The sequence below is a fragment of the Clupea harengus genome, chromosome 8 (assembly GCF_900700415.2).
Source record: "Clupea harengus chromosome 8, Ch_v2.0.2, whole genome shotgun sequence".
In the NCBI taxonomy this organism is placed as follows: Eukaryota; Metazoa; Chordata; class Actinopteri; order Clupeiformes; family Clupeidae; genus Clupea; species Clupea harengus.
Window position 1 is genome coordinate 1101591 of NC_045159.1, and position 141822 is coordinate 1243412.

At 43.6% G+C, this 141822-nt stretch overlaps 11 protein-coding genes and 1 non-coding gene across 22 annotated transcripts in view; 7 read left to right on the forward strand and 5 right to left on the reverse strand.

The window, feature by feature from the left end:
• Positions 1 to 2811, forward strand: part of plp1b (proteolipid protein 1b) — a 6770-nt gene extending 3959 nt beyond the window's left edge. For both annotated transcript variants that reach the window (XM_012819571.3, XM_031571401.2), the window contains exons 4-7: positions 252 to 429; positions 933 to 1006; positions 1137 to 1202; positions 1596 to 2811. In XM_012819571.3, the coding sequence (XP_012675025.1) occupies positions 252 to 429; positions 933 to 1006; positions 1137 to 1202; positions 1596 to 1670 (393 nt within the window). In that variant the 3' untranslated portion in view covers positions 1671 to 2811. The remainder of the gene's footprint in view (positions 1 to 251; positions 430 to 932; positions 1007 to 1136; positions 1203 to 1595) is intronic.
• A 10680-nt stretch (positions 2812 to 13491) lies between these two features.
• Positions 13492 to 20301, forward strand: LOC105893174 (FH2 domain-containing protein 1-like). 2 transcript variants are annotated; one of them, XM_031571402.2, is made up of 12 exons: positions 13492 to 13735; positions 14479 to 14941; positions 15122 to 15183; positions 15284 to 15386; positions 15580 to 15665; positions 16055 to 16155; positions 16364 to 16434; positions 16566 to 16673; positions 16969 to 17039; positions 17131 to 17248; positions 17630 to 17794; positions 18074 to 20301. In XM_031571402.2, exons 2-12 carry the CDS (start codon positions 14618 to 14620, stop codon positions 19376 to 19378), a joined length of 2514 nt encoding a protein of 837 aa, XP_031427262.1. In that variant the 5' UTR covers positions 13492 to 13735; positions 14479 to 14617; the 3' UTR covers positions 19379 to 20301. The 2 variants fall into 2 exon arrangements, with proteins under 2 accessions (XP_031427262.1, XP_031427264.1); XM_031571404.2 differs by lacking the exons at positions 13492 to 13735; positions 14479 to 14941; positions 15122 to 15183; positions 15284 to 15386 and adding an exon at positions 15430 to 15494 and having other exon boundaries at positions 18074 to 20300.
• A 1208-nt stretch (positions 20302 to 21509) lies between these two features.
• rhogc (ras homolog gene family, member Gc) lies at positions 21510 to 26385 on the forward strand. Its single transcript, XM_012819613.3, has 3 exons — positions 21510 to 21597; positions 22366 to 22418; positions 22905 to 26385. Exon 3 carries the CDS (start codon positions 22941 to 22943, stop codon positions 23514 to 23516), a length of 576 nt encoding a protein of 191 aa, XP_012675067.1. The 5' UTR covers positions 21510 to 21597; positions 22366 to 22418; positions 22905 to 22940; the 3' UTR covers positions 23517 to 26385.
• A 2847-nt stretch (positions 26386 to 29232) lies between these two features.
• taf1 (TAF1 RNA polymerase II, TATA box binding protein (TBP)-associated factor) lies at positions 29233 to 47044 on the forward strand. Of its 7 annotated transcripts, none has more exons than XM_031571405.2 (41): positions 29233 to 29495; positions 30124 to 30238; positions 30400 to 30526; positions 30648 to 30764; positions 30859 to 30981; positions 31134 to 31372; positions 31717 to 31926; positions 32208 to 32480; positions 32902 to 33103; positions 33383 to 33490; positions 33741 to 33908; positions 34145 to 34272; positions 34510 to 34617; positions 34805 to 34978; positions 35384 to 35557; positions 35765 to 35869; positions 36185 to 36385; positions 36594 to 36735; positions 37213 to 37343; positions 37625 to 37705; positions 38286 to 38444; positions 38849 to 38968; positions 39063 to 39238; positions 39416 to 39645; positions 39951 to 40158; positions 40267 to 40438; positions 40724 to 40935; positions 41091 to 41199; positions 41399 to 41497; positions 41665 to 41842; positions 42329 to 42396; positions 42485 to 42607; positions 43190 to 43282; positions 43430 to 43514; positions 43616 to 43683; positions 43801 to 43917; positions 44842 to 44946; positions 45272 to 45370; positions 45469 to 45682; positions 45890 to 46073; positions 46296 to 47044. In XM_031571405.2, exons 2-41 carry the CDS (start codon positions 30125 to 30127, stop codon positions 46528 to 46530), a joined length of 5979 nt encoding a protein of 1992 aa, XP_031427265.1. In that variant the 5' UTR covers positions 29233 to 29495; position 30124; the 3' UTR covers positions 46531 to 47044. The 7 variants fall into 7 exon arrangements, with proteins under 7 accessions (XP_031427265.1, XP_031427266.1, XP_031427267.1 ...); XM_031571406.2 differs by having other exon boundaries at positions 40267 to 40432; XM_031571407.2 differs by having other exon boundaries at positions 38286 to 38435.
• An 855-nt stretch (positions 47045 to 47899) lies between these two features.
• Positions 47900 to 51464, forward strand: zgc:158432 (uncharacterized protein LOC555281 homolog). The gene is made up of 8 exons (XM_031571411.2): positions 47900 to 48009; positions 48406 to 48520; positions 48640 to 48804; positions 49080 to 49167; positions 49418 to 49497; positions 49848 to 49916; positions 50518 to 50650; positions 51227 to 51464. Exons 1-8 carry the CDS (start codon positions 47928 to 47930, stop codon positions 51341 to 51343), a joined length of 849 nt encoding a protein of 282 aa, XP_031427271.1. The 5' UTR covers positions 47900 to 47927; the 3' UTR covers positions 51344 to 51464.
• On the reverse strand, positions 50808 to 56652 carry igbp1 (immunoglobulin (CD79A) binding protein 1). Its single transcript, XM_012819594.3, has 6 exons — positions 56395 to 56652; positions 55525 to 55833; positions 55230 to 55425; positions 55063 to 55139; positions 54622 to 54740; positions 50808 to 52979 (listed from the first exon to the last, which is right to left on the reverse strand). Exons 1-6 carry the CDS (start codon positions 56604 to 56606, stop codon positions 52831 to 52833), a joined length of 1062 nt encoding a protein of 353 aa, XP_012675048.1. The 5' UTR covers positions 56607 to 56652; the 3' UTR covers positions 50808 to 52830.
• Positions 56653 to 62149: 5497 nt separating this feature from the next.
• wnt11f2 (wnt 11, family member 2) lies at positions 62150 to 64506 on the reverse strand. The gene is made up of 5 exons (XM_012819544.2): positions 64289 to 64506; positions 63873 to 64108; positions 63456 to 63733; positions 63037 to 63329; positions 62150 to 62870 (listed from the first exon to the last, which is right to left on the reverse strand). The coding sequence occupies exons 1-5, from the start codon at positions 64366 to 64368 to the stop codon at positions 62696 to 62698; spliced, it is 1062 nt and encodes a 353-aa protein (XP_012674998.1). The 5' UTR covers positions 64369 to 64506; the 3' UTR covers positions 62150 to 62695.
• Positions 64507 to 66072: 1566 nt separating this feature from the next.
• Positions 66073 to 66144, forward strand: trnap-agg. Its single transcript has one exon. It is a non-coding gene; the product is annotated as a tRNA-Pro (tRNA).
• Positions 66145 to 69378: 3234 nt separating this feature from the next.
• On the reverse strand, positions 69379 to 105341 carry eda (ectodysplasin A). The gene is made up of 8 exons (XM_031571412.2): positions 104923 to 105341; positions 82409 to 82511; positions 73882 to 73923; positions 73433 to 73618; positions 73248 to 73282; positions 73016 to 73067; positions 72368 to 72498; positions 69379 to 71219 (listed from the first exon to the last, which is right to left on the reverse strand). Exons 1-8 carry the CDS (start codon positions 105223 to 105225, stop codon positions 70959 to 70961), a joined length of 1113 nt encoding a protein of 370 aa, XP_031427272.1. The 5' UTR covers positions 105226 to 105341; the 3' UTR covers positions 69379 to 70958.
• Positions 105342 to 109892: 4551 nt separating this feature from the next.
• Positions 109893 to 127360, reverse strand: nalf2 (NALCN channel auxiliary factor 2). The gene is made up of 3 exons (XM_012819580.3): positions 125773 to 127360; positions 112656 to 112827; positions 109893 to 112016 (listed from the first exon to the last, which is right to left on the reverse strand). Exons 1-3 carry the CDS (start codon positions 126484 to 126486, stop codon positions 111715 to 111717), a joined length of 1188 nt encoding a protein of 395 aa, XP_012675034.1. The 5' UTR covers positions 126487 to 127360; the 3' UTR covers positions 109893 to 111714.
• Positions 127361 to 135906: 8546 nt separating this feature from the next.
• Positions 135907 to 138838, forward strand: uprt (uracil phosphoribosyltransferase (FUR1) homolog (S. cerevisiae)). The gene is made up of 7 exons (XM_012819625.3): positions 135907 to 136375; positions 136722 to 136764; positions 136894 to 136963; positions 137104 to 137166; positions 137249 to 137410; positions 137678 to 137776; positions 138366 to 138838. Exons 1-7 carry the CDS (start codon positions 136101 to 136103, stop codon positions 138470 to 138472), a joined length of 819 nt encoding a protein of 272 aa, XP_012675079.2. The 5' UTR covers positions 135907 to 136100; the 3' UTR covers positions 138473 to 138838.
• A 25-nt stretch (positions 138839 to 138863) lies between these two features.
• The window catches only part of LOC105893177 (palmitoyltransferase ZDHHC15A-like), a 6654-nt gene continuing 3695 nt past the window's right edge, over positions 138864 to 141822 (reverse strand). For 2 of the 3 annotated variants that reach the window (XM_031571415.2, XM_031571413.2), the window contains 2 exons: positions 141614 to 141717; positions 138864 to 139196 (listed from right to left, as the gene is read on the reverse strand). In XM_031571415.2, the coding sequence (XP_031427275.1) occupies positions 139102 to 139196; positions 141614 to 141717 (199 nt within the window). In that variant the 3' untranslated portion in view covers positions 138864 to 139101. The remainder of the gene's footprint in view (positions 139197 to 141613; positions 141718 to 141822) is intronic. The other variant, XM_031571414.2, reaches the window with a different exon arrangement.

The window sequence follows — 141822 nt, forward strand, 5'->3', positions numbered from 1 at the left end:
AAATATTAAGTATTAAGGCATTATTTTTTACCACCTTGAATTATAATCTCCATAGATCCTAGTAAGATCTTTAGCGAGTGATCTGAATCATTTTGAGTGGGCAGTGGGTGGACTAGTGGTTTGGGGTGTATGTGTGCTGACTACTTGCCTTCATATCCCTATCAGTTTGTAATATAAAGACAACAGCTTCTACATTCCATTTTCACACACTCTCCTACTTCTTGTGAACTGGGCCTTCTTCTCCCCTCCAGTTCGTCATAGTGACGTACATCCTGGCGGTCATCTGGCTGGCAGTGTTCGCAGTGTCCGCCATCCCAGTTTACTTCTTCTACAACATGGAGGACACCTGCCATACCATCAACATCCTGTCCGAGACCACCACCAGCATCAACCAGCACGCATGGGTTTGCATGGATGCTAGGCAGTATGGTAAGTTTCTCTTCCAATCTGAATACATCAGTGCATATGCGTAAGTGTGTGTGTGTGTGTGTGTGTGTGTGTGTGTGTTTGTGTGTGTGTGTGTGTGTGTGTGTGTGTGTGTGTGTGTGTGTTTGTGGGGTGTGTGTGTGTGTGTGTAGGTTTGTGTGTTTGTGTGTTTGTGTGTTTGTGTGTGTGTGTGTGTGTGTGTGTGTGTGTGTGTGTGTGTGTGTGTGTGTGTGTTTGTGGGGTGTGTGTGTGTGTAGGTTTGTGCGTTTGTGTGTTTGTGTGTTTGTGTGTTTGTTTGTGTGTGTGTGTGTGTGTGTGTGTGTGTGTGTGTGTGTGTGTGTGTGTGTGTGTGTGTAGGTCTCCATGTGTGGGTGTGAATATGTGCACATGTAGGCACTTCCAGCTCCATCTGCAGCTCCATCTGCAGGTGATTATACAGGTGATTATACAGGTGATGCCCAAAACAGCACACTGAAGTAGAGAAACTGTGTTCTTCTTTTTCACAGGTTTACTTCCCTGGCACGCAATGCCAGGAAAAGCCTGTGGGATGACCCTGGCATCCATCTGCAAATCCAGCGAGGTAAGTGCAGTGTGGAAAGCCAAGAAACAGGCATTCTTACACAGGGAAAGAATGGACTGTAATCGGCTTTACTGAAGGTATTTGACCAAGACCCATTGAATTCTTAATGCACGGTGTCTTGTCTTGGCAGTTCTTCTGGACCTATGACCTGTACATTGCTGCCTTTGCTGGAGCAGGGGTGACACTGCTGGCACTGGTGAGTGTAAGAGAGAGGAAGGCTGAGGCAGCAGGAAACCCATGCATCATAAAATAGAAAGTATAAAATATAAGTGATAACAATTATGTTTAAATGTATAATATCAGTAATGACAACTGTGTTTAAATGTATAATGCAAACAGGCATAAGTGTAATGATACGTTATGGTTACATCATTCATTTATGTTCAGTCCACGAGTGGTCAAGTCATATTACCTGCTATATGCCGTGATAAAAAATATTTTTCAATATGGTTAATGTTGATCATGAATGTGAATACAAAATACATGAAATAAACATGAATTTATAATCAAGAGTATGTGTTTTAGTGTTTTGTCCTCCATGCATACTCTCATTCTTTTCTTTCTGTATCTCTCTCCCCTCTCTCTCTAGTTCCTTTACCTGGTGGCCACCACTTATAACTATGCAGTCCTGCGTTTCCTGGGAAGGAAGGCAATGCGTTGCTAGGTGCCGCGTCCCCAGACACTCTGTCTTGCCGCTGTGCTTTGCTCTTTGTTGTCGGCTATCGGGTCCATGGGGAAATCATAGCAGAGCTTCATGAAACTCTCTTCTCGTGAAACACCTGCTCACTGGGACAAAATAAACCATCGCAGAACCCACATACAAAAGAACACACGTTACCTTACACCAGTGCAACTATCTTTGAAAGGCTAGTTATTTGGGACACGAATACGATCTGGGGGGAAAAGTGATGTGATTCAGGTATGGGTGAGATGAGGTAGTTTGTACTGCTAGCAATTTAGTTTGAGCATCAGGATAAGAGTTGAATACAGGTTTGGCTCTCTGTCTAACACCAGGTTAGGATCCCTTACCACGCAAAGCCTGCTTGTCACTCTTTTGGCATGAGTTTAGTGGTTCATGACCCTTTACCATACCTTTCCCAACATCTGGGTACTTCCTAGTCTATATTTGGTTAGGGCCTTTGAGATAACCATGGCAGTGTATATCATATTGCTGCTGGTTTGCTATTTGCTTTGCTGCCTTTATAGCCATGTTTTACACACCTGCCCAAGCCCTTGTGTTTGTACTGTCTGTGTCTGTTGTTCACTCGTGCTGCCCCGCTGTAGCTTGAATGCTACTATTTATTTAGAATTGATATATGTAACCGTCGTTAAACAATAATAAATACATACCTGTCATTGGCAAAGCAATGTTCTAAATGGCTTTCAGGTAATGATGAAGAGAATTGGTGCTACCTGTCTTTTTTTTCCATTTATTTCAAACACTCTAATCCACTCTCCTTTCCTCTCTCATCTGCCTTTTGCTATCTCTCCTGTCCTTCTTCTCCCAACACAGCTAATGTTAAGTTGAGTGGAAAGTAAACATAAACAATGACAAAAGATTGACCATCTCCACTAGTTTTTATTTCTTTTTCATGTAATAGCACCACAATAATAAGTATGCAACTGTGAGAAGTATGTTACACCTTCCATAATATATTAAATAATCTGAATCCTGTGAGATTGTTGGTACTGAAACAGTTTAGTTTCTGTTCTAACACACAGCTGTGTTGATGGGGATGTGCAAGTGTTCACATGAAGGTCAATTCACCTGCAAATAATATGGAATAAATTCACAGTTTTATTAAGCCAAATGCTGATGGAGATCATTTCCAAGCACTGTTAATGATTTAAGAATATATGAATCAAGTGCCTTGTATTAATAATTACTTTGTATGAATCATGTGCTTATGTAAGAAGGGACATGGCTTTTCTGTGTTCCTGTTTATATGTGTAACTTTGATTAGTAGTTACTGGTGCCACTTGGTGTAAGATCTACATGCGTAAGTGAAGGAACCTCTTACATATTACATGTTACATATGATTCATATAATACCCATTGCTTTTTGCCTTGCTGTGACAAAATTAGTTTAAACTGATGTCATTATATATGAACAAACACATTATGTTTACATATTACATACAACAAATACATGAAAAATAAGTATTATAATAAAATTTAAAAAATGGCTAAGCAAAAAGTTTTTTTTTGCCTGATACTCAGGAAGTGTTCAGCAGCTGTTTGGTTTACACAATCCCTGACTGGCTCATTGGTTTCGGATATGACCTGAGATATGACAAATTATTTAGTGCTTGGTTAGCTGATGTGAAAGATTGCATCAAAGCATTCTTCACAGATAATGGCTTCTTCATGAATAAACATTGAGGACTTCAGATCAGCCAAATTCTTCTGGCATCTCCCACACTGAAGAGAGTCAAACAAACAAACTGTTAGTCCAATTGACATTCAATAAATAGTTTCAGTGACATGCATCATTATCAGCCATCATTCGGGAGTTGCCTAGATGTTTGTTTTCACCTTGACTTACTTTCAAACCTTGATATAAAACATGAATGGAAATGGAATGCTTTTGCAATTTGTTCTGGAAAGACTTGTGTGCATCACTAATCACATTATGACATTAACTACAGTACATTCCTTGACATAACACAGTCTCTAAACTGTGGTGAATTTCAAGCTACGTAGTGCATTCTTCAGTATATACTTTTCAGAGGTCTTGTGGCTCATATTATAGCAACAAATTCTGCCCATAAAAACACATCAACCCCCCCCCCCCCCCCCCCCCCCCCTCCTTAAAACACATCATCACAGCATCTGTCACAAAGCATAATCTCATTACCTTGAAGCACTCCGGATGGCAGCAGATTGCTGGGGTGTCGACGATGATTCTGACATCGCCATCAATTAGCTCGTTACAATGTGTGCAGACAGATGGGCGTGTTATACTGTAATACAAAGGCACACATGGACTGACAAAGACAGACTATACAAACGTATGTTATAATCTTGAGTCGAGAAAAATATACTTTTTGACAATAAATATAAATGTAATGTCCACAAAATTAAACATTTAAATGACTAAAACGGCAACGTGGCATATTACAAGCAAAAGAGAGGCCAGGTTACTCGTGACATCATCCTGATAGCAGCTTCTACAGTCATATAACCCCTAGACCATATTTCATATTTCAGTGCATACTCACATTGTTAGCGTCTCTTCAACTTTAGGTTGTTCATCTGGTGAGTATGCCTCATCCCTGAAAAAAAATAATTTTCTTTCTTCAATCACAATGGGAAGTTAATCTTTAACCCAATGATTGCATTAGTGAACATCTTTGTAAATCTACTTCATTTAGAAAATCTCTAGTTCATCTAATGTTTTTAACTTGTGACATATACTGTATATGTTCCTTCATATCTTGATTACTTACAAAGCCTCGGACAATTCGATGATATTTTCTTGATTTAAAGCTGTTTCTACAACAGGTTGCTCTGCGGGGGTTATGAGTGCTTCTGGTTCTTGCTCAGGTGGTTCCAAAACAGGTTCAACAGATATCTCAGCAACCTCAGCAGATGTAACAACAGCATCCACAGAAACAGCTTCAGGTGTTGGGGCGACTTCTTCTACAGGTGCCACAATCTCTAGAGGTACAGCCTCAGATGTTTTGTCCACTGTCTCCACTGTTGCGGTGGTTTCAGGTACTACCTCAAAAGGTGCAGGTTCAGATGTTTCAGCTACTGACTCTACAGGTGCTACCTCAGAAGTTATAGCTTCTGCCTCTTCAACTGCTTCTTCGGTTGTTTTGGCTGCTGACTCTGTAGATGCCACCACTTCAACCACTGCCTCAACGGATTCAGAATCATGTGTTTCAGCTACCTCCTTGGTAGATTTAACTTCCAGTATTTTGGCCTCGGCATCTGCCAGCGTAACTGCAGGTGATTCAACTGTTGTCTCTTCAGGTGCTTCTTCAAAAGTTTTGTCTACTGTCTCTACAGTTGCAACTACAGGTGTTTCAACTACTGCCTCTATAACTGCAGCTGCAGGTGTATCAGCAGCTGTGGCCAGAACCTCCACAGGAGAAACTTCAGGTGTTTCCGCTACTACCTCAGCAGGTGCAATTCGAGGTGTTTCGGCCTCGGTAGGAACCTCCCCAGCTGCATCTACAGATGTGACTTCAGAAACTTCAGGATTGACCTCTGCAAGTGTGACTGGAGGAACTTCAGGGGCAACCTCCACAGATACTTTAAGAACTTCAGGAGCTGCTTCAACAGGAGTGACTGCAGAAACTTGAGGGGCTGCTTCCACATGAACTTCGAGAACTTCAGGAGCCTCATCCACAGCTGTGACTGCAGGAACTTCAGGAGCCTCATCCACAGCTGTGACTGCAGGAACTTCAGGAGCCTCATCCACAGCTGTGACTGCAGGAACTTCAGGAGCCTCATCCACAGCTGTGACTGCAGGAACCTCTGGAGCCTCATCTACAGGTGTGACTGCAGGAACTTCAGGAGCTGTCTCTACCGATGTGGCTACAGGAACTTCAGAAGCTACATCCACAGCTGCGACTACAGGAACTTCAGAAGCTACATCCACAGCTGCGACTACAGGAACTTCAAAAGCTACATCCACAGCTGCGACTACAGGAACTTCAGAAGCTACATTCACAGCTGCGACTACAGGAACCTCAGGAGCTACATTCACAGCTGCGACTACAGGAACCTCAGGAGCTACATCCTCAGCTGTGACTGCAGGAACCTCAGGAGCTGCATCTACAGGTGTGACTGCAGGAACTTCAGGAGCTGTCTCTACAGGGGTGACTGCAGGAACTTCAAGGCCTGCATCCACAGCTGTAATTACAGGAACTTCAGGAGCTGTCTCTACTGATGTGGCTACAGGAACTTCGGGAGCTGCATCCACAGCTGCGACTACAGGAACTTCAGGAGCTACATTCACAGCTGTGACTGCAGGAACTTCAGGGACTGTCTCTACAGGGGTGACTGCAATAACTTCAAGGCCTGCATCCACAGCTGTAATGACAGGAACCTCAGGATCTGCATCCATAGGTGTGACTGCAGGAACATCAAGGGCTGCTTCTACAGGAACTTCAAGAACATCAGGAGCTGCATTCACCGCTGTAACTATAGGAACTTCAGGAGCTGTCTCTATAGGGGTGACTGCAGGAACTTCAGGAACTTCTGGAGCTGTCTGTACAGGTGTGACTGCAGGAACCTCTGGAGTGACCTCTGTAAGTGTGGTTGTTGGAACTTCTGAGGCTGTCTCTCCAGGTGCGACAGCAGAAACTCCTGGAGCTGTCTCAGCAGGCGTGGCAGTACCTGGAACTGTCTCAGCAGGCGTGGCAGTATCTGGGGTCAGTATCTCTACAGGCGTCGGGACAAGAGGTTTTTCCTTTACAAGTGATTCAGCTGCAGCTCCATTGCTTACAGCTTCAGGGGTCTTTACATCGGCCTCAACTACTGCATCAACAGATGCGTTTGAGCTGCAAAAGACAACAGCAGATTCATAATCAATGGCTGCATGGAGTCATAAGAATTCATTTTGTTTTCCAAACAGATTTGCCCATGAACGGGTCACTATCTCTTGTAATGTGTTGTGTGTTTAAATGTCACCTCTTTGCCAGAGTGGTATCATCTGACACATTCTTAGCCTCGTTGTCATCTGTGACAATCACCCTGTATCCACATAAACACACAAATAGGAGACAGAAAGGTGAAGGGTGTGAAAGAACAAATGAGAATCACAAATGAATTGATTCATTTCATTGGATTATGACGTCTTACTACTCCTGATGCTGTATGACTAGGATCACTGTACCTTTTAGCATAATATGAGGGGTTACTCTTGCCTGGAGAGGTACTAGGCTCCTCGGGAGACCTGCCAGGAGACATGTGATCAGCCAGAAAGACCTTAACATGTAAGCTTGCTCTTTGCACCACGTTTACTCTTGCCCGGGAAGTTAAGATACTTACTCAAACCTCTTGAGTGTGGAAAGAACATAGGAATTGTTGTGTCCCAAATGAGGTTTGACAGGTTTGGGGCTCTCACCGCTGACAGAGATAGAAAGAGAGGTGTAGCAACAATGTAAAGGTCAAGTGTTTGTAACAGTGGACAGATCATATTTTAAGGCCGGTGAACACCTGCATTTTGCTCTGCACAACGTCTGCACGAAGAGCAGAATGTGAGCAATGTGTTGTATGCCCATGAAGGATGTACTGTGCATGGGTCTTCCACATTCCTTGGATATTTGTTGACAAGTATTTTCTTTTAGGCAACTAACTAAATATCACACAGAGTTAAGCGCCTGGCAACTAATGCCACTAAATGTCACCCAGAGTTAAACACCTGTTAGAGTTTAACACCTGCCAGGACTCACTTGCTGTTGCTGCTGGAGATTTCTGCAGAATTCATTTCTGAGTTTTTTCTGTCAAGTGTTGGGCTGAGTTGTTTTTCACAGATAGATAAATCGATGGATAGACAGATTGATAAATAGATAGATAGATAGAGAGGGAGAGAATAAAGCAGATTTATTTGTTGCCATTCTGAAGTCCTTAGAAGCACAAAGTGAGTAGGCAATTGTGTTTCACTGTTTCATATTAGACAAGATGGTTACTAGTCTAGCTTCTAATTACCGAAGCTTAGGTCTCTCCTCTGCTTCTTTTTCTAAGCGTTTTTGGATCCAGCAGACATCTGATTTCAGTGATGTCCGCACTTTGGTCGTCAGAAACACGTCCTCTCTATCTATGTCTGCAACACACAGTACACAGATCACAAAATGTCCTCAATAGCCTAACAATGGGCCTGTTGCACAATCTCTCTCTCTCTCTTTTCTCTTTCTCTCTCTTTTCTCTTTCTCTCTCTCTCTCTCTCACACACACACTCACACACACATACACACACAATAATTTAAGATATAGGAAAGTCACCACAGTGGTATTCAAACTGAAAAGTATAGCTTTAAATAGATCAGCCAAATTATTGCAAATAGATTGAAAAATGGTGTTCATTCTTTAAGGGTAAATCTATAGTGCACAGAAGTATTGTTGTGTAAAAGAGAGGGTAACTGGGATGTCCATACTAGTAAAATAGCTTGAATACCAAAGTAGAGCTTTTCTAAATGTTCCAGCTAAGTCATACAAAATGAACATTTTAATCATAAAGATTATGTGAATACTACATACAGTGTATTCATTACATTCTGATTAATTCCATAATTCATCTTTATTCCAGTTTTGAGTAATAAGTGTTTTTTGTTGACAAAAAAAAATGAAATGCTCCTGGACTTAATGAAAATGTTCCCCCAACAGTTCTCTATCATAACTGTAGTTTTACTTTAGGTGTAGAAGCCTTTCAGTTTTTTTTTACAACAAAAACTACTCACTGCACAATCATAGATTGTCACTGAAAGTCAGACTGACGACCATGCAGTTCGTAACAATGACAATTGACGGTGAGTAAACGCACCCTTTGATGTCATGGTTGATTCAATTCCTCTGCTAAACCTGTATCAAAGAGACAATAGGAACAGAAATAAAAGACTAATGTTGACATTTTACCTGATAAACTACTACTCATACTCATGCTACTGTACACATTTTGCATTATATTTTATGCATCTATCTTCTTAGAGCTCTTCAGCCCCAAAGAATTGCTTTCCACACAGAACTATAAGTTCTTAGGGTTGGTTTTGGCAAAAGACAACTGAATCTATTGCCAGAAGTTTTCTTCAACTCTTGGTCTTCCGGTCTGTTGGTGTTGGGTTCACACAAGCAGAACAGAAAAGAACACACATACTTTTAAGATCCCAACAATCCCAAACATAAAAAAACGCCCTAAATAGCTTTGGAGCATCACTCTCACTCTCACTCTATCTCTCTCTCTCTCTCTCTCTCTCTCTCTGTATGCATGTGTCACAATAAGATAAACAACAAATTAAGTTAAAAGAACATGAAGCCAACTAACTAATCGACAGAAAGCCTATAACTAATCATTACTAACACAATACACCCATCAGCTTTATAGTGCAGCTATTTCTGTACACACTTAGCGACAATTTTATGATTACAGTGAAGTTGCCCAGGGATAGTTGTGTATAATACCACAACAATGTGGCTAGGTAATTAGACTGTACTTACAGGCTCCACAACTTTACAAAGTCTGCAGACACTGCAAACAGGCTACAACGTACACGTACATATAAACATGCAAACATTATCCTGAATTAATAGCAATGATTAAGAAGCTGTCAGTAGGCCCATATCTACAGTATACACAGCTAGCGTGTCTTACCCTGTTGTTGAGTGTAATCATGAGCTTGTGGGAGTCGTCTCTTCCCTCCAGATGCTGCAGTAATCACTGGGGTTTTTGCTGACTGGAGAGAGAGACTTTCCTAGAGCTAGTTTCTGATTGAGGGTCAAAGACAAGTGAACATTTATCAGGCTGATGACACCCCTTCCCCATGCATCCTTGGCATCTTGGTCAACCTGTTCCCCCCCCCCCCCCCCCCCCTTACACAGTGGTTGACAGCAAAACATCTGATAGCAATGATGAAAGACCTCCTCAGGTGAGAAACTGGTTTAAAACGTGTGTGTATGTGTGTGTGTATCTTGGGGGAGGTAGCATGGTGAAGGGGAATGCATTTTTTTCTTACCGCACAGAGAGAATCCAGTGTTGCCAGATACTAGAATGCAGCCCTGCCTCCCCATTGTGAAATCCATTTCAGAGAAGTATACATCTGAAGAGGTATGTAGGCCATCTGAAGCACGCAATGTGCAGTCTGTGCTTAGACGTCACACCATGTCTTCTGTCTTATGACAGATTAAGTCTTATGACTCTTTAACCATCCACCTCTGACAACTTTAAACACACATCAAATACATTTATTTGGAAGGTAAAACAGTTTGTACGAGGAGTGAATATGCAGTGCTGCACAGTACATATAAGATAGCCATACTGTATTTAAGATATGCAAACTAAACAGAAGACTGAGCCTCTAGTCTAGGGCATTCACAAAAGATATTCCAAGAACTAGTTTGAATCTCTGATGATGCATAGATACATTCTGAATCCCTCTTACGGTAAGAACACACATACTTTTAAGATCCCAACAATCCCAAACATAAAAAACCGTCCTAAACATGCTTTGGAGCATCTCTCTCTCTCTCTCTCTCTCTCTCTCTCTCTCTCTCTCTGAAAGAAAACAGATGCCATAAGTAGTAACAATGAGAGGTTTTTGAATCGTGAAGATGTTACCAGTACAGTGACACTCAAGACAGCACTGTTAATAAATAATTATTTTTACAGTTAACATTTTTTACTGTTAATAATTAATCATTTTGAATTCATTATTTATGAGAGTGCCCTTCTACGCATCAGTGTGTAGGAATGCCTGTCTAATCTGACCCAGTTGAGACTTGAGCTGGCATTTCTTTCTTACTTGCTCTTTCAAAATAATACCCGGAGGTGACTAGTCTGGTTTAAAAAAGGGCAGTTTATAGTGGACTTATACCAGCAGAGGGGTACCATATTTGACGGTTCTTAGTATACATTCCCATTGTTGAAAAAGGCATTGTTAAAAACAAAAACACACTGATGCTCTAGATGTTTCTGATTAGCATGTATGTTAAAAATGTTACAGAACAGGTACAGTCATGTGATCATGTGCATGTCTAGGTGATCTATACGGTTGTTCAACATGCAAAGTTGGAGATGGAATGTGCGTGTATGTGTGTGCGTGTGCGTGTGTTTGTGTGCGTGTTAGTGTGTGTGTGTGTGTGTGTCTGCTGCCTCTCAGCAAGAAGGTCATGGGTTCGATTCCCGCATGGGGCGCTGTTGGCTCTGGGGGGCAGGTCCTCCCCAGACCTTCAGTGCTCAGGTGGGCTATCTCCTGGACCTTTCTGTGTGGAGTTTGCATGTTCTCCCCGTGTTCACAAGGGGTTTCCTCCACTAAGAACCCCAACAGAAAAACATGCAAAAGAACAGAACACATGTCCATCCCTGACCAAAGATGGACAGTTCACTTCACTTCACTTGGTCCCTGGGCGCTTACAAGCTGCCCACTGCTCCTGGGGGGTCCTGGAGGAAGGACGGTCCAGGATGGGAAAAGGCAGAGAATAAATTCACCGCGACCTCAGGCCTGCGTGTGTGTGTGTCCTGTGTCGCCTCCATATGTGCACATGTGTGTGTTCCATTGTGTCGTGTGTGCCATTAAAACCTGACAATTATTAATTATATGTGTGTGTGTGTGTGTGTTTCCAATGAGGATACCCTTGTAACCTTTTCTACTATGAGCTCTATATGGCCTACACAGCATACAGGAGATTTGCACAAAATAATGCTACAATGCCGGTATGCCTGAGGGAGAAGGAAACCGTCATGACAGGTCACATAATAATGTGTCAAGAATATATTCGTTGTGAACTTCCTTAAAAGCGTAATGCCTTGTTAAACCACAGGAGGGTACTGTTTGCTGCACTCTCCATCGAACTTGTTTTGCAAGTGTATAATGTATTAATGTACACCAGTAGCTTGGGTAGAATGTATGGTTTATCATCAAGGTAGGTTATCCTCACCAGTTTGGATTTTGGATCTTTGTTAGAATGAGCATTATGAATTTAAAATATTGTTCAGTCCAAATACGTCAAGCAGCTCACAACATTTTAAACCCTGAATCTTGGGCATTAATGATCTAAAGTGTTTCCCCCCTCCCCTATATCCTGTAGTCAAATCAATAAAAGTTTTTCAAATGTAAGGTGATCCTATATCTCATATTTTCTCTTTATGACTGCAGATAAATCTTTTGTTATTCATTTCCAAATTCATCATCTGCTGTTTAGCACTGGCCAGGAAACACTCTTTCCTTTTGTATGATGCCCATTGTCAAGCTGATTATAGTTCTGTCAGGAAAGCTGGAGTCACTGTACACAACGTCAGAACTCACCTGCTTTATTTATTATAATGTTTTCCGAAAAGTAAGCAAAGACACAACAGCAAAATATTTCTAGGACAAATTGTCTTGTGTGTCTGTGTGTGTGTATTTGTGCCTTTTTGCTGTGTGTAAATGTATCCACTTCAGTGTAAGTACTATAGTGCATTCTAGGGTGTTAGGAATGTTAGGAAGGAAACCAGACCATTGTGTTTCCTGCACTCTGAAATGGCATGGGGGCAGTACCTAGACTCTTAGAAATACTTTCACAAATACTTTCACAAAATGTTGGTGCTGTATCCAAACTAACTACAGTCCTCCCTCATAGCATAGCTGATATGTTCAACCTAATCTACCTTAAGCACATCAAAAACAGACACATTCGCGTCACTGACACTGAGTCCAAAAAGCACCCATGCCATAATGATTTCTTTAACAAAACAAACAGAACTCTAAAAAGCTGATAGAGCCCATTCCTTTCATAGACCTTTTGCTTCAGCTGTTGCTCAAGGTGGCTGATTGATTAATTGGCCTTTTTGATCATCATTTGATGAATGAAGTCACAGTTCACACAGTGATCGAGAGCTGTTCAGTGAATGCTTGTAATTACTTCGTGACGGCCCAGTATTCACGTAGACAGTATCTGTCATTAAAGCAAAACCTTTAATACCCCCCCCCCCCCCCCTTCTCTCTTTATATGAATGAAACTACATGTAATATATAATAATTCGATTATATGAAACTATGCGTTAGTGTGTACATGTCAGGATCTGAGTTGAGTGTTGTTGTAGCGCTCTGTAGCACTCTGCACATTACTTCATTCATTGTTTTATTCTAATCCCCTGGTATTTCCTGGAAGTCGCTCTTTACCACCCTTTCGCTCTCTCGCTCTCTCTTTCTCTCAGTCGGTCGCGGGCTCGCGCACACGCACTCACACCTGTGAATGTTTTAGAATGGTAAGAACGACAAATTTGAGTCTGTGTGAAACTTGCATGAGTGAAGATATTTTTGCGTTGTAGTCCTTCTTACATATGGAAACAAGTAAAGATTATGCTTCATCCAGCTAATCTGTGCTCCACGATTTACAATTTCACACTGATTGTGGATTTTTGGGTGAAACCGGAACTTAATTAAGCAGGTTTTGGTTTCGTTGTCTGTAGCCTCTCAAATTGTTACCTACGTTGCTCTTGCTTGTTATGCAGCTCTGGCACAACGAAAGCAATTAAGTAAGATAGTGATGGGATACTTGGTTCAAATAACACATCTGCAAAACTTTCAGTACTTGCATACTTTCTTTCTTTTTTGGCACACGTTGCCCTATGAACGATGTAGAGTAGCCTAATGGAATGAAGTGATTTACACATTTCTCTCCATCGCAAGTAGGCCTGTGACTTCAGAACATACAGTAGCCAACTCTGTGAATAAGAATGCTGCATTTCTATAGATCGGTTTTTTTTTCAGTGTTAGATAAGGAATGATCATGTGTCTTTTCTGTAATTGGCGAACGTTAGATATTGATTGAAATTGATTGTTTTCGTCCCTTGGACATTTCGATCAGGGATTAAACTCCATGCATGGTACTGAGGGCGGGGAAGTTGGGTTACAGACAGGCGTCACTGCCTCACAGCCTACAGGCAGACAGTAGTTAACGGAATCAACGTATGTTGAAGTACTGTTGGGAGCAGGGATGATGGCTTCTTTGCCGAAACCCATTTTCCCCTATCCACATGGCTTTGTAAGCCGAATCATTCATTCGATGCCCGCGAACACAGTGTAAGTTTGTTTTTTTGTGTATCTAAAATGTGGTGATGATAACGTAAAGTTAGAAACTGGGAAAAAAAAGTATATAGGCTACTACTGTCGGTACATATTATTTGGCTGTACCTGCGACTGACAATTAATTTCAACATTTTGATAGTGCAGAGCGTTTTGTCTCCCCGTCTAGTGAACTGTTGCACAAGTTTCTCAACAATTGATTACAGTCTGCTTCACTCTGAATTTGGGTTGTAGGAGTTTAGCGTTTGTATGTCAGCTAAAAAGTGAATATGCCATGAAATTCTTAGTCTGAATGTTATAGTTTAAGGGACCGTCACATTGCCACGGTTGATGCGTTAGAAAAAAATACCCAGCACAACTCTTTGTGAATGATCGTAAGTGCGTGACGCTTGCGGGGCGTTTGGAAGTTCATAGCCAAAGGGTTTGTTTAGGAATTCTTTATCAGAGGGCTATAAACAGATCTATATATTGATGGAAAACACCCCTGTGTTAACAATAATAATTTTAACAGTAGTATCCAGTTTAGTGAAATCGGGAAAGCTATTGTCATCTTTTGTCTCACTGGTTAACATCAATTTCATGTTCATGATCGCAAAGGTCTATGCCTACGTGCATTGGCATAATACTTGTTTACAAATTTGCCTCAGGTGACTTGTGACTGTATCACATCAGTTCTGTTGTTAAAACAGATGCATGAAGACTGTAAAATTAAGGTCAAAATGTCATTCATTTGATCCTAGACATCCAGAAAATTGGACCAGGCAGGTTTCAGCTGTCTGCTGAGAGTGGGGTGGACCCTAGGCCAAAGGATAAAGACGGGACATCAGGCCTATCTGTTTATTTCCAGCTTCTACAGTGTCTGAATCCAGAAGAAATACAATGGATCAGAGGCCAGTTCTTCCTCCCCTACAGCATCCTCCTCCTCCTCCTCCTCCCCCACCTCCCCTGCCATCTTTCCTATCATCATCTCCCCTCGATTCCCCGAGATGTCCCAAACTACGGAAGCTGAACTGGGACCAGATCCCGAGGGAACGGGTGATGGGACGCAGGAGCGTGTGGACAGGTTCGGATGAGTTCCGCATCGACATGTCCTCCCTGGATGAACTCTTTGGACAGAAGATGAGCTTTCCCATAGGGAAGGGGAACAGGGTCAGGATTGGCAACCCCAAGGCCCTCACAACCTCCCAGAACACACCCGTGCGGGTCAGTAAGCTATGAGAAAGACTGAGAGCTAAATATGAATGGAGATATACTGATAACAGCTTTGTGTTTTTTACAATGACCACAATTGTGCAGCTCAAAATAGGGTTCTGGTATTAACTTCAATTTCTATTGTTTGTTCCTCCTGTGTCCCTTTATCTCTTCATCTGGGTGTCTTTGTAGGTATCTATCCTGGATGGAAAACGCAGCTTGAATATTGGGATATTTCTGCGACATTTCAAAAGGTTTGTCGGGCTAGCAGACCCCTTTTCCTCTAGCTTGTGATATTGTCTTGCATAATTCAGGACTAAGTGTTGATGGTGTGTCTTCCTCCCTGGCCTTAAGGTCTGTGCAGGAGATCATAGAGGATGTGAGACAAGGCCGGGGTCAGCGATATAGCAGTGAGAATCTAAATGAGCTCTGCAAGCTGCTGCCTGACACAGAGGAGGTACGTGACTGTGTGGATGTCCCATCCCATATCCTTCCTCTCATGCCTTGACCAACGTGAGGTGTTCTGTCGTATTTTTGTTTAAGTATGCTGCCAAGTATCCAGTGGGTAGGTTACAATTTTTGGGTGATGAGTGACATTTTGAGGTAATGTGATGCGTGTTGTTTAAAGAGAACTGTGTGCTTGTGTTTAGGAAAAACGTTTAAGGGCCTTTCAAGGACATCCCAGTCAGCTGGAGCTGCCAGATCTGTTCATGCTACTTCTGACCGAGGTTCCCAGGTACTGCAGAATGTTGGCTATGTCATCTGCCTCAAGTGATTGGTTATATAATGTCATGTTACTCATGTACTACTTGCTTCTGTTAGAGAAAATTTCAAAGAACAGTTAAGCAGAAAATCCAGTTTTACAGTTTCCTTCAATGTGGTGGATCAGTCATAGCTTGTCTGGTGTCCTCATTTTGAACCTCAATAGTTAATGCACCAAACAAGTTATGAGAGCCTAGGGCCAATCAATGAGCATCTTTTAATGTGCATGCCTCTCTGTCTCCATAATTCTTATGATTTTAACCATGCCTTTGTGGATTCACCTCCATTGGCGTACCAGTGAAGATGTATTGCTATGCTGTCTGTCTGTTCCCCCCACATTCTAATACTTACTCTCCCATACAGCTTACGACTGCGTCTTGAGGCTATGATTCTGAAAGAAGACTTTGAGCCTGCCGTCAGCTCTGTGTGCTTTTCAGCCCAGTGTTTGGTGAAAGCAGCGAAAGGTCAGTAAGCAACTGTGGATTAAATGACATTTAAAAGTCTCAGGGTCATGGACTTCTCTTCTGTATTCTGATGTTTACTGTCAGTGACATTTTGAGGACTTATGTTGCAGACAGACATTGATGTTTTGTTATCTCTTCTCTCTCTTTCTTTCTTTCTTTCTTTCTTTCTTTCTTTCTTTCTTTCTCTCTCTCTCTCTCTCTCTCTCAGAGTTGATAAACTGTGTTGAGTTGCACTCTATTCTACGACTGGTTCTCAAAGCTGGAAATTACATCAACGCCGTGAGTCCATAGATCACCCCCAATTTTCCATTACTGTAATTCAGTTTGCCCAAGTAATTTAAAGGTGAAAAACCTGCGTATGCCTAATTGTGCTGGCTTTCTAATTATCTTATTTCTTTTGCCATTGATAGGGAGGTTATGCCGGGAATGCTGCTGGGTTCCATATCGTTTCACTTGTCAAGCTGGCTGAGACCAAAACCAACAAACCAGGAATGAACCTGTTGCACTTCGTAGCCATGGTAAAATGGTTCCTTTGTCGGCATAAATACAAGCATGTTGTATAAACAAGATCACCACATCCATATGTTGTAACTCTCTGTGCAAAAATCTGTCTTGCTTTTGCATTCTGAATGGTGTTTCTTTTATACGTAGATCAATAGCGTGACATAACTGCTACATATGTCGAAAGTATGATCATTTTCTCAGCCACTGCAACTGTGCATTTATCTAAATCTGCTGTTCCTGAAATGGCTTGCATCACACGTCTGTGTTGTAATGGTGTAAATTGATGATTGTTGTTCTTGTTTGTTTCAGGAAGCCGTAAAGAAAGATCCATGCTTACCCTCATTTCAACACAAGATCAGCCATGTTGAATCAGCTGCCAGGTCAGCAGAGATATGGATATGGTAGACAGCTCTACATACTGTGTGAGTGGGTGTGTTTGTGTGTTTGTAATGCTTCTATCTTTTCCACCAGACTGTCTCAAGATGTAGTGACAGAGGATCTCTCCCAGTTGCAGAAACGGACTGCTGCTCTGCAAGATGCTGCTCAGGTTGAGGCTGATTTAAAGCAGCAGCATGAACTTTTTTTCCAGGTACTTAAATCACTACTCCAATATATACCCTCACAAAACACACCAACAGTGCCATAACTACAGTTGAATATGCACTCTGACTGCCGTACCAATCAGCCTGGCTCTTTGGAGTCAGGGCGGTACATGCTTTATTGTGGAGGCAATAACTGGGGTTCAATTTGCCAGTAGGAAAAAATCCAGAGGACCCTGTCTGGCTTTCACAAGCATGCTATCTATCTAGCAATAAAATGTAACTACGTCGTCACCCAGAGGAAATAAGTGCCCTTGGTGTTATTAGCCGGTTGTGCTCCCATTACCTCCGCACAAGGCCCCAGCAGTGCTATGCCAGGTGTTGAATGTGTTGGTTCTCAGCTAAGACTGTCCTCTTCCCTCTGGTTGCAGTGTGCGGAACAGAGGCTGAAGGAGGCTGAGGAAGAAGTGAAAGCTATGCTCAGTGCCCGGCAAACCCTGTTGGAATTCTTTTGTGAGGATGAAGTTACTTTTAAACTTGAGGAGGCCTGCAGCATTTTCCATTCCTTCCAACTGCGCTTTCACAGATCTGTGCAGGTAAACAATACAAAGATTAAAAAGTGTGTTTTGGGTTGTTTTTATTTGTGTGCACGTTTTTGTGTCTTTTGTGTGCGTGTCTTCATGTGTATGTGGGTGCGGGTGTGTGTGCATATTTGTGTTATGTTTGTTCAGGTTTTTATTACTGTGACAGTACTCAGGGTGCTTCTCCTGATCTGCAAAACTGATGTGATCATTCTCAACACAAGTATTAACACAAGTAAAACGCTGTTTTCACTTGGCTCTTTTTTTTGTTTTTTTTACTGTCGCCACTCACAGGAGAACAAGATGCGCGAACAGCAAGAGGAGAGGCGTGCAGAGCGGGAACTCGCGGAGATAGTGAGGGCAAAGGCCCAAGCCGGGAAACGGCGCTCCATCGCCTCCTGCACTGCCCTGGAGGCCCAGTGGGGGGGCAGTGAAACGCAAACGGACGCAAACGAGCTGGCCGCTACCCTGGAGGCGACTCTGATGAAGGGCCTGTGCCACACCTTCCACCGCCGCGCCCGAGGAGGCGCAAGCTCAGGCTCCCAGCCACGGCCTGCCTTAAGCAGCTTCGCCGAACAGATCTTAGAGGAGGCCGAGGCAGACTCGCTACAGAAGCCCAAGCAGAAGGCCAAGCATGGATCGCCAATGCTGTCATCCAGGACGATGCAGACCACAGCAGCCCAGTCTGCCACAGGCGAACAGAGACCCTCCTCAAGGGGCAAGGCCACACCAGCCTCTTCCCACATCAGGCCACGGCTTCAGGCCCAAGCGGCTCAGGCCGTGGAATGTCCGTGCCCCAGAGTAGGGGAGACTCACACTCTGGTGAGAGGCCTGTGCTCCTATAGGAGCCTGACCCTGCCTCCACCCAGAACACCACCCCTCAGCAGCAGGTGCTCACAGTGGAGGGAGAAGGAGGAGGCACAGGGGGCGAGACCAGCACAGGCACCTGGGATGGTCCCAGCAGCTGTGAGCGGAACCCAGAGAAGAAGCCTTCCCAGGAGATGTGGAATCACCCAGGGTAATAAGACCACCGGTCAAGCAAGCATCCAGTCAAGTCCCCTTTGTGCTACTCAGAAGACTGAGCCAGAGGATATAGGCAAAAAGGCGAACCCACTGCGCCGTCTCCTGGGGAGGGCAAAACCTGACAGAGAGAAGAGCAAGGAGAGAACGGTCGACAAGAAAGACAAGCAGCGGGAGAAAAAAGAAAAGGATAAAGAGAGAGAAAAGAAGAACAAGGAGAAGGAGGAGAAGAAAAATAGCAAAAAAGACAAAAAGGGCAAACCAAAGTGTACGACAGAAGACAAGACGGCGAGAGAAAAGCAGAGCTTGAGCACCAGTGACATGGTGGCGTCGGGTGGCTCTCCCACGGCCGTGTCCAGACCCCAGGCGACCCCGATGGCCGTTGCTCATGGGCACTGCCTACCTCGCATGCTTCAGAGCTCCATGTTTATCACGGCCCGGGCGCTGCGTTCTGCAGTCATCACGGCTGCTACTGCAGCCAAACGGGACAGCCGCAGCTCAACCCCCACAAAGGACTCGGGATCCCGCATTCCCTTGCCTGTGCCTGCCCGGGACATCTCGCAGACCCGGAAGATGTGAAACTAAGAGGGTGTGTGCTTCACCATTTTATTCTCATCTGATTAACAGACTGAACCAGTAAGAAAGATGTGCTTTGCTGAGGAAAATGTTGTTTACGTAAAGGTCAGGAGTATTGTGCCCTTAAACACCAAAAGCTGCCCTCGAACCATACAAATCTCAGATTGAGAACCCTGTCAGATTCAGACACGTGTCGTTTAGAAAGTTTAATGCTTTCCTCATTTTACTTGAGGACTTGGTGATCAACACTACCTCCCACTGACTTCGAAATCGTTGACATGGCCTTGTTTATTTGTATGTGTGTGTGCATGGTGTTCACAAATTGAAAATATTTTTTTTTCTCAATTTCTAATTGTAAAAACAATGCAAGAGTGTTGTTATTATGTTAATTGCAATGTTTATTAAATCAAAAGGACAACATTTCAGATGAAAACTAAAAGGTCACGTACAAAAAACAATAATCTGGAATATATGTGTGGTGAAAGATTTACAGTAATTAACTATGTAAATGAGAAGAGACAACATGTCTTGTTAACTGAGAGTTGAGTGAGTGAGAGAGAGAAATATATGGAACACACTGGGTGTGTTCCCAGCCTTGACTTTGAAGTGAGAGGCGTTGAGCCATTGAGTTGAGTTTTATGGAACAGTTACAAAAGATCAGAAAGTAGTAACACTCAGGAAGTTTGAGAAAGTTTGAGATGGCGGAAGAGATAGGGAGGAGAGAGGAAAGCCTGTCAAACTGGGTGGGGAACCTGATAGAAGGGAATAAAGAAGGTGGCTGAGAAGTTTGTTGTTGGAAGTGTTGCATCTTGATGTACAGTTACATTTTGCAAATGAAGACCGTACTGAAGAGATTGCCTTCAAAAAGCATAAACTAAATGTATTCCTACAATTATTTTGACATATTTGACCAAAATGGTTATTAAACTTGAAAAATTTTACTCTTGGCTCCAGACCTTTCAGTTTTTTCGCAATAATATAGACACGCACATGTACACGTGCAGATGAAACAGCAGTGTGAGCAGAAAATGAGCGTTTGAATGTGTGGTACCGATTGACTGACCTTTTCTGAAAGATGTCTGAAGCTTGTGACACTAGACAGAAAATGCCAACTTGGTTACACTTTCATGGAGACTGAGTATAAGGGTTGTCATGTCTTTAACAGTTTATTTGCAGAGAACGGGATCGTAATTCTTGAAATTTGCAGGATTTGCAAGATAAACAATTCAAAACTTCGATATCTTAAGCCGGATATTTCACAAAGCAACTAAACAAAACCCCTGGAGTACCTCCAGATCCTGTTATCCGGAACATGGACTTTGGTACAAATTGATTTGTTTTACTATTTGGATTTTGCTCAGTGCTGTTATCAGTAACAACAATTTGTGGAAATGTGATCAGGATTAATCAACTTTAGGTGGTGTGGTGTGCAACTCGACTCCTAACCTGGAGAATTATTAAACCCACCGCTGAGAGCTAACCATTATGGCCTTTAGCTTACACAAGCAAATCTTGTGCATTCACAAACAAACAACTTCTTCATTAATAAACGGCAACAGGTTTAGTTTACCCTGTGTATCAAACAGGATGGTCACAAACACTAATCGGTCAAAAATGCATGTATTAGTACCTATTTAGCATCAGTGCATTAGGCCTACTGCTCTTACCCTCCCCAAACCCATGTGATCAAGTAGAGTGCGAAAAGAGTCAGTGGAATTGTGGTTAATTTGGAGCAACTGAACTAATCTCACTGGGCCAGGGTGCACCAGCTCACCAGTAGTCAGATACTCAGAGAATGTTTCTTATATGATTATTAATATGAATTACTGAGCCACATCCACAAAACATCCCTTGGGGATTATAATGGACCAAAAAATGTACTTCAACTCAGTCCAGTTATTAAGCCTCCTGTCTATTTCCTTTCGAACCAGACCTGCTAACCAGTTAAAGGGACAACTATGGAATAATCAGCTGTCTAGCACTATATCAGTGGTAGTCTACCACACGGGTAAAAGCGATCCACTCCCCCTCTATTTGATGCTCTGGACAAAAACAGTTCTCACCCAAATTTCAACCCTCCTATCCCCGGTTTCAAGGTTTCTGGATGTATTGTTGAAACTACATTTTCCAGAATCCATTGTGAATGGGTGTGTTCTGAAGGAGTTCCCCGGATGTAACTATATTTCTGATATCGAGGGAGGGCGCGATTCCTGTGAAAGGCGGTGAGTTGATTTGTGTTCTTTATCCAGCTGTTTTTTAACTTTTTGTTTTGAGGTTATTGGATTACTTTACTATATTATGCGAATGTTTGCATTCGTCAGTAGCATTAATTTGAAGTTGTGAGTGTACTCGGATAGCCATAACACTCAGCAAGCAAAGAGCTAATTAGTTAGCCTACCGTTAGCTAGCTCGCATCCTCTTTGGGTGTTCCACACAAACTTCCCAGCAGAGGATCCTTGCTAATAGTTACGATTATGCCAGCTTCAGTGCTAGTATAGCTATCTAATGTCTTTAGGAAATATAAGCGACAACCGAGAATAGTTTTTCTTCACATCACCGAGTTAACTATGTACTGCAACTCCTAAAGATTTATGGTAAGTTAGCTGCTATGATGTTCATTGTTGGGAAGTAACGTTAATCATAGCGAGCTAGCTTACCTCAACGTAACAATAATTCGGTATACAATTTTTGCGAACAGAGTTTATTGAACACAACTAACCAACGCTTGGCTCTATTTACAAAGTCTAATTAAGTGCTCAATGTTGTTAAAGTTCCAGTATTCGCGACGTTACTTGGTCAGATAGCTTGTTAAGTTAGCGCGATAGCTACGCCACCTCCCTAACCACTTAGCGAGCTGTGATTTGCTTATGTTTTTGGCTGGGCACAGTCTTTTTTTCTTTTCTCTCAGATACAGTTGCCACTGTAAGGTTCAAGTGGTTTGTGATATGTCAGATGATTGTTAACTAATTGTCTGCCTATTTGTGATTCAGATTCTATCTACCACTATACTTACGTCTACACTAGAAGTTACCTACAAGTTATGGTAAGCTTGATTCAAAATGAATAAAGTCAGATAGCTACACAGTATGATTTTGTTAGCTGTTGACCTAATTGCCATCTGGCCAGTTGTGATGTCACTATCTTTGGAACATAGCGGGATGGTTGTATGTGAGCATAAGTTGGGTAACTGAAAATTTTTTAGACTCTAAGGTCCTGCGTTGAATCTGACCCAAGATATTGTCACTGCTATGTTCTTTTCGTACAGGCAGTGTTGCAGCTTGGATTGTTAGGTTTCTAAATGCTACCTGGATTACGTATATATTTGGCTATAGCTGTTTGAATCATTTTGTAAAGATGTTTTGTAAAGTCAGTGGACTATTTATAATTTCTTTCTTATCATGTCTTTTTTTGGTATTGTCATTTCTGTAGTAACTTGAACTTACACCAAAGTAATGGTGTCAACAACACTAACTTGTTGACTTGTTTAGGGAGCATTACAGATGATTTAACAGCTTGTCCTTACTTTCAGGTGCCTTAGGCAGCGTCACCCTTGGATGACGGCATTATGCAGACCATAAAGTGTGTGGTGGTGGGTGACGGCGCAGTGGGCAAAACATGCCTTCTTATCTCCTACACAACAAATGCCTTCCCAGAGGAGTACATCCCCACTGTGTTTGACAACTACAGCACACAAGCCAGCGTGGACGGCCGAGCGGTCAGCCTCAACCTGTGGGACACCGCAGGCCAAGAGGAATACGACCGGCTCCGCACGCTCTCCTACCCACAGACGCACGTCTTCATCATCTGCTTCTCCATCGGAAGCCCCTCGTCCCACGCCAACGTTCGGCACAAGTGGCACCCCGAGGTGTCTCACCACTGTCCCGGGGTGCCCGTGCTGCTGGTGGGCACCAAGCGTGATCTGCGCTCAGACCGCGAAGCGGTGGAAAAGCTGAAGGAGCAGGGTCTGGCCCCCACCACCCCGCAACAGGGCAGCGCACTGGCCAGGCACATCGGGGCGGTGAAGTACATGGAGTGCTCTGCTCTTCTCCAGGAGGGGGTCAGAGAAGTGTTTGCCGAGGCGGTCAGGGCCGTGCTCTACCCAGTGACCAAGAAGAACACCAAGAAGTGTGTGCTGTTATGACTGCTGTGTGAGTGATCTGATGTTCGTGTAAGGAACGGAGGAGTGTGTGTAACGGATGGAAGGATGATGATGTCATTGATGTGTATGTGTGTCTGTCCATTTCGACCGGAAAAAGACTGGAGGGTTAAGGTGGACATGATGGAAAAAAAAAAGCCTCTCCGTGCACCAAACCAAACTCGTACCACTAGACCGAACCGCATAGGGCTCCAGATGTGCCTGGAACTTGCTGAACTTCTTATGCCTTTTTTCCTTTGATCCACCTCTCCCTCTCTGAAGATTGATTTTGTTTTGTTGAGACAGTGTCCTGTGGAATTCTTGTTTTGCCTTAAACCCAGTGCCAAAGTGAAGTAATTTGCATTATAGCCATCTTCCAAACATTAAGTCAATTCACACTCCATACCCAGACAAAATGCCTTCTAGCTGGCCAGTTGCATTTTTGCAGAGATCTAACTGGGCCATTGTTCCATGATGTTGCCATGTTTTAGCCCTAGCTTTTGGGTATTTGGGCTAATGAGAAAAGCTGACAGCCATGTGCCTTTCAGAATGACCCCATGCTACTAAGTCCAGTGTGCATTTGGACACGCCTCTAAGCTTAAAATCAGGAATGTAAGCCTCAACACCCTTAGAGGGTTTCTGGGTATATTCTTCTCATGTATTATGTTTTCGTGAGTAATCGGATAATAGATTTTAAACAGCTCTTCTCTGATGAAGCCATCGACCCCAAGATGAAGCTTCTCTGCCAATCATGTGTATCTTTTCTCTCAGCCATTTCCATTCTTACTCACCTGTGCGCTCTCTCATGCATAGCTGAGCACAGCATCCAAACCATAGTGTCGATTAGCACAGACAGTAACAACTCTCTCTGCTTTGGAAAGAATTCAAAACATACTAACATGGGACTGGCTTACAGTGGCTGCTTATCAGTACATGCATAAAGCCAGAAATGAGCACTTGTGACTCCAGGCCTGTGCTGAAACATCCACATGGGCTCCGTCTATGGCATTTCCTGAGTAGGATGCATGTCTAACCACATGTTCTTCTCTCTGGAGAAGTATTCATTTCTGAAAGAAAATAGAATGCATCTTGACTACTTACCGTGTTTTATGTTACTTTTACGTTTGTTCAGATTCCTGCACAGTTCTGCTCTTTATGTATGTGATTTAACAGCTTTTCTTATCTGATCTGGGTACAGGGAAATCGTTGTCTGTGTTAATCGACACTACTAATATTAGGTATATGGAGATTAATGGGATACCCCAGTATTTCCAACCTAACGGAATAAAAGGTTAATTCTCCCCCAGTGAATTTGGATTTAGCTGGCATATTTGTGGTGTTCCACTGAAAACATCCACACGTTAAATCATCTCTTATAAATCTCTGTCGATGTTAATTTATTCCACAAAGAGCACAAGAGACCAAGCAACATCTGTGAGGTAATGGTTAGAGAGAACGGTCTGAGTAGACCAGGTTGTTTTCTTCTCATAGTAAACAAGTTATCTCAGCATCCGCCACAAGCCTCTGGTCGAGGGATGTCACTTGAATAACATTCTTCTGTTTACCCTGGCGATGGCCTTGTTTTTCCTGCTAGTGGTGCGGAGACATTCCACTTCATTCACAATTGTGAGAATCCATGCTGTTCCAAGGAGGCTGCTGTGTAGGCCTACTTGAGCTAAATCAGTGGGTCTACTCTCCCCTCACTCTCAATGAAGTGCTATTGGTGATTTAGCCTCTCTGATGTCCACTAATTGCCTTTTAGTTTTTTGGATGATGGCCTAAGAAAGTCCTTGCCTTATCATGTTTTTACCTTCTATTGTCCAACGGGCTAAAAAGCTTCTGCATACCATTGCTGCTCCGTCTTAAGCGGTCTAACGAGGAAAGGCAGAGTGGAGAAAACCATTTAACAAAGACACAAGTCAGGAAAGCAGGGAAATGCAGGCGTTGGCCCCCGTGCCAGGCTGCGCACATAGAGGGTCTTTTGAGCGTGGTGAATCTGTGCGTATGACTCAGGTCCAACTGTCTGTTATTGTAATCCTTGCATGGTAGCTTTCAGTGACAGACCGGAATGGTCATCTCTGGACTTTGAGAATCGCCTGCTGCCAGACAAAGTGACGAGTGACAGACAATGACAGGAGGAGACAGAAATATGCTGCTGGTTTTCTATTACATCAGCACTTATGGACTGAGTGGAGTAATTCATGTACGAGAGTACTTAGCAGTGATCCCACACATTTCCCCCTGAGCAAGAGAAAGGTGATGCGGCTGACGCCTCCCCCTATGAGTTCCGTTTCAAAGCAACCTATGTCACCAACAAAAATGAAATCTGAAGGTTAGGACTTTTGATGGTGTAATGGAGTTTACTCCAACATTTATAAGCCAAGTATAAATACATACAAAAGTGCAATTTTTACTTAGTATGTTTTTATGTGTATGTGTATGTTTTTGAAATTCACTGCCAAACCACACCTTGGACAAGAAGATAATGATATGTTGGATGTTGGATGGAGGAGAATTAAATGACACAATATTCCTGTTCCCACTTACAGCGCTACTGGTCACTACTTTAGATAATTGCCAACTTGACTCTAGATGTAATATTTGGACTAGCTGCACCAGAATTGTATACTTCAAACAACCTCATTTTTATATTTGGCCTTTTTATATGTGAAGGTAAAATTGTACTCAGAAGGTTTAACAATACAGGTACTTAATATTTAATCAGAAAATGTGTTTTGGATGTTTTTAATTCATTTACCTTTACCTTTTGTGCCACAGCAATTAAATGAGGTGTAGGAGGAGGCTATTTTCCATACTGGTTGTCAGGAGTGATGGCAAAACTCTTGCATGCCAATAAAATATATTTTAACGTAAATGGGTGTCTTCACTGCTAGTGAATAACACTAATCTACATGTATTCCCAGACTACTCTAACCGTATTCTAATTGCCAAGTACAGGACTTGGAAATGAGTTTGCAACTGGTATTTTAAATACTACTGGGAAATGTCACACCTTTTGAGTTCCTTAGAGATTTACCAAAAAGCAGTTAGTTATGTAGTGTTTACATGTATGTATAGTTTGGACACCTTAATGTGAGATATAGGACAGATATTGAATGAGAGAGCACTCATGATTTATGTTGTATTGGGCAATGCAGCTTTTGCACATTTTTTCCGTTTTTTCATTTTCTGAATAATAACAGAAGGCATTTATACACTCATAGAACCTCATAGAAGTGATAATTTGCAGTCTGTGACTAGGAACATGCTCCAATAAATCTCTGTCCCATTGGAGTCAGAGAGAGGAGTTAACAAAACACCTCTGAGACCTTAGCTATGCATGTCTTCAGTCCCCAATATCTTTAAACTAACTGCAATAGGATCTCCTTGCATATTTAATTGAGATGTATCAATGTTTCTGCCACTACAACACACAAACGTGGATGTAGTACACCACGGTATATTAAGAGGTGCTCAGTTTAAAACTCATGATTCTTGTACGAGAGTCCTCAGTGAAATCATTTCAGCCCAAAAAATGATTTGACATTTTACCACTCCCACACACTTGACACGTCGATCTTGGATTATCAAAATCGATCATCGAAATCCTCACCAAAGTAATTGCATGTGGCTCAGAAAGATGTTATTAGACATGTATTGTTTTGTACCTTATCTCATGGATAAAACTCCCCATGCACCAAGCCAGTCAACATAACTCCTCACAACTTAACACATATAAAATCCCCAAAATCAATAAAACTGGGCTACAGACAGCGCATGTTGTACCGTGAAGGAGTGCTCTTATGGATCTCGGGTACAGCATACGGCGTGTGTTGCGGCTGTCACCAGCCAGTTGGGCACTGTTGTGTATCCTGCCACCCTTGCTATCCCAACTAAAATCTGCATGCACCATGTCAGTCAACCATAACTAAACATAATTAATCAAAACTAAATGCAAATAAAATTCCCATACACCTGGCCAGGCAGCCTCTCTCTCTCCATCTCCTTCTATCCTATTGCAAATGCTTATATTGATACTGATAAAGTGGCCATATTATCTACTGTTAATTGCTTACCTACATTTATCTCCTTATCTGTTTATCAAATTGGTGTCTACTAACAACATTCTTATCTCTCTTATAGCGTGACCTTTGCTCGCAAATGCTGATGGATGTGGAAACATTGCTCCTCATCACCACATCCATCAAGTACATCTATGCATATTGGCAGCCGAGCTCTACCCACTCACTTGGTCTCTTTCTTCCCCTCCTCGTCTAGACTATCTTCACTGTGGGATGCTGCTGTTGTCTCTCCACCCGATCAACTTGTAGAAACCCTTGGCCCACGTGTACCCATCCCCACCATACTGTCATACACTTATTCTACCCCATACTCTACTCTACTCATTTTCCTGCAATGTATATAATTGCCACCATCGACATGTTTTTCTATTCCTACTCTACTTACCCTAGGAACAGTAACCCTATGAGCACACTGTATACCCACTAAGCTGTTTTGTATGTATCATGTATATACCATATGATGTATTATGTACATGTACCATATGTATGCTGTGTACATTTACCCCGTATATGCTATGTACATTTACCACTTGTTTTTCCCCTCCCAATCTGCCCCCCCCCCCCCCCCCCCCCCCCCTTCTATCTCTACCTGGCTGCCCTCAAGCAGATGGGTCCCCTCTTATGTGCCGCAGTTCTGCTTAAGGTTTCTTCCTGATTAACAGGGAGTTTGTTCTTGCCCCTGTCACCATTGTGCTTGCTCTAAAAGGGGTTCAGGCACTGGGCTCTGTAAAGCGCCTTGAGACAATTGTATTGTTTTGGTGCTATATAAATTAATTGAATTTAATATATATATATATATATATATATATATATATATATATATATATATATATACATATGTGTGTGTGTATATATATATATATACACACACACATATGTATACACAGGATGTTCTGGAAGAAATAAAGTTGAGAAATGTAGTTGAAAAAAACAAGCTAACGTTTAGAACACTCTATGGATAGGACAATTGTTACACGCTTGTGCCCTGGATCAAGGACAGTGAGATGACACCCAATAAAGTGTGATCCGCTGTTCTAACTCATGTCACTCACAGCTCTAGATCCTGTGTACCCTCAGCCCACAGCACTGTTGAGGCCCAAATATAATATTAGGCAAGGACAATTCATTTGATGAAGTATACATTAGTAGCATCAGTGACATTAGAACTGGCTTGTGTTGCTATTAATCTGAGGGTTATTACATTAATGGTCTTGGGGGAAGAACCAAAAGCAATGTGTTCTGTAAAATAACAAATCAATAGATTTTCAATAAATGTATTGCATTCCTGCTCAGCCTCACAGAGTTTAATTGGCATGGGTAGGCATGAGCCTTTGGACTGAATAATCACTGAAGCAAAAGCCTCTTGTCATTATGATTTGCCTATTGGTCTCTTTCCTTTCAGTCTCCTTCGATACCTACACAATAAGGCCTCCAAAAGCAACTCTATAGTCTTATTATGTTTACAAATCAAGAAAACATGTTGGTGGAACTTATTTGTATATTTGCACATTTTTAATTCATACTATCATATTGTATTTAATATTACATTTTATGCATACAAATTTGTCCACCACTCTGTAAAGGCGCTGTTGACCATAGCGCTTGTATTACGTCACACAAGCGACGGATGTCGTTGGAGGCCATCTGCAGAACCAGTCAGATACAAATCAGACATGGATCTCCTTGTGCATTAGCGGTAGTCCTCTTACAGTTCATGCTCAGACAAAACGAATATAATAATTCCTTTGGTGGCGGTGGTAGCAACTCATCGTCCAACTTAAAGTGCTGATGCAACGATAACTAACGTTAGCTAGCTGAGCTAGACTAAGCTAAGCTAGCTAACTTATACAGCCCGCGGATTTCAAGGCCTTTCTGCTCTCTTCGAGGAAACACAAGTAAACAAGTAAGAGTAAAGTATTTTCTTGTACATTTTATAAAACACGTAAGGATTCCCTCATAGCTTCAAATAGCCAGCATTTAATAGTACTCAAGTACTGAAAGCAAACATAGATCATGCCATTGCAAATTAATCTTGCACAGTGTATGCAGAACAGAACAGGCATTCTTTCATGCTGACACTGTTCTTCCTCTGATGTCTATTCGGCAAGTAGATGAGTAATTGTTTTGATGTAGTGGTTAGTCTGTACTCGGTAGCTAGAGTTTAATGCTTAATGTCTATCTCATGAAGTTTTGTTTACATTGAATTGGTCGACAGCTAGCTGTGATGTGTAGCTAACGGCAGCTAACTATCGTAGTAACTAACTATACTCAAACCTTAAGCAGTGTAATGCATTTATTGTGTCAAAGCAAGTATTCCGATAACTGCCGGACGAAAACTTTACCGCAATGTCGCTGTCAGTAAACTGCACTAATAAATACTAGTTTTCGTAATCAATGCCCAAATCGTCTTTACACAGTGACCGAAATAGTATAAACCTTAAAATTCAACTCCTCAGTTTATCTTTCCTGCATGCTTGCCGTTTGTTGATAACAAATGTCAGTATGTTGATTAGCCTTTTTCTGTCGTTCAGAATGTCGGATTCAGACAGCGATGAGGAGCAGGATCGCCCGTTCTCTCTCACGGGCTTTCTGTTTGGCAACATTAACGAGGATGGACAGCTGGAGGGTGACAGCGTGCTAGACACGGTAACATGGCCTTAATATTGACACAAGACTGAGGAAGGATAATTGTTGTTGTGTAAAGGGTTGGAAGCAGGGGAAGTTACATAAGGACACTGTCATTATTTGGTCAAACCTCTTATGTATCTGTCAATTAGTATTGATCTGACTTTGCCTATGTTACTCAGGAGTGTAAGAAGCACTTGGCGGGGTTAGGTTCACTGGGTCTTGGCTCGCTCATCACAGAGATCACAGCCAGTGAGGAGGATGAAGAGCACGATGACGATAAAGACCAGGCTGGGACAGATGCAGAAGGTGAGAGGAAGACGATACCTGTCTCTCAGCTTCTGAAGGAAGAACAGAACAGAGCAGGGATTACAGAGTCAGAGTGACAATTGTCTGCTTGTCTGTCTGTCTGTCTGTCTGTCTGATCCAGGCTGGATTAAAAGCACAGAAGATGCGGTGGACTACTCCGACATCAGTGAGGTTGCAGAGGATGAAACACGGAAATACAGACAAGCCATGGGTAACCTGCATCCAGGCAGGGGGAATGGTGTGTCTCTCACTCCTAACACACAGCTTGCATGCCATGAGCTGCATCCACTGCCATGTGCCCACATTGATGTTGTACCTCCTCTTGCTCTCAGATGACGAGGATGATTACGATGCCGACTGTGAAGACATTGATGCCAAGCTGATGCCCCCTCCTCCTCCACCGACTATACCTCTGCCAGGGAAGAAAGACGAGCCTCCAAGCCAAACCACCAATGGTGACTAAGGAATAACAATGCTTTGGGAAAGGGAGGGGTGAATGATTTGTTCCTCAGTTTCGTTTGTTCTTCTTTGTTGCCGTCCGCTAACTGTCTTTATTTCTTTCCCCCTTTACCCGTTTCTCCTGTGTCTTTTTTTCGCCCCTCAATAGTTGGGGATGAGGCAGATGGCATCATCCTCCCCTCCATCATCGCTCCGTCCTCCGCCGCGGAGAAGGTGGATTTCAGCAGCTCGTCGGACTCTGAGTCAGAAGCCGATCGGCCCTCTCAGGGCCCAGAAGGAAGTGACCCCGACTGCCTCACGCTGCCTCTCGCGGGCATCATGCAGAAGGATGCAGCCAAGGCCCTGCCTGGGGTCACTGAGCTCTTCCCAGTGTTCAGACCTGGAAGGGTGAGTCTGCGTGTACATGTGCATGTATGGGGCTGTCATTCAAGGGTGGTAACATGGTGATGATGGTATGTGCATAGGTGACCTCTGATCTTAATGGTCACGCTCTCACAATTTCATGTCTGGTGTCTCAGAAATGAATGCAAGTTAATGACAGCTTTCTAGCTTTTTTTAGGACTATTTGGATACAGTCAGATGGTATTGACACTCTAATGTCATGCCACTGCCCTCAGCTAGAGAATTGTGCTCGAAAATATTATCTGCGCTTATCATCATGGAGAGTAAACTATTTTTTTGAGATTGATTGTTCCTCTTTTGTCTGATCTTGTTTCCGGGGTCTGACGCAGGTTCTGCGGTTCCTGCGCCTTTTTGGACCAGGAAAGAACACCACCTCGGTGTGGCGCAGTGCCCGCAGAAAGAGGAAGAGGAAGCAGCGTGAGCCACAGCCTGGCACCCCCCCAGCTGAGAGCGAGACGTCCGAGGTGGAGAAGAAGTCTAGCTGGAGCTACGAGTATGCCCCTCCTCCGCCCCCTGAACAGTGCCTGTCGGACGATGAGGTCAGAACACGCACACGCACTAATCCTGTTGGTAGTAGCACAACTGATAATGCTTGGCACGATCTGAGTGTGTTTCTTAATGGTCTTGAGACTGGTATGCTACCATGCAGGCGTGCAACTTATAAGTGAGTGTAAGTGCATGAGGGTGTGTAAGCTAGCAAGTGGCCTTAATAGGATACAATATTATGGTGGCCTAATTAGTCCTCCAGTAGTGTGTGCAAACAGTTTTTTGATATATAAGCATCATGACATTCTGTCTGATTTTTCTGCCTTTGCTCCAGATCACGATGATGGCTCCAGTGGAGTCCAAGTTCTCCCTGACCTCAGGTGAGGGGGATAAAGTGACTGAATCGCGACCGAGGGTGGCAGAGTGGCGGTACGGCCCGGCACAGCTTTGGTACGACATGCTGGGGGTGCCAGAGGATGGCGGTGGCTTCCATTACGGCTTCAAACTCAAAGAGGAGGAACCAGAAGAGCTGCGACTCACGCCCGCACCTCCACCTCCACCTCCACCTCCACCCGCACCTGAACCTGAACTTGATCCAAATAACGAGGTCTGAACCTCTCATGACACCAGTGTAATAGATCTGATTTATCTGATGAATCTTGTAGGTCTTTTGGGAAGTTTTACAGATGTATTATAAATCATCCATTTAAAAAGAACATGCAGCCCATATGGAGATGCCTGAGACTTGATTATCTTACCCCACCTTCTATAGCTAACGAAGGGCACTCTATGACGATGACTGGGACCCGTATGGAGGTGCCTAAGACCCAGTTCAGGGGTTCTCAAATGTCCTTTCATTCGGCTGTATTACACCTGATTGAAAAAATCTTGTTATGCTCATCGCTAGTGAATAGGACCATGATATAATGCCTTAAAACAGTGATCTGAGTGTGTTGGTGTGTATAACAGTGTGTATAACTGTGTATAACACAGTATAACAGGTTGTTTTTTTTTGACGCTGTTGACAGGAGGACAACGAGGAGGAGAAGGAAAGGCAGAGTTTGGAAGACGAACTCTTCCTCATGGTGACTCAGCTGCAGTGGGAGGAAGACATCATCTGGAATGGGGAGGACGTAAAACACAAAGGCACTAAGACCCAGCGAGCGAGCCTGGCAGGGTGGCTGCCCTCCAGCATGACCCGCAATGCCAATGCATACAATGCCCAGCAAGGTGAGGTGCTCTCACACTGTAGTGTCACTCCCACGTGTTAAACCATGTAGTCTGTAGCTCTGCTCTAGTACCAGGTAGTGCTACTTTAAACACGCAAATCAACTGGGCATTCCTTTGACCTGAAGTCTGTCTGTGCATGCACATTTGTCCATGTGTTTGCATATGCGCGTGTGTGTGCGTTTGTGTGTGTGTGTGTTTGTTTGTTCGTGTGCGTGTTTGTTTGTGTGTGTGTGTGTGTGTGTGTGTGCGCGCGCGTATGCACGCATGTTACCATCACAGGTCTTACAAGGAGTATTTCCCAGTTGGTTCCCCCAACCCCTCCTCCCATGCCCAAAGTTCCTTCTATCTCAGGATCCAAGAGAGAGAAACATAACCAAGACCACCAAGGTATTTGCGAGTCATTTTTGGTTACAGAATGTAGACAGATGTAGACAGATTTATTGTAGTAATGGAGCACAAGAAGCAATGTGGTATCTTTAAATAACAGCACAGCTATTATTACAACAGCTATTATAAAACCATGCACAAATAGTTTTCAGCTTTTTAGACTGTATGGGCAGAACCGGTGTAAAACAGTATTTCAAGCTTATGAATGTTGATAATTGAGTAATAACTGCCATCTTTTGTCTTCTCCCAGTGTCCCATGAGGATGATGCCCCATGGTTCTCCATCTTTCCCATCGATAATGAAGAGCTGGTGTACGGCCGCTGGGAAGACAACATCATCTGGGATGACCAGAACATGGACTATCTTCTGTATCCCCCGGTGCTCACTCTTGACCCAAATGATGAGAACATCGTCCTAGGTACAGTGGAATCTCAAAGCAATTGAACGTGAGAACATTTGTGGCATGTTATTTCGAAAGATGCAGCCTGGATATACCCCCTTGTGTCAGACAGTGTGGATTTTTAAATGAACATTGTAATAGTTTACAGTGCCTTTTCCTGGATATTTTTGTCTCAAAATGGCGTGTGAGCTTCGTAGGTTTCTCATTGTATTGTCGTTTGAGGTTTTTTTTTTTTTGTTTGTTTGTTTTTTCAGAGATCCCAGATGAGAAGGAGGAAAGGACCTCCCACTCACCCTCCAAGGAGAACAAGAAGGAGAGCGCCCTGAAGAAGAGCCGCATCCTGCTGGGGAAGACCGGCGTCATTAAGGAGGAGCCTCAGCAGGTGAGGGAAAGGCAGTGAGGGCATTACAGATGAGAATGGAGGAGCTATATGATCATCTACATTTCCCTTGTGAATGGTGTGGCCTTGCTTGACACAAATATGTGGTGTTAGGACTGCTGAGATATGTGTTGGTGCTTGTTGTGGCCCTTGCAAAAGAGATTCTACACCTGCAACTGAAAATTGTCGTGTGTTGTTGTTTTCTACAATCATTTCATTGGGTTCCTTCTGCTCCCTCAGAATATGTCTCAACCAGAGGTGAAGGATCCCTGGAACTTGTCCAATGATGAGTTCTACTACCCCAAACAGCAGGGGCTGAGGGGCACCTTTGGAGGCAACATCATCCAGGTGAGGAATACAGCTTCATTAAAAGCTTTTTTTTAACAGCACGACAACATGAAAATCTAAACCTTCGTAAGTGGTTACTCAAAGTCTCTGGTATATCTTTCTTAGCACTTTGTCTCATGCTCTCTTTCTCTCTCTCTCTCTCTCTCTCTCTCTCTCTCTCTCTCTCTCTCTCTCTCTCTCTCTGCAGCACTCCATCCCTGCGGTGGAACTGAGGCAGCCCTTCTTCCCCACGCACATGGGCCCCATGAAGCTGAGGCTGTTCCACCGGCCCTCCCTGAAGAAGTACTCGTTTGGAGCCCTGTCCCAGCCCGGCCCTCACCCCTCCCAGCCTCTGCTCAAGCACATCAAGAAGAAGGCCAAGGTGTGTGTGTGTGTGTGTGTGTGTGTGTGTGTGTGTGTGTGTGTGTGTGTGTGAGAGAGTGAGAGTGAGAGTGTGTGACCACCCCACAGTTCAGCAGGAGGGAGTACTAGTCATGTGCAGCAGGATGTTCAGTTTTCACACAAACTCCACGAGTAGCGTGGATCATTCAAGTGTGCAAGAGAGAGCGCGCTACGTTGGTGGTGATCACAAATAAAGTCAGCATGCATGTGAAGATAAGCAAGGTGGCTGCTTCTACATCCTTTGCGCTGGGAAAACTCCAGTGCTGCAAGAGAGGCGGGCGAGGTTTCTGGGTATGACTATATGTAGGTGGCGTGCCTGTGCAGGAGAGCCAGTGAGGAGATGCTCGAGGTGACGACGATGTGGTTATGTTCCCGTCCATCACAGATGCGGGAGCAGGAGAGGCAAGCCTCTGGTGGAGGCGACATGTTCTTCATGCGCACGCAGCAGGACCTGACCGGGAAGGACGGAGATCTCATCCTGGCAGAGTACAGCGAGGAGTACCCGCCTGTCATCATGCAAGTTGGCATGGCAACCAAGATCAAGAATTACTACAAGAGAGTGAGTGGGGTTCAGTCGTATAATCCAGAGAAGCACATAGAGTGTTGGAGAAGTGAGATCCATGATCCGCTTAAGTAGAATACTTATATAACTTATATAATATAAACGAGGTTCTGTTTGGAATTGAAATGGTTTAACTTAGCAGTTTGAGTGTGTATGTTTGCACAGGGCATAGTAAAATGGTGTATGTATTTTCATAACCTACAGAAACCAGGTAAAGACCCAGGAGCTCCAGACTCTAAGTACGGAGAGACAGTGTACTGCCACACATCACCATTCCTGGGCTCTCTGCACCCTGGCCAGCTTCTGCAGGTAACAGTCTCTCTCTCTGTCTGTCTGTTTGTCTGTCTGTCTGTCTGTCTGTCTGTCTGTCTGTCTGTGTCACTCTCACTCTCACTCTCACTCTCTGTCTTTGTCTTTGTCTTTGTCTTTGTCTCCGTCTCTCTCTCCAAAATCATATTCGGTCTCTCTCTTTCATTCTCACACACACATTCCTTCTCTCCTTCTCTCACCCTCTTCTTCTCCCAAGTCTGTCTCTCTCTTCATGTCTTGCTTTCACTCACATACCCACACATTGCAACCGGCATCAAGCTAACGACTGTCCGGATGTGTGTGTTTCCCCTCTAGGCGTTTGAGAACAACTGTTTCCGAGCTCCCATCTACCTTCATAAGATGCCAGAGACGGACTTCCTGATCATAAGGACCCGCCAGGGCTACTACATCAGAGAGCTGGTGGACATCTTCGTGGTGGGACAGGAGTGCCCCCTCTATGAGGTGCCTGGCCCAAACTCCAAACGGGCAAACACGCACATCAGGGACTTCCTGCAGGTAATGGACACACGCACGTGCACAAACACGCACACACGCACACACACACACACACACACACACACACACACACACAAGCTTCTTGGTGTGTGGGAATGTTCACTCTATGCATTCTTGTACTGGTTACAGCATGATATATTCTAAAACTCTGAGGGTGTGGGATGGCATATGAGTCACTGTAAACTGCACGGTTTGTTTGTGTTTTTAGGTGTTTATTTACAGACTGTTCTGGAAGAGTAAAGACCGTCCACGGCGTATCCGCATGGAGGACATAAAGAAGGCTTTCCCGTCCCACTCGGAGAGCAGCATTCGGAAGCGCCTCAAACTCTGTGCCGACTTCAAACGCACAGGTACACACACAAAAACACACACACACACACTTAAAAAAAAAAAAAACCTGCTCTCCATAATCATTCAGTGAAGTGCCAGTCTGATATGTTGGCGAATTGTCTGCTGCTTTGTCTTTGCCAGCCAGGTGTCAGGAGAGAGAGAGTGACTCAGGCAGGGAAGGTAAGAGAGAGAGAGAGAGAGAGGAGGGAGGTAGAGAAGGGAGTCACCATTGAGCTCCCACAGACTGCAGGCTAGTCATGTTGCCGGTCACACTGACCGAGACTCAGGAAAGAGGTGGTGTGTAGACTGTGGCTAGGGACACGTAGCCTGGAGGAAGAGAGCGATCTCTTTGGAGCCTTCTAGGGGGAAAAAAAAGAAAGAAATAGCCCTCCAGAATAAACAGGACGCCATAATTTCCTCTGTTTTTGTCCGTGGCATGTTTTCACCCGATGCGTATTTCTGTCATCTTGTGCTGCGCTCCGCGTCCCCCTGGCAAGGGATGGACTCCAACTGGTGGGTGGTGAAGCCGGACTTTCGGCTGCCCACGGAGGAGGAGATCAGAGCCATGGTGTCCCCGGAGCAGTGCTGCTCCTACTACAGCATGATGGTGGCAGAGCAGAGACTCAAGGTCAACACACACACAGACACAGTCACAACACACACATTCACACATCAAACACATACCCTATTCACACCACTCCTGCATGCACGCACACACACACACATGCACACACACACACACATTCACACATAAACACACACATTCAAACATAAACACACACACACGCACTCATTCACTCACACACACACACACACACACTCACACCATATGCACAGATGAAGTCTGTACTTCTGCACGTACGTTTAAAAAAATGTCATACAACCAGAAATCTGCCATGTGGTCCACAGGATGCCGGCTATGGAGAGAAATCCTTCTTTGCCCCTGAGGAGGAGAATGAGGAAGACTTCCAAATGAAGATTGATGATGAAGTGAGTCCTAAAAGGCCATATATTACAGTGTTTGACCTGGAGAATTACACACCTGTTAGTGAGCCACTGTTGTCAATGATTTATGATTTACTAAATGTTGTGATAAAAGGGTAATAAAAAGGAGAAATATAACATTCATCATTCAAAAATGACAGTTATTTACTTGTGTTAGGAATACAGAGAGATGACAGTAGTGATATGACCTGAAATAAAGTACAAAATGTACAGGCAGTCAAAAAAGTACTTTATAAGCAGTCAAATTTTGAGCAAATCAAATGCATCACATTTACATTTAGTCATTTAGCAGACGCTTTTATCCAAAGCGACTTACATATGTGCGACTTACAATGTATACACATTTTACATATCTATTGGTTGTGAAGGTAATTTTGTCTTCAAGTTCTGTAATTGGGAAGTTAAAGAGAGACGTTCTAATGAATGTATGTATGTATTTTAATGTGATTTAACAGTTGTAGACCAGTCATAGACAGGTAACATGATGACTTATAACAAAATGTGTTTTTTTTTTTTTTTTTTTTTTTTTTAAAGCAACACAAAATCCTTTTGTATTTATCTCTAGGTGCGCACCGCCCCCTGGAACACCACGCGAGCCTTCATCGCGGCCATGAAAGGGAAGTGCTTGCTGGAGGTGACGGGGGTGGCTGACCCCACGGGCTGTGGAGAGGGCTTCTCCTACGTCAAAGTCCCCAACAAACCAACTCAGCAGAAGGTCTGCCCGGTACCTGTCATTACTATGGTTTAAAGTGTGTGAATTCAGTCATAGGTTATAAAAGGCTCACCGCAATGCCGTTTCATATTTTTTTTTCGCTGCCCTGGTGCCTGTCATGGACTATGGTTTAAAGTGTGTGAATTCAGTCAAAGGTTTAAAAAAAGGCTCACCGCAATGGCGTTTAAATTTTTTATTTTTTCTATAAACAAACAAGTGCAGAAAACAAGAATCAAAATGCATAGAATACATTGTTTATTTCTCTGCAAACAAAAACTACCTACTGAACCTTTAAATGTTTCATGTGCCTGCTGTTAAAGAGGGCTCTCTGTAAAACACCTCACACGGGACATTTCCCATATCTCTGTCAGCTGTTGTCATCCTCTCTCTGACACACTCCCCCTGTCTGATCTCAGGACGACCGCGAGCCTCAGCCGGCGAAGAAGACGGTGACGGGGACGGATGCCGATCTGAGACGCCTGTCCCTGAAGAACGCCAAACAGCTGCTCAGGAAGTTTGGCGTCCCGGAGGACGAGGTAACCTCATCCGCAGACTTGGCCATCTTGCCTATGTAGACAGCGCCAGCTTACCAGAGCGCCTCTGATCACTATGGCTCTGGGTGTGTCGTAGATTAAGAAGCTGTCCCGTTGGGAGGTCATCGACGTGGTGAGGACCATGTCCACGGAGCAGGCGCGCTCCGGCGAGGGACCCATGAGCAAGTTTGCCCGAGGGTCCCGTTTCTCCGTGGCCGAGCACCAGGAGCGCTACAAAGAGGAGTGCCAGAGAATATTCGACCTGCAGAACAAGTGAGGAAGAGAGACACACACACACACACACACACACACACACACACACACTCCACTGTTTACCCAGATGGAGTTCGGTCAAAGTGACGACAGACCACAGAAGAGCCGCTGCTTAATATGGATCTCATTTACTTCATGAGTGGACTGTGATTTCTCCTCGTGTCTCTCGTTCCTTAGGGTTCTGGAGTCGTCGGAAGTGCTGTCCACGGACACAGACAGCAGCTCTGCGGAGGACAGCGACTTCGAGGAGATGGGGAAGAACATCGAGAGCATGCTGCAGAACAAGAAGACCAGCTCGCAGCTGAGCCGGGAGCGCGAGGAGCAGGAGAGGAAGGAGCTGCAGCGCATGCTCATGGGCGAGGACGGGGAGGAGAAGAAGAGTGGCAAGGGGAGACGCAAGGCCCATTGTAAGACGCTGTGTGTGTGTGTGTGTGTGTGTGTGTGTGTGTGTGTGTGTGTGTGTGTGTGTGTGTATTCAACTTAAGGCCATGTGCATATTTTCTTCGTAACTGATGAAGGGAGAGAGAGAAAAGAGTTGCCAGGTGCTGTGAACGACAGAGCGTGTATAACTGTATGTGTTTGTGTGCACGGGGGCATAGTTGTATGGTTTTGCAAGAATTGACTTACATCTGTGTTTTTCTGCATATGGATGCCTTTTTGTATTGTGTTTTTTTATCGGCAGCATTGTTTGTAACCCCTTTCCGTACCGTAGCGAGTGCACTGTCCACCGGCTCTCATAAGGATGACGACACGTCGTCGGTAACCAGCCTCAACTCCTCGGCGACTGGACGGCGCTTAAAGATCTACCGCACGTTCCAGGACGAGGATGGCAAGGAGTATGTCCGCTGCGAGACCGTGCGCAAGCCCTCCGTCATCGACGCGTACATGCGCATTCGTTCCACAAAAGACGACGAGTTCATGTGAGTGGATTTGTTTCCCAGTGCGGGGCCTATTCATGAGGGGAGGGTCTGTTAGACCACTTTGAAGATCTCTGACCTGATTGGTGGTATCTCTCCCCTGTGTGTCAGTCGTAAGTTTGCGCTGTTCGACGAGCAGCACCGTGAGGAGATGCGGAAGGAGAGGAGGCGCATTCAGGAGCAGCTGAGGCGCCTCAAGCGCAACCAGGAGAAGGACAAGTTCAAGGGGCCACCAGAGAAGAAGGCCAAGAAGGTCAAAGAAAGGCCAGACCTCAAGGTGACAGTTGCGTGTCAAAATTACATATTGGGTGTAATTGCTTGAGCCGCTACACACACGAGATGGTTCCCCGTTGACTACTACTCACAAACAACTGTTGGATCGGCATGTTGCCTGATGCCATAGTGCCACTTTCAGATGGACCTCAGTACAGTTTCTTGCAGTTCTTTACAGTCTCCAAAAGATTTATTTTATGATGCCTAAAAATGAATGCTGGCTCTGATATGATAAAGGAGGTTAAAAGATGCCTGAATGTCCATGTGTTTGACTTTGGCTTGTCTGTCTTTCTAGCTGAAGTGTGGAGCCTGCGGTGCCATTGGCCACATGAGGACCAATAAGTTCTGCCCACTCTACTACCAGACCAACGCTCCGCCCTCTAACCCTGTTGCCATGACAGAGGAGCAGGAGGAGGAGCTCGAGAAGACCGTCATCCACAATGACAACGAGGAGCTCATTAAGGTGGAGGGCACCAAAATAGTCCTGGGAAAACAACTTATTGAGAGGTATTGTACACACCTATGTAAACGTGAAGATGAAGATACTTTTGTCTTTAAGCCTGAGTCATAATGGCGTCCTCTGGTCCACACCTATGTAAACGTGAAGATGAAGATACTTTTGTCTTGAAGCCTGAGTCATAATGGCGTCCTCTGGTCCACAGTGCTGATGAGGTGCGCAGGAAGTCACTCGTGCTGAAGTTCCCCAAACAGCAACTTCCACCCAAGAAGAAGAGGCGTGTGGGGACTACAGTGCACTGTGATTACCTCAATGTAAGTGAGGCTGTGTGTGTGTGTGTGTGTGTGTGTGTGTGTGTGTGTGTGTGTGTGTGTGTGTGTGTGGTGTGTGTGTGTGTGTGTGTGTGTGAAACTCTTCTATTCACTCTGGCTCTATTCTCCACATGAGTTTATCGGTTCAGAGCCAAACTTGAGGTTCACTGTCTGAGGTCACACTTGTCTTTCCCTCTTCCAGCGGCCACACAAGTCTATCCATCGGCGTCGCACAGACCCCATGGTCACGCTGTCTTCAGTGCTGGAGGGCATCATCAACGACATGAGAGATCTTGCCAACGTAAGGCAAACATAACATCTGGCTCTGTTACAGTAGAGCTCAAGGGGTGTGCTTTAGGGTCAGATATGCATTTGGGGGGGACCTTAACAGGCAGATCACGGGAAAACATAAACAAACACAAAAAACGCTCGTATGTAAACACTGTCTAAACACTGCCCTTAATTCAGACGTACCCGTTCCACACTCCGGTGAATGCCAAGCTGGTGAAGGACTACTACAAGATCATCACCCGGCCCATGGACCTGCAGACCCTGCGTGAGAACGTCCGGAAGCGCATGTACCCCTCAGGGGGGGAGTTCCGTGAGAACGTGGAGCTCATCGTCAAGAACAGCTCTACTTACAACGGTACAGAACTACCCCCAACACCCCCTACGCACATAAACTTACAGTACAGAGAATATAGGTGTATGGTCAAATGTAGTATATAATACTCCCTTGGTTGTGTGTAGAATATTTGTTGCTGACTTTTATCCTTTTTAGTGTGCGTGTGTAGGCCTTGTGTTTGTCGTCATGGTTATTCCTCCTCAAATCAACAAATGCCTTCTGCTCAACCATCTCGGATTTTCATGAAAGTTTCATCACATAAAGCGCGACCATCCAAACTAATACTTGGAAAGTTTTAGCTGAGGATATCTGTTATTGTTATTATCTAGCTTGAAATTTTGTGGAAGTATAGATGGTCACACCTACTACGCTGTTAAATATCCACGGAAATCTGAGGTGGTCGAGCAGATTCATTTATCTATTTATTTCTTTGAAATCTGTGTTGATTTGAGGTGGAATGACCCTTCAGTGTCTCATCACGGCTGTGTTGTTTGCCTCTGTCTGCAGGAGTGAAGCACCCTCTCACCCAGGTGGCTCAGTCCATGCTGGACTTGTGTGAGGAGAAGATTAAAGAGGTAAGAGTTCGCACTGTTATCGTCTCTCCCTTCCTCGCTGTGTCTGCTTCTCTCGTTTTTTGACCCCCCCCGACCTTTCTGTGTGTAGAAGGAAGACCGGCTGGTGCGCCTGGAGAAGGCCATTAACCCGTTGCTGGATGATGACGATCAGGTGGCGTTCTCCTTCATCCTTGACAACATAGTCACACAGAAGATGATGAATGTGCCTGACGTGAGTCCTCATCCCTCCGATCCATTTCTGATCAGCCAGCCCCCACTAGGGGGATTCTCTAGGAAGTGTTAAGATTGTTGTCAACTACTGGAAGGACAGGCCATTGTCTGTGAAGTTTTGGTTTAATTGTTTTGTTGTTTTTTTTTTTTTTTTTATGTGCTAATGATTCCTGCATATTTCCTGTTTTTCTAACTACACCCGTTTAAAAGCCTTCAGTCATCGATTTACGCCTTTCACCGGACGCCACTGATGGTTGTTGTTACACACCCATGCCATAACTGTTATCAAATGTGTGATAACAATTGTAGTAATTGGCAAGGTGATCTCGGAACTGCTGACCGTTTACTGTTGTGGCTAGCTGCCAAGCACTTGTAGCAGTTAGGAGAGCCTTAGTGGAAGATAAAAGATTTCATGTTTGATAAAAGAGTCATATTAGTGGTCCATATTTTTGTCTAATTTTGTCTTTGTCTTGTCTTTGATTTAAAATATATAATTCTAGGTAAGCATTTTTACCAAAGTAATGATTCCCAGTTTAGTATTTCTACCAATGCCAACATGTTTTGTCTACATGTTTTTTTCCAGTCTTGGCCATTTCAACATCCTGTTAATAAGAAGTTTGTTCCTGATTACTATAAAGTCATTACTCACCCCATGGATCTGGAAAACGTTCGTAAGGTGAGGAAAAGAGTGCTGGTTGCTCTGTGTATCAGTCTTTTTGACTGCTTATCAGAGTTTCTCCATGGAAGTTCATACATCTGGCATTTTGTTGACCTTAGGATAACTGATAACTATTGTCTGTTTGTGTGTATGTGTGTGTTTCAGAACATTTCCAAGCATAAATACCAAAACCGGGGTGTATTTCTGTCTGACGTCAGTCTGGTCCACGAAAACAGTGTCAAATACAATGGTGAGCCCTATAAACGAATCTTCCGGTCCCATGTGCTTTCCCATTGTATTGGTCTGTTGTGTAACTGCTTGTCCCCTTCTGTTTATCTTTTCATTTCTCAGGCCCTGATAGTCCATACACCAAGACTGCTCTAGAGATTGTTAATGTCTGCAGGCAAACCCTTTGTGAGGTGAGGGATCAGACTGTCTGTGTCTGTGTCTGTGTCTGTGTCTGTGTCTGTGTCTGAGCCTGCCTGCCTGTTTGTCAGATATCATTCAACATGTTATGATTGTGTGCGTGTGTTTAGTATGATGAGCATCTGACCCAGCTGGAGAAGGACATCTCCACGGCTAAGGAGGCAGCCCTGGACGCTGCCGATCTGGAGTGTTTAGACCCCTTGACCCCGGGACCATACACACCACAGGTATGTGTGCTCAGTGGAGCCGTGCAGCAGATAAACCATCTTTAGCCCTGTGTGCTCACTAGCGTGTCCTAGCCAGCTAGTGTGTAGAGCAACTCTTCTCCCACTCCCTCACTCTGGCTCTATAGCCTGTGTTGCCTTTTCTGTTCTCCTCTTGTCTCTTAACTTCCAGCTCTCTATGACCCTGAACTTTGAACTTTGACCCTGTCACTATAAGAAGCTACCTTTTTTCCTGTCTTCTCTCTATGATTTCTCAGCACACTTTAGATTTATGCTTTTTGGCCATTTTGGATCAGGTTTGCGGAAGTCTGGCATTGGTTTACTCTCTTCAGTCAGTTTTTTTTTACACTTCAAAACACAATTCCCCAAAAGGCCATTTTGAATTGTCAAACCTCTCAGATTGTTAGCTTAAGGTTACAGCAGTCGTCTATTAAGGGATTTCTGTGTACAAAAGACTTGGCAGGAACAGGTTGACAAAAGACAAATGTTACCGTTAGGATGCCAACATTTGGTAAAGGGATATTTAAACCACTGGCATCCCCATAATTGTATTTAAGGTATCAGATTGCATTCAAATTCAAATTGCAGTAATCCCTGAAGTCACGTGTTTTAAAGAGAGACCATAAGCTCCGCCACATAGCACTGCTGGCATGCATAGCTCAGTTGAGTTTTTTGAGTGTCAGTGTTGAGGGTTAGGGTCTAGTAGAGAAATCTGACACCTCAGTCCCGTCCTCTTCTTTGGACACGCTGCTCTCGCTGTCAAACCTCTGTGCTAGAGCTCCTCTCTGCAGTCTCATCTTTCTTTCTCTTTCTCTCCTCCTCTCTTTCTCTTCCACCCCCCTGTGCTCCCTCCTCCTCCCTCCTGCCTCTCTGTGTTTCCCCTCCTACTCCTCCTCCTCCTCCTCCTCTTCCTTCTCTCTCTCTCAGCCTGCTGAGTTGTTTGACAGCAGTACTTCTCTGAGTCTGCAGGGTGACGCTAGCCTCTTAGCGGAGGCTACGCTTCTCCCCCCGACAGAGAAAAGAGGGGTGCAGGTACACCTCCATCTCCCCTCCAGTCCCATCCATGTGTCCATAGCCACGACACCATCCATCCATCCATCCATCCATCCATCCATCCATCTATTTATCTTTTTATCTAGAACTTCATCCCAAAATCAGTGTAGAAATCCCTTAGTCTAAATCTAAACCATCAGTCCCCTCTGAGAAGAACAAAATGCAAACCTTATGTAACCTAATGTCATTTTCCATAAGCCATTTCTCCACCCCAACCCAATGCCCCCCTGCCTGCCTGCCTGTCTCCCTGCCTGTATGTCGAATCGCCAGGCTCCCCGTCTTAACACACCTGTGTTTTTTTCAGGGTCGCCACGGTCGCCGTGGGCTCGGCGAGGAAGAGTCTGATGTGGATATTGAAGGCTTTGAGGAAGAGGATGATGGCAAGCCCAAAACACCTGCACCGGTACAGAATGTCTTTTTCCCACACCGTTACCCACAAATGTGTGTGTGAGTGTCTGTGCGTCTGTGTGTGTTTCTGTCTAAACTACCTGATCCTTTCAGGCTGAGGATGGAGAGGGTGACCTGGACGATGACGAGGAGGATGAGGATGACATGCTTATGCCACCACGCAGGCGATTGCACGACAATGAGGATGATTATGACGAGGACGAAGGCTCCAGCCGCCCGCCTCAGGCTAGCGTGCTCTATCAGGATCTCCTCATGTCCGACGGAGAGGACGATGCCAGCGAAGAGGAGGGAGACAACCCTTTCTCCTGTGAGTATGAGAGAGAGAGATACATCTTTTGGAAAGGACACAAATCTGCTTTTGACGAATAGTGTGTGTGTGTATGAGAGTATATAGTGTGTATAATGTATATCTGCACTGTGCTGTAAGTCACTTGTGAATGTGTGTGTAATAAATGTAAATGTGTGTGTGTGTGTGTGTGTGTGGTCTGACGGTGTACCATTTTTTCTCTCTCAGCGATTCATCTGTCAGAGAGCGGCAGCGACTCGGACCGGGAGATGGCGCCACCGTCCAGGGCCCACCAGGAGACAGCGCGCATGGGCATGGGCATGGGCATGGGCATGGAGCAGGAGGAGAGCATGATGTCCTACGAGGGAGAGGGGCCAGACGAGGAGACCCACATGGACGACAGCATTGTTAGGTGAGAAGACGACAAAACACACACACACACACACACACACACACACATAGATCACACCATACAGGCTGCAATGTACGCTTGCATATACAAAGACTCAATCTGAAATGCACTGAAATTCTTAAAATATTGAAATCTGGTTGATATTTCTGTGACTGTCTCATTGCCATAAATGCACACTCAGACTCCCACTGACACACGTGTGTGTGTGTGTTTGTTTCTCAGCTACGGCAGCTATGATGAGATGGAGATGCAGCGCCAGAGACAGAACTCTAGCCTGGGCAACGGAGAGGAGGAAGGCGTGAGTGAAGAGGAGGAAGAGGAGGAAGAGGAGGACGAGAGAGATGGGGTCCGGAGAGGGCCAAGTGTCCTCACCCAAGTTCAACTCAGTGAGGACGAAGAGGACAGCGAAGAGTTCCGGTCTGTTGGAGGAGACAGCGACATGGACTCTGACAACTAGACTAAAGACCATGGACACATGTGTGTGTGTGTGTGTGTGTGTGCACATACAAACACAGCAAGTAATCAGATTTCACTCAGAGGTGCACACACACACACACACACACACACACACACACACACACACACACACACACACAAAAGCCCATACTGGCCACATCTCTGTGCCTGGGGTGTGTGGCCAGACTTACTTCTATGGGGGGTTTTAGTTCCAACTGTTGTGTTGATTATGTACAATATTATGTAAATATTATCTTTTTTTTTAAGAACAAATAACTTGTCATGGTCGCTTTTAACAGTCGACAGTAACCATTATGCATTTTTAGCAGAATGTCGGTCATCCAGTGATATAACCGACAGAGTTTACCCACAACAGTTTAAATGACCTTGGGGAATCGCTTGGTGACAGTTTGGTGACGTGATGCAAGACTAAATGTAAATGTTTTTGAAGGTTTTTCACGAGCAGCATTTCAGTGTGGTTGTTTGTCAAAACAATAAATGACTTTTGTTACATACCAGGGAATCCTTTGTCACGGTGATAAGCCATGGACTTCAGCATAACTCATTTAGGAGCAGCTCATGAGGAGCTCATGATAATATTTATTGGCCAATCCGTTAGAGCGGTGTATCCTGAAACGTGGAGCGATGGATGACCAGCATGAGGGGGGGGGGGGTGAGAACCATAAACAACCATCTACTGTCTGGTCATATTTAGTGTGGCTGTGCCCTTACAGCACGCACATGTGCCTAACATGAACAGATCCAAAGAATGGTACAGCCAATCATAAAACCAATTTTAGCCAGGGCCTGCCATGAAAAGTTTGGGAACTACTGAGTTTGATAATAGTATTCTGTTGTTACGTAGCTGGAGATTAAATGCCTGAAGGGGTACGGGACTGTAAAAAGTTTGGGGACCAAATAGTATAAATCATTTCAGTAGTCTGTCAGACTACCATGGTGGTTATACTGATTGTTGATTTTCTTCACATGTTTTCCACCACACCTGCCCTACAGTTGTTTCAAATCAGCTCGTCATCAAAAATGACCAGATTAGCCTCAGGAAACAAGTGTTTGTTGTAGAAACAGTGTTCAGGCAATAAACTTGGGGGTCAAAGAACGCCTGCTTGGGAAATGAGTAACCGGGATAGTGAATATTACCTACATTTTAGAGGTTCCAATTTTACTTGAAAATTGAAAATAATGGGAGGCTTTTTGAGATGTTTACATGGCAAGCATCTACAGTTACTGGCTGTGGTTACAATTTTTATTTTATGTTACACTGTGTGTGTGTGTGTGAATGTGAAGGCTACCTGTGTGTGAGGGTGTGGTGACTTAAAAACACATAAAAACTGGACTCTTGTGTAATCACCATGTCAGAGAGTTGCTGGTGCTGTGACAATGAAGCTCCTTCTCGTGTTGTTTTTCAGTATGCTGTCCATTTTGCTTGTTTATGGACAAGTTAAATCCCCAGCACCTGACCGTAAGTGTTTGTCATTGACACTGAATTATCTGAAAATGTTTGAATACAGGAATATGCAATATAATCTGTACAGACAGTTTAAGTTTCAGTAACCAAAAATTGATCAAGGCAGGGCGTGCCTACACTTCTGTCATATGAACAAGTATTGCATCCTCTTAACAAAAGATGATTGTATAATTAACTCATAATTGCAATAAGTTTCACCAGTTAGTATCATTTCCCAACACAAATTTTGATTTGTATCAGCTGTAGTGTACACCGAATTTTCCTCACAGTTGTATTTATGTATATTATATGTTGCGATGTAGTCAAAAGACAAAGTAGATGTTCCTTTCTATATCTGAATGTGTACCACTTTCTATAGTAACTATAACTGGCCTGCTAAAATTATTTCAGCACGTTGTAGTGGAGTAGTCGACTATAATCTATGCAAACCTACAGCCGATACTACAGCCGATAAGTGTGGTTCGAACAGTACATGTTCTTGTAAGGACCAGCAACCATATTGTAGGTAAGGATCTGTTCTACAGGAAAAACTACCTGTTGTCATGATGCAGTTGTGTTTTATGTCAATTTTTATACATAGCGATCTTAGACATTCCCTTCCTTCCTTCCTCACTCCTTTGGCAGATGCAATTCTTACACTGATGAATGGTTCATCGGTGAGAACTGCGATCAGAAGTGGACCACTGTCACCTTTGCCTTAGTGGCATCGCTGCCTGGATTGGGATTAGCCATTATAGTGGGAGTCATTGTCTACTGTGTCAGAAAACCAGCAAAAGCCAAAAAAGACAGGTACGCGAGGGAAGGGTTAGGAGTCTGAGGGTTGATGTGACTACATTTAATCTAATAAGAGTCATAAAGTTTTAGAGATTCTCTTAATCTCCTTTGGGTATTTAAATATCTGTGTGGTTCTACATAAATGTACTGTAAACATCAAACAGCAGAGGGGTCTGAAAGTCCATCGTGCAACGTCTATGAGACCTCCGAGTGTCTCCTAATGAAGCTTAGGATGCTGTTTTATTGGCCGATGAGTAAGTCTAACGTCAGCTGTGTTGATTCTGTTCAAGGGGTCTGAGAGAAAATATGGTGGCAACCATTCATCATCAACAAGAAGATGACATGTTTAAAAACATGGTCTTTGCCTCTGATATGCAGGTGAGAGTAAAAAAGTTCTTGAAAAACCATCTGAAGTTATTTGTGTTTTTGGTTATGTGGTTAACCATCATACAATGTTGGGTTACCATACACAATCACCTCTTTGGTTGAAAGATTTGTCACACAAAGGTGACTATGAAACCACACTGAAGGCAGTCTTGTCTTGTGGTGAAGTATTGTAAAATAGAGAGGGGATAATATGCACCCATGGGAATCATATTACCTAATAACAACACCCCTCTTCTCATAGGAGCGTCCACACTCCAGGCCTCCACCGGAGAGCATGAGACCCCCCAATGTCAACGTCCCAATGGCAGACCGCAACTACAGGTGAGACAACAATCAGTGAGGTTGTCGTACACAACGCTAGTAAGATGGGAGCCATTTTCACTGGGTTTTATTTTCACCTGCACTTCATATTGACTTGACACAGCAGCAAGGATGCCTCCCCCTTCAGACATGACATCTCCAAGCAGAACTTACAGGCACATAAAAGCTGCTTACCTACTCGACATCTTTCAATCACTTCATCCCTGCACGTTTGTTGTTAATCATGGACTGAAGTCTAATCGTTTGACTTTAATTGACAGATGCCCTTAATCCATAAGGCTTTATCACTATATGTTCGTACATTTTTGGCAACACCTGACTTTTTATCTCTGTTTGTTTGTTCCACACAGTCAACAGAGAAACATCCATCCATCACAAGATAGACGTTTTATGGGGGGACCTCCAACAACATCCAACAGGCATGTATTCTTCAGTCCAATTATGCTAACTTACAATATTTACAGTGCATTCAGAAAGTATTCAGACCCCTTCACCTTTTCACATTTTGTCATGTTGCAGCCTTAAGCTGAAATCAGTTTAACAAAATTTTACCATCATCAACACCCCATAATGACAATGAGATTTTTGTACATTAAAAAGGAAAAACTGAAATATCACATTGACATAATTATTTAGACTGGGTCTGGACACTTATGTCGATATATATCAGCTTTTCGTTTTTTTTAATACATTTGCATTCTAAAATCCCATTTTCGCTTTGTCATTATGGGTTATTGAGTGTAGACTGATTAGGGGGAAAAACAAATGTAAACAATTTTAGTGTAAGACTGCAACATGACAAAATGTGAAAAAAAGTGAAGTGGTCTGAATACTTTTTGAATGCACTGTGCCAGAGTCTACTTACTGGACGTCTAAAGTGGAGCTCTTAAGATTCAGTGTCAGCATGTGCAGGACTCTGTTATCAGTGAGCAGAAAGATTATCCATGTTAGAAAAGGCAAACCCCTGCGTTGGCGTTGCCTCACCTCTTCTGAAGTATGTGTAATCTCACCCCTTTACAGCTATGGCTCTGGGATGGGGCAGGTGCTGAGTAACCCGTACGCAAACACGTCTCCTGGGAGGCCTCTGTATGAGGGCCCAAGTCCTTCGGCAGACTACAACCACAGACCCAAACAGCCCCCTGTGAATGGCATGGTGAGTGTTTGCGAGACAAATAACATTTCAGCACTTTCATGTAGTCCTAGTAGTCCTCTTCTGAGTGTTAAAAGGCAAGGCAAAGACACACGTCAGCATTCATTTCTTCAGTAGGAAAGTGACATTTTAGAAGCCATTAAAAGGTTTGTAGGCATAACCTGGCAAGACGGATCATTTTTATTTCAGATGAAAAAGGCTACAAGATGAAAGTACATTTTGCCTTCTTTAATCACAACCATTTAAATATACAAAGTGGGACACATGAGTAGAACCATGAGTAGAACCAGTGAGTTATTAAAACTGTCTAGAATAAGTTATATTATGCAGTGGATGTCACCAGCACAGTACAATTGACAGCAATGTAACCAGGAAATCTGCAAAATGGCTTAATAGAGCAACACCCAGTGGTAAGTATGGGTTCTGTAAAATCATGACTGAGTTTTGGCATTGTTTGTAACTTGCGGGATACGATGACTGGCATGAACAAAAAAAAACTGCAAGCCCAAGGCAGTGACACGATGGATGGAATTGCCTTCAGCAATGACTGTATGCATCTTTCCTGTGCTCATATCTCAGAAGGTGATGGCATCAGACTTCCCCCGCTCGGCTCCACCAGCTCGGCCCTTTCCCCAGCCAGACTACAACCCCCCCAACCCCCAGTTTCAGAGACCAATGATGGATGGGAGGTATTGAGGACTTGCAGCAGACTTAAGATGACACGAGGGAGTGTGTGAAGTCCCTCAGATCTCCCTATTTGTACATAATTGATTTATTTTTTCAAACTACTTTAAACACCTCTCAAGGCTAATTCTGACAGGAGTCTGGCAAGTGATTGTAAGCCATCATAAATTCTCAGAGGAAAATGTTAGAGAAATGTCTTTCCTTCCGTACAGAATGCTGACAACACGAGTCATCTTGAGATTCTTTACATATCTTTCCTACGTTTTAGCCAATTTCTCATCAACAAGATCATCAATACTGAATAACTGTTCTGTTCTATCCATGGGGTCTTTTGACAAACCAAAGACCAGGGGGGAAAAAAGTAGAATATGAGGCTTCCTTTAATTTTACAGGGTGACAGTCCAGTCACTGAACATGGCACAACACACAATCCCAGCTACAAGCAGATTCAAATAAATATGAATCAAATCTGTACATCTGCCAGCTTCACAGCATAACACCCAAGCTAATGTATAAAACTCCACGAGTCCTTGTGAAGTAAAAACAAATACTGTTTGAGACTTTTTTTTTCCTTATTATAAAACACACGCTTTTAAACCCACTGCCAAGAAGATGATTTGGCATTACTTGTCCACAATCACTGACACTTCAATCTTGCTCAGTCAGTATGGTCTTAAAAGATAAGTAGGCTTAGTCTCTGGGTGTGACACCATGTACGGCATAACCAAAACCCTATTTGCACTTCTTTGGATTGCTGCCAAAACCCAAAACATCAATGGGTTGGAAGGTCTGAAACTATATAGCAACTGCAAAATATACAGTGGAAAGGAACGGTTTTATCCAATACAACTGTACACCAACAACCATCCATTACCAGTGCACAACCTACAAGCAGTCTGCACCACCGATGTTCATGCTTCTGAAGGACTCAAGGGGCCTCCTGAAATTCTTCAAAAACGGTTTTCAATATATCTGCAAAAGTCAAACTGGGGTTCCACCGCTACACACTAAGATTGAAAACCAAACATATATTAAACTAGAGTAAGAAACCCGACATAACAATGACAAATGTGTCTAATAAATCAGTAAGTGTCCAAGTGCTTGCGAGCAATCATCTGAAATAGGTCAAATATAACATGTTGGATAGGAAATCATTTGTCTTGAATATCCCCAACTATGGGTATTGGCTTAATTTTCCATCTGATCTTAACTGAGAAGGCTTGGTGTGGGATCGGTTTCATAACATTACAAACGGGCGTGGTTCCCTCAGGAGTGTGGTCATACATACAGTTCCCCTCTAAATGGCTGTCTTACTGAGCAGAACTCAAGGTGGCAGGAAACATAGTGTGTCTCAAACACACCGGCAGCCCAGGGTTTCCGTTTTTTTTTTCCGAATAAAAACAAATCAGAGAGATATTTGTGTGCTTGGCATGGTAGGTTTATGGGCGCGTGGCGTGACTGACGATGTGTGCGTGGGGCTCGACGCCGCTGAGGAGCGGTCAGCCCATGTTGTGGCGATTGCCGTAGCCTCTCCGATGCGTGTCCTTCCAGTTGTCCCAGTCCCTTGCTTTCTGCAGCGCCTCTTCATCGTCATTCTCTTCCCTTTTCTCTTTCTCCTCTTTCTCTCGCTCCGCTGCATCGTAGTCGGCTGGCAAAAAGGACAAAACAGAGAGGAGAGGAACTTTAGGGCAGTTTTCACATTTACATTAAATCATAAAGCAGAACCTTCTTTCCATAAACTACATATATATATATATATATATATTATACTATATACAGTGGGGAAAATAAGTATTTGAACCCCTGCCGATTTCGCAAGTTTGGCCACTTGCAAAAAAATGTGTGATGTGTGAAATGGTAGGTGTATTTTAACAGTGAAAAATAGAATATTAACAAACAAATCCAGAAAACTGCATTTTATAACATTTATGACTTTATTTGTATTTGATGCAGAAAATAAGTATTTGAACCCCCAAGCAAGCAGCAAGAATTCTGGCTCCCAATGACCAGTTATGTGCCCAAGAAGCACACAGATGAGTCCTCATTAGGCCTAACAAGGTACACCTGATCTCAACTGGTGACGTGTATAAAAGAAACATGTCCAAAGAATCATACTTTACACCTTCAACCTCACCACCATGGGCAAGACCAATGAGTTGACCAAGGACGTCAGAGATAAGATTGTAGACCTGCACAAGGCTGGAATGGGTTACAAAACCATCGGCAAGCAGCTTGGTGAGAAGCAGACAACTATTGGTGCGATTATTCGTTAATGGAAGCAACACCAAACAACTGTCAATCGCTCTAGGTCTGGGGCGCCATGCAAGATATCCCCTCGTGCGGTATCGGTGATCATCCGAAAGGTACAGAATAACTCCAGAACTACACAGGGGGAGCTTGTGAATGATCTCAAGGCAGTTGGGACCACAGTCACCAAGAAAACCATTGGCAACACACTACGCCGTAATGGTTTGAAGTACTGCAGCACTCGCAAGGTCCCCCTGCTCAAGGAAGCACATGCACAGGGCCGTCTGAAGTTTGCCAATGAACACTTAAATGATTCTAAGGAGGATTGGGAGACAGGATGTGGTCAGATGAGACCAAAATCAAGCTCTTTGGCATCAACTCGACTTGCCGCGTTTGGAGGGGGAAGAATGCTGAATATGACACCATCCCCACCGTCAAGCATGGAGGTGGAAACATTATGCTTTGGGGCTGTTTCTCTGCCAAGGGTACAGGACGACTCCACTGCATCGAGGGGACTATGGATGGGGCCATGTAACGTGGAATATTGGGCTTGAACCTCATTCCCTCATTCCCTCCCATTGAAAACGCAATCTTAAGGATTTGGAGAGGATCTGCAAAGAGGAGTGGACCAAAATCCCTCTTGAGATGTGTGTAAACCTGATGACCAACTACAAGAAAAGTCTGACGTCTGTGCTTGCCAACAAGGGTTATTCCACCAAGTACTAAGTCATGTTTTGCTAGGGGTTCAAATACTTATTTTCTGCATCAAATGCAAATTAAGTCATAAATGTTATAAAATGCAGTTTTCTGGATTTTTTGTTGATATTCTGTTTCTCACTGTTAAAATACACCTACTATTGCAATTATAGATGACACATTTCTTTGCAAGTGGTCAAACTTGCGAAATCGGCAGGGGTTCAAATGCTTATTTTCCCCACTGTATGTAGTATACACTCCAATGCGCATACATTCCCTTGGGAATCAAAGCCACTGCTTCATGCAGCTGTGTTTCAGATTGATGGGTGAGAGTGACCAATGCCTACCGGAGCTGCCGGGGCCACGTGGGATGCCCTGGTCTGGCTGGCAGCCTTTCCTCCTGTGCTGGTCATACCATTCATCCACCGTCATGGTCGCCAAGCTGGGGTAACCAGCCCCAAACACCCTATGAATAAGATTTAAAGTCTACATTAACTTCAAACACTTACTTTACCGTGTTAGTTACAGGACACCTTATGCTAAAAAGAACTAATCAGATATTTCTGTGACATTGCATAGAAAACTCATCCACACATTTTGATAGCCAACAGTAGGTCAACAATAATGAGTATAAAGTTTTGATTAATTGGAACTCGACACATTAAACAAAAAAACAAACACTGTTAAACACTGTAAAAATAATTATAATTAAAGAAAAACCCTGTACAAAGTAAGATATCACACCAGGGGGCATGAGTGTTATAGGGCGAGGTCATTTGTGGACATACTTTGCCTGCACAGCATCTTTTGTAAGGATGAATGGCTTCATGGGAGGCCTTTTTGGCTGAGATGGTTGTGCTGAACTCTGAAATGATTCAGAAAACAAAAGGTGATCACCAAATCACATGTTTCATGTAAAACTGTTAGGTGGAGAGTAAAGTACATCTAGACACACCTGTCTGAGAACGTCCATTCTCTTGAGAATCTCCATTTCTTGATCAATACTCTCGATTTCCTCCAGAGAGATTACAATCCATTTACGAATATTAAGGAGGTAGAAATCCCTCACAATCTCATCATCTGCCTGTCCACTCTCTACTGAAGCTTTGATCTCTGACAGTTTTGCCTCTGAGTCTTTTTTCTGTTTATACCTAGATATGTAGAGAACAAGAAAGTAAAAACATTATGTGTGAGCTGCTTTAACACATAACCTCAAACAGCTCGAAATATTTTACAGATATCACACTCACCTCTCGATTTTAGCCTGTCTTTGTGTAGCCATTGTGAAGAGGTCTGCTTGTTGGAGGGGGGCTGCAGGCAGTCTTCCATCTTCTTCAGGTGTTCCATCTGCAGCCTCGCTGGATTCAGGCATCTTAAAACTGCTAATGTTGTATTCCTTGCACCTCTTCAAGAAATCCAGAAAATAGACACGGGCCATTTGAACTTGTTCCAAACGCTTGGCCAGATTAACCTGTTTCATGGTCAAAGCGCCGAGTAGAGCAGGAAGCATCAGATACTTCAAGTCTGTGGTGGCAATCTCCTCCAGTTCCTCATTCCGACTGGAAGGCAAACATGGGGTTTGTTCAGTTAGGTACCTAATGACTAAATTCTCAATTGTATTTATGACGCTGGCTTGCGTGTTTCAAATAAGCAGGGACAAAAGGCACGGCGAGATGGACATGTTACATAGCAATAAATATGTATACTAGATAGCTATGTTAGTCTACAATTTGCTAACTAAGATAGGTTGCTAACGTCTGATTCCATTGGAATGACAGACTTCATCACTGAACACCACAACTTCAAGAAGAAGAATTTCAGTTTATATGAATAACATGTTATTTGCGTTACCACTTAGCAACTGACTGGCTAATGTTGATTGACTATGGTCACTAGCTATTGAGCTAAAGTTAGCTATACTCTTACCCAAGTTTTAGTTACTATCAAACTCCTTATATTGTGAAGTCTGAGCTTTAGGAGACAAAATATGTTTTGTGTTATTGTGTCAGCTACACAATTCAACGATAATCCTAACGTTATGTAAGACTGGTAAGTGGAATTTAATTGATGAGCAAACGTCAACATTAGCTAGCTGGCCTTAGCCGTCTTGGCAGGCTCACCTGAATAAATCGAGCTGGGCGACCATCCGCGTTGCCTCTTCCAGTTGCATAATTCCGCGCTTAACTTTAACTTGAATTGGATTAGACTGTGTAGGTTCGTTTGTGGTATCTACTTCCTCATAGAATTTCCATCCACGATCTAGTAAATCGGTAAGTTTAGGAGTCTCTGACTCTGAGTTTTGTGTGTGGTTGACATCTTCTGCTGACGCCATTTTCTCGAAAGTGAAAAACAACAAATACGCATACAGTTCGGTTTCCGTACTTTCCAGTATCAACACTTTAAGTCATCGCCTATAGGTGTCAGTGTCGCACAACTAGATGGGTACCCTCTTCCAGAAAGAGTTTTTTGTAAACGGGTCATTTTTAATTAGAACTGGTTCGCAAAAAGTCATCATGTAAACATCCTACCGCGTGCAAAGGGTAGTGGAAGGCAAAAGGCTCATAGTATGGTAGTTAAAAATGATAGTTTTACTCAACCTCTCTGAGAGGGTGTGCAGTAGAAACTGAAACCCAACTCTTCAGAGAGCACTTCCCGTCCTAACTGGCACTTCGACTAGTGCGTAACTTGCAATTACAGCAGTTACACTTCTGCACTCTTTCTTTCTTTTTATTTCATTTTGTTATATTTCTAATGTAAAGTAGTATTTATTTATTGTTACACCAGGTTCTATTGCTCGTAGCTTGAATATTCTCTCCCTTGTACGTCGCTTTGGACAAAAGCGTCTGCTAAATGACTAAATGTAAATGTAAATGTAAATGAAACAGAGACTCAAAATGTTGGTCATGATGTGTACAGCAAAACAGCAAACAATAAATAAATAAATAAGCCATGCCTAAATTCCGTTTTTGCTGCTGTGTTTGGCCCATTGGGAGTGAATTGTGAAGCAGACATCCTAAGTATAGGCTATAGTATTTTATTTAACATTTAACATGAATTGATATTGTAGTGGTATTTATGTCGCATTCATTAGGTGTTATGTTGATGTGTTGTGTTGTGTTGCTGTAGCAGTCAAATGGGTATTCCAAGAAGGTTTAGCAAAGTCTGAGTTTAGCGACTAACCTCGATAAATTAACTCGGAGTAAGTGGTAAACCTACTAATAGAAGAGCCCTATGGCTTTGGTTTGCTAGAAGTTTCGCTTTACCACTTACTCAGCCACTCAGGTTATGTATCCCTTGTGTATCCCTTTTGTGTCCAGCAGAAGTGTGTGGGATTGTTTATCATTTTGTCTGTGTGATGCTGCTTAATGCCTGTGTTGAGTTCGTTTTACATTATCTGTCCACCATCCATGTCATTGTGACTGTAAAGTATGCCCTGCCATGTGTTTTCCATGCTTTTGGCTTTCAAAATAAAAGGCTTCTGGACAAATAAAAAGCTACGCTGCTGAAATCCCAAAGATCCCAAAGATGCTACACTGGTGTCAGAAGTTCTGGCAGGAGAATTGAGGAGCTACAGAGAGAGGGGGCACAGCCAAAGGCCTATATTCCAAGAGCCTCGATGACTCTGTCCCTACCGGCAGTCAACAGAGCACCAGGTCGCGAGTGCCACCTCTCTTCCGGGAGCCGCGACTTCAGCGGTGTGCCTCGCCCACCAGGAGCCGCCAGTGGATCCAGACATCGACTTCTTCAACACCCGAGACGTACCTCATTCAGGTACAGCTGGCAGCCCAATTCAGCACGTGGTCGGAGGAGAAGATGAGGGTCCAGGTTGCCCTCGCCCTGAAAGGCAAGGCCCTGTAGATTCTTGCTGATCTCCAGCCGGTGGAGCATGTTCTGCACTCCCCTAGCATGAGTACGAGATCCACCACGTTCTGCATTACCAAGGTCACTGGTGAGTGCGCCAAGATGCAAGGGAGAAGATCACTGCAGGTAACCGTTGCTGGCAACATCGTTGACTATCCGTTCTGGTTGGCTAAAATACAGGACCCCTGTATCATCACACTGGACCTGTTGGCCAGGTAGGAGGCCACAGTGGAAGTGCCTAGAGCCATGTGTGCTGAAGCTGTGGCACTCCACGCTGTCCACCTTGTCATAATCACCAGCAGAGGGTCCTCCGCATCGCTGCTGCCAGCCAGAGGGACCCATACCCAGCCGGAGGGGCCGCCACAGTGCTTTCGCCAGCCAGAGGAACCGCCACATTACCGCCGCCACCAGCTGGTGGATCCTCTCTCCGACCCCTGAGATCAGGACCCTCTATTTCCAGTGTCTTCCCAACACCTCAGGCACTTTTCCATTTTTGGAGAAGCTGTTTTCCTGCCCTCCACTGTTCCACCGTTGACCAAGGCTTGTGGTGGTGCTGGGGGCGACCGTATCCTGATCGTCTTCCCGATGCATCAGGGACCTTGTTGTGTGTTTCTGGGGGCAGCTAACCACTGATGTGCCGTTTACACAGAGTCTAGTTTGCCTGAATGCGGAGAGAAATGTCTTAGAGTGGCGGGGGGGGGGGGGACTAACAGAACCTCCAGGCAAGAAACAGCCTCCCAGCATGTATCGGGTGTTGTGTTGTTGTGTTGTTGTGTTGTTTGTGCTGTAGCAGTTAGGTTGGGTATGTCTCATGTCTTCCCTTTGATGGATGTTTTTTCCCTGCTTGTGGCTTTCAAAATGAAAGGCTTCCTGCCAAATCACTACAATATGTTACATACATCAATGTCATGGCTGTCCTCTTCTTTGGGAAAAAGAGAATTTTTCTTGGCAAATATTTCATCGCACCACTAAGGCTGAATGCTCATGACACCTTTTTTTGTTGCGTATAGAATTTATTTATCTTTTTCAATGTTGTGTTATGGAATGTTCAGTTTTTTGAGGAGCAGTAGAGTGACTCTAAACTGTTAGTTTTTCATTTTACCTCAGAGCAAATACCCTACTGTTCAACTTAGAAGTAATGCAATTCCTGTAAGGTGATACAATTTTGAATCATTTGACATTTAAATGATATTGTACAGGGATGTACTCACTTCTTTTGCATACTTTATCTAAATGAGCATTCACATAATGTGTGTTGGGTTATGGTTCCATTTTGAGTTTGATGAATGTGTTGGATATACAAGAGAGTTGTTTTAAACTGTGCAAAGGTTATAAAATAATTCATCATGTTGAGAGTATAGTGACTTTGACTTTGTGCCCTTCATGAGACGTAATGCACGTTAGAGAGAACTGATTCCATAATCATGACCACAAGAAAGATTAAAAGCATTCCTGCTTTGAGTAGGCCACACGAACAGTACAAGAAAATGTTTTGTTTCTTTTCATATTTGTAAAGTGAGCAAGGCGTGTGGCTCTTTTAGCCATACACATGACTAAAAGCAAATCCTCAATCACCCAAAACAACAGGCACAGGGCTATGTTAGATTCCTAAGATGCCTGAGGGAGAGCGGGCCACCACAACCCTTGTCACTTCTAAGACAGATGGCTGGTGCTAAGAGAAGAGTGACCTTGGGAAGAATCCCCTGTTGTGTCCTGCTTTGAAAGGTGATTTCAAGTGGTTTGTTCTCACTTAAGTACTCGTGCTTGAATTACTGATCCTCTTGATTACACCCACTTTGGGCGGCCACTCTCTTCCAGTGCCTTTTTGTAGAGTTTGTCCTGTTCCTCACAATTACCTTCAAATAAGTTCAGACAAAAAAAGCTTGCTAGAGGAATTTGGAAACTCTATCTAAGAATTTCTCCACCTGTCCTTTTCATTGTTTACCCCCCAGGTTGTGAAGACCTCAGGAATGAGAGGAGGGCTTAGTCCTTGCTGTAAATGTCTATGCCTGCATCTGAACTTAAGTGCTACACTGACCTTACCTGCCATCAATCATTACAGACACTCACCACAGCCACAATGCCTGTCTGTCTGTTAGTAAATCATCACCAAATATTCCTATCTCATTCAAACTTTGTCTGTGACTTGCATATTGCTTGATCCCCCAGTGTTCTGTAACAGTGTCTATGCTGAACATACTCTATAAGTAATTTAACTCTTATGTTAGGTCTTATCAACATTTTACCTAATCAACTCCTGCTGCTTGGCCTGTTTAATGAATGGGTACATGAAATACAGGTTTATTCTATGTCTGTTTAAAAACAGAAGCCCTGTAAACACAAGCCTGACCCTGGGATGAAGAGGGCACAGCATTCCTATCATATTTGCGTCAGCTGCAGAGTCAACAGCACACCGCTTTACCAGACTCTGTGTTCAGGCACAGAGCCACCGGGCCAGGCTGCACACTCAGCATGGTGCTCTGTTCAGTGTACTACTTGTACTACTAAAACATGTACCTCACTGATGTCCATCACCTTGTACAAATAAATGTTTAATGCAGTGATTCCCAGACAGGGTGCAGAGTTATAGCAAGGGGAAGTTGGGATTGAAGTCGATAAAAATGACCAAGAACCCTAAACAACCGGTTAAAACTACTGGTTAAATTAACTATGGCAGTGCTTTTACAGCATAGGTGCCTGCAACTAACCTATTTGATGATAAGCTTATGGCCTAGGCCTACTTTGTACTTACACACATTGTACTATAATAAGGTACTGTATAATAATGTACTTGGTAATGGTCAGTTGCTACCGCCTGCCTATATGTTAGAAAGGATAGCTAGCCTAATTTTTAATACCACGGACATGCACCTAACATGAACCTATCCAAAGAATGGAAAGATACGTATTAAATGTATAAAAAAACGTATTTGATCCAATCATTTTTTTTTAAACAAGAGCTCTAATAACATTTAGAACTGTAAAAAAACATTTTAACTGATTAAGTATGTAGATTCAACTTATTGATTGATTGAAATTGAAAATGTTTAACTGTAAGGCGAAAGTGTTTACGAAAAGCTATGCAACAGCTAATGGATATTGTTGTTTCAAATTAAAAACAGGTAATACAAAACTGGTAAAACAGGCTATATGAGCATCTACAATCTTATCACTGTGGTTTGGGGGGTTGGGCAATTATTTTCTCATTGTCAAAGAGGGGCCTGCAATGAAAAGTTTGAGAACCACTGGCTTAATGTCATGGAAGCAGCAAACCCTATACACTGAATTAAATATAGGACATCAGTTCAGTCTCTCTATTTACAAAATAGTAATGGCCTGGTTATGTTTACATTACTATAATAGTTATAATGTAGCATACCCAAAGGGATGCAGGGAACACATCCATTCTGGGCATAAATTATTAAACTAACAGTTTATGCACCTATTGATGCAAGACATCTGCAAACTCACCCAAAGTCCAATTGTGAAAATGTAACACCTCTTGTATCTACCACTTACTCAGGTTGATAAAGCACTCACTGCTAAATATCTATATTTAATAACCTAAAAGTTCACACCATGTTAAATCAGTATTCACATTTATTATTTAAAAATTACGACAGTGTGCATTTTTTTCCCTTCTACATTTCACTGACACTGACAAAAAAGTTACAGGCTTTTCACATCATCCACAAAAGTATATATTTTCCTGTAACAACAGTTAACAAAACTTACTTAGATCAATCAGATCCTAAAGTAACATGTGAATGCACTGCTTTAGAATTGTGCATAAAACCTATGTTTACAGTTTTAAAACCTTCACCTTAAATGACCTCTGTGTTTGTAAGTGCATTTGGTTTTCAGTCATATAGTGTGTCAAGGACACCCTACTGTCTGACCATCAGTGAAGAAACTCAGAGGTCAACATTAGTGTCGAGTTATGATTGTTCATACTGATAAATCCTTACAAGAAATACAAGAAAGGCAATAAATACAAGCATACAACATCTCAAACATTCACAGTCTATAGAGAGCATTTTGATTTAGGTTAAACAGTAAGCAAGTTAACCATGAATCGTTTTCTCTCCTTGCACCATTCCATTCATATTCGCCGCAAAGTGGCTTCTGGCATCTCCTCGTTACTCTACTCAGCAGAGGAGTTAATGAGTAAGGATCAGTCTGTTCAGAGCGGTCACTCAGGCCTTGTCCATCTGTGCCACTTCTGAAAAGTCTTTTATTTGTTATTCATCCCAATTGTCCCCCCCCCCCCCCTCTCCAAACAGTCTTGTCCATTCAACGGGGACCTGTGGGACCTCCATCCATCACCCAAATGTAAACAGAATTTGGGTCTTCTGAGCATAGCGCTGTTGCCTATAAACCATCACTATGGTTTCTGCCAGGAGTCGCTATGGTCACAAGCAGCCACAAAAGCATGCCTTTCCCTTGAAGAAAAGAGCCCCCAATGCGGGTACACCCAGTGCTTTGTAGTCCAGGTCCAGTTGGTAACCTCTTCCTTTGTCCATCTGTCGCTTCTCGTTTTTCTTCACCCGACTCCCGTGTTCACTTGCAGACATACCTTTCCACTGTGCGCTCACAGTGTTTGCAGGAGACATAGCAGCACCAGTGGTACTTGCAGTGGCAGCGCTCTACCACTCGCTCGGTGTATGCATTGTAGCCTCTACCACAGCACATCAGGCCACAACTGTCACTGCCACTCGAGGTCTTATTACACTCCCTGAAGAAACATTAAACAGTGTATTAGTAAATGGGGTTCCCTAAAGATACCACTTGGTTGAGATAGTAAATGACTTAGGCTTATTGATTGGGTCGGTGGGTGGTTTAGCCAGTTGGAGAGGTCAACAGTTCAGCTTTCAAATAAAGATACTGAAGGGTTTGATTACCTGTCTTGTGTGCCATAGGATCCATGTTTTGCATTGTCCAAACAATAGTCAGGTGAGCTGACAAGGTAGACAAGTTCACCCTCTCGGACTGGTCGCACATGCAACTCTTTGGGAACTAGTTGCTTGCGTGTGCCAACAAGGCGATGGATGACTTTTGTAGCTGAAAGGTACTTGGTCTTTAGATCTTCTCCAATGCGTCCGATGTCATGCAACCCCTTCCAGCAGGTTTTAACAGAGCATGACCCAGACACGCCATGACACTTGCACTTTGTTTCCACAGCATCTACCAATACCTGCAAACAGTCAAATCGATCTATTTATAGCAAATCTGTATAATTAGATCAGTCGATTCATCAACATAACAAAACGCATAGAGAAATCAAGCCGTGTAATAACGTAAACAGTAAAGTGATATGTACCTGTCTGCCCACCACGTTGTTGTGTAGATGCATCAGTCGGAATGCTTGCGGACCTGACCTACGACTTTTCATAGGCGCGTCGGAGAACGCGGAGCCCATCTGCAGCCCATAACCAATGTTGTCTCCGCAGCCTCCCCATCGGAAGTCGGGAGGCGCTTGCTCCGCTGGGGCAGGAGCACACGTGCAACTCGGGAGCTCTCCTGAAGCGCAAGCCTTTGCAATGGAGTGACTCACTACAGCGGCGGCAAGGGCAAACACAAACGCCGACTCTCTGGTACCTGTAAAAACCCATTGTGATTGTAAGTGCACATATTCCTTCTGGGAAAGGTATGTCTAATTTCTGCCAAAGATAAATGGGTGGATTCAATTTACTACCTACAGGTGTTTTTTTCCCCGCAAATATTTAAAGGTTCCTACCTTTTGCCAAGTCTGGCTTGAAATGAGGTGCACTCTCAATTGACGAGCAGTTCCACCGCATGTCTTTGAGGGTTGTCTGGCAGGCGTTCTTAGTCAGTTTGGCAGCGTGCACGATGCTGTGCATGAGCTCCAGGTTCCGTCGGCAGAGCTGCAGCTGGTCCGGGGCTAACCCGTCAAGGAGCTTACAATGATGCGTCTGATTCCAACCCACTGAACTACCATTCACCGTGAGACCTCTGAAAAATAACACCACAACAACAACGGAAATTGTTTGCTGACCATCTTTACATTTCTTTAAAGGGATCATGATACATGGTTACCGTTAGTCCGGTAAAACTGTCATAAACAGAAACACATTAGCTGCATAACACAGTTTTGGGTGTATTCAAAAGCCAGTATGAAAATGTGACACTTACAGCCAGTAGATACCCGCACTAGAATGCACTTCCAGAATGACCACCAGTATGAATAGAGAGAAGTTCCTGTTATAGTGCATCTTGTCCCCGCTCAAAAACTCGATTGTTGCAATCAAATGTCCTGGCAGATTCAGCAGTGAGCCAGGCTATCGGAATAAAAGTGTTGACCGAAATAGTGGCTGTTTTGTCATTGATGTTAGTGTCAAAAACAGGAGCTCCCAAAGCGGACAACACAGTGCTTTGTTTAAACAGCGTGTCTTTTTTATCTTTCCAGCCTCCGTGAAACCACGCCCAACTAATTTGGCGAATAAACTTCAGGTAGGCCCTTTCTGACCTGTATGACCAGGCTAGCGTAGGATACAACTACACACCTATATCTATGATAAATAGCCTAACATTTTGTAGACTACATATTCTTTATTGCATGTGTGTTGGTTATTCTTCCATAATATCAGTATGCCTGGTTACAACTTTACAAACTAAATCGACCAACATTGTAGCCTAACCATTTTTTTTGGTTAATGATTTCACACGAAGAGTCAATCACTTTTGTCAGCCTTAAAAGAAAACTGTAGCCTTGTTTGTCAGCCTTTGTATCCATTCTATCCATAGATCAATACAGGAGTGCTTTCTGTAGACAGGGGCTTCTAGGCTATGTAGACCAGGCTACATTTTGAACTTAAATCTACTTTTCTGTTATTTTAAAGCAAAGAATTTGGCTTGAATTACTTGGAAGGGTTTGTTTAACTTGTTTCGCATTTCGTATAATCTGTCTTGATTAGTTTGCATATTTCAAAAGTTCTTGTAATCGCTTCAGACACTGAGACATTCCGTGTTAGACGAGCTGGTCGGTAAATTGCTCTCTGTGTGAAGCAATTAGCAGGCCTTGGGCATTAGTGTTTTGAAGATTTCTTTTGAGACGGGATCTACCCCATCGAAATTTACATCACAAGGGATTTAGTTAGTTCTCTAGTTATAGCCTAATCCTGCCATCGTCATTCTTTTCATATGGACACGGCGTATCCCCAAGTGACGCATCTTCACAGGCGCAAGCAGTAGGATAGGAGGCTATACTCCACCGCTGCCACCACTATGGAAATAGATTCATCATAGCTCACATTCCTGTAAGAAAAGTGCATTATACTTCTGCCTTAGGCCACGAGCTGATACAAAGGTATAGCCTAGGCCTATAGAGAACAAGGTTATAGGCTATAGAGCGTACGCCCAATAGCCGAGCCTAGGACTGCGCTATGATATTGTTTTACGTATAATTTAATAGCCATGTAGACCCTGATCTATTTTGAGATTTTAAAGATTAGGCCACCATTTGTTTAAAATAGAGTGGGCCTTTGACATTTGCAAAGACCTCAATGAAAAGCTACTGCCAAAAACATATTTCCAGAAAAGCTCCAGCAACTAGACCTCTAGATCCAGTTGGGCAAATTTCCAGCATTTAGTTTTATCTTATAATATAGTACACATTTTGAAGCTTAAAATGGAAATGCATAGGGCATATTATACTCTAACAATATGCCTACGGAGAAATCTGGTGCTTAGAATGCACCGGAACATGTCCCAAGCCAAGTCTTTCTGTCAAGCCTTAAAAATGAGCTTACATGGCTTATTTAGGTGGCATGTCCAAGAAACACATTTGTTTTTATAAAGGAAATCAAAAACGTAATGCACTCTAGATGTTTCATATAATGAAAAGTGTATAGAACATTAGCAGCTAACACATTCAATTTAGACTGTATCCTAATGCTGTTATTTTCTGTGCAGTGCATGGCTCGTTGGTCTAGGGGTATGATTCTCGCTTAGGGTGCGAGAGGTCCCGGGTTCAAATCCCGGACGAGCCCTACTTTTTAGATAATTTAAATGTACTGTTATAGTAAGTTAAATAAGTATGTATGAAAACAGTTTATATGTCACTCTGAAATAGGTCTTCACGACGACATATTAGAGACATGCAGTATGCAATGTGTGAGGTTTAAATAAGATGTCTAGTTGGTTATCTCTCGAATATCCCGTCTTTTACGTGTGAATATCCCAGCGGTTTAACTAAAATCCCCAAACAAAACAATGAGGTCGGCTAAGCTAATGATTGATTTGCGCACCGTTTTGGTGTTGTCTATGGCCACAAAAAAATTCCTTTAACAACTTGTTAGATTCAAATGGATTTACCCTGTTAATCCTTTCATCGCCCATCTCCTTTACATGCGAAACACAATCGAATCCGCGAATTAATCAAAGTCATGGTAATATTCAGGCATTGCCTATGAGTCTTGGAAGTTATCACGGTTTCACTCTATACTACAAGATGATCAAATATGGAATCTTTATGTGCGATTGACAGCGGGAGGGGGAGGGCAAGAAGGCTAGTTAGAGGATCTTAAATTCATTATCTATATGTGGTCTGACAGTAGGATTAACTGTTGAAAGGTTTCCAGGGGATATATCATAGAGAGGGGATTACTACACTTAATCACACTCATTCACACATATGAGAGAGAGAGAGAATGCATGTTTACTTAACTTCTGCTGCACCCCTTTTATGTCTGTGGTGAATACTCTGCTCAAGGAGAGTGGGGTTATCTCTAGAGATTCCTCTTTTACTCTCAATAGCAGCTTCCCAGGTGGCATAGAAACCTCTGAATAGAGAAGTCCTTTGAGATGGCATTTGTCATCTGTTCATTCTGAACTATTCTGGTATTTGAACACAGTGAAGAACACAACCGTTTTGGATGGTGTTGTAGTAGACCGTACCAACTTTTCCTCATATTTTTTCATGGTGACTGTACAGATTTAATATGAAATGGCTTGGTACAAGGGTTTGTTGATTGTGCTTGGTTTTACTGTATTTGGTTTAAGAAGTGCATATTTGTGTGTGTGTGTGTGTGTGTGTGTCTAAGCAAGATTGAAGGGTAACTTTATTGTCTCTCATGGAAGCAAATTGCCTTTGATAGAAGACAGAGCTGCATCACACACAAGCTAGCGAGCATTCATTTGAACTAAATCCATAGTGAATCCTCCCTAGTTTTTTAAAAACAGCAAGACATTTGTGAAAGATATTGTAAATGGCACTCAATGATACGTGGAACACCCGGCCTTGGTTTTTTTTCTTGTGAATTGGACTTGTCTGAGAGACCAAATTCCTGCTTTGTTTTCACCAACAGTTTACATGCAACAGAAACCAATTTCAAAGGAAGTGAATTCTACCCCCTCCTATAGCTCAAGCATTCAACTTTTTGCCTTCCTTTTTATTGCAAAATCTCTGTGGCCTGAGGAAACTCCTGGGCTTCATTGTTGTGTTCGGGCTCCGTGAGGAGATAGTGCAAGGTGAGGTGAGATTCATGTATATGAAAGACGGCAGTTGAGGAGAGAAGGGAAGCAGAGGCCAGTTCTTCCTGTTGGACCCAAACGGCCCCCATCCCCCAAGTTCACACTCACTCCCCCAAAACACACACACACACACACACACACACACACACACACACACACACACACACACACACACACACACACACACACACACACACACACACTCACTCCCCCAAACACACACACAGACACAATCATATAACTTCTGAAAATTCTGAAAGTGCATGACAAATCAGGTTACTATGGTAAACCTAAAATGCTAAACTGCACAATCAAAATAGGTTACTCAGAGTTCAAAGACCTATCTGTTTAAGTCTGTTAGAATGGGCACCCCCCCCACCCCCTAACAACTCGCAATATACATACAGACCACTGTGTATTGGATGTTTGGAAGCCAGACATCCAAATACTGTCTTCAAAGCTCTGGGCTTTGAGATGCGTAAGCAAAGGTGATACTGCATTGTAGGGCCTTTCCTACTGATCCCACAGTATCAAACAGGTTACACTGCTAATGGTGTGTCTTTCAACATTTTAAACGTGTAAAAACACAGGGGACTGCATACTCAGTATCAGCTCATGGGGAATTTTTCTGTTTGTAGATGATGTGTGAAAACTGTTTTTCTGTCAGAAACTGAGGAAACTTAACTGTTTGGAAAAGGACCTTTTTAATGTTTTAGTATCATCTTCCTCCTTGGCTGCTGATTCTGAAATTGTATTGTATTACTGTTGGCAGGCAGGCAGTTTTGATTTTTTTTGATCTACTGTTCCTAACTTTAGAGACCTTCATTAGTCATTTTTGTACATGTTACCTGTAATAAGGAAGCATGGCTTTAACTTATATTGCCATGCTGATGACAATGAGAAGCTTACCTGAAAGATGTCAAAGCATGGATGATAAACAATTTCCTGCTCCTTAACACAGATAAAACTGAGTTTATGATTGTAGGCCCTAAACACTTGAGAATGACACAATCACACTTGATGGCACCTCACTAACATCCAACACAAGTGTCAAAGATCTTGGTGTAACTATTGATCACGACCTATCATTCGACACACATAAAACAGATCTCAAAGACATATTTTTTTCATGCAAGCAATATTGCTAAAATCAGAAACGATCTATCCCTAGACTAAAGTCTAGACAGTTTCTTTCTGTTGAAAGTAGTTTTTCCTTGCCACCATAGCCTTAGCGCTTGCTCTATGGCGTGCAGGGTCTGGACTCTGTAAAGAACCTTGAGACAATTCCAATTGTTCTTGGCGCTATATAAATAAAATGGAAGAGAACTGAATTAAAGTCAATCTAAAATCATGGATTACACAAATTTGGCCTGGTATAAATTTGTACCAGCTGTATCTTCGTTGTACTGTATACAGTGGAACCACCGTATCCGCCCATTTGGTAACCACGGATTCAGTTATCCACGGTTTCCCGTGGCCTGAATTTATTAAGTGGAAAATTCTAAAAAACAGTTCCTAAGTTTTAAATTTCACACCACTCAGAGAAGCCTTTCCACAGCGTCACTAACGCTATAAAGGCATAGCTATATCGATGTCCACCTAGAGGCGCTGTTCACTTATGAAGCAGTGAGGAGAACTGAGAAATGACCAAGCACACTTCTTTTAAAATCACTAACAATTGGAGATGTCACCATCTATTATTGGACTGCCACCCACCCTCTGTGACACAAAGGAAATTGTATCAGACAAGATTTCAGAGTGTTTAAGAGTGAGGAAGAAACAATTTAATATAAAAATCAGATCCATTTACAAAACCAACCAAACAGAATTCTATTTATGTACATATTTACACCCACAATACAGTATACAAATGTACATTATTTTCAGCAAAACAGGATAACAAATATATCATATTTACCTACAATATCACTTGGACACAAAAAATATTACTATGTAAAAAGATTCAACGGAAAACTAGCAGAGATGAAAATGCCCTCAGAAGTAGGCATGGAGACTGGCGGCATATTGAAACAATGTTCATCATTCTTTGTGACATCATCACATTCAAAGCTCCCATACAATGCTTTCAATGGAATGTCTTGACCTTCGCTCAATCGAGGCAAAGATTAATACAGCTCCGGGCAAATATACTTCTTACAATGATTCCTGATAGATTCTTCTTTCACCAAAGTCGTCTGGAAGGCCTCCACATCAGATACCAGCTCCTCAAAAAAGAAAAGGAAAAAAAAATCCATGTGGAATCCTGAACAGGGCCAAGGACCGGAAGAGCCACTATGTTCACATGTTTGTCGTCGCCAACAAAAGGAACATGACTCTGTAATCGAACACATCTCAAATCACTCCGTCAAAACCACCCACGGTGATTTTGCTGTGATTTCACATCCAGCTGCAAACTGGCACAGTCAGTATATACAACTGGAGCCTTTATGGCTTCTAGAGGTTTGGCAGCCTCCGTGTGGTTACCATAATATGGCAGTATGTGTGGAGAAGAGAGAGAAGTTGACTGGTAGATTATCTGATTGATGTGTGACTTTTTTTTGCATATTCATAAGAGTAGTTACAATGTTGGGTTATATGACTGTGTTGAGTTACAGGACCACTTCTTTGAATATACAGCATTGTGTTCAGTTACAAGGCTTAGTGGTTGGTTATACGGCAGAGTATGTGGCTATATGGTTGCGCTTTGAGCTAAATTGCCATAACATGAACTACAGGGCCATGGGCATAGTTACATACTAACTTCATTGGGGCTTCATCAGTTCGTGTGTTGACCAGCACTCTGGTTTGCTGGCGTTAATGGTCATCCTCTGAGATAGCTTGTCAGTCTGTATGACTTGAGTTTATAGACTATTTGCTGATTTGCACAATTTCCATTTTTTTCTATGTCTATGTAACTGTTATATGACATGCTATTGCCTATCTGGCGTGCTATTGCATGTATCTGGATTACGTCAGTTGGCACCAGTACTTTATGATTACTGTCAAGGATTCCCAAAGTGTTCGTCATGGTGCCCCAAGAGTATGGAATCCCTTTTTCACTTCCAGGGCGTGGACCAGGTGAGCTGTAGACGGAGTGAGGGGAAAGGAGGACTTGGCCCAGAGCCTGAGGGTGGAGCTGAAAGGGGTTTAATGGCAAAAGGAAGTGGTGGGAGAGAGCTCTTAGCTTCCTTGATACGGAGATGGCTTTTGGTTTTTCCAAGACTCGGCCCCTACAGGCAGTGACGAAGGTGAGTCTTGGAAAGGGGCGCAGTTGTGGGCGGAAAGGTGTAAGGTGTGTGCAGTGGCAGGGTGGGGCAGGCACCCCGTTAACTTAAGCGTGCCCACCGGATGGAACGTCCCCCAGGCGGATGCTGCCCAGGAAGGTGGTGTGGTTGGTCATGCTGATGGAGGTGTCCTCGTACACCATACGGATGGAGATCTTCTGGCGCGCGCGCAGCAGGCACACCCCGGCCGTGTAGCACGTGTTGAACTTGCGCTGGCCCGTCTCGATGCTGCGAGTGCAGCGCAGGAACGGCGTCTTGTCCACCATCACCTCATAACTTGCAATGTCCGTGAAGTTCAGGTAATATACCTAGCAGGGCACACAGACACACAGGCACACATCCACACAAACACACAAACACACAAACACACAAACACACAAACACGCCATACCAAACAGACAATAAAGAATCATTGAAGAAAGAGTTTTGAAGTGCTTAAACAATAATGATGCATTAGCTGATACTACAATTATTTAATGAAATACTAAAAAACATTAAAGCAGCCATTTCTGAAGTGTAAATGTGTAGACTCCCCCTGGACTTAGAACTGCAACCAAATCAACTGGCCAAGTACTAAAGCTCTGAGCGCTCCATAGGCAGCGTCACACAGAGGAATCACACTGAAATGGGCACAAATGTCAAGCTACAGCAGTGACAACCTGCACCTTAGTCAGCCGTATAGCCCCAGGTCTCCTCCCAAATATAGGAGAGACTATACTACACTACACTACTATACTATACTACATGCATTTGTAGTTTGGAGACACAGATGTGGGCAGATTTTTTTTTGGGGGGGGGGGGGCCTGACTGGGGTGGGGGGGGGGGGGGGTTTAGATCAAAAACATATAGTCTGTCAAAATACTGTGCCTGTTTAAGAGACTTGTTTGGTTTCCTCAAGGTCAAAACTTGTCAATGACTGCAATATAAGATTCTGAATCGAATGCATCAAACAGCTCAGACCCCGCTATGACCAAATCCAAATGTTTGCCGTCTGCTGAGGTCGGGCTGGAATGCTGCACTGATGTCCCAGGAAAAGAAGGTGCATAATCCCACTGTACAACTGGAGATAGTTCTGCTAGAAATTAGACTCTGTATCAACTATTGAAAAACACTACTAAATTCATTTGAACAAATATAACCCTATTCCTTTGTTTTATTGCGAAAATGAAAGGTTTGTTCATTGGCAAATCTACAACCACTGTCTTTGTTTACGGATATAGAGTAGAGAGGCAGATTTATTCCTAGGGTGAAAAAAAAAAAAACTTGTGTTGCGTGCCATTTGAGAGCGGATCCACACTACCAATTAGTAACTGAATAGTTTTTCACTTCAGTGTCCAGTTCCACTCGTTTGAATGTCAAGCCCGTCGGACCAGTCTAAGCCCAGGAGGAGTCTAGTGGAGAGATGGCGCAGTGGCATGCAGGCGGGAGTAGGAGTTAGGTCAAGGACCGTACTCACTTCTACCTGACTATAGATGAAGTAGGTGCCATCCACCAGCACCTCCAGCTCCCCCGAGTGCGAGTGCATCTTAAACACCTTGTGGTGGATGGAGATCATTTTCCAGTTTCTGAGTACGCCTTCTGAAAGATCTCAGTGTGAGAGAAGGGCAGTCACTCAACATCAGTAATAAGAGTTAAGACACAAACACGGGCACAAACAAACAGACACACACACACACACACAAACACACACAGAGACAGACGGACAGGCACACAAACAAACAAAGAAGACAGACAGACAGACAGACAGACAGACAGACGCACAGAGACAAACAGACACTTCCATGTTCTCACTCATGATTAAAAGCACTGGCTGTCATTGACTTCAAACTAACTTGAAACTTGACTCCTATTGAAATACACAGTAATACACAATAAATCCGGCAAACTGGGGAACTGTTTAAATAGTTGGGCAGCACTGTCAGCGGAAGCCAGCTGAGTGGAGGAAAAACACTAAAGCAGAGAAGTAAAGTCACTCATACAGTAAGATGTTCAGACAAGGAGTTCCCCCAGCGTTGCACATCAGTGTCACCCAAAGAGTTGCCCCATGTGTCATTAACCAAGAAACAAAATCAAATTAGAGAATTTTCTAAAAGTTAAAGCTTACCTTCTTTCACCTGTATAGTGGTCTCCTGGCCCTGAAGATGGACCACAGCTGGCTGTGGAGCACAAAGCAAAAGAGAATCTTTAAGAGAACACCACCTAGTGGCCACTGTTGGAACTGTGACAAAATGAACATTAAAGTGTGTGAAGGCACGAGAACAGCCAAGAGGATGTCATCAACCTCACATTGACGTTCACTCACAGCTTATTGTAAGACGTTACCAAGTTAATTATACCTGAAAGTCTCTCTGCCGAACCCTGTCACTTCCTCCTGCAGACAAACCACACCAAGCACAATAATATCAAATAAATGCACATGATGTCAGTCACTTATTTACCCTGTTCAAAGTACATGAGATGGAAAAAGTAATATTCTCCAATTCCGTAAGAGGATACTGATTTTGTGAAGGCAGTTTCATACCTGACGGACCTTGGGCCCCAGGCGGACCCTGTGGCCCAGGGGGGCCGGCTGGGCCTGGGGGGCCCGGTGGTCCTGAGGGCCCCATGGCGTTGGTGCCTGGGATCCCCGGTATGCCAGGTATGCCTGGGGGCCCTTGAGGCCCTGGAGGGCCTGGTGGCCCAGGAGCACCTGGGGGCCCTTTCTTGCCTTTTGAGGGAAGACAAAGGAGAAGATTACATGGTGGTAACCCAACAAAAATGTATGAAGTGTTTTATTTTGAGACAACAGCAAAAACAATTACTCATCTTATACGAACAAAATAAACTGACAATGCTGATAATCTGGATTAGATGTACTATGTATACACCTTTCCAAACACAAATAAACTGTCTGGACAAATGTTGTACAATGTTTCATTTTTTTTTTTTAAGCCAAAAGCTAAATATGTTTATAGCCTCTGGTAGCTGTACCTTTTTTTCTATCCTTTCTTTTTCCATTGCCACCATTTTGATCTAAAGAGAGAGAAAGACAAAATTAGAGTTAGTTTTAAAAGTCAGTTTCAATTTCATGACATATCAAAACACTATATTGTTGTACAGCTACAACAGTGCGGCTGAATTTAGTCTGAACACACACACACACACACACACACACACACACACACACACACACACACAGACACACACACACACACGTGTGTGTGCCTGGAAATAAATTTAGATAGGCAGAAGTTTGTGATGGCATTACTCCAACGCTTGAGGATGATTAACGATAACATCTTACGACACAAGGCCAGAGTGTTGTTTTTTATGCCTTGCAGATAAATAAACAGATTTTCATCAGCGGGTCTGTTTAACGAGGAAAGCTGGGTGAAATCTGTTCCACGTTAGAAGAGAAAAGACGGATTCTCTCTCTCTCTCTCGTTCCCTCCCTCTCTCTCTCCCTCTCTCTCTGAGGAGAAAAGAGAAGGTGGTGGTGGGGCTCTAGTCTGGGAGTAATTAGCATTTAGAGACTGGAATTTTACTGAATTAAAATAAAAATGGCCTCACAAGGTAGGTCTCACTAACGCACAGGCACACAGGAACTCAAGGAAGGCCACAGCGTCTGTGGCAAAAGAGAGAGAAAGCAAGAGTGAGGGGAAACCTGGAAAGTTTTCACTGATATTAATTTGCCAGGTATTTTAATTTTCTGTGCCAAGCACATGTTGAGCCCTTAAAAGATGAAGGGATGGAGGGGGTGGAGAGAAGAATTGTTCTGAAGAAGTCTCAAATGAAACATTTCCCAGAACAATCTAGGACTTCTTCTCTGAGATCAGTATCCAGAAATGTGGATCTCAGTAAAGCCTCGGTCTCTCTGGTGGTTTTGTGGCTATGTCTTGAAGTATTTTAGCAAAAGAATGTTTGACCACTGTAACCCCATTGAGCACCTACCAGACACATCCATGCCCACGATCCACAAACTGCCACAAAAAAAAGCCACAATTTACCTAACAACATGCACGCCCACGTCACTTCAACACTTCAACGACAGCTCCATGTTGAATGATGGTTATTGGTGGTATTACCCTGTTTAACGATGACAGCCAATATAAATGGCATATATAAGTACACTCATCCCCTAGGGACAGAAGGTAAACAATTGGAAAAGAATCTCTAAACAGGGGTGTTGAACCAAAGCTAGTTGATTTACGGAAGGCTTACCACAGACCTACCGACACGTCAGTGAGACAAACCTTCACTCACACCATGTGCTTGTTTAAACTGGCTGGCAAGTTGTTGTTGCCTCCATGAGACATCTTCATTTTGCTTTTCTTAATTAAAGCTGTTTCTGCGTGTCGCCTTGCATGTGCTTCTCACGCAATATCTCTTTTTCTCAAAACACCAGAGATCAAAAGTAAGACCAACAATTTGCTAAAGACGCTCCCTTCAATTCTGTATTTGTTCCAGATGCCTTTCATTTGCTGCGTGTTCAGTGCATTCTTTGATGTGAAAGTAAACATGGATTGCATGGCATCCAGCAGATAGACACAGAGCAGGGCCTGCGCCAGCCAGCGGACAGGACAGGCAGACGACAGGACAAGTGAGGCCAAAGAGAGGAAATACACACGCTCCATTCAGCTACTTGCCCATCTCACACAAATCATGCTGCTTCCTGCAGACTCTTTAGGTGCAGTCCAACATCACAGAAGAGCGAGCACACTCGCACGCACACGCACAGGCACAGGCACCGGCACAGGCACAGGCACAGGCACAGGCACAGGCACACGCATAGGCACACACACACACACACACAAACACACGGTGAAATTACCAAAATTCAGATGTCGTGCAGAGATTATTGTTTCTGCTAGAGATCAAGTTAACAAACCAATATATGGGAGTGCTGCTGAGGAAGCATAGGCTGAAATGTGAATATAGATATCTGTCTGCATAAGCAAGTACACTATCCCCCAGTTCCTATGATGTCATCAAAATCAGTTTGTGGTGCCCAGTACCAATCCTACTGTAAGTTCTGCATTCCCGTGGCCTGAGACTTAGTAACCAACACAGAATTCAGAAACCAGCAGTTCTCTGCTTTTCTTGTGTGTGAAGGGACACCATGTTTCTGGTTTCTGTTGAAGCCGGTCACACTCTTCTCATTGACTGATGAAGGTAAACAGTTGTCCAACATAGTTACCATGATATACACAGGGTGTCCTACCGAGTGAGATTTATGTGTGGGAACAGCTTCAGCTCTGGCTTCCCCTCTTGTTGCTTACCATCCATAAATCAGGAACATATCAGCACAGAGGACAAAACCTTCAGCCCATCACAGGAATGCTGCTTTTAAACCATGTTTGGTTCCTGCACCACGCTCGAAAACCACACGCTCAGTAACATGGTGTTTGTACCGTTACAGCAAGTGTAAAGAGTGCCGGATGTTTGGTTTGAGATCCAATTGAGGAAGGCAGGACCTCAGTATTATTTAGAGAGTGAATATGTAAGCCCTTGCACCCCCCCCCCCCCCCCCCCCCCCCACACACACACACACACACACACACAGACACACACAGAAGACATACACTGTGCACATGTTCAAACAGCCACACACATGCATGCAAACAGCATAGCATACAGCTACACACACACACACACACACACACACACACACACACACACACACACACACACACACACACTTGGGGCACTGGCAGCTCATTACTCAGCTGTTTGTGCTAGCAGGTGTCGCCACTTAAACATGACCTCAGCTTAAGTCTCTCTTCACTTTAATGAGTAATAAATACTCATCAACGAGGACATGGATGCAAACAACAAAGACTGTCCCATCTTTCCCCATTCATCACTCACTCTGTGTGTGTGTGTGTGTGTGCATACATACAAACACACACACACAGGCACACACACACACACACACTAAGTCCTTAGTGCCTCAACCCCTTGAGATTTCACTTCACAGAAGAGTCCCCCCGTTGGCTCTGTAAACAGATTGTGACTTGGGAAAAAAAAATAGAAGGGGTAAAACGCTTTAATGAATGGAACAAATTAGCATCAAAGAGAGCCAACATTGGAACCACATTTTCACAACACGTACTGCAAAAACACATCTGCCACAAGACGCAGAGCAAAGCAAACGCCATACTTAAGGCAAAGTGCAGCAACATAAAAGAGAGCTGATTATTTTAGAGAGGGATCCTGCGCCAGACTAGGGTGAGCCATAGGACGAGGGCTGTGTGTGTACATATGTGTGTGTCAGGGTATGCAGGCGAGTGTGTGTGTGTGTGTGTGTGTGTGTGTGTGTGTGTGTGTGTGTGAGTGTGAGTGTGAGAGAGAGAGAGAGTGAGTGTGTGTGTGTGTGTGTGTGTGTGTGTGTGTGTGTGTGTGTGTGTGTGTGAGTGTGAGTGTGTGAGAGAGAGAGTGAGAGAGAGAGAGTGAGTGTGTGTGTGTGTGTGTGTGTGTGTGAGAGAGAGAGAGTTAGTGAGTGAGAGAGTGAGTTAGTGAGTGAGAGAGTGTGTGTGTGTGTACTGCTGTTCTTTCCCTCTGCTGGTTTTAGGTTGTCATTAACATCATTCATGAAGAGTGTCTGTTGTTGTCTGTGTCAGTACAGATGACAGAGAATCAGTACATCTGAAGAATTAGAGATGAGAACTGCCAATCCATTCTGGAGCTTAATCTCAAACAACTGCACTGCACGCTGCACACAAAGTCAAAGCAGTTTAGTGCTGGTGTTATGGAAGAATAAGCAGACATTACCTTCTGGCCCAAACATATTCATTGTCTTGGAGATGTACAGGGAGTCTTTCTTCTCTTATGTCACGCTGTCTCAATCACATGCACATGCACACCCTAATCATTAATGCATGTCTTAATAGTATCACTATAGTGTCATTTGTCAACACTTCACCAAATACAACAGAATCACACTGACCTGACAGGCATTTACAGCATTAGACAGTGGAGATACAGTTAACATTAAAGAGCTCCCCTGCTCCTGGGTCCATGTCTCTCTGCCTATTAAACTATGTGTGTATGAGGCTATGTTTTTTTTTTTTAGCATGCAATTAAAAATAATCTTAGATTTGACATAAATCAATCAGTGGTCAGATTGTTGTTGATAGGAGTGGTAGGAGTGGTGGCAGTGGTGTGTGTGTGTGTGTGTGTGTGTGTGTGTGTGTGTGTGTGTGTGTGTGTGTGTGTGTGTGTGTGTGTGTGTGTGTGTGTGTGAGCAAGGGTTTTGGAGATGGGAGAGTGACCAAACAAACTGAAGACTACTTCCTATCCTTAATTTACATTAAAGACTGTTTAAGGTTCAAAGCACTTACAAATTCTGTAAATCACACTGTAAATATAAGACATATTCTATGGACCATTAACAAGAGCTCCACAGTGGACAAATCGTATTCGTCCCAGCAGAATGCTAAACACGAGAATGGGCTATCCATCACGGAGGCTGTATTAGACTGCCGTTACAGGATCAAAGCTGGGCTTTATATTAGGGCAGAGGCAGAAGAGGCCAAGTCTGGCTGATTTATCTCCCTGGCTTGGATTTCACAACTGCTCAATCTCTGTTCTGTTACATTGAGCCGGTTCCATTTTAAGAGTCTGTGAAACACCTGTGTGTGTGTGTGTGTGTGTGTGTGTGTGTGTGTGTGTGTGTGTGTGTGTGTATATATATATCTGTTCTACAGTCGAACCAGACATCTTTTACAATCCCTGTTTACAATTATAGGGAAGATTTGAAACTTTTTTGGAATCACAATGAGCGCATGGGAAGCCATAATTCATTTCAGATAAAACTGAATCTTGACTCCGCTGACCAACGAACACTCTGAACTCAAGTCCTGACGCACGCCTCCAGTCTGTTCTCATCCTGCCTCGCCCTCCTTTCTCTCATATCTAGGCCGTGGTGGCATACAGACAGCCCTCTCAGTGACACCGCACACAGCGTGTCACTGATGGGGGGCTAGTGATGGCTTGCTGCATCCGCTCACCATCACAAACACGTTGATGCCACATTTGTACAGAAAGCACTGATAAAGGAAGTGTTAAGGGTTTCTGTTGGTGGCTGCAGCCTTGTAGGGGTGCCATATTTGCACAGCCACTGACAGAGCGCTCTGCTACATGGAATGCATCTTTGCAAGTGCACCAATCGCTCAATCAACAAGTTCGAAGCAGACTTGTGGGAAGTTGCCTCTTCTCCATTGGAGACTGAGATGTTTATGTTTTGCAATGCCCCATGCATCCAAATTCCACTGACATGGCTGTCTTATGTTGTGACTTTCCAACCATCCAACCATACACATTCAGTAAGGACCAATTCAACTGTCATTATCCTACTACAGTTGGCTTGCTGACCTCCAGCAGAGTTGAGAGGCTACTGCCAACACCGCAACGGATGTTTTCAGCAGTTGCTGCTTCCATGACCGTGTCTTTAAATTGGGCGTGCACAGCTCTTTCTAGTGGCCATCACAGGGCATCATTTCTTATAATAGGCCATGCTGTCGTGTCTCTCCTCCATTGTGGAAATGCTCCATGCCCTCATTCTCACTGCGTCACAAACAAACACGTCTAAAATGAATGTGGGGAAGGGAAATGGTGCGACACGAATCTGGCTCTTCCTGGTAGCCACACCAAGGCACAAGCTGCGTGCGGCCGATTTCTGTGGAACACGGTGGATGTGCATCAGCGGGTCAACCTACCCGTTCTAAACAGACTTGTGTTCCTTCTTGTCCTTCTTAAATAAGAGGCAAGGATGTTTGTAATGGTTTATGGTTTCATGATCATGTCTCAAAGTACTTGTTTACAATGTCCTGTTTCAGTTGTAGGTTTATATAAAGTGACATCCAAGGTTCAACGAGAAACAGACTACTTGCAACCATAAAAATGGTTTGAGGTCAAAAAAGCAACAACTTATCATAATTCTATTTAACTTATACAGAGATCCAAAATATAAAAAGACCATTGTTATTATGTATTGTTAACATTGTTATACTACAAAATTTTACAATGTATTATTAGAGGTAGTTATTACACAATGGGCTTTATAAGGTTTATAATGGCACAATGACCAAAAGCAAGCACTGTCAGCATTTTTGAATTCATAATGATGAATAAATAAATAAATATATCCCAGGTTAAATTTAAAAACATTTCAGAGGGTTAAGATATCTTTAGAATATTTGATTTAGAGCACTTGGTTTTGGGGCAAAACTAAAATAGCTGAATAAAACTGCACAACACTTTTTAGAAACTTTAAAACAACTAATGTAGCAACACAACATTCACCAAAAGTTGACATATTACTTAAATCCCATAGTCAGACCTGAGAGTAGTTCTAATCTCCATACTCTATAAGTACGCAACTTCAGGACTGTCATATTGTATTGTTGCATTGTTCCTCACACATCCCTTTTCCCTTTCATGTTGCTAAGGGAAAAGGTGTATCAACTGAGGTAACTGCTACAAAGTGATGGCTGCAAGACTGGCTGCCAAGTAAAAACACACTTTAATGCTAAGTTGTCAGATGAGGACATTAAACTACTTAATGATTCACACACCATGTGACTATTTGGATGTTGGTGATTCACAAATCTGGATATGCCTGGTAGCTAGCATACTAGTACCAAGTATACTTGGTTGATGCTGCAAGGAAGCTATGAATGTATTTCACAGTTTGTATGCCAAAACCAAAAGCCCTTCATAACCACTTAAAATTACTGTGAACAATGGTTAAGATGTTTTTTTTGTTCATTTTTTTCATTGTAGCATTTAAATATTCCCTCCAAGAACCCAATAACTCCCTGAAACCATGCACTCTAACACAAACAAACACACACACACAGGGAAAGATAGACAGACAGAAAGAGAGAGAAAGAGAGAAAGAAAGAAAGAGAGTTACACATTTAGAAACTAGGCACACGTGACGTGAGCTTTACTGGAACATTCTGAGAAACTGTAATGAAAGTGTTGTAAATCAACTGGAGCACATTCTTAGTTATTAGTAATAGTTCCTATTATCCTTTGCTTTCAAGGGTTGCTTGTTGTGGGTTCATCCTTTCATACCAATCATATATTTTCTCTTTTCTTCTTTTTGTTGCAAATTTCCGGATCTTTGTTTCACAATGGTTTTGGGCATGTTAGGATGTGGAGGCCAAACAACCATCTTTTTGGCAGCCGCACGCTTGGCATCTTTTTTGCCAAGTCTGCCAAGATTTCCTGGCATTCTTCAACCTCTGACAAATACACTGGCATACCTACTCTATGGTGGGTGGAGAGAGAGAGAAAGAGAGAGAGAGAGAAAGAAGAGAGAGAAAAAGAGAGAGAGCAGGAGGTAGGGGAAGTAAGCTTGTGTTGATGCTATTGGAAGTTCTAATTTCTTCTTTTAAACTAGGGGATAACATTTTCATTCAGTTAAGCAACTGCAACATGCTCACATGTAAATACAATTTTCTTTCATTCATTTCTTTTTTTTATCAAAACACAAAAATATGAACCGCCTAAATGATGATCCTCTTTGTCTCGTTTGGCTCTGGCTTTGGCTTACTCTCCCTTTGCCAGGCGTGAAGCTGGGCAGAGCACAGGCCTCTTCAGTGCGCATCTGAGAGTCTTCCCTGAATCACTGTTTTGATTGGCAAACCAACAAACATCTGCTAGCCTCCCTCCCACCCACAGAACCAGAGAAAGAGGTTCCGTGTAAACCAATCACTGACAGCGAAACGGGACACTCACAAGAGACTCGCAAGCCACCTGCTCGTCACTGCTCCTCTGACTGCTTTTTGGAACCGAGGTGGAGAGCAGGAATGCCACTTGGGTAACTCGAGAGCGACGGAGAGGGGCGCGGAGTGTGTGTGACTTCTAAAAAAATATAATATACGAACACCGACTTGTTCAGCCTGACACTCAGGAAAATGACAGAGAAAACCAAACAACGGACCGCTGCAGTTCTCACATACCCACATCTCAGCCTTTTCAAAGGTACACCACAACAAATGAGCCGACATTCTCCACCACCAAGGACAGATACCGCTGGATTCCGCTTTGTGCATTTAGCACCCGCAGACAATCACAAGAGGTATGGGCTGGAGAACTCGACATTCTCCATCTGCCTCTCTCCCTTCTGAAGTCAATGTGCATTAAACACATATGACACATGCATGTAATTCATATCCATCTTCATGTTGTCAGACTCATGTTGTCAGACATGTTGTCAGACAACTCCATCCTCGACACACGCACACGCACACGCACACGCACACACACACACACACACACACACACACACACACACACACACACACACACACACAGTGTGTGACCCAATACAGACAAAAACAAGCAGACACAAAGCCAGATCAAGCAAACCCGACCATACACACCCAAAAGTTCCACTGAAATGCTGTTTACAGTCAGCTTATGTGGGAGGCCAGAGCGCTAGATTAAACATTTCATTTTGACTGACGATGTGGGATGGAAGAGGTTGGAGCCTCCCAGGCTGCCGTACCTTGTTCGGGCCGTTTGCCATTCTGGCTTCTCTTGATGCGATGAACGATGCTCTGGGCGGTGAGGCGGGAGTCCCTCAGGCCGGCTCTACGGGGGACGGCACTCTGGAGAGACACGGGACAGAAGAAGGACCGGACAGTCAGACTCCAACTCCAACACACATTTACTTTAGACACTCAGGATAGACAATGAAACCACGAGACACAAATCACATTGGGCAGGACACACAGACAAATAAATAATCACATATGAAGTTGGTTTGGACAAACAGACAGCGTACTGCCAGTGTTGGCGAAGCCACTCCAAGCACTACATCAGAGATGACTCCTTGCGTCATTGCGATATTAATGGGATTAGTTCACTTCATTACATTTGTCAGAGAGTAATCTATCCTATTTCACATGTCCTCTCCAAGCCAATCCAAATAGAAAGTGACAAGCAAGTAGGCCTTGCAGCGCTTTATTAGCGTCTGTTACTACACTCTTTTTGGAGAGGGCTATGAAGTCCCTGGTCACATGTTACACAATAAGGACAGGAAGTCATCCTAGTTGTACGTCCCCTCACAAAGGTGAGGACAGATAGATAATGATCTCAGTACATGATTTGAAGAGTCAAGTAACGCATCACATATGCAGAGGAAACACATGTTTGTTACTAATCACGTATTACATGACTCTCCAGTTAGCGTTTTAGGGGTCAGAAAGCCTTGATCTGGAACACATCTGCACACACTTCCAGTCCAGTCAGTGCATCAAATACGGATGGGGTCTGGTGAAATGCAAGGTAAGGTAATTATTTTCCCCATAAATCACATCCTGGACAAGTACAAAAATAAAAGTAATTCAACAGAATAGTGCAACAGAAGGCAATGCCAAGCTTCACCTAAAAGGAAAGACTTCGGCCTGTATGTTCAAAAATGTGTGCGAACAAGAAATGTACTGTCAGTATGAGAAATAGGAAATAAGGTGTGGGGGTATGTGTGTGTGTGTGTGTGTGTGTGTGTGTGTGTGTGTGTGTGTGTGTGTGTGTGTGAGAGAGAGAGTATCTGTGTGAGTTCCAAGGAACCCCACTGATTTACAGCACTTAGGCATTCCTATGGGATGATCTCCTTCCACTACACATGACTTTACCTGTCTCTTCCTCCCACACACACACACACTGATTCATCTGGAAACAGACATTTTTGAAGATAAACACCGAATGACCGTGTGAATGAGTAATTCCCAAGGCCATTTCACAGCAAAAACACAGGTGGCCAGAAGGACAAAAAGCCCTGGGACTCTCCACCTCCCTCGCTCCCTGACCTAATAGCTTCTCTCCCGTTCTAATCCAACCCCCCCTCCATTATCATCTCTCGGTGCTGGCCGAGGGACGAGCTGCCCTGCCAATAACAGTCCTGAACTCCCAGTTCCACTTCAGCTCTTTATTGTCGTGCCTGCTTCTAATGTCAGCCAGGTGCTGAGAAGCTCTGAGCCAGGCTTGCTTTCTTTCTTTCTCTCTCTCTCTCTCTCTCTCTCTCTCTCTCTCTCTCTCTCTCTCTCTCTCTCTCTCTCTCTCAAATACAGACACACACACACACACACACACACACACACACACACACACACACACACGCACACACACACACACACACAGAGAAAACGTACACATGCTGGTCAACTTCCAACTGAACCAGCAGACTTGTACACATCCCACCTTTAAGATGAGTAAGCACGTCTGCAACATTAGCTTAGGATCACACAGTCCACTGAGACAGGAAGGGCGGTAGAGAGTGAGCATGTGTGAGAGTGAGCGTGCATTAAAGCTCACAGCAATCAAAAGAGCACTGCTAACAGGAGCAAACTGTCCACTGTCTCATTAACCAACTCCTTCTGTCGAGGGTCCACGATGATTGTGAACTTTGACCTCAGCCGCACCACACTTGAACACCGAGACAGCCCCTCATAAACCATTCTCTTCTCAGCCTCCTCTGATGACCTCAGCATTCTCCGGCAGCCTCCGCCTGTGAAACGGTACGGTAAACCGCCTGCCCTCGGCCCCGCTGCCAGAAAAATCCCCCCCACAGCGGCAGCAGAGGCAAGGATGCCTCTGACTCAGTCCCCCACCCCCACCCCCACCAACCCCCCAGGAGGTGTACACTCACACACCCCTCCAGGACTGGAATGATCCTAATGACTTCAATGTTCGTGGAATGAAGCCACCTCTTCTTAAAACAAACCACAAATCACCAGAACTGATCCAATGTGGTAATGGCTTCGTTTAGGTGAGCTGTCAATAAAAGACATCTGTCCGGGGTCGCACACTCCCCACCTTGAGCCACTTGTAAAGTGCACCTCAGAAACCAGATATTAGAAGACTTGGCTGGAACACTGTACATCGTGTTCAACAGGATTCATTAAAAAAAAAAGAAGAAAAAAAAAGAGAGAGCAAAATAATTCATCCCATATTTTAAGTCCTCAGCCTACACCGGCTCATCGAGGTGTAGGATGTCACACTTAGTGGATTAGGGATAACATTAGGGCTGTTTGACAGGAGCTTGTGTTCGCAGCGCAGGTGTAGTTTTTCAGAGGGAAAAGCTAAACTAACAAATCTTCCCCTTAGATAAACTGTCTGAGGAGGGCCGTGATTTATGACAAGTGTCAAGGGATTGGCTTTCATATCCCGCAGCTCTGGAGCACTCGCCCCACCCGTCTCTGCCGAGTTTGTAAATGGCGGAGAACGAAGCGGTCTTTTAAAATCGGTCCGTCAGTTAGGCTACCCTACAGGGCAAACATGGCACGGTGTTGTACATCAACAAGTCGTTTCTAATTCAGCTCCACAGGAGGGACCCAAACCCCCAAACCTCTTTCGAAAAACATTTACGCATTAACAAACATTTAGAGGAATGCTGAAAATGGCCACAAAGTACAGATTAGGTTTCCGAAGTCTCGGGTTTAGACAGGTAGATGAGGAAAACCTGATCCAGCGGGCGAGAGCGGATGGCAAGCCCTCACACTCCGGGTGAGACAGAAGATCAGAGGTGAGAAAAGTGTCAGGGCAGGAACAGTGTCAACTTCAATTGGAACCAAAAATATTTTCAGAAACAAATCGAGTTGATGCTACTTCATTCTGACAAAAAAGGAAAAAGTATAATAATTTTTTTCCGAAGGATGTGAGTGTATGAAGACTGACATTCTCGCAAGAATGTACACAGCAGTCATGTCGTGAGTAACTATACATGTCAAATATTTGTTTTGCAAAATGGCCATTTTGAGTCTCTCGTCCAGAATCAGAGTGCCGGAGCCTAGAAGGACAAAGAGACCTGGTGGATGACTAAGAAGGAGGGGGCTGAGATGGGAGAGGGCTTGACTGGGGTGCTGACCTGCCAAATGCTCACCTAATGCCACACTGTCCTGAAAAGGCAAAAAGAGACGAGCTGTCTAGACTCTGCAACATGACCCTAGCGTGGGACTCGCTGTGTGTGAATGCCCGATGCCCTTCAGGTTTACATTCAACCCTTTATCCCCATGGAGAGGCTATACCTGCTGGAGGAGATGAGCTGGAAGTACACAAACACAGAGAGACACACAAACACCAACACACACACACACACACACACACACACACACACACATAAACACACACACTTACACAAACACATACACACTTACACAAACACACACACACTTACACAAACACACATACACACCTACACAAACACACACACACACACACACACACTTACACAAACACACACACACTTACACAAACACACACACACTTACACAAACACACATACACACCTACACAAACACACTTACACAAACACACACACATACACACTCACACACACACACTCACATACACACACTGTAGTGGCTGTGTAGGTTTAGATGTAGTCAACTGTAATTAAACAGAAGCCTACTGTGAGCTGATATAATGGTTAATGTCCTTCTAGTGCAGCTAAAAGACACATAGAGTTATGTAACTTGGGCTGCCCACTCTTTGGGCTGGCATGTGGTGGTATAGGCAATTGCAAGCCTGACTGTGACAATTGTGTTTGTGCATGAGTTGAACGTACGTGTATTTGCCTGTGTGGTGTGGGTGAGTCATATGTTCCGATTTGTGGATCTGATTGGACATGACTCTCGAGATGGGCCCCCTAAAAACACAGCCCCAAACCCCAGACCACAGCTCCACACAGACCACCCAGGGAAACGCCAGGACATATTCCAATCCCAGGCCAGACGCCTTTCACATATAGAAATAGAGCTTCCCTTTTCCGCTCTACCAGATTACTTTCCCTCCAAACCTCCTGTGCCCTCCAACGATGTCTTATAAGGCTTCATTTAGTACAAGGACAAACAAATCAATAGACTTGTGCACAGCAGAAAATGGGAAATAACATCCAGCACACTCAAACTAAAACACACACTCACAAACACACACATGCTCTCTCTGTCAGACACACACACTCACAAACACACACACACACAAACACAAACACACACATGCGCTCTCTCCCTCTCAGACACACACACACTCACAAACACACACGTACGCTTGCCCTCACCCATTCTTTTGAACGGCATTACCCCTCCTGGCATTGTTCAATATTGTAATGCTACTCAGGCAGTGACTTGTTGTGCATTTTTGGCAGGGCCCTGGAGTGCTATCACTTTTGGGAATGCTTTTGGGAATGCTTGTGGGAAAGCAGATCTGCTGCTCCAGGCTACCGTTTTATTGATTTATTTTCAATGGGATCCCGTGTGCATGCCACTCCAGCGCGGGGCCTGCCGTTGGCAGCTATCAGGTTCTTCTCATCTGGTGCCCGCTCGCCCGCTCGCTGCTGGCTCATCTATTAAACATGGAAACTGAAGCCGGTGGAGGGGGGGTTAGGCGTGCCAACGCCTGGCAGAGACCGAGAAGGACCCCCGCCACCTCAAGGCTCTAAGCTTACTACCGCTGGATGCGCATCATAAACATACCAGCCCGGTGCAGGTGTGCAGCTAAAAACACTGAAACTCGGCACTGCAGACTACCGGGCAGCCGCAGCTGCAGGGGGAGTCGGACCCGACAGCGCTCTGCACGAAGGGATTTCATGCCGCACCTGACTTTGACATCTACACGCTGTATTTATTCATGGTGAAGTGAAGTGTATGTTTGAAGAAAAATAGATCTTTTCTAATGGCTGTTGAAAAGTACAGACGCTCAAAAGGAAGTTGGAGTGATTGAGAGAGAGATGGAGAAAGACAGAAAGAAGATGGAGAAAGTGTGCAAGACAGAGAACAGTACAGAGAGTGTGCGGTTGAAAGTCCACAGTAGTGTCTCTATCCAAGGTATTTATTTGAATATGTCTCTCGAACGTAAGCGCATCTGTTGGACATGTTTTCCCACAGAGTACTAACTGCAGGCTGTAATCATGCCCCGTTCAGCATTAAAACACCCACACTGTTTTAGGAGATTTCAAACAGGGAGTGACTTGAAAAATAAACAGCTGAACTACTGTTTACAGATTTCACTGCTCTGTGTAGAATATATACTGTATATGTGAGACTTTGAAACCCTTCCTCCAGAGAAGTGGGGGGAAAGGACAGAAGACTTCCACAAAAGCGGTCCACTACACTCTTGGAGTAAAAGCTAATTTGAGCTGCCCTCGCAGGAAAACCTCCAAAAAAGGTGCAATGTAGGGTCCTTTCTGCTAAAAGAAAAATTCTAGACCTACAGCAAGGATGTGATTTTGAAGGAGTGTTAGCCAAGGGTTCTGTACATTCATACATTGTGAGTCTTTGTTTCCGGTGTTTTTATGGATTCTTTTACATTTTTCATGGTCATGTCATGATGGGTCTGTAACAAAATGCACAGATGTTGGGGAAACAGCATATTTTTCACAATGTCTTCAGAATGAAATAATTGTTGGAAGTCTAGCATTGCTTAAAATCCCGACACCAGGTCCAACTGGCAGCATCAAGACATCAGCCCAGAGCCTCACAGACAGGCCTTTGCATCGGCAGGACCAGCCATAACATCTGACAGGCCTTCACCTCAAGCTGTTTGGGTTTCATTACAGTGAGTCAGCAAGGCTCTGATTGAGCCGTCTGATGACAGAGCAGTCATGATGGAGCTGGAGCGCGTCCACATCACATAAATAAAGGGTCCATTCAGCGGAGCTGGCTCATAAGCCGTCAACATTTTGACCATCTGAACTGTGCAAATAATAATAATGACGCTTTTTTTGCTTGGTCGAGCCTTTATCGTCAGTGACACAATCGTCTGATCCCATCCCAGAGTGGTTCTCGGAGCTGGACGAGGCGATGGGTTCCTGGGCCCTGGGCCCTGGAGGATCTGCTCAGCAAGGACAGAGGGACGGACCATTCATAAGGCAGATGTCTTCTGAGGGGACATGAGGCTCAAGTGACTCATCTGCCTTCAGCACCTCAGTGGGCACATGATAAATCAACGATAGGCTCAATTTTGAAAAGACAAGAGCAAGGACAGCACGACTATAAGAAAAACAGACAATTGCTGGTACAGTTCAGCTGGTTAAAACTAAAGCACAGAGTCTGTTCCTCTCCATATCTACTTCCAGTGACAAGGCAAATGATGGCATAATTGACCCCTCATTTATAGTACATGACTGAGGCTTTCTGGGACAGAACCCAAACTTCACCTCCATTGATGGGATTCAAAAAAGTACAATTACTATAGGCCCTTAAAAATTGCTCTGCCAAAAACAACAGGCCTTAAAAAAAAAAAATGTGTTTGCCAAAGGGTGTGTTCTGCCTCCTTGAGACTGGATCCCCGGTTCACACTTAGGCATGGGCAAAGGGTCCATCTGAGAGTTCAAGCTGACAGGGAATTTCAGAGTAAGTGAATCCAGAGACGGAAGGAGAGGCCGAGTTTCCCTTCAGAGATGTTAAGAACACTCACTGAAAAGAATGGGTTGCAAACAACCCGAAAGAAGAACCTCCCAGAGCATTTTAAAGGCCGGTAGCCTTTGAACCATTGAAAGGTGGCATCTAGAACGAGCCAACCAAAAGAGTCCTCGAAGATTCTAGTTACCATATATCGCCTTTAAAGATTCTTCACAGAAATGTTTGCAGCCGTAAGAACTTTCAATTATGCTGCAAATAGGAGTGTGTCACTCAACTTCAAGTACATTTACAGGATAAACCAGTGCCAGCTTTGGCATTGCTTAAGGGCCTCAAAACTCACCTCTCAGATTCACAACATGGCCCAGAGGAGGCTTCTAAACCCAGAATATTCCTCTAAGTGGTCTGAGAACATGTCGGACGGGGAGGAGACCTCCACGCCATCTGTGTGCTTGTAAACCTATCTCAGGTCAGGGCCGCGGAGATCCATTATAGATACTGAGAGAAACTGAGGACAACAACTGGGGAATTAAAAGACAAAACTCCAGTGAAGGCTAGTGATGTCAGCGCCTCAGAGGGGCTCTCCAGTTACCGTGGAAATCTGATTATTTTGCTGCTTGTTTTGGCTAAAGAGCCAAAAAAGGGTCAGAAATTAAATGTTCCCTGGCAAGTGGAATATTTTAATAATACCGAGAATGGGGACATACTCGCTCATCTTTGAAAAATCTAATTTTTGTATCATTTCCACACCAAGCCTGAACATTACACAAGCACTTCTTTTGTAATTTCATCAATGCCTGAAGTTAGAAGTTCACCAGAACTCAGCTGCTCTATGATAATTACTCACATATATCCGTCTATTTATACTGGAACCTTCTGAGGTTTCAGGTCACATGAGCACTATGTATACAGTGGAACCCCCATATCTGTTGATTTCGTAACCACGGTTTCAGTTATCCGCCCTCATTTCCTACACATTTTTATCAAAGGGAGATGCTAGGATGTAACGAAAGGAGGGAAGGAAAGGAAAAGGTAAAAATGTCCACAAAATATTTTTCATCGTCCATTAAGGGTTAAGCAAAATTGTCAGAATTTCATTTTTTTGAGAGAGACCACATTCACATCACTTTTATTACAGTACATTGTTATAATTGTTTTATTTTATTATTAGTTATTGTTGTTGATGTGTTATTGTGTGTTATTTATAAATGATGTATTATTTATTTATATGTACACAAAAACAAGTTATGGTGTTCGCTACCATCCTAGGTTTCGGCTATCCACGATAGGCCTTGAAATGTATCCCCTGTTTAAATGCAACCGACAGCAAGAGTGGCTAATCATATCCACCAAAACTTTGGGCAGCAGGAGGATCTCACTTCAACAAAGCAGCAGGGACCCCTTGCACAACTGATCGATGCCTTGGAGAATCAGTGGGATCAGGTGCACTGCTGTAAACAGACAGCTTGGTTCAGTTGGTTTTGTTTGGAGGAGAATGTCCACTCCACAGGATTTTGGAGGACAGTGTTGAGAGTCCAATAGGTGGTCTGATACTGGCAGACCCCCTGATCCCAGGTGTCACCTAGCAACTGAACAATCCAGCAAGAAAATGCAAAGTACCATTCAGCTCAATAAGAGTGGTTTAATGGATAAGGAACCAAGGTTGTCATGACCAGCACAACCACCAGATCTGAATCCCATTATAATTGTGAAAGTGCACTGGGAGACCTGTTAGGACAGAAACCCCATGTTCTAAGTTATATGTTTTGATAAACTGTTGCAACGGTCTATGAATAAGAGTAAGGGCCATGTAGAAAGCCTTTCTTTTAGATGTCCTTAAAATATCTGATATTTTATCAAGCAAGTGGGAGAACATCTTAGTCGGGAGAAGACAGACAATACACACAAAGCCCCTAGCAACAGTTAGATGTTTGTTTACTGTGGTTACATTTACTGTTTTCTATGCATCAGTGATCATGACCATGAGCAAGACCACAAAATGAATAGTCCAGGGGAGTAGACACAACAAAAACCCAGCGCAGTGTGAGACAGACGCGTAGGTAAGAACTACACAAGCACAGGGATGCGCAGGCCACCGACAGCGAATGTCCACAGGCCTGTTTTGGGACCAGACATGGCCTGTTCTCACCTCATAAGCCCAAGAGTTTCCCCCACCAGCGGCCGGTACAACACGCCTCCATCGGCCACTGAACCCCAGATGCTGCTGCGGTCTGCTGCTCCAAACAGCTGGGGCACAGCTGGTGCAGCGAACACCGGACCGCCACACACACACACACACACACACACACACACACACACACACACACACACACACACACACACACACACACACAGGTCTTCTGCTCACACACAGCCGATTGTGTGATAAACCTTGGCCAACCCTTAAACGGATTTTTAGCAGCTGTGTGTCCTCATCTAGACTTCAGCTTAATTAAGGGTTTCCCACAAAATGTTTCAATCCTAGGCCTAACCACAGAATTACCAGTGAGTTAAAGGCTATATTTGACCCCACCAATGACACAAAATGGACTTTGAACAGAAATGCGTCACCTGTGGGATTTTCCGAAAATGTGCGCGCCCACATAAAACAGATTTGAATTTACTGTTCTGTGTGCATGCAAGTCAGCGCACTTCAACTCAAGCACACTTTGTCCACTTCCATGACCTGAACATACAGTAGACCCCACTGAGTGGTCAGATCCACCTGAAGCCCTCAATTAGTGCTGTTTAACATAGCCAACTTTACCCAATCACAGGCCACAGCTAAACAAATACAGCTGCTCTAAAGCCTCCATGCCATGCTCTAAAGCCTACTGCCATCTGGGCCATATACCATCTCCACTCTGCAAAACCGCATAGCACACACATGCACACACACATGGAGAAAAGCAACCAATAAGTGTGTGTGTGTGTGTGTGTGTGTGTGTGTGTGTGTGTGTGTGTGCACACGTTTGTGGGTGTGGGTGCGCATGTGCGTGCAAGTGCATACATCTCATTTATATGTACCAAGGGCTATAGCTTCAACAAGAGCAGAAAGAGGACCATAATCATTTTATGATGCTTTGAGGGCTCAGCATATAAAGGGCTTGTTGTCAGGGAAGCCCACATGTCTGATGGCAAGAGAAGCGATTGAACAAAAAAAACAAAAAACTTGACGATTGAGGGGAAAAATTGATGATAAAAGTGAATGGAGTGGGCTTCAGATCAGTCAGGTTCCTCCTCATCGTACTCAGTCCAAAATAATGGCCAATAAACACATCTCTGTCTTCGAGACACAGCATGTGTTTGATCGTTATAATCAGCGGAGACTGGAACGCGCTCAGATGCAGGAGAGCCGTAATGAGTTCTGAGTGGGACATGTCAGAGAGAAGCTGGCAGAGAACGTGAATAAACATTCTGGGTTCTGCCTCAGCGCAGTTCTGTTACTCAGTAAGGTAAACATGGGCATAACATGGATATAGTCAGCAAGGCAGATGTTGTGCAGAGGTCTGGAGAAAGATGCTTGACAATGGTAAAACAATGGCCCACTCAAGTGACCAACTTTTAACTTACTACCATATCCTAAGCAGAAGTAGAAAACCACCACCACACACCCATCAGAGACCAGATACTGTATATATAGGGAGCAGATGTAAGTGAATTTGATAAAATTGTTTTCTCACACATTAGGACAGTCTAATGTGTATTTCAGCATTTGAAAAACATGTTTGTACTAGAGTACTTGACAAAATTATTGATTAGGTCACATTCTGAATTCTGTTCAGTTGACAAACTGGCTTGAGTAGCCAACTTTTGTTATCATTGCTGGTTGTTTCTTGTAATTTTCGCTGAAGAGAAACAACCTGTAAACAAGTGGACAAAAACGGTCAAATATAAAAACAGGAAACACCACAGTCTCTCATTGATGTGGCAAACCTCGTCTGTGCATGTGAGCGTGAAGCTTTCGCTGAGAGTATTCTCTGTTTACATTTGATGGGACAGTTACATTTCATAAACACAATTTTGTGTTCTGCCCTAGTGGTGCCACATTGAGGACGGAAAAATGAGACGTTTTCTTTTTTAAGTTTGAGAAATTACACAGGACCTGATGAGAAGCATGTGGGCCATGCTGAGGCAGAACAGCTGTGCGAACGCTAAACCAACATCATTAGTTTTATAGACGAGTATAAAAGAGGCTCTCCAGCAAACAGTCCTTAGCCATACCAAGGCAGATCGATAAAAAACAAGACGGTTAGCGCTCACAATTAGCGGAAAAAGCTGCGAACACGATCCAGCAGTTTGTCACCACGGCATCATCCGCACACCACAACTGTGTAAGTCTACACTGGAATGATAACAAGTCTGGATAACAATTATCAAACGAAAGAGGTGGGTCCACACAGCCCCAACCACAGTTGACAGTCTGAACTAAAAACACGAGGCAAGCCTCTTTCGAAATTTCTCTTTTGAGAGCTCTGGATTGATGAGGTTTTCACAGTCAATTGGAAATCATCAGCAGATGATTTGCATGGTCGTCCTTCAGGGCTGCGTGTTGACAGCAGGGCTATCTTTGCTGTTGTGCTCGCTGGTGAGCGAGAAGAGGCAGTGAGCGTGAGAGTCCCTGACAGGCAGCGAACGCGTGAGGCGGCGGCTTGGCATCCCTCACAGAAAACAATCCAGACATTTCCAACTATGCATCCAAAATATTTGCTCGCACAACTCGCGGCTGTAAAATTAAGGTCTCCTGCTACAAAGGCGAGATAGAAATTCAGAAGTGACAAGTGTGTGTGTGTGTGTGTGTGTGTGTGTATGTTTGTGTGTGTCTGTGTGTGTGTGTGTGTGTGTATGTGCCAGGTGGGAAGTAAATATACATGATAACACAACATCAAACATGACTTGGTCCTTGTTTTTGTTTTTTGAGAAGTAGAAATGCTCTGCATTACTGAGTTGTCCTCTCATGTCTCACCATCCATGTCTGTCTATAGGCTAGTCCTTTGTCCTCCCTCTGATTCTCTCCTTCTTCTCCTCCTTTCTTTTTCGGCTCAGCACACAACAAACAGAACACTAGATTGCTTTATACCCAAGCCAAGACATGCCTGTCATATGACTCATGGAGCGCTCTTTTTCAAACTATGGAAATTAATATTGAACAAAATATTATTAGAACTGTTCCCAAAGCTCTGAGCAGTTACACACATGGCCAAAGCCCAGAATTCCCTGTCTGTCAGAGGAAGCCAGCGAGCCCATCAGGATGGCGATAAGAGCTGTGATAAGACACCATCTGCTTCTCTTCATGGGAGACTCATGAGCATCAGCTCACTCGTTTTCCCTTTCTCTCTATTCCCTACTCTCCCTCCGTGCTTCCTTCCTTCCCTCCTCTCTCTCCCACGAACACACACACACACACACACATACACACACACACACACAGGGGATATCTCTGCTCAAAATTAGCCCTTAATCTGAATCTACGGCTAATCTAATCAGATTGACACGCAACACTCCAACGATGTACTCTATTTAGGAGAACCATGTAAAATCAAATCAAAATTAGTGCAGAAAGCCAGAAATAACAGTGGGGGGGGTGGGGGGTTAGGAGTGACTCAGGGTGTTTATATATTGGGGGGGGGGGGCACTAAACTGAGGCGAGTGCTGATCTCTCCCACGGACACTCCAACGCCCCCCTAACTCTCCCGCTTGTTCCTCTCCTCATCCCACCCCCACCACACCACCCAAAGCCCAGCCCAGAGTCATACACATATGAGCTCACAAACACGCACTCCCTTTTTCGGTGCTAAATCAGAATCTGTCCTGATCTCACAAAAGAGGGAGAGAAAGAAACATTATGAGACGGGGATACAGAGACAGACAGACAGACAGACAGACAGACAGACAGACAGACAGAGAGACAGAGAGAGACAGACAGACAGACAGACAGACAGACACAGACAGACAGACAGACAGACAGAGAGAGACAGAGGAAAATCCCCACCCAAGCGCATGTCACTGATTTTTATAGCTCTCTGAAATTGGCCTAAAATGACAAAAAAAAAAAAGGGGGGGGGGGGGGTCTGAATAGGATGCGCTGGCTGGGACATCTGTCATCCAATGAGATTTGCACTTATTTCACTTTTCAGTCAGTGCAGAGACAGACATCAAACGCTCAAGAAATCCCAAAATACTGGCCGCACGCAAACGCATGCAGGAAAGCACATACTCCCACACAAATCAACCACTGTGCGAACTGACACACGCGACCAAACCGGCATGGACAGAGGAGACACCCATAATTACAAACACCACATACATCAGAGAGACGACGGCAGCGCACACTATCCAGCACTTGTACACACAAGGGCAAACACTCAATCTAAAATATGGGTTCTTTTGTTCCTTCCTGTAATGGGTCTACCAAGAACCTCCCAGGATGAGGAGACTTCTGAGTAGAACATGTAGGCCTAATGGTTCTTCTGAGGGGACAAGGAAAAGACAAATACAAAGGAACACAGCCATCAAACGACCAACTGATCTGGTCCCCAGAACACTCTAACTTTTCTCCCCTGAGGCCAAGCAAGTTCCCCTTGTCAGCATGATAACAGTATCGGCACTGACAACCTCTGGTGAGTTTGAGGACACTAAGAACTATACTATCTCAGACACACTACCACCGAGACACACTGCTACACTGTTCCACAGATATTCACAGGGCAGGGAATCAAGTTTATTAATGAGATCTGATTCCAATGAAGACGCGGAGGTCCCATGCCTCATCAGAGTACCCAGAAAACCCTAACCCTTGCAATATGGCAGGAGTTGTGATGTGTATTGTATTGTGAAATGTGCTGATGAGATCTCCAATTAATTCACCTCCCTTTAGACACCAGAGCAGGGTGACCCAACATGCTGTTAATCATTCCGAGGGTTGGGACTAAACACCCCCCCCCCCCCCACACACACACACACACACACACACACACACACACACAGCACTGTGCTGTGCTAACTGGTTCTTTCAAAGGAGACGCAGGGGAATGATCTCAACATCTTTAGTCCAGAAAGCATGGCTCACTTCTCTGCTGCTCCACCTTACTCTCTTAGAGTTTACTTTTAATGCAAGATTTACAGGGTTCATTAAAAATGCTTTTGTTCCCCACAGCCAACCCCATTACCTTAGGAAAACGGGGAAAAAATAAAACAGAAATCCCTCTTTTGAAGGAACAGCCTTTCAAGCAGACGGAGGTTGGTGTGAAAGGGCCTGGAGGACATTACCTTCATAAACTTTAAATGTACGTATTAAAAATATTTTTTCATTACATCACCCTTTAAACTGCATATAGGGATGCCTGTAAGGTAAAGGCGTGCTTCGCTTTACAATAGGACTCTCACTCCCATCAGGAAGCTCAAACCTGCTTCGGACCACGGGAGCTCAGGTGACCTTTGACCCTAATGATGTGATGTAGTTGCCGTTGGCTCTACAGGAGGTCTAAACGAGAGGACCCCCACACCCAACACCCCCCCCCCCCCCAAACACACATACATTCCTCTGTCAGTGAGCGAGTAGCCGTCGTAGCCACATCTTGCTTGCAGTGGCATCCTGCCAACGGCGGGCTGCCTGCTCCGATCCCCACGCTGAGCTTTCTATTTGAACCTCCAGACCGAGGCTGGGCTACTCTGCTACACCTGTCAGCAATTTGGGAAATATGTTTTTCCACCTGCTACCTCCTTCGCTCTCACCCCCCCATCCCCTCCCTCCCTCCCTCCCTCCCTCCTTTGCTTTGTTCCCTCTCGAGTGCTCGCCCGTCCCTCTCCTTGGCTGGTGCTGGGGCTGTGTGTTGTGGCTTGAGAACAATTCCAATTTGGGACGCGCTGGAAACCACATGAAACGTGCTGTGTGAACGCAGCCTCACATCTGCTGTGCAGCGAGAGTGACAAACCGCTTTCGCTGCTTCGCTATCAATCATCACGGCCAGTGCTACCCACAGACAGACAGACAGACAGACAGACAGACAGACAGACAGTGGGTGAGAGAGAGAGACAGACAGTGGGTCAGACAGACAGACAGTGGGTCAGACAGACAGTGGGTGAGAGAGAGAGAGACCGTGGGGGAGAGAGAGACACAAAAAGAGTGAGTGGATGTACGGATGTACGTCTATGTGGGCAAGAGAGACAAAATACCAAAACAATGAGAGAAAGGAAGATGTATGGGAGGATGTTTAAACACCTAATGATGTATTCCCTGTAGAGCGAAACCACTGATTGCTAGCCCAATCCATTAAACAGAAACACATTGGCACGGGAGGTTGGCTAACTGACTGAGTGAGAGAGACTCGTGATGGTGCGTGAGGTAGATGAAGAGTCAGCAGTCAAACTCGCCTTCATTTCTCGTGACTTACTCAACGCGAAATGCCACTCATCCATCACTCAGTGGCTTAAACAAAAAACAAAGAAATCTTTGTTTAAAAAGATACCAGTGCCAAAGAAAGGCACTTGGCATATGCCATCCATATGTTGCATAGGCCGATCAACACAACTTCTTTAGTTACTGCGAATCTGCTTTAATTTCCGCCGTCTAGTCGAGAATATGACATGGAACTGTATCGAGTCCAGAAAAGAATGGGCAGAGAGGGCCACAGTTCAATCAATAATTCCATAAGATATTAAGGGGGGGGGGGGGGGGGATGCAATTAATATTCCTATACTCACATGCCCATACATTATTGGAATGGAGTATACAAAAGATCAAAAATAGATCAAAGTCATAACAAAAAATAATAAACGAGACAGTGTTTCAAAAGCTACATACAAGCTCACTGTCCAAGACCTCATCTTATGGACATACTGGGGAGCAAACAGCTGGAGGCTTGAGGGTGGAGGCTTGTCGATGAACAACAACCACAGAATGAGGCGTCAACACACACCTCCTAATGCCAAGGTAAGGTCATGCTGATTCAGGCTTATTTAGCATATGATACAAGTTGACTTAGTTCAGCTGCATTTAAATAGTAACCATCTATATAACGTCAACAAACGCAGAGCAAGTTGTAAATGTCAATTTCCATTAAACTCTCCCAGGTCAACCCAGACTTCTAAGCCACAGTATGTTCTAAGTGGGAGACGTGGCTTGACCCGGTATTGTGGCTCATCCCTCAGTTGTTGGCGAGACACTGAGACAGTCTTGACGAGGCCTCGAGACACATGTGCGTTCAGCACTGTGACTACACAAACAACGGACAAGAACACATCACACCGTCAACAAAAGCCGGGTGAAAGGGACTCAACAGAACAGCACGTCTGAAAAAAGAGGAACCACTCGCACAGGGGTGAGAGGGAAATGAATCAGACCTTGCGTTCACAATCAGAGAGAAAAAGGCTAGGGGCAGCCAGGTGAAGCAGTGGCAGATTACTCGAACCAGCTGCAGGCATAACGGCAGTGCGGTCAAAGCTCTGTGTGGGTCTGTGTGTACAGGAGTGGAATCTCGGGGGCAAGTGGGCCTCAAAACAACTGCACTCATAATAAAGGAGATAACGTCAGGAAATATGCTGACGTTGGATCCTGAAATTAATCACATACTCTTGATGGTCTTCTGAGAATGATATCAAATTTGTTTTGAGCATAATTGTCTCCATGTGGCTGCAAAATGATGCGTATGATTGTTGGGCTGCTCATATCCGTAAGCGAGCGCGCAGACAGAGTTAGCTCAAGTGTACCACTTCCAGCGATCAAATGTGAACTCATGGCACAGCTTCAATTGGTACAAAAAGATCAATGGCGTCCTTGCGCACACACAAACGCACAAATGCACACATAAACACACGCCGAGATTGCGGTCACAATTGCGAAAGCTGATCCTCCGAGGACACTAATTTACTCAAAAGGAAAAAAAATAAAAAAACTGAAAAAAAAAACTAGAGGATCTCATGCCATTCTTTTGATGGGTACCACTTAGAATGTCAGCAATCATGCTGTAGGTAAAAGCTCTGCCCGACTCCAAGTCAAACACGAGGCATGACATTATAAACTGGAGGGTAATCAGCAGCTGCGGTGGGTTCTCCACTGCCACTGATTTATGGCATGTACAATTCGGATCCTGCCACGCTGCTGAAGATGGATCGCGAGGAGTCCGCCTCAGGCCCCAGCCAGCGGGCTGATTTACCCTCCAAGAGCACCTCAAACTCAGGCTGGCCCATGGAGCAGCCAATTCGTCCCTGCCTGCCGAACCAAACAGTCATAAAGCACTGCGGTCGGGCCTTAAGAGGACACAAAAGACAACAGTTTCATGAGAATTCCTTTCCCAGTAATTGCACAATACAGTGGGGTGGTGGGGGAGTTGGGATGGGTTGCAGCGGTTGAGGGTGTGGGGTTGAACGTCTGGGGCTTACCAATGCAAATTGAACTTCAGAGAGGAGATATTATAAAAACAGTCATGCACAGGCTGAAAGTGCAAGTGTGAAAAATATAAGGGTGTGCTGTGGCTTTCTGCAGAAAAGCCACTAAAATAACAATGCATCTTTTCAATTACTCGCACAGAGTAAACACTACAGCCATTGATGGAGGGAAACATTTGTGTGAAGCAGTTACGTAAAACTGGCAATATACAATAGAGAACATAGGCAAGGCTCAAACCGGTGTAAATCCTTTCAAAATGTATTAGATCATACAGCCTGCCAGACGTTCTACAAAGCACAGCCAAGCATACGACTACACACACACGCGGTTTTCATCTATAAACCTCACATGAACCAATTCCCAAACATGGATCGGTAAAACTTTTCTTTCCCCGATCGGAAACGGCTTTCATTGTTGACACGAGGGTGCACCTGAGGAACTCTGAAGTTTGTGTTTGCTGCCGGAGCAGACAAACTGGAAGAAGCGCTGACACATCTGATACTCCTGATGCCATATTACCCTTCTGATGGGGCCGTGTGGCCACACTGTCTATCCTCCGTGTAAACCCATGACCCTGTGGAGTAAATGTTGACAGATTGTCGTCTAGTCACAGATGCCGAACCCGTGGATTCCAGCCTCCTTTGAAAAAAGCCCTTCTCTGAACCTCAAACCAAACATGTTTTGGCTTTTGGAGAGGGAAACTTCATTTACCAATAACAGCAGTGGGAAACATAAAACACAATAGTCTGTGATCTCTGAGCTCGCTTTGAAATGAAACCACTCCTATGAGCTTAGGGTCCACAACTGAGGGGAGTGGCATTCCTTTCAAAGGACAGCTAAAGACTGTATAATAGGTGGCATTATACACACATACATGGGAAATGACTGGCGGAATTACAAAAGATCACATTTTATACACGTAAATATAGGCTACAATATGCAAGGTTGCCTCAGGACAGTGGTTTGGCAAAAACAGCCGGCTAGCGGAATCAGTCCAGCACAGAATTCAGACGACAGAACCATTCTTTGGGCAGAAACCTAGATGGGCCAGGGTTTAGGTCAGGTTTTTGCCTTCATAGTTCAGGCCATCTAGGGGAGAGGAAGGACACGAGTACTCCCTCGCCAGCTGAAATCGGACCAAAACCAGTGTCACTGTAAAACGCAGACAGGAAACGCTGAGAATTTTTTTTTATAATAATAATTTGATTTTATATATACACACACACACACACACACACACACACACACACACACACACACACACACACACACGTATTACTTTCAAATACATCTACAACATATCCATCAACAGGATATACAGGATATATCTGGGATAAAAAGCACACATCCTAAAAAGGGCTGCCACAGAGAAGAAGGATTTTCAGGTTGACCACTGCTGGGGTTTATAATTCAGAATGGATAGAACGGTTTACTTTGCTGGCAAGCTGTCTACTTTGTGGGAAGTGAGCTTCTTAACGTAACTACTTGGCTAGTAGAGGCCTCGCAAATCAGTTAAGACATATTTTTTGTTACAATAATAGTATCAATAGTTACAATAATTATCAGATTATACAGTGTCTTTCTGTGAAAAAAGATCAAACTAATGACATTTATGTACAAACACGGACGTCTATAGAGTTTGGTCCGGAGATTTTTTTTTTTGAACTAACGTTTTGGTGGTGAATTGCAGAGCTACGCAGACACACCAGCACACAAGTATAAATTCTCACAACGGCATACCCCACTTATGTTATGATTGGTTGACTGAAGACTGATTGAACCACCTTGCTAGTTTCACCTCCATACATGCTTTCAGAACAGTGTTTACTGGAGGTCGAATGTGGACTCTTTTGCACAGTCACATACTGCCTAATTGTACGCAGCTTGTTTGCCCCGACAGCCCTTTTAATGCCTGAGGTTTCTATAAATAAAAGCATGTGCACCACATAAGCTCTATTCTAATTAAGACATGTAAACATTCTTTCCTGATTTAAAACGAATCCAGTAATATCCCTGACACCTGTCCTTTGGGGAACATGGCCAGGAGCCACAGGCTGATTCTGAGATAGGAACCCTCTGTGTACAACTCAAACGTGAACTTCACTCTAAATAAAACAAAATAGTTACCAATGAAAACGATGCATTGACTTAACTAAGGCGTTGCCTTCACATCTCCTTGGTGACCCAGCGGAAAGGTATTTCTATTCCGTGTCTCACATAATAAAAGTGCTTATGATTCAAAAGTCTAGTGTGTGCGGGGATGAATGTCTATCATTTCTTCATTTGTGAGGTTATTCGGGAAGGGTTATTAGATTTCAAAAGCAACATGTCAGGCGTTGCCAGGTATCCGGTTTCTTTTTGTTGGGTTCCTGGCACTGCATCCAGTCACAGCTCAAAGGTAGCCAGCCAACAGCAGAACCCCTCCTTATTCCAATTTTCGAACACAGGTGGAGTATTTTTTACTGTTGATGCCATCCTTGTTAAACTATCTGCTGAGGACATAACGGTCTAATAAGTTCCAATCTGTTATCTTCAGACTCGTGATCCATTTCGACACAAGCGAAACATCTAATACACAAGTCCTCAGATAAATCTTTATTGGGATAATTAGTGGGGGAAAAAATCAGCTGTCAATGGTAAAATAAACCATGTGTGAACGAGTCACACTAACTGTGACAAAGGATACCATACAGGTCAATGTTAGAACTTCAGCATACCAGCAAACAGATCCCCATGCTGGAGGTATAAAGGCAGATCATAAGCTAGATTAATTCGGGAGGAGAACAGTAATTGGGAAGGACTAATTAGAAAAAACGTCATTAAGGTTAATATCCTGTTGAAGAGGGAGCCCTGCAGTAGGGCAAGTAGTGGTCTTTAATAGGAGTTCAGAGGGGTAGGTACCAGATGGGTGAACAAGTTTGTGTGTGTTTGTGTGTGTGTGTGTGTGTGTGTGTGTGTGTGTGTGTGTGTGTGTGTATGTGTTTGCGTGTGTGTGTCAGAATTTCACACAGAGCTCTGGCCACACGCCCACAATGCCTAAGGAGGCTCCGAGACAGAGAGAGAGAGCGAGAGCGAGAGAGAGTCAAAGAAGAAAAGAGCAAGAGAGAAAGGAAGAAAAGAATAGAGAGCCAGCAGGAGGTCGACCTGCAGCAATTCATTCATGTAGGCAATCTGAGGAAAGACTGTTCCCAAGGTTCACTTTGAAGACGCAGTTTTCCATGTGAAGAGTTAAGCACAGTTAGGTCCAACAATTGCTTGAAGCGAGCTCAGTGAAACAACCCTGTCACAAGATGAAACTCTTGTTTGGGGACTAAGTCAACAAATGTGTATATCTCAACACTCACACATAATACAACATTTACCCTCACTTATACGCCTTCAGAGAGAAGGGCTAGATGCTTTTCATTTAATTTTTTGTTTGACAAAAGTTTTTGGACTACTGACACTGACAACATTTAGGAGGTATGAAGTAATTCTCCCTTCCCTAGTATTTTATGTGTAGACCACACTTACTTCAGTGACTAAGCGTGAGGGACAGATCTGCTTTTGCCAGACCACCAAACACTGACGCTGATTTAGTGATTAGAGGACTCTCTTCAAATAAAAAAATTTACTTCTAAAGCACTACCACACAAAGAATTATTATTGCTGCTGTCAATTTAGTTATTTGTCAAGTTATTGTGTGTGATATCATGCCACTGACTGTTATTATAAAAGATTTCTATTTGTTGTGCTTATTTGCATAGAGATTGATAGATTCACATAGACAAACACGGGCCGAATGCAAAGGAGTGGAGAGGCCGTTACAGTGTGCCAAGATGGTAAGAGACACAAGTGGCATATTAACAGCCTACATGGAGTGGAGATGTGGAGGCTGTTTGTGCTACATGCAAATGGCTTGCAGCACTGTCGGCATGTCAGGCTCGTTCTGACACGTAGCGTGAGGTCACTCACACCCCTCACAGTGAACAGTGTTCCTGCCAAGATGCACACACACGTGCACGCACACACACACACACACACACACACACACACACACACACACACACACACACATACACACACACACACACACACACACAGCCTAGTCACTCCTGCAGCCCTATTAAACCAATGCATCGGCTAGATTTAGAGTACTTTGTGTATTGGAATGTCTTTGGGCTACAGCACACGTACGCACACACACACACACACAGGGACAGAATGAGAGAAATTTCATAAATATGATACAATATTATTGGCATGTTATGGTCCTAATAAGTCTGCCCTTTGGAAAAGGCGGATCATACCACTTGAGCCACCCGACATCAATCATGACCACAGTAACCCTGCCTGCTCAGAACAGGGATTTGTTGCACATGGATGATAAAGCCCAAGGGCTTGTGAGATGAGACAGCACATTAAGAACCCATTATTGTTCTTCTGACACTGACACATTACTACATATAGAAGGTTTGAGCTGTCAGCGTGTCCTCTGTCAGAGGTAAGCAGCGTCTGTCATGCATGATGTCTCCTGGAGTCATTTCAGACATTTAAAACTGTGGATCAATTTAAATTATGGACTTGATTCAGGGACTAAGAAACACGTATCCTTGAATAACGTAATCCTTCTTTTAAATTATTTCAAGTATAATTATTATTTTAAGATTTTCTGAGGAATTTTGAAATGCTGAAGGACATAGTCATCCCTAAACTAGGTGTGTTCCTGCACAGAGGAGGTTGAACTGTGTTTTCATACTATGCACACTGATACTTGACACATCCACTGATGTCGGTCCGTTCACTTTATGTGTGCAGTGTTCCAAGTTGCAATACTCAGGCTTTTCAATAACAGGAGTGAAATAAATAAATGCACCATCTTTGTCTTAGAACGGTAAAGCCTAATTAGAATAAATCGTCCTTCCGTCTTTTGATAGACCCATTAGTCGGCACGACACACTTCAGTACTTATCTCAAGCATACTAAAAACAACGGCAGCAGGCTCAGTAAACACCGTTTCTTGTAGATAGGTCTAGGGAAGGGCATGTAAAAAAAAATCTTGCTATTTTCAGGCACAATGTAGCCTATCTGCAAGTGTCTTTAAGTAGCGGAGATGATGCACAATAGGGACAAAGCCTATCCCAGAAACAAATCAGGCATTTAACATTGATGCATGGGTATCTAGTGCTAGATACAGGCTACTATTAATTTAGGCATAGGTGACCAAATCAGCAGACTTTAAATAGAGCAGGTCTAAAAAAAACTTGATGCGATGTTACACAGGTCATCTTACTTTACCTGCATGCCGATGGCTGAGTAGCGCATGTCCAGGACCTGCAGCTCAGGAGGGAGCAGTTCATGAGCCTCCGCAGATCCCACCGGAATAACACCATCTCTGTTTTTCTGAAGAATCTCTCGTTGCACCTCAGATCTCAAGTCCAAATAACAAAACAGCGTGACGAAGTGCAACGAAAGAGAGAGGACGAAGAAACCGAGGAATATCTTGCAGTTGTTGCATTGTCTTCTGCACACGCATGTGGAGTGTTTAACATCACTGTCCTCTAAGTTTGAAAACTTTTCTGAAAAAGATTTAGGTGCCATGGTTGGTTTTGGGCGAACCTGAAGCTACTTAGACATAATCGGGTCTTGTCTTATCTGGTCAGCTCCAGATATGATCGGCTCGATGTGGGTGAATTACTAGTTTAACCCGGCTTCATCTGTTCAGAAGCCGCAAAGGACAAGCTGATTTGATAACCTACTGGCGCCCCTGTATTAAGACCCGCCTCTGGTCTCTGATAGGTTGTAACCCACTTTACGTCACTTCATTGAAAACCCTCCCGCCGACAGATAGAACCCCGTGGATGATTGAATGGAACATCTAAACCCACAACCTGTGTTTTCCTGTGTTTGTGAATCTTTTCCCGAGTCGCAGAACCGCTTGTTTTAACAAGGTAGCCCTCACCCGTTCAAATTATTACCTTATATTACAACAATTCCAAACAACAAAGGACATATTTGACAGCTCCAGAAATACCTGGAGATATTCCAATGGGGAAAGGTTTACCAAGGCCTCACTGATCAAATAATTCGAGTCTAAACACATGGATCCAGCTTTCCAAAACATTTGGCACACAGAAAATATATGGTTGTTATTGGTAGTACCACAAATATGGTAATTGCTTACTGGTCTGTGCAAGAAAAAGAAAAGATTATTATTTGAGAATTAAAATGCTTCACAATATTTGTCATAGCCTTTGAGAAAAATGATTTGACAGGCACCTGAGAACATCACAGGAATGCCGTCAGTAATTACCCTGGAAGATGCGCACAACTTACACATGTGGTTAGGGAACAGAGGGCCTGGGTTTAGCAGACATCTCAGCTTTTGGGTAGACCCCCCTCCCTCCCCCATCTCCACACACCATCTGTTGCCAAGCTTCACATCTTTAAAATGTTAATATAAAGGCATTATAGCGTAATACTAACATATGTTGAGTCGTATATTCTCATCACCGTAGATTCTCTGCCTTGACACTTAAAAGCAGCCCACTGCTGCAAGTCATATGTCAAATAACCCACAATAACATGCACACACAATCCCACTGCATTTATCGTGCCATCATTTTCAACTCTGACCCCAGTATGACTGATGGTCATCACACACACGTTCACAGCTGGGGTGTATGTGTGTCTCATCACGAGAGCAACTTCACATTTTATGACTGAGAACATGCACATAATCACAATTATTTGAGGCCAGTCCAGAAACACACATGTGCACACAAGACACAGAAATAGAGAGCAGGAGTGGAGGAGTAGGGGCATATAGCTCAAACAGGAGAGAGAGAGAGAGACAGAGAGAGAGAGAGAGAAAAGAGAGAAAGCCTTAACATTTTCAAAAGAATTTTGAGGGTTTCCATCACAAACACCATTATGCCCAGCAAAATCACTGATTGCTTTGTCGAGAAATGTTCCAGTATAGTGTTATGGTTTGCACTAGATCATAAGTGATGCCCTTTATACTGGCAGTAGAAACCTTTAAAGGTCAATAGAATTACCATTAGGGCTGTGGTCTTGTACTGGAGTTAATGGTAATTCTTGAGGGCATTTACTTGTTATGTTGCCAATTTAGTGGTCTTTAATGGTTCCTCTTAGACAGACAAAGAGGGACGTCGGGGAAAATAGGTTTGCCAGTCTTTGGCAAACGCTAAGTGACAAAAGAAACGGCACTCTTTGTTCCATTGATGTAATTATGCTTCAGATGGCGCTGTAGTGTGATTGCTCTGTGATTACCCGCCGTCTAGTGTATAGCAGCTGTCATGTGGAAGAAGTTGCATTCGTTTCATTCGTTTCATCATGCAATACACATACCTTCTTGACCATGACTGCTGCTCTCACGTCTCAGTGAGTTCCCCTCTCACAAACACGTGTAGGGCGAGAGGTATGATAGGCTTGTGCGCGTAATTTATGGACTTTTCATTAGTTTCTGTGTTCGTTGAACTTTGACCTCCAAACGTGCATGGTGCGAATACACAAGGCACACAAAGGAGTTTAGCGTCCCTTGTTGAGCTTTCATGTTTTTCCACAGTGGTTTTGCATGGTGTGCATATATCTTGTGATATAATGGGGCATTCATCTTTGGTCAGCTGTGTTTGAGGTTGTGGGAAACTCATCTGTTTCTGCAGGTGAGACTCCTTAGTTAGGAGGAGGAATGTTTGTGAAAAACAGGAATGTTTCCCTAAGGTCTGTTTGGTGTTCATTGCCCCTTCTCTGCCTGGGGGAAAGATTTATTTTTTCACCACTGTTGTATTCCAATACAGCCTATGTTAGTTAGCAAAATCATGTGAAAAGAGCTGTCCAGAAAACATTCTGATCATCCATGCATTGTATCAATCCTACGGCAACATTTATTCAGTTGTAATGGATCAGTTATACACATATGGAAAAGGGGAATACACGATGAAAGATTTAGTCTGTTGACATGTCACATGACATTATCTCTCTTAGGTCTGAAACCTTATAACACAAAAATGAGTCACACGCCTGCTGCACTGCTAGATGAGGACACAGGTCGTGCTCCTCTCTCTGAGAACAGCACATGTATCCCAAGGGAGTTCCTGAGTGCCACCACATTAGGTGCTGCAGTCAGTCAGGCCGACCATTCCAAAACCATTAAAATCCTGGGTAGCACAAGTATGCTTTGAATCCCTCTCCAGCGAAGGGCTGGGATCAAGCTGCTTCCCAATGACTCTGATATGAACAGCAATGGGAGTGAGAAGATACAGGCCAACAGAGGGAAGCTTCTTTAGAGCTTTAAGTGAAATGTGATTTCTTTCTCATTATGGTTCATTGTCAGCTTGGGAGAGACAGAGCAGAAAGTCGTAAATTTGAATCTGACAACACAATGAGGGAAGTCAGACCACTCAGCGCGAGAAAAGAGACCTAGAATCACAGAAGTATTATCTCTTAAAAACAGCAATAAATACTTGTGGCGTCGTTATAACAACACAAAACACGTGTCACATTAGCTATTGAAAACGCCCTTAGTGGAAATATGAATGACTTCAGAGAAATTTGAATTCTCAAAATTTCAGATACTCATTCTCTGGTCTTTGGGAAGTGACTTGTTCTTTCTTTTCATAACCATTCCACAATGTAATAAAAATGAGAGGGCAATACATTCAGATTTACTAAAAAAAAAAAAAACACGCACAAAAAAAGAAGCATAATAGTGCTCTCTACTGGTGAAACATTGATATAGACTGGTGAGATTGACACCAATGTTAAGGGAAACACTGACAGACAGGCACGCTGTGATATGCTCACCTTCTTGCTCAGTGTTCACATGGAGCTCTTGTTACGTGTCTCTGCTCAGGTACTGATGCTGTTTGATGTGAGTCTGAAAACTAGGCTTCTTTGGAGATCTACCCAACAGATCAGTTTAACAACTAGACTTCTCTGGAGATCTACACAATAGATCAGTTTAACAACTAGACTTCTCTGGAGATCTACACAATAGATCAGTTTAACAATTAGGCTTATCTGGAGATCTACACAATAGATCAGTTTAACAACTAGGCTTCTCTGGAGATCTACACAATAGATCAGAATAATAAACTGTTTGATGTGAGTCTGAGAACTAGGCTTCACTTGAGATCTACACAATAGATCAGAATAATAAACTGTTTGATGTGAGTCTGAGAACTAGGCTTCACTTGAGATCTAAACAATAGATCAGAATAACAACTAGGCTTCTCTGGAGATCTACACAATAGATTTGAATAAGAACTAGGCTTCACTTGAGATCTACACAATAGATCAGAATAACAACTAGGCTTCACTGGAGATCTACACAATAGATCAGAATAATAAACTGTTTGATGTGAGTCTGAGAACTAGGCTTCACTGGAGATCTACACAATAGATCAGAATAACAACTAGGCTTCACTTGAGATCTACACAATAGATTCGAATAAGAACTAGGCTTCACTGGAGATCTACACAATAGATCAGAATAATAAACTGGCCACTGCTGTTGCACTCCTCCTCTCATCTCAGTGTTTGCCATCAGCTGCTTGTCCACCCTTTCCCTAGTTAGTCTTTCAATTTAATTTGATTATTATAAATACTTTTTTATTCTCTAATCTTTTGATTTTACTATTTCTCAATGATGAATGTAAAAATGATTGTGTTATTTAAAGCCAAGGTAAGGATCCAAAGGGAGTGATTTGGCATACAGTATACTAGTGTAATATCCGACGAAAGGCTGACAGATATTTACATTTACATTTACATTTAGTCATTTAGCAGACGCTTTTGTCCAAAGCGACGTACAAGGGAGAGAATAGTCAAGCTACGAGCAATAGAACCTGGTGTAACAATAAATACTACTTTACATAAGAAATATAACAAAATGAAATAAAAAAGAAAAAGAAGCGCAGGAATGTAACTGCTGTAATTGCAAGTTACGCACTAGTCGAAGTGCCAGTTAGGACGGGAAGTGCTCTCTGAAGAGTTGGGTCTTCAAAAGCTTCTTAAAGGTAGAGAGGGACGCCCCTGCTCTGGTAGTGCTAGGTAGTTCATTCCACCAACGTGGAACTACAAATATATAAAGATATCAAACATGTAGATGATTACATTGGTTCCAAAATGTGAAATGGATCTAGGATGATTTAAAGATTGTCCTTTCAGGTTCCCTGTGTGCTATCGTATATATAGGCATTCCTGTGGCATTAAAGTGAGCAAAAAAATAAAAACATACTCAGTGCTGGAAATCCATGTCCAGATTTGGATTCCTTTATTGGGGATATCAGTTGGCAGATTCAGTCTCTGCCCAAAATACAAGAGGAACAGATACAGGTGGACTAGAAACACTGATATGGGATAATATTCCTTCAGCACAGTTTCTCAAAAGAAAAAAAGAAATAAAGACATGTCGTAAAACTAGTGCAAAAAGTCCTATCCATAGAAGCACAGTGTATAAAATGCCATAAGAAGTGTTCCCCTCATGGCGAGAGGAAGGAGCAGGAGAGTTTCCCCTCTGAGACTCTTAGAAAACAAGGTGCTATCTAGAACCTTTCAAAGGGCCCTCTGACTTGTCCTTATAGAACCAATAAAGGTTCCACAATGTGGTTCTATGAGTAACCTTTACATATTATTTGTAGAATCTCTAAGGGTTCTCAAGAGAGGACAAATTAAAGAACCCTTTTTCTAAGAATGTCATGGTGTGTCTACATGTCACCGGTCACAACACACACAAGCTACCAAGGAGTACAAGTGGCCTCATGAGGATGGTCTGTGGGGGCCAGGGGGTTCATGTGTCATTAAATGAAAGAACATTTTAGAAATTTTGAAAAGCACAAGAAACATTTAAAGATTACAAGGCTATTACCTGACAAAACAGCAATGAAACTTAAAGACACTTAATCATCATCGAGACGTATCAAAATGACGAAATTATCAAATAAACCAAGTGAAACCTGTGAAATATATTCAAAGGGGATTTGACACATTTCTCATTCCACATCTTGAAAACATTTTCAGGAAATAAAGTTTTTCCAAAGATGTGTCATGACTACCTTGAGCTTCTGCATGTCAAAAACAGAACAAATACTTCATTCTTTAAAAGCTGAGTTATTATTATTATTACCACAGAGCACAGAATGCCTCCATGCAGGTAATTACTGCCTGAACTAAATTATTGTCATTTTTGTGGGTTTGTTGGTGCTGAGTCTTACTGAAGACTTTGAAAACAAAGAAAGCTTGTATGATTGCCAAATGTGTTGCTTGACTAAAAAGTACATGTCATATGTAGTGAAATAAAAATGATGATGAATACAACTCTTTACTATTCCCATGGATAATTTTGTGCAGTTTAATTTCACATGTTCTACATTAATCATGCAGAATTCAACTTTTAAAATGGTCATGGGTGTGACTCAGTTCACTGAACTAGGGAATCTTTTGGTTTCATTCTTAGCTGCCCTAGTGTTCCACGAGACATGATCGATCAGGCCAATCATGACTGAACAAGAACGTTCAGTTTAGTTTCAATATGGCACTGTCACATCTAGATTCTTCACAGGTATGAGAAGTCATTCATACCAGTCTACTGGCAATGTATACCCAACTGAATGAGTACAGAAGGGATGTGTAATGAATAATAATTATAATGAATAATTACAAAAAAAAGAAACAAAGACAAAAAAACTATGTCTGAGGTTGAGGCATTTTCAGTAACATGAACACAGGAGTCAGAAAAATAGCCTATGGAACGGCGTAAAAATAGGCCACTTGTACTCATCCCCTGCACTGTGACATCACACCCCTATCAGGCAGGAGAACCAATCACCAGCAAATTTCGAAGGGGGAAGAGGTGGGACTTCCTCAGGCGGGCTGTCTGTCCCATGTCTCAGCATCTCTGCGTGAGGCTTGGAGGGAGGCGGCGCGACGCGATGGCAGATCTCTACCACGGCAACGGACGGAGGGGGGGCAGGGTGAGTTGGTTGTCCAGGAGGAAAGGCAGGAAAAGAAAGGACGTGGCTGGCAGATGAGATCGGAGCGTGTGGAGGATGGTGTGGTGCTGTAAGGTCACTCCTCCCTGACAGGACTGTCTTCCAGGGTTACCATGGCGTCCAGGCCTGTGTTGCCACTGCCAACAGTCGTGATGGAAACAACAGTGTGCAGTAAGATGAGGACGAGCATGCACAGTTTCAGTCTGCCGCTGCACAGTCTCGAGGCGCACGACACCGCCTGCCACGACCTCGGCTGCCACGGCGATGACCCCTGGAGCTGGGTCAGAGCGCATGCTGCCCCCATGGACGGGTCACACCCACTCCATCTGACATCACAACACTCTGGTCCTCCACTGCTGTCCAGCTCCTCCAGCAGCCCTGCAGCACATAGAGAAGAAAGCCTTACCAATGAGGGATGTTTCCTTTTTCTTTTCTTTTTGCTTTTAGTACATTATTTTCCTTTTCATTTTATTTTGTTGAGATATACGTAGACATATATAACATTTTCAAAGAACAAGAATAAAAACACTTTATTTTATAATGTGTCACAGACTTTAGTAATGGATTGTCTAGGTGAACAACACCCTCTGCAGGAGTAACTGACACACTGTAATATTTTTGGGCACCACTGCAAACTCACACAGAGCCACAGATAAAGTAAAATGCATTGATTGCATAGCAGTGTGTTCTGTGTTGTGCAGTGAAAAGTAATATCTATGAAGACCTCTTCTGAATAACACTACAAAGCTGCTGTTGCTGTGTAATACAGCAAGAAAATTAATTCATGATATGACTGGAAGCAATATTCTGCAGAAGCATCACCAAATCATCACTCATCCAAAACTGCACCTGTGGTTAAGGGAACTAGTTAATAGATTGTACTTTCAGTTGGTCTGTGTTCTCACATAACTATAGCATAAATGTGCATCAGGTAACCTATATGCCTTAACTCTTGATATTCTGGAATAGGAAAAGGGCTGCTCATCCCCAATCCGTTATGCGCTAGCACTGGCCTACCTGTGCAGATGAAACTGGATAGGCCTCCGTAGACCAGGTCATCGTTGTCTGGCAGCACGAAGGGGCAGCTGGTCTCCACCTCCAGGCAGTATTGCTTGCACGGGATGCGACGGAGACACTGCTGTTGCGAGGTGGGGAAGAACTCAGAACACAGCCAGGCTTTGTACGCAGACTAGAGGGGGGGGGACAAAACACACAGAGAGAAAAAGCTGTTTCAGTCCCCCAGTGTGGTGCAAATACGGTCTGTTATATCAATGCTTGCAGTGAGACATTTAAGATTACGGTAGGGGGAAACCGAATGTGGACGCGGATATGTGTCAAGCTTCAACTTGTCAGTCGTGAAGGTGTCATTATCCACTGTTCTTATGAGCTTTGCAGTGGGTCCTTTGACAGCCCAGATTGTAGAGTCGCTAGTAAGCCTGTGAGCAGAGCAGTGATGGTGTCGTGTGGAAGCCACGGAGCCCAGTCATGTTGATGAAGACCTGGACGGGCCACACAACAAAGCCAAGGCCACTGGGTCTATTCCCAGAGAGTACAAGTTGCTTTTACAGTGAGCCTTGGGCTAACAGCCCCTGCTCAAAGATGAAATATAAACATAATGTGAAACATAAATAATGAACAGCGAAACAGTGAAATAAATACAAAAAAGACTGAAAGTGGAGGGCAGGAAGACACAGCTTGGCACATCAGCGTGTCTTGTCCATAAAGGTACTTTAAGGTAAAATGCTGATCTTTGTTTTGAGATGTTTGGTGTTTTAGTCCTCCTCCTCCTAATGTCCCCTCTCATTAGCCGGTAAAGGGAAGGCATCTCTCCCCTAACGCACAGCGTGTGAGCTCTGACTTCAGCTCAATTCCTGCAGCCTACCCTACACAGCCAGCTCCGTCTGTTCTGATCCCACACTGAGACCATATTCCTTATTGCCCTATCTTACAGGCCTGTTTCATCATAGACACTCTCCTGAGGACGTACGTGTGCCTTAAAGAAAAGGTGCTTGCAGAGAATGGAAATTGTCAAACCATTTCATTTAAATCCCTGAAACCAGACCACACCATTGTGTTTTACACATCAAAATCACTAATCATATCTTGCTAACTTTGATATTATTACCATTAAAAGGTACAGTCAGTGATTCTAATCCACTTTTACACTTTTTTAATGGTCCGTTCAGTATGTGAGCTAAAAGCTAAAAAAATAAGCTCTGCCGTTTGTACACAGTAATGGCTCTGTAAATGGAAAACAAACTTAGTGGCCCGGTACCCAAGACATCTGTGTTCTTACAATCAATGGAATAACAAAGTCTTTTAACATAGAATATTAATAACATAGTCATTACTGGGGGGCTAAGGTAGTCTGGCTCTGCCAAACCTACAATCACATTCAGTGTGCCTGGGGACTATTCCATTGGATTGCAACCGGGCCGGGGGCGTAGCTAATGAGCATCAATCCAAATTATATGCAAAGTGATTGGATCTGATGGTAGCTCTCATCACAAGTAATCAGATAACTGCAACAGTGCTTATCTAGAGATAGTCTCTAAATCAGTCTCACTGAAGCCAGTGGGGAGATGAGCCAAGACCTGGCCAACTTTCTGCTCATTATTCCCATAACTCCATCGATCATCTTTTCAAACTCTGATTGGAAATCCCCAAAGAATTGGTTTGGCCAATTCCCATATTCCAGACGATAATTTCGGCAGTATGTGAGCTGGGGACACATAGTCTAGCCAGGCTAGGGCTTTGTAAAACACTGATGGAAAACATAACCACAGAGAGAGATGAAGAGAGAGAGAAAGCTATATATACTGTACATACACTCACATTCTCTAACACACATTTTTACACCCATGCCCATACACACACACACACACACACACACACACACACAAGCAGAGATTTGCAGTAATTGCTAAGCTGAGTGACGGCCCTTTTTTCACCCTGTCACCAACAATTCAGCTGTGATAAATCAGAGGCCTTCTCACACACTTCCCTCAGCCCACACAGGTACACCCTTTCACACACCAAAGATCTGGAGTGGGTCCATAATCAAAGGGTATACTCCAACACCAGGGCGCCTTCTGTCATAATCTGCCCACGTGTTTTATTAAGTCAAGCTAAAGGTAGCATAACACTACTTTAGCTTGACTTAGCTTGCAACATGGTAGGTTCTTAAGGGAGAGTTAAAGGACACACAGTTAGAATACATTTCTTTTTGCTGCTCTAATTAGTATGGTAACTTTAGGGGACACCTTTTATCTGTAATTAACTACCAATGATGGGCTCCACTGCTTTGTGCTTTGCCAGTGTCTTAGCTCCTGAGGAGAGAGCGTGTTTGGTAGAATACTAATCTCGGATAACTCTCACTGCTAATTTTAGGAATCTGACAGGACCGGAGGCTAATTAAGAGGGGAAGCACGTTTTAGTTTAACTCCTTCCTCTAAGATGACAGAAACAGAGAGAGAGAGAGAGAGAGAAAAAGAGACAAATAGAGAGGGAGTGACACAGAAAGAAAGAGACAGTGTGTGTGTGAGAGAGAGATGAAGCATGCATGTTTTTATATTCATATCATTCTGTTCGCATAGAACATTCACATTTTAGGACGGTGTTCAGAAAAAAGCAAAAGGTGCATTTCCAGCACTAATCAGTTCTTACTAACTGCCTTCAAGCTGTGATACACTTTAACCAAGCTGTGATACACTTTAACCAAGCTGTGATACACTTTAACCTAGCTGTGATACACTTAGCTGTAACCTAGGCAACCAGATGTGATACACTTAGCTTTAACCTAGGCAACCAGATGTGATACACTTAGCTTTAACCTAGGCAACAAGTTGTGATACACTTAGCTTTAACCAAGGCAACAAGATGTGATACACTTAGCTTTAACCAAGGCAACAAGATGTGATACACTTAGCTTTAACCAAGGCAACAAAATGTGTCAGTTCTGATCAACAGTATTGTCAACATTGTCTCATCTGTGCACTCGTCCGTTTGTAGATCAGTCATGTCGAACAGTATTGATTAATATTCATATTTTGATTCGTATTCATTCATTGATCTTATTTACGTCATATTTGGAATTTACTCAGTCTGCATTAATGAAATGAGGATTCCTTGAGATTAAATCCTTTGGTGCAGGGTGTCCTGTGGTAATTACCGATCGCCTGGAGAGGAACATATTGATGGAAACCCCTTCTGTGGCTGCTCTAAATTAAATCCTGTCTAATTGTTCTTATTCTCTCAGACATGCAGAGAGAGGTTGCTAGGCACAGACTAGTATCTATGGAGACAATAGACCCCTCCCAACTACTGTCCTAGAAAGGGGGGGGGGGGGGGGCACTGACCCACTGCCTCTCCAAATTAAGACAGTATTTCTCTTAACCAATAGCAGAAATAGCCAACTTGCGGTGCAACACTCATGTTAAAAGTAACACTATGCAACAATCTGACACTGTTTGAGATATGGTTTTATAGGCAACTAGTTTAGGTACCATCCTCAAATTCATTTTGATAGTATATATATATTTCATAGTATCCTTCCCACTAGCCATCCAGGATATGCACTATGTAGCTTTCACACGCATGGCATTTCCAGCTAAACTGGCAAAAGACACTAGTTAGTATGTTGGCAAGCTTCTATCAGTGTCAGCTGGGCTGTTGGTGGTGTTTGCTAGGTTTTTGCATGCCTTTAAGTTAGTTAGCTTACTAGTTTTGGAACAGAACTCCGTATTGCTGCTTTAAAGAACTCGCTTCACACATAAGAACATCAGAACACAGGAGAGCAGATCCACAGATCCACAGTGCAATCATTGCTGACTGTCATAATGATATTTCCCAATTTAACTGAATAAATCTGGAACAGATGCTTAAGCATTGAGAAAGCTGCAGACAAATCTGAACAATTCAAATTCAAATCATTCCATTCAAACAAAACTTTTGAGACCACTCACGAATTAACGGATCTGGACTGATCTGAACTGAACTGGAAGTTGCTGTAAGTTAAACTTAGGCTATCCTGATAATTACCAATGACTGCTGAGTTTTCCCAATGCAGTGCTGTGTTCTGAGCACAGTGAATAATCGTCACACTGACATTTCCACAGGTGCACAGTGTGTCACAGTATGATTCCAAAGCATGCCCAGCAAGCTGTACTCAGCCCAGCCTGACAGCCGTGTTCAGTGTAGCAGCCACAGGCAGGTGCAAGGTTAACAACATCGCTATTCACTGTTTGGGCATTGCATGTGGTGTCTTGCTTCCTTTGTTCAGTGATAACTGACTTTTTTACGTTATCAATAAATACTGACATATGAAAACAACACATTTTAATGTTTCACCCACACTTACATGTAGTGTATACATTAGTAGTCTGACACCTTTTTCCAAATTGACAGATATTTGACTGATTCGTGAAGTCTTTTAAAAGAAGCTAGATCATTGCTATAACATTGCTTGGGGGTAAGCATTATTTAGTAGTTAACAGTAAAATACTGACTTAATTAAAACTTTGAAATTACCACAGTGACCATAATAAAACATTAACAGTGACCTACCTATGCATGCACACAATATAAATACTGTACAGCCGTATATACATAAACATACATACTACATGCAAAGTGCAAGGAACAAAACTACAGGGAACATCTGCAGTGATTTCTGTGCGAGAGGGAGTGAGAGCCATTTTCCTCCGTCATGTGGTGTTCAGCCGTGACAAATTAGAGGTCTTCTCACACACTTCCCTCTCACCCCCCACAGGGACACCCTTCACAGTCACACGAGAGCCTTGAGTGGCTCCATAATCAAATACTAGCGCACCTTCAGTCATCCTCCTCTCCTGTATCTGTAACTATGTAACACTACGGGTGGCTTAACACTACAGGTACCTTTTCTCACAATGGCGCAATTTGTTTTTCTCCATTTATTTACAATATTTCCAGGTAAAACTACAGTATAATCCACAAGAAAAGAAACAATTCTATAGGAACAAGCAGATTTTTGTGGGATGTGTACTGAAACCTGTTACACAGTACAATGGTAAAAAAGTCACTACACCCCCACCCCCTCACCCGACCCGACCACGAAGCACCAGTTTAGCTCCAGCCCCCCGACCTCGACACACCTCTTTTCACTCCAGGCTCCTGCTTTTACAGCCACAGTGACAATGATAAACCGGCTTGACAAGGACTCAAATTCAACCGTGACACAAAAGAGGGATTAATAAAATCATATTATCTCTGGCCTCTCAGGCTGCACGCTGCAGTGCGAGAGACCGCGGGAGCAGCCCAGCCTCCAGCGCGCGGCGTCCCTCCGTGCCCCCGGGGCTGATGGGAAAGCCCAAAGATCTCATTATCGCCTCAGCCCTCTGATGTGAGGCATGGGCTCTGTGGATCATTACACGCTCGAATCAATGAGACCTGCAGCTGGCCAGCTGGAGAAGGCAGAGAGGGCTCACACGGCTTCAATGCATCATGATGCAGTTAGGCACAATAGGAGAGAAAATGAAAGGTTGCCGTCGCCGGTGGAGTGGCTGCCTGAGGACGCCGGGGTGAGGGTTGTCTCTGTGCCTTGGCACTCTGGATGTGGCAATGCAGGTGACAGATGACAGGCGGGCTGTGGGTCACCCTGCTCCACCGTCAGAGCAGGACTGCCAGATACCACAGCATGGCAGAGGAGCAACTTGACCAATTGTGTTTGCATGAATTTGTGAGTGAGTGTGTGTGTTTGTGTGTGTGGTGAAGTCAGCGATTTTCAGCAGAGTAAAACTCATTATCCAGACACACACACACACACACACACACACACACACACACACTCAGACACACACTCAGACACAGAGAGGGGGAGAGATGAAATGAAGTCGGTCCTGTCTATATTCAGTGTCAGTGACGGCCTGATGGTATTTTACCCTTAAGTGCTGGCATACTTAGACATTTGACATGCTAGGGCATAGCGCTCATCTACGCCATTCTTTCAGAAAATGGATCACAGAGGACTCTGCATCTGAAAATAAAACTGACTGTCCCAAATACTGAGATGATATCTTTCAGGAAATCCCACAGATACATTCCTCTTCATCACATTTCATCACATGTATGAAGACTTGTTTTTACACCAATAAAAAAGGTTCCACTCGAAACATTTGACTGACACCATGTCTGAAGGCATGACAGCGATGCCCCAATCACAAAGGATTGTGGGTTGGCACCAGTGGAAGTACAAGATGCCCTCTAACTGAGGAAAACCGTGTAAGGTTCAGCCGGTTTTCCACACATCACAGAGCTGCTCTTCTTATCTATATTGGCATTTTTGGATTTTTCAGTTAAGGTAACTGTTATTGCTTAGCGATGATAATTTCCTTTGGCAGCCAGCGCATGGATAAAACAGAATAGGCCTGCAAATCTAAACATACAATCAATATGAACATCTAAATGTATTAAATAACAGATACAAATATGATAAAGGTTCTCATACACAGTGGGGATGGATTTGGAATTGCCAAAGCTGAGACTACAATACTGCAACGTCAGGAACATCTTATTCCTCATATCCTCACTTGCTTCACTGTTAAACTCAGTTCCTCATTTATATAGGTAAAAGGGCTTGATTGTGTAAGCCAGCATGATAATGAACTGCTTCCTTAAAGACGATATGTGGTTTACGCCTACCGACAGTGAAGTTAAGAGCCAAAATACATTCTTTTTCACTCGAGATGACTGGCATAAAGCAAGTCTCTCTATTGTATGACAACTTGTGATAGTATACTGTAGACACTGCTGTTGTGTTTGAAAAAAAAGGATTTACTAAAGCAATGCTGTATCTGCCAGTTACATCTGAGTTCTTCTCACGTATACTCAGCCATTAATCAGCACATGCTCTGAAGGCAAAACTCTGGTGTCTGGTGTGACTAGCCTGGGCTATGTCATTAGGCTTGGTATAAGAAATCAACAAAATCACCTCACAAAAACCAAAACTACCTCCTGGTCAATCATGTGTCCAAGCCAAAGGTAGCATGCCTGCAGGTGTAGGGAGGAGTATTGATTGTCTCCACCTTTAAAAAACACTTGCTGATCAGTGATCACTAACGGATCCATTTTGTTGAATGAAACTACCACGTAAGGAATGCAGTCTTTTCATTCCAGGTGGAGGTTATGGTACTCCCGGGTAAAACACAGAGAAGGGTAGGGATTGCCAGTGAGCCCAAAATGTAATTTTAAATTTCATTGAATTATGACACTTGGGCCAAAAGTGAATCATTCTTAGATATTCTGTGATTCTGCAATTTAATGGGAATTGTTTTTCCATTGCTATAAACAGTTAAATAGTTCTGAAATATTCCATTCACATATGAAATATGAATAATCCCCAAATAACAGAGGGATTCTTTGTACCTGATACTATTGAATAAGATCCTTGGCCAAATATAATAGTAACTAATACAATGGATCACGCTAAAAAGAGTTCAGTGCCGCATCAAAAAAAAAACAGCTCACCACACTTAAAAATCGGACTCCTTCTCCACACTTGCACTCAAGGGAATCCCCACCGCCATCTTTTTCAGTGCATTCTGACAGGAACTTGAGTCCTCAATCTGACTCGAGGGGACACAACACATCCGCAGCATATATCAGTGAGCCCAGCATCACAGCATGATGCATTTCTGTCCACATGTGAGAACTCTGCTTTGGTATGTGTAATCCACATTCAAGGTCTGCAAAATAGAGGGTAAGTCTGGGAGAAAAGACAACTGGAATGCAACCTAACTCAAAATGCGGCCCGACGGCCTCGTTTTTCTGCATTCTCCTTTCATGCCGCGATCCTCATCCTTAGAGCAATAATACTAAACATTTGTCTCCGGTTTGGAGTTGGGTTATAGCCAAAACAGCTAAATAACAGCCTCGCCTCTGTCATTTACTCTCTCTCTGTCTTGCAAGTCTCTGCGTCTGAGTAACCACTTCCAACCCCAGCCGATGAAATGGCCTCTGCCCGGGCCTGAGCGAGCCCTGTTATCATTGACTGTGAACCAGCAGACAGTGAGTGGACAGACACCGAATGGGGATCACACAAAACAGCTCTGCGGGAGGGTCAAGAGAGCCATATTATCCACTCCAGAGACCACGAATCAGTGGCGGCACCTGATCCTGAAATGCCACAAGTCGTGCCTATTCAGAGCCATCACCGGTGCCTCCATTCTCATTATTCTAGTCCACTGGCTCAGAGCCTCATGGAGGGGAGAGCTGTAGCTATGAATGTCCTACCAGGGTGGTAAAAGCATTCATCCCCCAAGCCAGGGGCTCTCCTATGGCAACCAGACTGAACATAAGGCATTTTTGCATTATGCAACACGGTTCATGGCTGAACAACTGCACATCTGCCCTCTCAGCTCCACTGACAATAAATGCGATCTTGGCTTTTCTCAAAGCAGCGCGGCTGGGTAATGTGACAGCCTTTTGTCAGGGGAGTGTCTTGATCTGCCTCAGACATCTTGATAAGAAACTGATAAAAGTGCTGGAATGCCCCTCTTCTTCAGACTGACAGGACTTTCACCAACCACTATGGTCTGGAGTGGAGAGAAGCAACAGTCTGTCCAAGGACACGGAACGGGGCACGTTGGTAACGTCCCTGCAGTATGGTCACCTGCTTGGCCCAGTAAACCTGTTTGTCTATATACCCATGGAGAAGAAGAGGTCAGTAAGAAGGCAATCCCAGATTCCCTCCTGTCCTCATGCTCTGGTAAAGGCCATCTTTACATAACGGCTAGAGGACACGACTCCTGCAGAGCTATAGAGCTTGGGAGTCCCTGTAGAACTACGGAGCCGGATCCCTAATGTCAGCAGGGGGAGTGGCTGGGTGCTGCACAGAGTGGAGCTGCCTGAACCAGGGATGGTTCGCAGTGACATTCTGAGGGGAAAGCGCTCCAGCAAAGCGAAGGGGAACTCTCACAGAGGGGGAGCCCCCTCCATTAAAAAGTCATGAAGGGCACTTCTGCAGAAAATGGCAGGTACCCAACCACTCTGTATCAACCCTCCTCCCCCCCCCCCAGGCAAAACAAACCCTGGATGTGACAGGTGTGCACTATGTTTGCATGTTCCTGACCAGTGGAAGAACAGCCTGTCCTAGTCCGAGCCTGGGAGAATGTGAAACCTATCTAATTTAGAGGGGAGCTGAAGTTCAGCTGAAACTTGATTGCTGTTCCTCAACTGTGACTGTGACTGTAACTGTATCACTTTGGATAAAAACCAAATGAATAAATGTGTATGTACTGTAACTGGTATGAGGCCCACAGTGTGGATGTGACAGGCAGCAGCACTGAGAATTGAATGGCCATGTTTCTGGAAGCCTCACTGGAGCAGGATGTTTTGGAACCCATCTTTAGTGTGAATCCTCGGAGGGGAAGCAACAGAACGCTGTACCTCCCAGATAAGATGTGTGGACAAAAGCATTATTACGTCTGTGGGGTGGTGTCACTTCAGTCACTAAAGACACCAGTGCCGACATTTGAAGAAAATAAGTGCTGTAGGGTGATTCACAGATTGCAGTTTGTTGGAATGTGACATATACCATATACGATGGTATACGATGGCAAATACACCATAAACAAACGAACAATAGGTCATCATATCTGCTTGTATCATACGTACCATACAGTAGCAAAGATTATGGAACACCTGCTTTATGTAAAACTCAATGTTACATCATTCAACCTTAAAATAATGGCAACTCTTTGCCATGCATAAGCCAGAATGGCACAGCATTTATGAAACCAGTTTTTCACCTGTATTTGAAGCACAATCCAGTGACAAATACTGTACGTCCTCCACCTCCAACTTAAGATGATATTAGACAAACCCGTATGTATTACCCATGAATGGTCTGTGTATTTTCAGAATCTAGCTAGGACAGCATTATCGATAGCAACATAGTCTGTCACAAGACCCAGGACCATGGGAAAATACATGACAATGACGTTGTAATTAGCACTATCTGTCAGTAGGAGATGAGCAGAGATGAGTGATGTGTTATTTCCTGTGAAGGTGCTTCAACCATTATGGCACAGGCCTTAGATGGAGGGAGCAGTATGAAAGGGCCTCTTTTCTGTGAGTACAAACACAGCAAGAAACTTGTCCTTGAAAAAGTATTGTGTGTACGCACGTGTGCGGAGGCCTATGCAAGTTGGCTTAAATGTGCGTGCTTCCTCCTACAGAACTCATCTGTGATCAGTGTGTAAGCCTATGTGCAGAACCGTCTAAGCTGACAATCGGACACACTAGGAACACCAGCGATCTGCATGTACAAAGAGGGCATGTTTAGCACCTTATTAGCTTCACCACCAAGTTCGCTCGGATCAAGCTGTCAAGGATCTGTCTGAGGGATCACACAGGGGCATCTTTGACCTTTGACATGATTTTAAGCACTTTGAGCTGCATTCTTTTGCATGAAAGGTGCTATATAAATAAAGTTTTATTATTATTATTATTATTTTCAAACTTGTTTCAATTGTATTTACAATAGCAGAAAAAACATTAACATGAGCACAACATTCATCCCAGTTGTCCCCATTCACACTAGAATGAACATATTAAATAGGTTTTGTTACCTATACCCTGCTGTTAACAAGACTTTAATAGAATGGGTGTGAGAAGGTGAAATTCCCTCCCCTTCTTACTGTGACTCATGAGTCCAAGGACAACTGATTAGACTAATTTAGCCAAGTGGCCAGCATATTTAAAGGGTGCCTCATGAGAGGACTGGGAGAGAGGCTTTTGGGAGAGGCAAGAAGGTTTTAACACTTACTTGTTGTGAGGTTAAGTGTAACCTGTGTTTAGTTGTGTGAACACTATTTGCCTTGTTTTCTGCCTTGTTTTGAGCCTATGTTTGTGCACAGCTATTGTGCCTAGTTATTGTGCATAGTTTGTAACTAGTGTGTGCACTGATATTGTGCCTGGGTATTGTGCATAGTGGGTCTCTAGCTGTGTGGACACTGTTTGCCTTGTTTGTGCTTTGTTATGGTGTCTTGTTTTATATATGTACTTAGTTTCGTGCTTAGTCTCTGGGCCTAGTTTGGGGCCTGCCTTGTGCCCCGGGTGTGCCGGTATTGGGCCTAAATGGGCCAAGCAGGTGCCTAGGAGCCCAGGACTTGAGTTACTGTGAGTACTGTTTTGAATATGAGTTCTTTGTTCATTGTGGGGTCAACCTAGCCCGTGTAAATAAATAAATAACGTGGGGTGACCGCCTCAGTCCGTCACAATGGGTGTTATGCTTCTCTGTGCTTTCTCTCTGACGCGGGAGATTTCTGGAACACATATATTGAGCCAAAGAGACTAGTGCACGAAACAATGTTACTCACTAGAGTTACTCACTATTGAACTGATTCCGTACACCTAGCCAACAGCTGGACATAATATACCTCCACTCATCATCAAGTAAAGATGTGTATTCTATGCATTTAGACCATCTTACGGACATCCGATCTGTCTTAGGTCTGACCACAGAAATAGTTTACTGCAAAAGAGTGGAGGACATCAGGAGGGCATCCTTTAACTAAACACTATGAAGGCAGATCCAAAGCCAAGACCAGCAGGAGTGTTACTGTAATGATGGCATTGGTAGTTACTGCTGCAGAATGACCCAAACTGACAGCACGAGAGATGGGCTAATAGCAGCAATCACTGCAGAAATGCTACAGCAAGGACGGCAATATCAATATTACTACTAGAGCTACACGGTGCAGCATCTGAACCAATCACTGGGCACACTGTAATTAGGCTTGTTGGATGTCAGTCAAGTAGTTCTTAGTTGATTCTCAGAAAGTCGTCATCACTGGAGAATCCATTTTAGAAAGTCTCTCTCGGCCAGCCATGCTCCTTAGTGCAACTGCAGTAATGTGCACAGAATAGACACGACAGGCCGAAGAAGCACAACAAGGAACCTACCAGCTTAAAGCGCAGCTAGAATTTCACAAAAAAGTCTGAAAAAATGAAAGCAACCGGGGGAACTTTAATTTGAAATGTTCGGCTGGGTTTGTGATGGTGACACCATCAAGCCATTATATGATCATATGATGCTGCGCTTTGCGTTCATATCTCTCTACTCCTGTAGGGATCTGAGGCACAGTCTTGTGGGCTGCTCTGATTAAGGAAGACCTACAAAGGTAAGTAAGGTTTACAAAGCTGTAGACTTTAATCAAGCCACCATGCCATCCTGTTTGCTCAGATCACCGTCTGTCAGCAGGTGGGCTACCTTATAACATGCTGGGAGAGTCACTGAAAGGTTTGTGAGGGTGAATGGTAAATCCAAAAGAGGGATTCGTTAAAATGGTGGAATGTATGGAGCATTGTGTGCCTATTGTACGAGGGCCTTTTGTTGAGTAGGGCATGGTCATATCCAGGTGAGCTGCAACAGCTCGCGGAATAGTATGGTTTATATCAAATGAAAAACGTATATCTTAACTACTGGTTCTGTGAAATGGCAAAACATCTGTTTCAAACAGTGTTTTGATCCCAGCATGGAGAATGATGTCAAGCAGCTTGAGGATTAGCTGGACCCACCATAATGCAGAGAGCCATGCTGAACATAACAGTGAGTAACTACTGGATACTTCAGTGCATCCACTGTCTTCTGTTGAGTAATTAAGGGATTCATCTTTTCTTTCAGCGGTATTGTGGTGACAGGGAGGTGAGTAAGACAACCGGAGAGAGACAGTGGCAGAGATAAAGAGACCAGCATGCTTGGATGTGACAGGGTGGTGCACCTGGAGAGGAAAAGAACTGGGACCGACAGTGCACTGCCAAACACTGACACATTGCACCCCTCTTCCCAACACCTTGATTCTGCATGCTGTACACACAGGGGAGTGCACACACACACACACACACACACACACACACACACACACACACACACACATACACACACCTCTAAAGTGTTCAAAGTCTTGCCTAGATCTTATTTAGATCTTATTTAGTAACTCCTCACTTACGTCAACACGTTAAACCAAAAAGGCCTCCTCTCACTTCTGTGACCTGCTGTCACTCATATCACACATCGCCATGGACGCAAACCTGTGAGCTTACACACTCATATGCGCGCCAGAGGTGCGCTCTGGCGGAAACAAAACCTTACCTTACAGTACTCTGCGTGCGATCTGACGGAATAGTCCTCTGATAGGTACGTGAGAAAGAGGAAGTCGAACTCCTCATATCTTTCCTGAGCATGTTGATCCAGCCTAACGTACTCCTGGACGCACGCGCTGCACAGATCCCCGTCTTCCTCTCCGCCGCCGAACAGTTCCCGGATGACGTTCGCCAGGCTGCAGTTCAATCCGTCCGGGCTCGCCATGCCCTGCAGCAGGTCTGCCACGGAGTAAGTGTCACAAAAAGAGAGGCTGAAATTCCTAAAGTATTCCAAGAACATATGGGGAGACATGACCGCGGAAGCTGAGAATGATCCGATTAGGCCGATTTTTTGCCGATACAGAGCCATGCATGAGGACTCCAGATGCGTCCGGCTCTGGGGGTCAGTGCACTGAGGAGTGGGAGGCAGGGATTTGGTCTGATTGCTAAGAAAAACACATTTCTCTCCCCCGAGGACCGGCTGGGGCCCGTCGGTTGCGTTGCCCCAGGCTCTACGCTGGCTCCGGTCTTTGGACTTAACTCCCGCGCACAGCCAGAGGTGGTCAGAGAGAAGGACGGTGAAAAATAAAAGAGATGCCAAAGACATTCGCCATTTCTGTACCCTCTCTGAGTCGGTGCATGGTTTGTCGCTTTGTTTGGGTGCACAGCAAATTTTTACCACAGCGTCATCTTCCCTTCGACACATCCAAACACCCCTGATCATATTTTAGGGGGAGACAAAAGCGAGCTCAGATGGGCTTGTCACCTCCGCAATATATCCCCCAAAACAATGTCACCTACCTCGTTTGCAACATGATGATAGATGGTAGTTCTCCACGCTGCTGAATCGAAGGAATCATACAACTGTAGAACCACTGACTTTTAATTTTCACAATTCATAATAGAACGAATACGGCCGGCGTAATATTCCCTTAACAGTCTCAATTTAGACATGCCGCGAAAGCCGACCGACATGTCCATCGCCAGTTGAGCATCATCCAGGAAACGCATAGCAACGTCCAGTAAAGAAATCTTATTTGAGAATGGTCCTCTTCGAATAGTCAGGCATTGTCCTTATGTTTTCTTCCGTGTGTGGTGTAGAGAGCTGTACCTCCTCATCATCTTTAACCCTGTTCCGCTGGCTGTTTCAGTCTGTCGCCATCTTCGCTTTTGCACAGAAAAACCTTGAGATTTTTTAATTGAAGGCAGGGGTGGGGCGCCTGCGCTCTTGCTCTCCTCCGGAACGCCTCACGTCCTTTCCCGTGCCCATTTAAGAGGGCAGAGCTCCATTCATCCCCAACTTTTCATTCATCCCCTTTTCTGACACCCTTTCTCTCAGGGAGGCGACACCGGGGAAAAATGCAAACACAGGCTGTGCGCCTCCGTCTACCGCCTCTTGATCGGAGATGTGCGCAATTCAGGTACCAGGGCAAGTGGCGGAGGACTAAATATGCTCCGTCTCGGCGTGCGGATTCATTGGCGACTAGAATGGCGTGTAATCACATAGCTGCATTCAGCTCGAATTTGCGAGATAACATCGATGTCAGTCGTAAATATAGATGTCAACCACTTTAAAACGTGTTCAGCGTACGGCCAAGTCCAGCCACTAATTCGTTTTTCAGTGTCGCCCAGCTTTATACACAATAACAGCCTTTCCAGAAATGAAGGTCTTTAAATTGCATACAGAATGTAACCTCAGGTTCAAAATATATGTATATTTTTTCTCTGTCCAAAGAAAAATGAAACCGAAATAGTAGTGACATGACAAAATATTAGCATAAGTATGATAGATCGTAATTAAGTTTGTAGGAATATTCCTGGTAGAACTGCTAAACAGGTTTTCCAAGACATGGACTGTGTAAAGGTCAGCGAGAGGATGTGTGAGTAGGAAAACCTTAAGTGCACAAATGAGCTGAGGAAACCTTTTAGTATAATTTTAATAATGAAACACTTTGGTTTCATCTTATTTTGAGTATTTAACATTTGAAAATGAATAAACAATGCCTTTCTGTGCTGATCCTCTGCTCATGAACAGTTTACAAGTCATTACATGTTTATTATATGTCATTATAAAGTCCTTTTTGAATTCTGTAGGTTGAATGATTTCACATACAGTTACAATCATAATGGCAATATACCCTTCAATGGTGTTGATGTGTTTTCATAAATTACTTCTAAACACAATTTAAAATTCTATAGTGAACTGAACAGTGACTTTGAAAGCATAGCATTTTACTTGTATGGTTGGTTCAATTACGTTGAACCTCTGCTCCATGAGCCTGATTTTTCCTTATCCTTAACACCACAACTGAGTCGTTGCAACACCAACACGTTAGACCCAAGGAAAGAGTAGTGCCCTGCAATGATTCATCGCTGATGGTCTCTAACACATCACTGTGATTTAGATAACTAATTTGTGCACCTTCAGTGGAGGCAGCCAATGAATAGATTTTCAAAGACACAATCTTAAAATTATTCCTCACAATGACATTTGTGTGAGTTACATCAACAGCCAATTCAGAGTAAATTCAGATTCACCAGGTCACATGTATAATTGGTTCTCGATATTTACCATTTAGCACCACAATTGATCGTCAGCCAAATGCAAATTGCATTTCAGATTGTTTGATCACTCCATTTGACTCGGCAGGCAGTGTGATCAAAATCAGAGCTAAATTATGCGATCATTTTCATTCTCCACTCAGGAGACATTACTTGTCATCTGCAAGCAACTTTGGTTCAACGATTTCAGTCAAGGGTTCGTTTATACCCTTACAGATATATGTATTGACACAACGTTTACAGATGTTAGGTTATCCTAACACGGGTTCTCTTACAAATGTAAGAGAATATCCTAATAATCCTATTCCATGTATTAAGGAAAAAAGGTAAAAATGTGTTGGGTTTTTTCTTGCTTAAAAAAAAAATTATAATTAAAATAAAGGTTTAAATTTTATGTTTAAATGTAAATATTGTAAACATTGAAAATGTCAGGAATGATAAGACAAGGAATGATCTTCAGTAGTCCTCAAAGAGACGAATAGTTTTAGTTAGGGTAAACACCTGAATGTAACCAGCTTCATCAGAGTTACACAGTGAACCTTTAATGACTATATGAGTAACCTCATTATAATCTGCCCAAATAATGAATAAGAAATGGATCAGCTGCATTTGCTACATAGCTGAGAAGATGTCTTAACCATATGTGACACTTTGTGAGGCACAGTTTCAGGCTGCCAATCCCAGTGAACTGGACTGTTTTACCGCCCCTCTGTTTGTGATTGAGTGTGACTGCATGAGTGATGGCAGGGCCACAGACGGAACTGAAGACTCAGATAAAGCTAGAGTCTAATTGAGTAAGCCACATGATCCACACGCCAAACAGATTACAAACAGTGTACACAACCTTGACAAAGGCCATTTTGATTTTCTGGAGTGAGATGATTCCTTTTGTCCAAACAAATCTTCTGACTCACATCTTTTGAGTTTGAATGTTGCTCTTTGTGAAAATACACACACAATTACCCCCCAGTCATCCTCACACTGTTTAACTCTACCAAAGCTCTTTTGTCAATCTGCTATGTTTTATAAGCTTTCTTTACAAGCTGCTATGATTTCTCAGTTTAATATGTGAAACATTTCCTCTGATGCAGACCCATCAGTGCACACTTTGAACATGTGTCAGTTTCTCTTCCAGGAAACAGATTGTTCTCTTAGGTTTGCAACCAATGGCATATACTCAAAATGGTAGAATGGTAATTAAAGTACTAATACTTTTTTTTTAAATGGCCAGATGTTCATTCCCGTGCTGTGGTAGATGAAACACAGCCTGAAAATCTTACTCAGAGGGAGAGCGGAATTTTAGAGACAAGAAACTATCAGTAATAGTTATATACAGTACATACAGTTATATATTTTAAACAAACACTAAAATAATGTTTAACCACAAAAAGTAGGGAAAACATTTACAGCTGTGGTAACGTTTGATACATACTGTACCTATCACCTTTGACCATATATATACCCATCACTTGACTTATCTAACCAATCAGTTCTATTCTCAACTCAATCACAGTGGACGGACTTGTGCATAAACCCTTTACTAACATTGTTGACAAATATAGACACAATACTTGCTAAGACCGTCATCCAAGACCTTGTTCAAGCACCAATACCAGAAACCTCCATAGGAATCAGACAGCCCAGAATAAGGCTTCAAGGATGAGGCAGGTGCTAGAGAACCACTTATTACTGTACGCCAGTGAGAGGATGGACAGACCGTAGAGACACGGAAACAGATACTCATTGCACAATTTTGAGTAATGACAGATAACAACATACTGATGCATTGTAATTAAGACTAGGGTTTGAATTTAGAATCTGTTCCACAATGATAATTAGCGTGCTATACTGTACACAATGTTGGTAGTTACAATGTAACAAGCGCTCTATAGTATTTGCAGTAGGTGTACAACAACAGAGTGTAGTTCAGTCAGGTTAATGGTGTTATCTTACATTTAAATGCTTTGCTTCATCTTCACTCATTAACTAACTATCATGTTCATCATATGTCCTTATGGCATCTTCACAGCCCTCCAGCTCATGTCATGTGTGGGTTTAATATAGCTACAGCCTTAGTGTCCGTTTCGCATGTGAGTACAGAAACGCAGGATGGGCCTGAACGTCCACGGGGACCAAGGTTTGAGTCTGACTCGCGGCCGTTTCCCGATCCCACTCCCAATCTCTCTCCAGCTCGCTTCCTGTCTCTCTTCACTCTCCTATCCAATTAAAGGCAAAAAGCCCAAAAATAAATCTATATTAAAAAAGAATGCCAAAGCCAAGGTTGGAGCAGGAAGAGGCGTTCAGGAGTGGGGACAGAGACAGGTTTGTAGAGTCGAAATACAGGTTTAGCAAAAAGGTTAGAGAAGCTAAACTAGGCTGACCAGACGTCCTCTTTTACCCGGACATGTCCTCTTTTCGAGACCTAAAAAATGCGTCCGGCAGGGATTCCAAAAACGTCCGGGATTTTGCCTCGTCAGATATTTGTGTTTCTCTGGGTCTTTCACAAACTAGTTATTACGTGCTTACAAGTTTTGGAAAGGGTATCTCCCTTACGTTCCACCTTCTTGCGCGAGCTCTGACTGTAGAGAGAACTGTCATTGGTCGACCGCCTTCCCAGTGTGGCCAGATAGGAAAATGATCCTCCAAATGCGATCATTTTTTGCCTTTGATACTGTGATGAATGTAGCGTCAATTACGTGATGGCTTGCATTTGGTTGGTGACGTGATTGAGGATGTGAGACACCTGGACAGAAATTTTAAGAATGGCATGGTGCGTAACCAGTGGCGTATCTATCCCTAGATAGAGCTGGAGCTGGAGCACCTCCAAAAGTTTCCTTGGGCCCCCCCCCCCCCCCCAATTTTTTATTTTATTTTTTATTTTGAGATCGTCAAATTAACACCTTACAACCTATTTAGTGAACTTATTTTGTTTAATTTTTAGAGTTAGAAATAAAATAGACTCGAGTAGCACAGGAAACACGCCTGTTTGAGACTGTGGTGGCAAGTGCACGGCTCTGTTTGGTCGTGAGTGAGTGAGTGAGCCTCGCGAGCGTGCAGACAGACGGTGATAATAACGTCTAGTAAACAGACTTGGAGCGACTGTCCGACCCAAGCTGGTGAAAGCTGCCATAATCAGCTGCTGGATATAAAGGTATAGCACATGAAGTTTAAAATAGTAAAAGACACGAAATGGTTAAATCATCTCGAGTTAATTATAGATGTCGTGGCTCTTTTATCACGCCGGTTCATTGATCCTGTGGGTATGCTACCCTACTCAGTAGTTCCGCCAGCTATAACTAGCTGGTGAACTCTAGCCTACAACGTTAACCTACTCACTTGAGCTGCAAATCCCTACCATGCTACAGTATAATTAGCACCTATCTCAGCAGATGTCTTCAATATGTTTATTGTTGTGCCATATTTTAAATCTAAATGTGTTAATTTCTCTTCCTAAAGCCCAGTAGAGGACACTATTTAAAAGGATATTTTCAAAAATGTCTTATGGGGGAGCACGTCCCCAGACCCTTTACTGGGTCACAGGAAAAATAATAGGTTTTATCTAGGGGCTTAGCCCCCCCAAAAGTGGGAACCTAGATTCGCCCCTGTGCGTAACCTCGCTGTTACATTACAATACGCCATTTCCAATCTGGCAACACTGAGCACCTTGCCGCCTCCACTAGTTGCATCGTTTACAATAGTACATGACATCTGCATGTAAAAAAGATGTCAAAACTTCGTCGCGGGGAGGGGGCGGGGTCATCTGCATGTGAAAAATATGTCCAAAAACTCCATCGAGGGGGAGGGGGTGGGGTCCCGCGACGAAGTGTCCTCTTTTTCACAAACTCAAATCTGGTCACCCTAGCTAAACGTCTGTACTCTGAGAAACTTCAACACCAGTTCTCAGCCAATGACTCTGCCTCTGTCTGGAAAGGGCTTAAATAGTCCGTCCAATCCGTCCGCCCGCCCATCCGTAATGGAGTCGGAGTAGCATATAAAGGCCTTTAGGCTGATTACAAATTGTAAGAGCCCCCCACTCCACTAACGACTCACGCCTGGCCAACGACTTGAATGAGTTTTACTGTCGCTTTGATGGACAATGGGACAGTCCTGACACCATCCCCCGTGACACCACCCTCCAGCTCCAGCCAATCAACTGCACCTCCCCCACCACAGCAAAGGCCTGCGCCTTTTCCCAACTGCCCACCTCAGAGTCTCCTCCCTCCTCCCCTTCCACAGTGACGACTCTCTCCATTCTGGAGAGGGACGTCAACAGACTCTTCAAGAGACAGAACCCCCGCAAAGCAGACGGGCCAGACTCTGTCTCTCCATCAATCCTGAAACACTGTGCTGTTTAGCTGTCTCCGGTGTTCACAGCCATTTTTAACACCTCACTGGAGACATGCCACGTACCAGCCTGCTTTAATTCACTTTTTGCTGGTCTTCCCAAGAAAACAACTGAAAGACTCCAGCTCATTCAAAACTCCAGCTTGACTATTAACCAAAACTAAAAGGAGAGAACACATTAGTCCTGTCCTAGCTTCTTTACACTGGCTTCCTGTTACCTTTAGAATTGACCTCAAGGTCCTCCTCCTCACATACAAAGCTTTAAATGGAGAAGGACCACACCAGCTAGAACACTGCGATCATCAGATACAGGTCTATTACAGGTCACCAGGAGCAGTCATAAGAAGATTGGTGATGCAGCCTTTTATACCTTTTATCATGATTTTAATAATCCAAGAAGCCTATCGGAACATCAGGTTCTGATACGATGTTGATTATTATCCATGTATTGCTCTTAATGCTTGCTTTTATTGATTTTATGTAAAGCACTTTGAACTGCAACTCTTGTACGAAATGTGCTGTATAAATACATTCTTACTTACTTACTTACTTACTTAAGACCTCCACCATCATCCCCGTCGCCCCTGACCTCTGTGGTGATGAAGGCATTTGAGCGCCTTGTGCTGCTTCACCTCAAAGCCATCACTGACCCTCTCCTGGACCCCCTGCAGTTTGTCTGCGGAGCCAACAGGTCTGTAGACGATGCAGTAAACATGGCCCTTCACTTCATCCTCCAGCACCTGGACTCCTCAGGAACCTACGCCAGGATCCTGTTTGTGGACTTCAGCTCTGCCTTCAATACCATCATTCCGGCTCTGCTACAGGACAAGCTCTCCCAGCTGAGTGTGCCTGACTCCACCTGCAGGTGGATCACAGACTTCCTGTCTGACAGGAGGCAACACGTGAGGCTGGGGAAGCATGTCTCTGATTCCAGAACTATAAGCACCGGTTCCCCCCAAGGCTGCGTTCTTCCCCTCTACTCTTCTCCCTGTATACCAACAGCTGCACCTCCAGTCACCAGTCCGTCAAACTCCTTAAGTTCGCGGACATCACCACCCTCATTGGGCTCATCTCTGGTGGGGATGAGTCTGCCTACAGGTGGGACATTGACCATCTGGTGACCTGGTGTGGTCAGAACAACCCGGAGCTAAATGCTCTGACAGTGGAGATGGTTGTAGACTATAGAAGGCACCCAGCCCCACCCACCCCCTTCACCCTGAGAGACTCCCCAGTCGACACTGCAGAGTCCTTCCGCTTTTTGGGCACCATCATCTCCCAGGACCTCAAGTAGGACCTGAACATCAGCTCCCTCACCAAAGACAATGATGGTGCACTTCTACACCTGCATCATCGAGTCCATCCTCACCTCCTCCATCACCATCTGGTACGCTGCTGCCACTGCAAATGACAAAGGCAGACTGCAGCGTATCATCCGTTCTGCTGAGAAGGTGCTTGGCTGCAATCTGCCATCTCTACAGGACCTGTTCGCCTCTAGGACCCTGAGGCGGGCAGGTAAGATTGTGGCCGATCCCTCCCACCCAGGTCACAAACTCTTCGTGGTACTTCCCTCCGGCAGGAGGCTGCGGTCCATCAGGAACAAAACCTCACGCCACAAGACCAGCTTCTTCCCGGCTGCAGTTGGCCTTATTAACAAGGCCCGGGACCCCCACCTGACTTGGACTCTTATCCCGCCCTCAAGTCTGTGTTACATTAACACACATTACATTGCACATTGCACATTCACATTGCATTCCTGTCTTGCATTTTGCATTTTACTCTTTACTTTACTTCTTTATATATATTTTTTATATATTTTTATCTTATATATTGTGTTTTTTTTTCTTATGTGTAGTACTTTTTCTTATGTGTAGTACTTATTGTGTTTTTATGTTTTATGTTTACTGAATGCACCTATACACCAGAGCAAATTCCAGGTAGGTGTAAACCTACTTGGCAATAAATACAATTCTGATTCTGATTCTGATTCTGATTCTGATGATGTGAGGACAAATGTTACAGTCAAGAACTGAGCACACCTTTTTGTGTATGGTATCAAGGACAAGTCCCCCTGACAGTGGTTCATAAATGTATTCATAAATGCACCGTATTTTCTACCGTGAAGGTATGTGTTCTCCGTACAAAGGCTGCATTCATAGCCATCTCTGCTCTCAAGTAAAATAAGTGTGACGTCCACAAAAGTGTAATCTTTGTGTTTTTCATAATTGTGTTTTATTTTGATAATACTGCTTTTATCGATTTTATTAAGGTATTTTATTTTGACAGAGAATAAACTTGCTCCATGCCAGCAGGGCGGAGTCTTGGAGGGATCTCCAGAACGTTCTTGGTAACGGTGAACTGAAATTCAATAAAGAAACTGCGGAGAACGCAAAAGTTGAGAAGCTGTTGCCCTGCCTCTTCAATTATTTTACTGAAATTTCAGAATATTATCTGTCAGCTAGGTGCCGTTGCTGCGGTACCTGTTACATAGGCAGTTTCCTGAGGGCCTCCAAAGATGTGGAGACAAATATATAAGTGTAGAAGAATGAAGATGTAAACCTGCTCGCCCAGCAGCACACTGACAGAGCAGTTGTTAGTGTGCCATAGTGGAGCGGTCTCTATTATCCTGTTGACCTTTGTTCTGGTGATCTGAGGGTTTTGGTATTGTCCATGAATTTGCCAGTCGACAGGTACTTTCTCGGTTGAAAGCCCACTGGAGTAGTGACTTCTCAAGAACTGCCAAAGACTGCTACAGTTGATAACTCCATCTAGGCATTAATGTGAATTGTCAGGTTTGCTGTATCCATGAACCTCAGGTGTTGTCATATGGTATAACATGAAGAGGAAGGAAAGCTGACATATCATATTTGTTGCAGAATTTTTGAAGGTCTTCATGAAACGTGTTTACTTGTTTTAATGATTACATCTATGAGACATAAAGAGAGAATACAGACGATAGCATAGGCCAAGTCACATGCTGAGCATTATATTACGTACTTTTTTGTTCATTTTCTCAAATTAAAATCAACCCCCCTCCACCCCACATCACTGCATGTAACTACTCGAGTATCCGAATATAGAGCTAATATTGTTGCACTTGTCAGTTCTTGACTGGCAGAATACCTGCAATTATTAGCTATGTCCACTAGTCGGCGAAGGTTCAAACTTTTTCACCCTTGTTAGTTGTCGCCGTCGCCCACTTTAGATGGACCATTCATCCGACCAATCAGAGATCAGACTCAGAAATTACCCAACGTCCTGTGTAACTGATTTTATTCCTGCAACTTCAACGTCATGCGGATTAAATTCACTCAACCTCGCAACATTGTTTTCAGGGATGACAAGGGAAATTTACCTTACTGCTTTGCCTCGTGAATTATATTTCTACATTTATTTGTAGTAGTAGATTACTTACTTTGTCCTGCTGTTAGTTTAATGGAAACGTGCTTACTCGAAAACACAATGCCTTGCCATAACCAGCAGCTGAACAATAAAGTAAATGACAGTCAAGATCACGCTTCTAAACAAGTCAGGTTCAGCAATAGCGGCTTTCAGGAACAATCGGAACCGTTCTCCGACGGAGATACCGGACATAATATCGACACCGTAACATTATTAAGTAGCGAAGCACAGGGACTGATTGGACCCCAGCTAAAACTCCTTCCACTGAATGACCAAATACGAGAACTACAGACCATCATAAGAGATACGTAAGTTAAATTCAAGTGAGCCTCGACCATACTCCATGTATTTCCTTCCACGTTGCCCCTGGGCATAGACCAGAGTAAAAGCGAAGAATAGGCCTGCCAACTATGTCCCTATTGCTAAATAGATACATTTAACAATACAGATCAATTTGTTGCAAGTGCTCAAATAGCATCAACACCAACGAGCTGTTTATAGCTAATTAGAACAGGATGTCCTTGGGTTAAGACAGACCTGTATGTTCATTTTTGCTGTTTGACAAGCGGGCTAATATGAAAGATGTTGAAGTGTGCTATAGGCCTTTAGCCACCGAGTAAGCTACCTGATATCAGCTGTTTCTCTCCCACGTAGGTCGACCAGTAGAGGTGATTTTGTGTTTTGTGCAGATAGACTGGTAAGTGAGAAGCCAACATTTTCAGTGTCTAAGACGAGGCGAAATAATACGAAGGCCTAACTATGTACTTATGTGTGTGTGATTGTGTTTGAAGATGTCTTTGTGATTTAATGGAATATCTGACCTTAGATCAGGTTAGTGGTTGAAGAAGGACTCAATCAGCTTCCATACAGCGAATGCACTGTCACCACTCCAACAGGTGAGTTATGCGGACATTTGGAAAGTTCTGATGCCAGAAGAACGTGTACGTGGCTTATTTCCATTGTGCTCTTTAAAAAAAAGCCTTTTTGCTGTAGACACACTCACATATATGTATAACCCTCATCTGTTGATTTCCAGGGCACAAATATGCTGGTGTTAAGTTTGAGAAGGGTAACTGTGGAGTCAGCATCATGAGGAGCGGTAAGGAGACTCACGGATGGTCTTTGTGAATGGGAGTCGCTGATGGTTGAGCATGTTAAGCAGCGTGGTCCCTTCTCTGCAGGGGAGGCTATGGAACAGGGCCTGAGGGACTGCTGCCGGTCCATCCGCATTGGGAAGATCCTTATCCAGAGTGATGAGGAGACCCAGAAAGCCAAAGTTTACTACGCCAAATTCCCCCCGGACATCAGTCGCCGGAAGGTTTTGCTGATGTACCCCATCCTCAGTACGTATGCCATTCAAATCTCTCGCCCTGCATATATCAGTGAGTTGTGTATGTGTGTTCCCATGAGACATGCAGACAGCGCACTACAGCTCTGTGTGTGTGTGTGTGTGTGTGTGTGTGTGTGTGTGTGTGTGTGCGTGTGTGCGTGTGTGCGTGTGTGCGTGCGTGCGTGCGTGCGTGCGTGCGTGCGTGCGTGCGTGCGTGCGTGCGTGCGTGCGTGCGTGCGTGCGTGCGTATGTATTCATTCATTCACTGGTGTGTTTTCAGGTACAGGAAACACTGTGATCGAAGCGGTCCGAGTTCTACGAGAACATGGATTACAAGCCAAACACATCATTCTCCTCAGCCTTTTCTCCACACCACACGGTAAATCCTGCCCTGACCCTGGTCTGGCGGATCCCCGGGATGGCATTGCATGTTTTAGGTGTCTCTCTGCCCTACCAAACCAATATCAACTTAAACACGTTGAGTGGTTCAAAACGGGTATCACTAGTTAATGATTGGGTGTCACCAACCTCTTTTTATTGAAGATACTTGATTGAGATAAGTGGTAGTAGGGAAACATGTAAAACATGCTGTGGTCAGGATTCCTGAGTCCAGAACCAGTATTACCAGAACATACTAAAATATATCTGCTTCATTCCTGTCTACCAGTGGTGCATGTTTGACACCTCACATGCTGTCAGTAATGCATATTGCAGTCACTACATAGATTTGTTGTTTGTTTGCCTATCCTTCTTGCAGTTTTAACCAATGTCAGTGTCAGTGATCAGTGTCTCTAAGAGGTGGAACACTTTTAAGCATGTGTGTCTGTGGATAGCACTTATCTACGGTCTGGCTTCTTAGAGGTGGAACACTTTTAAGCATGCGTGTCTGTGGATAACACTAATCTACCGTCTGGTTTCTAAGAGGTGGAACACTTTTGTGTGTCTTTTGTGTGTCTCTGTGTCTGCAGGTGCAAAATCAATCATTCAAGAGTTTCCTGACATCACCATACTGACAACTGAAGTTCACCCGGTAGCTCCAACACACTTTGGCCAGAAATATTTTGGTACTGACTGACCAAGATACACATCAATATGTTACACACACTTACTCTGCTATCAGTGCAGTGTCTGTGCTCTGACAGGTCAAAACAGAAATGTGTCTATGTGTATATCTTTGTTTAACTTTAGCCTCTTTGAGATTTGTTGCCTTAATTAGATCTAGTACCTGCACAAGTCAGTACAACACAGAACAGCAAATACATCAACATCATGTGATGGAATTCCATGGCGCAAGGAAGAAAAGTGCGAAGAACCACAATCCAGACTGGTGGACTAAATTGGCGTTCTTGTTGCATGTACTGCTGCACTACACTCATCCTTCTGCTTACTCATGTGTAGGTCATTGGGAGAAAATAAAAAATAAACTGAATGAATAAACTAATATTTGTAGTATTTTTTATTAATGGGATTTGAAGTTTCACATAAGAAATGGTTTGAAACATGTTGCTGACTTCCATGTGAAATTAGCATCTGTAGAGCCTCTTGATATAAGTCTATCAGATGTTTATCAGTATTTTACTGCAATATAAATGTCCTGCATGTTTACATGACTCATTAAGCAATATTATTGTGTTTTAAAAGTTTAAGTCTCAAAACATATTTCAACATACTGACTTCACTTGAGCTTGTGCTCCCACAACTTCCTCAGAATTCAGCTTCAAGATGGAGATCTGATCTGGCCTCATTTGAATGACGATTGTCCCAAACCCATTCTGAGGAATCCTTAGAGGGATGTTTCCCTGAAAAAAAGTAAAACACATGTACACTACAAAAACATAGGTCTGGTAACTGTTTAACAATACAGCTAATAATTTTGCGATATTTATTGTGTGATAATAATATTTCACTCACAAAAGAAAATAATAACAGATTGAAATGAACAGATTGTTTTAGACCCAGAGCAATCATTCTGTAATAACCTTCGACCCGTTTGGAGGAATCATTGAGAAACGAGAGTAACGTAGAAGAAAAAGAAATGCCAGGGGTATCTGATGTGGATTTTGAAGAAGAGGAACGTCGTGGTAAAGGAGGTCAACCCTCCATGGATGTTGGTTAACCATGGTGCTAGCAGCATCGGTGACATAAGCATGAACGCCCAGGTTGGTCCAAGAAGACCAATACTCCAGAAATATCCAACTTGCATGTTTGGAGTCCAACAAAGGTTCTATGTGATTATTGAAGATTGTGAACTTAAATAATATATACTTTTTGAACGCATTTCTGACTCTTTGACTTTTTAAGTTAATCATATCTGCTATTTTAATTTGCCCTCTTTAGTTTAAAATGAATTGAACTATTTGTGTTTAGTTTAAGTTTAGTTTAATTTCACTCTGTCTGACATGGTAGTGGTGACCTAGTGGTCACCTGGCGCCCAACTTTAAACCCCATTGAAGTAAGTGAAATATTTGGGATTGCGGAATCTATAACATGCTGCATGCATTTAAATGAACGCGGCTTAGTTGCTCATCCGTTGGAAGCAGCCTAATGATAATAATACAATCGATTTGTATATATTGCTTTTCATGGACCCCAAAGACGCTTTTGAGAGCATATATGTAAACAGATGACAGACGATATGGTGGGGAGGTGTTGTAGTAGAGAACCATGTGACACATAGGCTATCACCCTCAGTAAAACGCTGAGCTCCCCCATAGCACCTGCAGAAAAACATCTCTGGCGCCGCCACTGGTTGTAGGTTGACTGCACGGACCATAAGAGTGAGTGCAGGCAAATCAGTGTGCTACTTAAAAGGTGTTTTAGATTTGTTTAAATTGTACTGGTTTTAGCATGGGTAGTGATTAAAATGGGTCCAAGAAAATGTGAAATACACAGGATTGCTACATGTTTACTGACTATTTGACTGTACTTCTGGAAGAGCACTAACACCTCTGTGGCCTATGGGGGGAAAATCGATTAAAAATCCCTAACTTGCAGTGCATCTTCCCTTGTCTAAGATGAAATGTGAGTAAGTGCTGTGCATACACATTTGTAATTGTCAGCTTGAGTGCCAAATGTGATTATTTTTCCAGGTGGAAGGAGTGTGTGTGTGTGTGTGTGTGTGAGAGAGAGAGAGAGAATGAGATAGGAGGTGTGTGTGAGAGAGAGAGAGAGAGAGAGAGGGAGAGAATGAGATAGAAGGTGTGTGTGTGTGTGAGAGAGAGAGAGAGAGAGAGGGAGAGAATGAGATAGAAGGTGTGTGTGTGTGTGAGAGAGAGAGAGAGAGAATGAGATAGGAGGTGTGTGTGAGAGAGAGAGAGAGGGAGAGAATGAGATAGAAGGTGTGTGTGTGTGAGAGAGAGAGAGAGAGAGAGGGAGAGAATGAGATAGAAGGTGTGTGTGTGTGTGAGAGAGAGAGAGAATGAGATAGGAGGTGTGTGTGAGAGAGAGAGGGAGAGAATGAGATAGGAGGTGTGTGTGTGTGTGAGAGAGAGAGAGAGGGAGAGAATGAGATAGAAGGTGTGTGTGTGTGTGTGAGAGAGAGAGAGAGAGAGAATGAGATAGGAGGTGTGTGTGTGAGAGAGAGAGAGAGAGAATGAGATAGAAGGTGTGTGTGTGTGAGAGAGAGAGAGAGAGAGGGAGAGAATGAGATAGAAGGTGTGTGTGTGTGTGAGAGAGAGAGAGAGAGAATGAGATAGGAGGTGTGTGTGAGAGAGAGAGAGAGAGAGAGAGAGAGAGAGGGAGAGAATGAGATAGAAGGTGTGTGTGTGAGAGAGAGAGAGGGAGAGAATGAGATAGAAGGTGTGTGTGTGTGAGAGAGAGAGAGAGAGAATGAGATAGGAGGTGTGTGTGTGTGTGAGAGAGAGAGAGAGAGAGAGAGAGAGAGAATGAGATAGAAGGTGTGTGTGTGTGTGAGAGAGAGAGAGAGAGAGAGGGAGAGAATGAGATAGGAGGTGTGCCTGTAACTCTACTCTTAGGCGTCACACACTCAAGTTAATGACGGGCCTTGGTTGTAGAGCACATTAAAAGACAGCGTGAGAACTCTGGGTCAATTTAGTCCATCTTTTGAAATAAATTATTTGTCAAGACTGAAAGTGGCTTCTGAAAATAGTAGATAAACAGATCAAGGTTATTGAAATTTTCTAAAACTTTACAAATTATGTACACATTTTTAATTCCTACTTTTTTTTTATGTAAAATTAATTTTAACTGGCTTTACCAATGTGTCTCTCTGCCTCTTCCAAGCATCCATCTAAATGTATACCATGGGGGTAAGAGGCCAAAGGCTTCCTCCTGAGAGGGAAGACCTGCCCATCACCATCACTAAATGAAAACAGACAAACAAAAAAAACAAAAAAACATAAAATCTTGATATGGGAATGGCCATGACATGGGAAAACTGATTAGAGTTTGGACAGTTAGACTGTT

Excerpts from the sequence above, each read along its gene's own strand:
- taf1 (XM_031571405.2), top strand. The coding sequence starts at position 30,125 with ATGTCGGATTCAGACAGCGATGAGGAGCAGGATCGCCCGTTCTCTCTC. Across the intron at positions 43,283-43,429 it reads ATCTGGAAAACGTTCGTAAG|AACATTTCCAAGCATAAATA; the intron begins GTGAGGAAAAGA and ends TGTGTGTTTCAG. Across the intron at positions 43,515-43,615 it reads AAACAGTGTCAAATACAATG|GCCCTGATAGTCCATACACC; the intron begins GTGAGCCCTATA and ends TTCATTTCTCAG.
- LOC105893174 (XM_031571402.2), top strand. The coding sequence starts at position 14,618 with ATGGATCAGAGGCCAGTTCTTCCTCCCCTACAGCATCCTCCTCCTCCT. Across the intron at positions 16,674-16,968 it reads TGTTGCACTTCGTAGCCATG|GAAGCCGTAAAGAAAGATCC; the intron begins GTAAAATGGTTC and ends TGTTTGTTTCAG. Across the intron at positions 17,249-17,629 it reads AGCATGAACTTTTTTTCCAG|TGTGCGGAACAGAGGCTGAA; the intron begins GTACTTAAATCA and ends CTCTGGTTGCAG.
- eda (XM_031571412.2), bottom strand. The coding sequence starts at position 105,225 with ATGGCACCTAAATCTTTTTCAGAAAAGTTTTCAAACTTAGAGGACAGT. Across the intron at positions 73,619-73,881 it reads AAGAAAGGATAGAAAAAAAG|GCAAGAAAGGGCCCCCAGGT; the intron begins GTACAGCTACCA and ends TTCCCTCAAAAG. Across the intron at positions 73,283-73,432 it reads TGGGGCCCAAGGTCCGTCAG|GAGGAAGTGACAGGGTTCGG; the intron begins GTATGAAACTGC and ends GTTTGTCTGCAG.
- igbp1 (XM_012819594.3), bottom strand. The coding sequence starts at position 56,606 with ATGGCGTCAGCAGAAGATGTCAACCACACACAAAACTCAGAGTCAGAG. Across the intron at positions 55,426-55,524 it reads AGACAGGCTAAAATCGAGAG|GTATAAACAGAAAAAAGACT; the intron begins GTGAGTGTGATA and ends CTACATATCTAG. Across the intron at positions 52,980-54,621 it reads ACGTGGCCCCGGCAGCTCCG|CCGACTACGATGCAGCGGAG; the intron begins GTAGGCATTGGT and ends CCTTTTTGCCAG.
- nalf2 (XM_012819580.3), bottom strand. The coding sequence starts at position 126,486 with ATGATCAGGGGTGTTTGGATGTGTCGAAGGGAAGATGACGCTGTGGTA. Across the intron at positions 112,828-125,772 it reads CGCACGCAGAGTACTGTAAG|TCTGCGTACAAAGCCTGGCT; the intron begins GTAAGGTTTTGT and ends CCCCCCCTCTAG. Across the intron at positions 112,017-112,655 it reads ATCCAGTTTCATCTGCACAG|GGCTGCTGGAGGAGCTGGAC; the intron begins GTAGGCCAGTGC and ends TATGTGCTGCAG.
- wnt11f2 (XM_012819544.2), bottom strand. The coding sequence starts at position 64,368 with ATGCACTATAACAGGAACTTCTCTCTATTCATACTGGTGGTCATTCTG. Across the intron at positions 63,734-63,872 it reads CAAGCCAGACTTGGCAAAAG|GTACCAGAGAGTCGGCGTTT; the intron begins GTAGGAACCTTT and ends GGGTTTTTACAG. Across the intron at positions 62,871-63,036 it reads TCCTATGGCACACAAGACAG|GGAGTGTAATAAGACCTCGA; the intron begins GTAATCAAACCC and ends ATGTTTCTTCAG.
- uprt (XM_012819625.3), top strand. The coding sequence starts at position 136,101 with ATGGAAACGTGCTTACTCGAAAACACAATGCCTTGCCATAACCAGCAG. Across the intron at positions 137,167-137,248 it reads AGTCAGCATCATGAGGAGCG|GGGAGGCTATGGAACAGGGC; the intron begins GTAAGGAGACTC and ends CCTTCTCTGCAG. Across the intron at positions 137,777-138,365 it reads CCTTTTCTCCACACCACACG|GTGCAAAATCAATCATTCAA; the intron begins GTAAATCCTGCC and ends CTGTGTCTGCAG.
- rhogc (XM_012819613.3), top strand. The coding sequence starts at position 22,941 with ATGCAGACCATAAAGTGTGTGGTGGTGGGTGACGGCGCAGTGGGCAAA.
- zgc:158432 (XM_031571411.2), top strand. The coding sequence starts at position 47,928 with ATGAAGCTCCTTCTCGTGTTGTTTTTCAGTATGCTGTCCATTTTGCTT. Across the intron at positions 48,010-48,405 it reads TAAATCCCCAGCACCTGACC|CACGTTGTAGTGGAGTAGTC; the intron begins GTAAGTGTTTGT and ends AAATTATTTCAG. Across the intron at positions 49,917-50,517 it reads CCTCCAACAACATCCAACAG|CTATGGCTCTGGGATGGGGC; the intron begins GCATGTATTCTT and ends ACCCCTTTACAG.